This window comes from Phyllobates terribilis, unplaced genomic scaffold, assembly GCF_046119375.1.
Source record: "Phyllobates terribilis strain yellow unplaced genomic scaffold, ASM4611937v1 Scaffold_3__8_contigs__length_932513732, whole genome shotgun sequence".
Lineage (NCBI taxonomy): Eukaryota > Metazoa > Chordata > Amphibia > Anura > Dendrobatidae > Phyllobates > Phyllobates terribilis.
Window position 1 is genome coordinate 737,003,174 of NW_027362763.1, and position 144,179 is coordinate 737,147,352.

The following is a 144,179-nucleotide window of genomic DNA, read 5'->3' on the forward strand; positions in this document are numbered from 1 at the left end:
AACACTGACTTAGTCAGGAATCCTATCAAAGCTCCACTTCTTCTTTAATACTCTTTAGATATTAAATACCCGTCCTTGCACCAGCCGCTGATGGCATGGGCATAGCTCGTGTGCCCCTACCATTTGGTTGAGGTACCATAATTTCCTATTGGGGTATCAATACTGCAATAAGGATGTAGCGGCATGCCCATTTAGGATAAAAAGCACCCACATTCCTTTAGAATTTGTGATTGAAATCTGAATACTGAAAACTCAAACATCTGAGAACTTGTAACTTGTAATATGAAATATTAGAATGTGTATCAAATGCAATATAAATAGCCTATTACCAAAAGATTTAGATGTACTATTACAATAAATAGAAATTGCATGAAGATGAAGAAAAATATGTTACTCTTTAATTATTTCATTTTATATTAATGTGCTTTTATTTAGCATTGCTAAGCCAATGTATTTTTAATCATTTTTAGAATGCAAAGGCTGATGAGTCAATGAAAAGAGTGCTATAATATTGCTGTATTATTTGGTAGTTTATTAATCAAATCTCTTTTAGTTTTGTCAAGAAAAAATAGAACAAAAAGCTCAACAGATAGTTGTGATTGTACACATCAGTTAGGGGAATGGTATCACTATATGAAATGACTTTATGTTCAAAAGATGGGACTGTGTAGAATAGAGATGAGCGTTGTTCTACTCAAACTGTTCGCCAATCTCAAATTCGAGCTGTTTTGGGCGGTGTTCGAGCCGGTCGGCGAACACGAACAATTTGAGAAAAATTCGGCTTTTCGAGGTTATGTTCGATAACTGTTCGTGCACTAAATCATAACTGGATTTTTTCTCAGTAATGATGAAAATTAATGTTAATACGCAGTTTGAGTGTACAGCGGGGCGGGGGGAGGGGCAGGGGATGGATCTCTGCAGGAACAATGAAGATCTCCATTTTTTTTTCTCTTTCCCGCATTTGCAGTGGGGAGGTGCAATCTGTCAGCCTATCAGCAGCGCACACACGGAGCGAAGTGCTTTTTTTCACACAAGCAAGGGCATGTGTGATTGGCAGTGTATGTCACATGTCCTTGCCCTATAAGACCAAGCCATTTTCCCCGTCGCCACCATTTTCTCACTGCTGCAGCTGCGTGTTAGACGGCACCGCTGTTGCTGTGTGCGCTATACCTTGTTAATTTCAAGCCAATTTTCGCACAAATATACAGATAGCTTGGGAGTAGGGAATAGTTGTGATTGCAGTCCTTTTAAGGACTAGGTTACAGCATTTCCTACGACTTTTATCAGGCAGATCTGTGCTCTTAAATAGATAGATTGTGGGAGTAAAGACTAATTGTAATTGGAGTCCTTTTCAGGACTAGGTTACATCAGTTCCTATCAGTTTTTGCCAGGCAGGTCTGTGCCAGTGCTGTGCAAGTTTTTTTCACAGCATTTGGCTGAATCTAGCAAAGCTAATCCTTTTTGGCCTATTGCAGAGTGTGTTAGTCAGTGGAGTAGCCTATCTGTGTTGCAAGATATACCACCTGTGTATAGAATACCAATTTTTTTACTGCACCTAGTGAAGTAAAATCTTTTGGGCATAGCATCATTCTATTAGTCCATCTATACTGACCTCCATCAGGTTGCAAACTGAATATAATTTTTTTCTGCATCTAGCTCTGAAAAAATATTTGGGCTTCTAGCAGTGTGTGGGACTTGGTCTATTAGTCCATCTATACTGACCTCCATCAGGTTGCAAATTAAAAATAATTTTTTTCTTCATTTAGCTCTGAAAAAATATTTGGGCTTCTAGCAGTGTGTGGGACTTGTTCTATTAGTCCTTCTATACTGACCTCCAGCAGGTTGCAAATTGAATATAATTTTTTTCTGCATCTAGCTCTGAAAAAATATTTGGGCTTCTAGCGGTGTGTGGGACTTGGTCTATTAGTCCATCTATACTGACCTCCATCAGGTTGCAAATTAAAAATAATTTTTTTCTGCATCTAGCTCTGAAAAAATATTTGGGCTTCTAGCAGTGTGTGGGACTTGGTCTATTAGTCCATCTATACTGACCTCCATCAGGTTGCAAATTAAAAATAATTTTTTTCTTCATTTATCTCTGAAAAAATATTTGGGCTTCTAGCAGCGTGTGGGACTTGTTCTATTAGTCCATCTATACTGACCTCCATCAGGTTGCAAATTAAAAATATTTTTTTTCTGCATCTAGCTCTGAAAAAATATTTGGGCTTCTAGCAGTGTGTGGGACTTGGTCTATTAGACCATCTATACTGACCTCCATCAGGTTGCAAATTAAAAATAATTTTTTTCTGCATCTAGCTCTGAAAAAATATTTGGGCTTCTAGCAGTGTGTGGGACTTGGTCTATTAGTCCATCTATACTGACCTCCATCAGGTTGCAAATTGAATAAAAAAATTTTCTGCATCTAGCTCTGAAAAAATATTTGGGCTTCTAGCGGTGTGTGGGACTTGGTCTATTAGTCCATCTATACTGACCTCCATCAGGTTGCAAATTAAAAATAATTTTTTTCTGCATCTAGCTCTGAAAAAATATTTGGGCTTCTAGCAGTGTGTGGGACTTGGTCTATTAGTCCATCTATACTGACCTCCATCAGGTTGCAAATTAAAAATAATTTTTTTCTTCATTTAGCTCTGAAAAAATATTTGGGCTTCTAGCAGTGTGTGGGACTTGTTCTATTAGTCCTTCTATACTGACGTCCAGCAGGTTGTAAATTGAATATAATTTTTTTCTGCATCTAGCTGTGAAAAAATATTTGGGCTTCTAGCGGTGTGTGGGACTTGGTCTATTAGTCCATCTATACTGACCTCCATCAGGTTGCAAATTAAAAATAATTATTTTCTGCATCTAGCTCTGAAAAAATATTTGGGCTTCTAGCAGTGTGTGGGACTTGGTCTATTAGTCCATCTATACTGACCTCCATCAGGTTGCAAATTAAAAATATTTTTTTTCTGCATCTAGCTCTGAAAAAATATTTGGGCTTCTAGCAGTGTGTGGGACTTGGTCTATTAGTCCATCTATACTGACCTCCATCAGGTTGCAAATTAAAAATAATTTTTTTCTTCATTTAGCTCTGAAAAAATATTTGGGCTTCTAGCAGTGTGTGGGACTTGCTCTATTAGTCCTTCTATACTGACCTCCAGCAGGTTGCAAATTGAATATAATTTTTTTCTGCATCTAGCTCTGAAAAAATATTTGGGCTTCTAGCGGTGTGTGGGACTTGGTCTATTAGTCCATCTATACTGACCTCCATCAGGTTGCAAATTAAAAATAATTTTTTTCTTCATTTAGCTCTGAAAAAATATTTGGGCTTCTAGCAGTGTGTGGGACTTGTTCTATTAGTCCTTCTATACTGACCTCCAGCAGGTTGCAAATTGAATATAATTTTTTTCTGCATCTAGCTCTGAAAAAATATTTGGGCTTCTAGCGGTGTGTGGGACTTGGTCTATTAGTCCATCTATACTGACCTCCATCAGGTTGCAAATTAAAAATAATTTTTTTCTGCATCTAGCTCTGAAAAAATATTTGGGCTTCTAGCGGTGTGTGGGACTTGGTCTATTAGTCCATCTATACTGACCTCCATCAGGTTGCAAATTAAAAATAATTTTTTTCTGCATCTAGCTCTGAAAAAATATTTGGGCTTCTAGCAGTGTGTGGGACTTGGTCTATTAGTCCATCTATACTGACCTCCGTCAGGTTGCAAATTGAATAAAAAAATTTTCTGCATCTAGCTCTGAAAAAATATTTGGGCTTCTAGCAGTGTGTGGGACTTGGTCTATTAGTCCATCTATACTGACCTCCATCAGGTTGCAAATTAAAAATAATTTTTTTCTGCATCTAACCCAGCCAATAGTTTTGGCCTAATACCACAGTTTGGCCACTCAGCTCTGCTCGGTTACCATCCATTGTTTTTTTGTGCAAACAACTCCAGAGTTGTGAATTAGTTAACCACCAAAATGAGTGGAAAAAGGCCTGCTGCTGGTGGAAAGGGGAATAGGCGTGTTGGGAAGGGGAAAAAAGGTTGTGTCCGTGGGGTAGGTGCAGAAGAAAGACCATCTTCCAGCCAAACTAAAATGTCTACTTCTTTTAGCGGACAATGTGATAAGATCCCTTTCTTACGGCCACGCCAATCGCTACAAATTCCAGATGAGGCACAAAAACAGCAGGTGCTTCAACGGATATCAAGTGCTCCTTTAAGTGGGCTCTCCTCCACATCAACTTCAACATCACAAATACTCCAGTCCTCAAAGGTGTCACCCAAATCGCACTTGCTTCCTCACAGCTCCCAAATCTCCAGCTGCCCGTCTGAGTATGAGGTAGAACAGATGGTTGAGTCTGCAGAGCTGTTTACTCATACTATAGCCTGGGAATCAGAGGTCGACTCCAGCGCTTCTGTGAATCCAGACGAAGAAATGATCTGCACTGATGCCCAGAATCTTTATGAGTCGGATCCAGGACCAGACGCAGAAGGTTCTGACCATAATGTAGACCCTCATTCCCAAACTGTAACTCCTGTTGGTGGAGACAATGAGGAAGACGATGATAAGACTCAAATACCTGATTGGAGCGACAACTTTAGTTTTTTGTCAGGGCAGGAACAGGTTGGCTCTGAGGACGACGGGTGTGATAACGCACAGGGTGATGATGATGAGGTCGGAGATCCCACTTACTGTCAACCCACAGTCAGCCAAGAGATGAGGTCAGCAGAGGAGGTGGAGGAAGATGCTAGTGACGACGAGGTCAGGTTGCGCCTTCCTGGACAGAGACGTAGTACTGGAAGCACGTCAACAACTGCATCCTCAAACACAACTCTGCCTCTCACCACAAGTCGTGGTGGCTCTTCAGGTCGCATGGGTGCTAAGCCTTGCATAGCCTGGGCATTTTTTCAGATCGATAAAGATGACCCAACTCGTGTTATCTGTAACATTTGTCAGCAAAAGCTAAGTAGAGGCCAAAAAATACATAGTTTGAGTACTTCATGCATGAACCGGCACATGGACATGAAGCATAAGTTGCAGTGGGAAGCTCAGTGTGCTACAATGCGGTCTAGCCGGCCGGGCCAACCACCGTCTGCCATATCTTGTGCATCCGCGGCCTCTTCATCCTCTGTGACTGGGGGGACAGCAGTCACACCTGTTTTGGGGCGCAGACCTGCCACCTCTTTACCCGCAACAGCCAGCGTGATTGGCAGGTCATCATTTTCTTTGGAGGTGGTAACACCAGCTGGTCTTGAGCGCTGTCCGACATCGATAGCACCACCTTTGGATCAAGGCAACCTAACATGTCCGCCTGCATCTTCCTCACAGACCGGCAGTTTGCCGGGGACACCCTTATCAACCCCGTCTAAGCACAATAGCCAGCCCTCGGTCCCTCAGATGTGGACAAGTAAAAGACCATTTCCTCCTAGCCATGAGAAAGCTAAGAGGTTGAATTTCACCATCTGCAAGCTCTTGGCTACAGAAATGCTGCCTTTCCGCCTGGTGGACACAGAGGATTTTCGAGACCTTATGTCCGTCGCAGTGCCCCAGTACCAGATGCCCAGTCGGCACTACTTCTCAAAGAAAGGTGTGCCTGCGCTCCACCAGCATGTCGCACACAACATCACCGCTTCTTTGAGAAACTCTGTGTGTGACAGGGTGCATTTCACCACAGACACTTGGACGAGTAGGCATGGACAGGGGCGTTACATGTCGCTGACTGGGCACTGGGTAACTATGGTGACAGCAGGACAAGGGGCTGCTGTCCAAGTCTTGCCGTCCCCACGAGTTGTGCGTCAATCCTCTTTATGTCATTTTTCCTCCACTGCTTCTGCCTCCTCAACCTCCTCTCGGTCTTCCACCTGCACCCAAAGCCTGTCTGGTCATGCCACAAGCTTTCTAACTGCGCAGAAGGGATCCTGCACACCTCCTTACTATGCTGGCAGTAGGGCTCAACGTCATCAGGCGGTTTTTACATTGAAATGTCTGGGAAATGTGAGTCACACAGCTGAGGAGTTGTGGTCAGCTCTGGAGAACCAATTTCATGAATGGTTGTCTCCACTGGACCTGAAACCAGGGAAGGCCGTGTGCGACAATGCTGCAAACCTGGGTGCGGCCCTTCGCCGGGGCAATGTCACACACGTGCCTTGTATGGCTCACGTGTTGAACCTGGTTGTCCAGCAATTTTTAGCCCACTATCCCAGACTAGATGGCCTTCTGCAGAGGGCACGGTCGCTGTGTGCTCACTTCCGCCGTTCGCATCCCGCAGCTCAGCGACTTACATCTCTACAGAAGTCGTTGGGCCTGCCACTTCACCGGCTAAAATGCGATGTGCCTACCCGGTGGAATTCAACTCTGCACATGTTGCAGCGACTGTGGCAGCACCGACAAGCCCTGGTGCAATACGTTCTGACGTATAGCCTGGGCCAACGAGATTCAGAGGTGGGGCAAATCACGCTGGAGGAGTGGTCTCAGATCAGGGACCTATGCACCCTTCTGCACAGTTTTGAAATGGCGACGAAGATGTTTAGTGCTGACGATGCCATTATCAGCATGACTATTCCGGTGATTTACATGCTGGAGCACATGTTAAACAGAATTCGGAGTCAGGTGGTGGCACAAGAGGAGGTGGAGGAAGTAGAGGAGGAGGAGTTGTATGCGGAAGGGCTAACATCTGCAAGGTCCAGACGGTCGGCAGCACCAAGGCGGCAGGCATGTGAGGGTGGGGGAGATGGTTTTACCAGGGCGCATGGTAGCAGCCAAACTAGTGAGGAAGGTGCAGGAGCCCAGGAAGAAGTGGAGGACGAACTGATGGAAGACTCATAAGATGAGGGAGACCTTGATCACATTTATGTTGTGCGAGGTTGGGGGGAGAGGACAGAGGAAGGAAGCATGATTGTTACCTCGCCACCAACACAACAGGGACTTGGTGCTCCTGGATGCGCAACACACATGAGTGCCTTCTTGCTGCACTACCTGCAACATGACCCTCGAATTGTGAGAATTAGAAATAATCCTGACTACTGGGTTGCCACACTGTTAGATCCCCGGTACAAAAGTAAATTTGCAGAAATTATTCCTGCCATAGAAAGGGATGCACGCATGCAGGAGTATCAGCAGAGACTGTTGCAGAATCTTACATGTGCTTTTCCACAAAATACCAGTGGTGCACGTAGTGAATCTCACAGTTCCAACTTGCCAACCGTGGGACCGTCAAGTGTTCAGCACTCAAACCGTAACAGAACCACAGTATCTGCTGGTAACATCAATTTTGCGGAATCATTTCACCACTTTTTTAGCCAATCCTTTGCAAGGCCACAGGAGACAAGAAGTCTGACACATAGTCAACGCCTAGAGACGATGGTACAGGAGTATCTCCAAGTAAACATTGAAGCCACGACTGTGTCACTGGACCCTTGCTCTTTTTGGGCTTCCAATCTGGATAAATGGCCGGAGCTAGCCACTTACGCCTTGGAGATCTTGTCATGCCCCGCAGCCAGCGTTCTGTCTGAACGTGTGTTCAGCGCTGCTGGTGGTGTGCTGACAGATAAGCGCACGCGGCTCTCCACTGATAATGTAGACAGACTCACGTTCATAAAGATGAACAAATCATGGATCCGAAACGACTTTTCTACCCCTGTGTCATCCTGGGGAGAGTAAAAGCTTGATGATTGGTTAAAATCACCCTACCAACCGTTTTAAGCTTTCAAATTACTAATCATGTTTATCTGTATCTTGACTGGAAAATAATTTGGGCTTTGTAGCAGTGTGCAGCACTGATCCTATTAGGCCATCTATAATAAGCTTCACCAGATTTAAAATTAAAAATAATTTTTAGCTGCATCTAGCCCGGAAAATAATTTTGGGGCTCCGAGATGCGCAAGACACATAAGTGCCTTCTTGCTGCACTACCTGCAGCATGACCCTCATATTGTCAGAATTCGAAGTAATCATGACTACTGGGTTGCCACACTCTTAGATCCCCCAAACTTTTCGATCAACCTTTTCATTTTAATAAAGACCAAAAAAATGGTCATTTTTGAAATTATAAGCATTAGCAGGTTGTTAGAAACTGAAATCAAACAGTTTTCAACTCAAAACTTTATTCTAGGTGATGTTACATTTTCACATAGGACCCCTTGTTCGAAAGGAGCTTCTGAACTCTCTCGTCCATTGAATTTGTCAGGTTTTGGATGGTTTCTGCTTCAATTGTTTTGCATGAGGACAGAATACCCTCCCAGAGCTGTTGCTTAGATGTGAACTGCCTCCCGCCATCATAGACACTCCTTTTAATGATGCTCCAAAGGTTCTGAATGGGGTAGAGGTCAGGGGAGCATGGGGGTCACACCATAAGTTTGTCCCCTTTTATGCCCATATCAGCCAGAGATGCAGATGTTTTATGTGCAGCATGAGATGGTGCATTATCATGCAGAAAAATGATCTTGCTGTGAAATACACGGTTCTTCTTCTTGAACCATGGCAGGAAGTGCTGTTTGAGAAAATCCACATACATTATGGAGTTCATCTTTAGCGCCTTCAGGGATCCTAAAGGGGCCGACAATCTCTCTCCCCATGATTCCAGCCCAAAACATTACTCCACCTCCTCCTTGTTGGCGCTGTAGCCGTGTTTGCGTGGGGTGTCCATCAACCAGCCATCCTCCACTCCATTCATCTGGACCATCGAGCGCTGCACGGCACTCATCCGTGAACAAAACAGTTTTGAAATCAGTCTTCATGTAATGTTTGGCCCACTGGAGCCGTTTCTGCTTGTGTGAAGTGGATAGAGGAGGTCGACAGGATGGCGTATGCACAGCTGCAAACCTCTGAAGGACCCTGCATCTTGTTGTTCGGGGGACGTTGGAGGCACAAGCAGCTTCAAAAACTTGTCTGCTGCTATGACAAGGCTTTTTTGCCGCTGCTCTTTCAACCTGACGTAATTGCCTGTAGGAAAGAGTCCTCAATTTGCCCTTATCAGCACGCACACGTGTGTACTGTGAATCAGCTACATACTTCTTGATTGCCAAGACACTTCATCCTGATCATCGCACAATGTTGATTGTAGTCATGCCTTGACCTAAACACTCCACAATTTGTTGCTTCTCAGCAGCCGACACATCCTTTTTCTTTCCCATTTTGGCAGAAAATGTAGGCTGCTTAATAATGTGAGAGAGCCTTCTTAAGTAGTCTTGCCTTTCATTGGACACACCTGCCAAACTAATTAGCACAGGTGTCTGCAATTGCTTACAGTGATATAAAGAGCCCTGACACACATCACCATCAATGAGTTTAACTGACAAACAAACAAATTCTTCCCTTATCACTCCTAAACACTTTTTGCATAATAATTTGGAACGCGGTGTACATGTGCTTTTCCACAAAACACCAGTGGTTCACGTAGTGAATCTTACAGTTCTAACTTGCCAACCGTGGTCTGTATGGAATTGTTCAATAAAGGGCCCAAAATTAAGATAACATAGATGGGAGAGGTCTCTATGAATAGGAATTCCTAAGTATTTGATACCCTGTGAGGGCCAGGCAAAGGGAAAGTTGGACTGGATGGAATCCTATATGGATTTAGGGAGGGAGACATCGAGGGCCTCAGACTTCGCTGCATTGATTTTAAAATTTTACCATGTAACAAAGTGATCTATTTCAGCCATAACAGCAGGGATGGATATATGTGATTGAGTGATATATACTAGGACATCATCAGCAAATAGAGAGCACTTGTACTCGGTGCCTCCCACCTCAATCCACCTAATATTGGGGTTATGGCGAATTGATGAGAGCAGGTGCTCCGTCACTAGGATGTATAAGAGAGGGGACAGAGGACATCCCTGCCTTGTCCCATTGGTGATTGTGAAAGGTGATGAATATGTTCTGACGCACCCCCTGGGCCTTGGGACACCCGGAGCCGGACCCTTTTTGGTGGATGCTGGTGGTTGTAGTCTTCGTGGCGGCGATCCGGTTCCGTGGCTCAGGGCGGTCAAACCAGTGGCGGAACTATTTATGTGGTTTTGATGTTTAAATGTCCGACTACGCCACCCGTGGATTGCGGTCAGAGTGAACCGCCGCTACAGGGCAGACCGCTAAGGCTGGTGTTGTGGGTGCAGCAGAGCGTAGCATAACTCCCCACGGGAGGAGTATAGCCTCAGGGCAGTGTATGCGGAGGATGGGGGTAATGGTGCAGGGCAGCAGCAGTAACGACACGGAGTCAGTGATGCAGTTCAGGGCCTTTACTCACAGTTCTTATTATCCAGACCACGTCTGCAGGTAACTGCTGCCCACGTCGTACTGTGCTCACCAGGTGAGGGGCTCAGACAACTCCCAGATAACTTTGGAGCGCTTTACAGGACCCCCTTTGTGTGTCCTTTGTCTGGCCTTTCTTACCAACACTTCTGTCCGGCTGCCTCGGGCCTCCTCTTGGTAAACTTGGCGCCAGTTTCCCTGACCCTATGTGGTGCCTTCCTAGCGGGTGGAGCAAGGGGCTGCGCCACATAAAATGTCAGAGCCTCCGGTTTCTAGCTGAGGGTCGTTTCCTGCCTCCACTAGTTCGGGGACCGGTCTCCCCCTTTGGCCTGACCCCTCCACGCAGGTGGATTCGGGCGTGCGGTGGCGACTCGCCCGTCCGCACCCCTGGGATCCCTTCATTCCTCGTTCCTGGAGCCTTCTCCGCTCCTCTTCCTTCTCAATGCACCCAGGAACTGCTTCCTCCCTGCTCCTGCACTACAGGGTTCCCCTTCCTCAGTGTTCCTTCCCCCCACTCCAGCCAGGGACAGGGACTGTCGTGCCCATCTCAGGGGCATATTGGTCGCCCTGCCCCACGGCAATGTGGTGTAATGCATGCAGGTGTCGGGTCCTGATCCACACTCCATCCTTATCTGAGAGTGAGATATCACACCTCTGGGTGAGGTGCAATACGTCTGTAGCAACCGAGCCTTCGGTGCTACAGTTCCATTTATCTTCAGCCTAGGTGACGTATTGTGATACAGGGCCGTGATTTTGGCTATAAAAGGGTCCCCTAGACCCCTACCCCAAGCTTTTTAAGAGAATCATATATGGCGTGCCAGGAGACTCTATGGAATGCTTTCTCAGCATCCAACGAGAGTATCTACTTACAAATTTTTAACTGCATCTAGCCCAGGAAATACTTTGTGCCTAGTAGCAGTGTCTGCTAGTCAGCGGATTATCCCGGCTGTTAAGCAAGCTACACCACCTGTAGTTTGGACACTTAATTTTTTCAAAGGAAATGCTTCGGGACCACGGGATACTTAGTGAAGAGCATCAGGAGGCACCCCAAGGCATAGGGGCTGGGACTGGCACTAGGATGCCTTGCGGTGGACAGCCGAGCTCGATCCTTATAAAAGCTTTTTAACTGCAGCAGCTTTAGTGGACGCTACTGGAGCTGGAATTACGCGGCTGCTGGAATGAGACTTGCCCTCCAATAGATCCTTGTAAATGGATTTAAAGTGTATTCATTCAAATCAGAGGGACAATTTAAATTTAAAAGCTTAGAGCTGCCTCCACCACAGGGGGGCTCTCTCGACCCACCAGCGGACAGGCACCAGTATTGGGAGAGGGGGGCTGGCCGTCAGGGTTCACCGCGGCTCTGGCACAAACCCGGCGACACGGAGGTGGCACGGGCAGGAGCGGACTGGCCGTCTCGGCTTCTCACTTTTTGGATTTTAGAAGGGCATGACATGCCTATATCTGTGTCTCCCCCTCCTTTTACTCCTCCACCTCTTTTCTTTTCGCATGACTATATGTACTTGTCACTTTTCCATGTGTTAGTTGTGTCTTCTGAGCAGTTTGTCAGCTTTTGGACACCTTTGAAGGTGTTTTCTATGTGTTTCTATGTGTTTTTGTTTGCCTGCCATTGGTTTTAACGGTGTTCGAAGGTGTTCGACGAACAGTTCGACGAACAGTTCGGCGAACACACGGGTGTTCGACGAACCGAACCGAACTCGAACACTACGGGGGTGGCTCAACACTAGTGTAGAAGTAAAATGTGGTAATATTGCAAAATCAGATCTCATATATTAGTGATCGTGACTCATGAGATATATATTTAACTAAAACAGTAAGGCCACTTAGATTTGGTCAGGGTTTGTAGAATGGAATAAAAGCAATATGCGGTTCAATGTGAATAAATGTAAAGTTATGCATCTGGGTGCTAATAATGTGCAGGCATCATATAATCTAGAGGGAGTTAAAGTAGGAGAGTCACTTGTAGTGAAGGATCTGGATGTCTTTTTAGATCACAAGCCAAATAACAGCATGGAATGTCAAAAACGTCTATTATGGCCAATAGGGTATTGTCATGGATAAGAGGCATGGACTTGCTGGACAAGTGCATATATTCTAACTATATAATAGTACCTTCCCCTCTGCTTTCAAACATGCCACTATCATGCTTATCCTCAAAAAGTCATCCTTCGACCCATCCGCTATGCCCAGCTATCTCCCCGTTCGCTTCCAAATTCCTTGAGCAGCATGTTTACACTGAACTTTCCTCCCGCCTCTCATCTAACTCGCTTTTTGACAACCTACAATTTGGCTTCCGTCCCCACCATTCCACTGAAACTGCCCTGACCAAAATTATAAATGACTTACTTGCAGCCAAAACTAACAGGCAATTCTCTATACTCCTCCTTCTTGACCTGTCCACTGCCTTCGACACAGTTGACCACTGCCTTCTACTAAAGATCCTCTCTTTCTTTGGCATCAAAGACCTTGCCCTATCCTGGATCTCCTCATACCTTTCAAAATGGACATTTAGCGTTTCCCACTACCACACTACCTCCTCATGTCTGTTGGAGTCCCTCAAGGCTCCGTACTGGGTCTCTTACTCTACTCCATCTATATCCTTGGCCTGGAACAACTCATAAAGTACCGTGGCTTCCAGTACCATCTGTATGCTGATAACACTCATATCTACCTCTCTGGTCCAGCCGTCACCTCTCTGCTATCCAGAATCCTGGAGTGTCTATCAGCCATATCCTCCTTCTTCTCATCTCGCTTCCTAAAGCTCAATGTGGACAAATCTGAACTAATTATCTTTCCTCCATCTCACTTATCTTCCCCATCTGATCTATCTATCACAATAAATGACATCACTCTTTCCCCTGTATCGGAAATCCTCTGTCTCGGAGTAACCCTTGACTCTGCCCTGCCCATCAAACCATACATCCAATCTCTTGCCACCTCCTGTCACCTCCAGCTTAAAAAATATTTACAGAATCTGTCCTTTCCTAAACCCTCAATCTACTAAAATGCTTGTGCATGCCCTAATCATCTCCAGCCTCGACTTCTGCAACATCCTCCTCTGTGGCCTACCTGCTCACACTCTCGCACCTCTCCAGTCCATCCTTAACTCTGCTGCCCAACTAGCTCATCTCTCTGCTCTCTACTCCTCTGCTTCCTCCCTTTGCAAAATCCTTCATTAGCTCCCAATTCCCCAGCGTATCCATTTCAAACTACTAACACTGATCTACAAAGTCATGCATAAGCTGTCTCCTCTGTACATCTCCGAGCTAATCTACCGATTTCTTCCCTCACGTATTCTCCGGTCCTACCAAGACCTCCTTCTCTCCTCCCACTTATTCGTTCCTCAACCCATCGCCTCCAAGACTTCTTCCGAATATTCCCCATCCTCTGGAATGCTGTGCCTCAACACGTCCGATTATCCACCACATTTGAATGCTTCAGATGGAACGTAAAAACCCATCTCTTCAAGAAAGCTTACAACCTGAAATGACCACGCTGCCACCTCAACACCACTACTGCAACCCCCCCAACCTACTGTCTCTTTCCCCATCATCCTGTAGAATGAGAGCCTGCAAGGGCAGGGTCCTCTCCCCTCTGTACCAGTCTATCATTGTTAGTTTGTTTACTGTAAGTGATATCTGTATTTTGTACTAACCCTTCCTCATGTACAGCACCATGGAATCAATGGTGCTATATAAATAAATAATAATAATATATAATGGTGATATTATGACTTTACAAGGCATTAGTGCATTGTCATCTGGAATATGCAGTTCAGTTTCGAGCACCATTTCACAGAAATGCTGCTTTGGAATTAGAAAAGGTATAAAGAAGAGCCACAAAACTGGTGAGAGGCATGGAGGATCTTAGTTGTAAGGAAATAATTACATGTACTTAGTCTTGAGATGTCTGGAGAGGGACATGATTACCTTCTAAAAGTACAGTATATCACAAAAGTGAGTACACCCCTCACATTTTTGTAAATATTTTATTATATCTTTTCATGACAACATTGAAGGTATGACAGTTTGATACCATGTAAAGTAGTCAGTGTACAGCTTTTATAACAGTGTAAATTTGAGTTATTTAGATGGCACACCAACACACAGCCATAAATATCTAAATCACTGGCAATAAAAGTGAGTACACCCCTAAGTAAAAATGGCAAAATTGTGTCAAATTAGCCATTTTCCCTCCCAGGTGTCATGTGACTCATTAGTATTACAAGGTTTCAAGTATGAATGGGGAGTAGGTGTGTAAAATTTGGTGTTATCGCTCTCACACTCTCTCATACTCGTCACTGGATGTTCAAAATGGCACCTCATGGCAAAGAATTCTTTGAGGATCCCAAAAAAAGAATTGTTGCTAAACATAAAGATGGCCTAGGCTATAAGAAGATTGCCAACACCCTGAAACTGAACTGCAGCATGGTGGCCAAGACCATACAGCGGTTTAACAAGACAAGTTCAACACAGAACTGGCCTCGCCATAGTCGACTAAAGAGGTTGAGTGCACGTGCTGAGCATCGTATCCAGAGGTAATCCTTTCAAAACAGACATATGAGTGCTGCCAGCATTGCTGCAAAGGTTGAAGGAGTGGTGGGTCAGCCTGTCAGTGCTCAGACCAAACGCCACTGCACACTGCATCAAATTGGTCTGCACGGCTGCCATCCCAGAAGGAAGCCTTTTCTGGAGATGATGCACAAGAAAGCCCACAAATAGTTTGCCGAAGACAAGAAGATTAAGGACATGGCTTACTGGAACCATGTTCTGTGGTCTTATGAGACCAAGATAAACTTATTTGGTTCAGATGGTGTCAAGCGTGTGTGGCGGCAACTAGGTGAGGAGTACAAAGACAAGTGTGTCTTGTCCACAGTCAAGCATGGTGATAGGAGTGTAATGGTTTAAGGCTGCATGAATTCTGCCGACTGTGGGGAGCTACAATCCCTTGAGGGAATCATGAATGCCAATATATACTGTGACATACTGAAGCAGAGCATGATCCCCTCCCTTCGGAAACAGGGCCGCAGTGCAGTATTCCAACATGTTCATTGCCCCAAACACACCTCCAAGACAACTACTGTCTTGCTAAAGAAACTGGAGGGTAAAGGTGCCGGACTGACCAAGCATGTCTTCAGACCTAAACCCTATTGAACATCTGTGGAGCTTCCTCAAAAGGGAGGTGGAGGAGCACAAGTTCTCTAACATCCACCAGCTCTGTGATGTCATCATGGGGGAGTGGAGGAGGATTCCAGTTGCAACCTGTGAAGCCCTAGTGATCTCCATGCCCAAGAGAGTTAAGGCAGTGCTTGAAAATAATAGTGGACACCCAAAATATTGACACTTTGGGAACAATTTGGCCATCTAAACATAGGGGTGTACTCACTTTTGTTGCCAGCAGTTTAGAAATTAATGGCTATGTATTGAGATATTTAGAGGGCACACCAAATTTACACTGTTATACAAGCTTTACACTGACTACTTTACATTGTATCAAAGTGTCATATCTTCAGTGTGGTCCCATGAAAAGATATAATACAAAATTGTGAGGGGTGTACTCACTTTTGTGATATACTGTACATAAAATGCCTATACACATAAACTTCACTCTGCAGTCCCGTGCAACTCCTTTGTCATGCTGTGGATACAAGTGAATGTGGGAAAAGACAGGGACATCTGGACAAAAGACATAGGGCGCAACATACCCCATATTTCCAAGCCTAATGAACCCACATGTCTTTTACAATGCTTTTATGTTATGCAATGGAAAATCTTTGTTAAGCTCTAGACTTATAACAATGTTTGCATTCTTTATACTTTTGTCTCCTCCTTAGAACTAAACATTATAAATATAGCAACATTTTTATTATGACTATTATTATTTATAGTATTAATGGGAGTATATGAGTATTGGCTTAAAATTACCACTATATGTGGATCCATAATATAGAATTGTGCATTCAGCAAACTTGTCATCAATAATATAGGCAAATATAAAAAATATTGAAAACGTTGCAATGTATCTTAGCAGAGAAATCAGCTTTCACCATCACTTATCAGACACCCCCACACACACACCTGCCACCTGAACTTGCCATTAACTCTGACAAAAAAAACCCCAGCTCAAATCCACCTTACTCAGACATGAAAGACTTGTAACTCCTTGTCACAGTCTATCATATTATATTGTGAGGAGAGAATGAATGAGGAGCAAGGAGAAGAAACAGGCAGAGGAAGAAATAAAAAACATGAGGTGATCTTTCTAACAAATTATTTATCTCACTCAGACGCTAATTGACATCCAAACCGCTCAGTTCTGCTGCATAATTCCCTCCATGTTGCTGCAGCTCATCTTAGTATGTTGAAAAATAAATGAAGAGCAAGAATCTTTCTCTATGTGCACTCCTGTGCTTAGCAGACATCACTGTTGCTAGACTCCTCACCTCAGCTCCTACGGATTGCAAATTAGAGATAGAGCATGCCGAGAGTAAAACTATTGAAAGTGCAGGAAACAAGTCGAATAATGGGGAGATATAGCACTATTCTTCATCTGAAAGAGAGGAAAAAGCACTGACATAAGCTCACGAGGTATGGGAAAATACCATGGTTAGGGTGTGGTGTATAGAGGCTCCAGACCAGCTTATGAGCGATGAGGATAATAAAGAAAAAATGTGTGACTCCAGCATTTGCAAAAAAAAGGTAAATATAATTAAATATTCCATTTATTTGTATCATTAAAACCAGGAAAAAATTAAAACCATGGAGAAAATAAGGGGAGGGGGAATTTGGAGACACTGTTTTATGCATTTCGAGCTAACCGCTTGAAATCCTTGGTCAGGAGGACTAAGAGCGGTTAGCTCGAAATGCGTAGACCAGATGTCTCCCGATTCCCTCTCACCAAGGTTTTAATTTTTCCCTGGTTTTAATGATACAAATAAATGTGGTGTTTAAATTATGCTCACCATTTTTCTGTGGATACTGGAATCACACATTTTTCCTTTGCTATTATTCTTCATCTACACCCATAGGAAAGCTTACTCTGAGAAGTTACTTGGAAGTACATTTACCTTTTAAAAAGAAAATGAATGAATAGAGCAAAACTTGCCAGCAAAGTCTCCTCCCCAAATTTTCTGTTGACCAACATTGGTTGATGTAAAGTTGGCCATGCACACTGGTAGATTAATGGGTGAATAGTTATTGAATGATTGTCTTTACTCGTATGCAGTCATACAGATTTTAGTCCATATTGGGTGTTACAATCTCTCCATATCCCATAGTATAATAAAATAATAAATGGAGGATTTTAAAATAAAAAAATATATATATTTATCCCATTTCCCATCTGTCCCCACCTATTCTTCATGCAGCTCGCTCACTCTGGCCTTGTCTTCTCAATGCCCTTTGGAAAACTGAACAGGAGGGAGATAGCTGGGTGGAGGACTGGGTAGGGGATTGTGTGGAAGGGCATGTGAAGGCTGGTGCAAGGTGAGTATAATTTTTAAACCCATTCCTGGCCATACAAGGAATTTAGTAAAATGGAGGCTGTCGGGTCTCCATTTTTCTGGATTTGAGTAACTTTTCTGGCAAAAAATTTGGATTCTTAGAGGTACAAATTTTTTTGAAATTCGAAAAGAATGTGATTTGTTTCAAACTAGCCCACTCATGGGGACCAGTGATCGCTGACCAAAAATGATAAACATGGTAAATTTTACTTCGGATGATGACAGTCAGTCATGAATCTGCTAAAGCTGATCAAATCCATAAGATAGCTAACCATGCTGGCTTCCTCGACTGCTCATTTGTTTTCTACAAAGAAGACAAGATAAAAAAAAACACTTTCAGATGCCTCTGGTAACAGCTTATCCCTTCTGAGAGCAAAAGGATATAACTATGAATTTTCAACTTGCTGATCCATCTCCCACATTCTCAAGAGAATGCCAAGAGTGTGCAAAGCAGTCATCAAAGCAAAAGGTGGCTACTTTGAAGAACCTAGAATATAAGACATATTTTCAGTTGTTTCACACTTTTTTGTTAAGTATATAATTCTACATGTGTTAATTCATAGTTTTGATGCCTTCAGTGTGAATGTACAATTTTCATAGTCAAGAAAATACAGAAAAATCTTTAAATGAGAAGGTGTGTGTCCAAACTTTTGGTCTATACTGTATATATATATATATATATATATATATATATATATATATATATATACACTGCTCAAAAAAATAAAGGGTACACTCAAATAACACATCCTAGATCTGAATGAATGAAATATTCTCATTGAATACTTTATTCTGTACAAAGTTGAATCTGCTGACAACAAAATCACACAAAATTCATCAATGGAAATCAAATTTATTAACCAATGGAGGCCAAAACTAAAGTGGAAAAACACACTACAGGCTGATCCAACTTTGATGTAATGTCCTTAAAACAAGTCAAAATGAGGCTCAGTATTGTGTGTGGCCTCCAAGTGCCTGTATGACCTCCCTACAACGCCTGGGCATGCTCCTGATGAGGTTGCGGATGGTCTCCTGTTGGGATCTCCTCCCCGACCTAGACTAAAGCATCTTCCAACTCCTGGACAGTCTCTGGTGCAACGTGGTGGATGGAGCGAGACATGATGTCCCAGATGTGCTCAATCGGATTCAGGTCTGGGGAACGGACGGGCCAGTCCATAGTGTCAATGCATTCATCTTTCAGGAACTGCTGACACACTCCATCCACATGAGGCCTGGCAATATCCTGCATTAGGAGGAACCCAGGGCCAACCGCACCAGCATATGGTCTCAGAAGGGGTCTGAGTATCTCATTTCAGTACCTAATGGCAGTCAGGCTACCTTTGGCGAGAACATGGAGGACTGTGCGGCCCTCCAAAGAAATGTCACCCTACACCATTACTGACCCACTGCCAAACCGGTCATGCTGAAGGATGTTGCAGGCAGCAGATCGCTCTCCACGGCATCTCCAGACTCTGTCACGTCTGTCACATGTGCTCAGTGTGAACCTTCTTTCATCTGTGAAGAGCACAGGGTGCCAGTGGCGACTTTGCCAATCCTGGTGTTCTGTGGCAAATGCCAAGCGACCGGCACGGTGATGGGCTGTGAGCACAACCCCCATCTGTGGACGTCGGGCCCTCATACCACCCTCCTGGAGTTGGTTTCTAACCGTTTGTACAGACACTTACACATTTGTGGCCTGCTGGAGGTCATTTTGCAGGGCTCTGGCAGTGCTCCTCCTGTTCCTCCTTGCACAAAGGCAGAGGAAGCGGTCCTGCTGCTGGGTTGTTGCCCTCCTACAGCCCCCTCCACGTGTCCTGGGGTACTGGCCTGTCTCCTGGTAGCGCCTCCAGCCTCTGTACACTACACTGACAGACACAGCAAACCTTCTTGCTACAGCTCGCATTGATGTTTCATCCTGCCATCCTGAGCAACTTCTGTGGGTTGTAGAGTCCGTCTCATGCTACCACGAGTGTGAAAGCACAACCAACATTCAAAATTTACCAAAACATCTGCCAGAAAGCATTGGTACTGAGATGTGGTCTGTGGTCCCCACCTGCAGAATCACTCCTTTATTGAGTGTGTCTTGATAATTGCCAATAATTTCCATCTATTGTCTATTCCATTTGCACAACAGCATGGAAAGTGAATGTCAATCAGTGTTGCTTCCTAAGTGGACAGTTTGATTTCACAGAAGTTTGATTTACTTGGAGTTATATTCTGTTAAGTGTTCCCTTTATTTTTTTTAGCAGTGCATATTATGTGTAGTATCAATAATAAAGCAAAGACAAATAATTATTACTGTAGTTGAAGAATTATTGTTACATTTTTATGCAGTAGATGTTGACTATAACTAAATACAGTTGCCATTTTCCAAAAAGAGGTTTTCAGGTTTTGTAATTCGAAAGTGAGATCATATCATGTTTAAAATATAACTGGTGTTGAAAAAGATAACATGACATCTTTCTCTAGGTTGTTACTGCAATACAATCTAGGATTTACTTCCATTTGCAGAAAACCTAGCCCTTTCCATAAAGATATCTGATATCAGTGAATAATTTTTGTTTTGTTCTAAATGTAATAGTTGTGTAAAGAGCAAAAGAATTTGTCTGGAAGAAGCTTTTTCACATATTTTTTCATGTAATTTATGTATTTGGCATCTTATATTTTAATAGCGAACACAAAAGCCAAAATTTATGGTATAATAGATCTTCTAGGGTCTTTTAAAAAAAATGGATATTATTTTTTCATTTTGATCGCAAAAAAGTGCAAGTTTTTAAGGTGTTCTCTAAATTATAAGTCCTTATTAGTGATAGGCGAGTACTGAAATGCTCGGGTGCTCGTTGCTCAGGTCAAGCACATTGGAATACTCGGGTGCTCGACCCAAGCAACAAGCCCAATGTAAGTCTATGGGAAACTCGAGCATTTTTCAGACGGCTCCCTCCGGCGGTCTGTAGAGGCCTTAAAAATTGCCCAAATTGATGGGAACAGTGCTCAATTGGCATGGGAAAAGCATTAGGAAGACCCCTGGAAGCATTTCTGACTCCCAGGTCACTGCTGTCAACAATGTTGTCAGAGGTATTACGTCACTTGGCCTATGCAGTGAATGCAAGGGCTGAAAAAAAAATTAGGAGGCACGCCAATGCCCCTTGGAAGAGACGTAGCGGGCCTCATGAAAAAATGTTCCCATTATTAGGAAGTGGGTCTCCCATAGTGTAGGCCTATGCAGTGAATGCAAGGGCTGACAAAAATTGGGAGGCACTCCAATGCCCCTTGGAAGAGACGTGGAGGAGGGCCTCATAAAAAAATGTTTCCATTAGAAAGGAGCGGGTCTCCTATACTTGAAATGCCCATGCACTAAGTGTATGGGCTGACAAACATTTACCCCTGGGGAGTATACATGAACATACTGTATAAAAAAGTTTTATTTACGGGCATCATAAAGACCCTTTAAAAAAATTATGTGGGTGTTGCATCACGGACCACGGTCACCCTGGTGATATGGTGGTGGAGGATGAGGATGAGGAGAAGGAGGAGAACAAAAGCAAATAGCCAAAATCAGGAAGTGTATACCCATGTGTGGGTGTGAAAAGGTGCATGGGAATACACCTCCCAAAAAAAGACACTTTTCGGTGGTGTTGAGAAATCTGGCCCAATCCAGCCCTTGTTCATTTTTATAAGAGTCAGTCTGTCAGCATTTTCAGTTGACAGACGGATGAGCTTATCAGTTATAATTCCACCAGCGGCACTAAAAACTAGAGATGAGCGTTGTTCTACTCGAACTGTTCGCCAATCTCAAATTCGAGCTGTTTTGGGCGGTGTTCGAGCCGGTCGGCGAACACGAACAATTTGAGAAAAATTCGGCTGTTCGAGGTTATGTTCGATAACTGTTCGTGCACCAAAATCATAACTGGATTTTTTCTCAGTAATGATGAAAATTAATGTTAATACGCAGTTTGAGTGTACAGCGGGGCGGGGGGAGGGGCAGGGGATGGATCTCTGCAGGAACAATGAAGATCTCCATTTTTTTTTCTCTTTCCCGCATTTGCAGTGGGGAGGTGCAATCTGTCAGCCTATCAGCAGCGCACACACGGAGCGAAGTGCTTTTTTTCACACAAGCAAGGGCATGTGTGATTGGCAGTGTATGTCACATGTCCTTGCCCTATAAGACCAAGCCATTTTCCCCGTCGCCACCATTTTCTCACTGCTGCAGCTGCGTGTTAGACGGCACCGCTGTTGCTGTGTGCGCTATACCTTGTTAATTTCAAGCCAATTTTCGCACAAATATACAGATAGCTTGGGAGTAGGGAATAGTTGTGATTGCAGTCCTTTTAAGGACTAGGTTACAGCATTTCCTACGACTTTTATCAGGCAGGTCTGTGCTCTTAAATAGATAGATTGTGGGAGTAAAGACTAATTGTAATTGGAGTCCTTTTCAGGACTAGGTTACATCAGTTCCTATCAGTTTTTGCCAGGCAGGTCTGTGCCAGTGCTGTGCAAGTTTTTTTCACAGCATTTGGCTGGATCTAGCAAAGCTAATCCTTTTTGGCCTATTGCAGAGTGTGTTAGTCAGTGGAGTAGCCTATCTGTGTTGCAAGATATACCACCTGTGTATAGAATACCAATTTTTTTACTGCACCTAGTGAAGTAAAATCTTTTGGGCATAGCATCATTCTATTAGTCCATCTATACTGACCTCCATCAGGTTGCAAACTGAATATAATTTTTTTCTGCATCTAGCTCTGAAAAAATATTTGGGCTTCTAGCAGTGTGTGGGACTTGGTCTATTAGTCCATCTATACTGACCTCCATCAGGTTGCAAATTAAAAATAATTTTTTTCTTCATTTAGCTCTGAAAAAATATTTGGGCTTCTAGCAGTGTGTGGGACTTGTTCTATTAGTCCTTCTATACTGACCTCCAGCAGGTTGCAAATTGAATATAATTTTTTTCTGCATCTAGCTCTGAAAAAATATTTGGGCTTCTAGCGGTGTGTGGGACTTGGTCTATTAGTCCATCTATACTGACCTCCATCAGGTTGCAAATTAAAAATAATTTTTTTCTGCATCTAGCTCTGAAAAAATATTTGGGCTTCTAGCAGTGTGTGGGACTTGGTCTATTAGTCCATCTATACTGACCTCCATCAGGTTGCAAATTAAAAATATTTTTTTTCTTCATTTATCTCTGAAAAAATATTTGGGCTTCTAGCAGCGTGTGGGACTTGTTCTATTAGTCCATCTATACTGACCTCCATCAGGTTGCAAATTAAAAATAATTTTTTTCTGCATCTAGCTCTGAAAAAATATTTGGGCTTCTAGCAGTGTGTGGGACTTGGTCTATTAGTCCATCTATACTGACCTCCATCAGGTTGCAAATTGAATAAAAAAATTTTCTGCATCTAGCTCTGAAAAAATATTTGGGCTTCTAGCGGTGTGTGGGACTTGGTCTATTAGTCCATCTATACTGACCTCCATCAGGTTGCAAATTAAAAATAATTTTTTTCTGCATCTAACCCAGCCAATAGTTTTGGCCTAATACCACAGTTTGGCCACACAGCTCTGCTCGGTTACCATCCATTGTTTTTTTGTGCAAACAACTCCAGAGTTGTGAATTAGTTAACCACCAAAATGAGTGGAAAAAGGCCTGCTGCTGGTGGAAAGGGGAATAGGCGTGTTGGGAAGGGGAAAAAAGGTTGTGTCCGTGGGGTAGGTGCAGAAGAAAGACCATCTTCCAGCCAAACTAAAATGTCTACTTCTTTTAGCGGACAATGTGATAAGATCCCTTTCTTACGGCCACGCCAATCGCTACAAATTCCAGATGAGGCACAAAAACAGCAGGTGCTTCAACGGATATCAAGTGCTCCTTTAAGTGGGCTCTCCTCCACATCAACTTCAACATCACAAATACTCCAGTCCTCAAAGGTGTCACCCAAATCGCACTTGCTTCCTCACAGCTCCCAAATCTCCAGCTGCCCGTCTGAGTATGAGGTAGAACAGATGGTTGAGTCTGCAGAGCTGTTTACTCATACTATAGCCTGGAAATCAGAGGTCGACTCCAGCGCTTCTGTGAATCCAGACGAGGAAATGATCTGCACTGATGCCCAGAATCTTTATGAGTCGGATCCAGGACCAGACGCAGAAGGTTCTGACCATAATGTAGACCCTCATTCCCAAACTGTAACTCCTGTTGGTGGAGACAATGAGGAAGACGATGATAAGACTCAAATACCTGATTGGAGCGACAACTTTAGTTTTTTGTCAGGGCAGGAACAGGTTGGCTCTGAGGACGACGGGTGTGATAACGCACAGGGTGATGATGATGAGGTCGGAGATCCCACTTACTGTCAACCCACAGTCAGCCAAGAGATGAGGTCAGCAGAGGAGGTGGAGGAAGATGCTAGTGACGACGAGGTCAGGTTGCGCCTTCCTGGACAGAGACGTAGTACTGGAAGCACGTCAACAACTGCATCCTCAAACACAACTCTGCCTCTCACCACAAGTCGTGGTGGCTCTTCAGGTCGCATGGGTGCTAAGCCTTGCATAGCCTGGGCATTTTTTCAGATCGATAAAGATGACCCAACTCGTGTTATCTGTAACATTTGTCAGCAAAAGCTAAGTAGAGGCCAAAAAATACATAGTTTGAGTACTTCATGCATGAACCGGCACATGGACATGAAGCATAAGTTGCAGTGGGAAGCTCAGTGTGCTACAATGCGGTCTAGCCGGCCGGGCCAACCACCGTCTGCCATATCTTGTGCATCCGCGGCCTCTTCATCCTCTGTGACTGGGGGGACAGCAGTCACACCTGTTTTGGGGCGCAGACCTGCCACCTCTTTACCCGCAACAGCCAGCGTGATTGGCAGGTCATCATTTTCTTTGGAGGTGGTAACACCAGCTGGTCTTGAGCGCTGTCCGACATCGATAGCACCACCTTTGGATCAAGGCAACCTAACATGTCCGCCTGCTTCTTCCTCACAGACCGGCAGTTTGCCGGGGACACCCTTATCAACCCCGTCTAAGCACAATAGCCAGCCCTCGGTCCCTCAGATGTGGACAAGTAAAAGACCATTTCCTCCTAGCCATGAGAAAGCTAAGAGGTTGAATTTCACCATCTGCAAGCTCTTGGCTACAGAAATGCTGCCTTTCCGCCTGGTGGACACAGAGGATTTTCGAGACCTTATGTCCGTCGCAGTGCTCCAGTACCAGATGCCCAGTCGGCACTACTTCTCAAAGAAAGGTGTGCCTGCGCTCCACCAGCATGTCGCACACAACATCACCGCTTCTTTGAGAAACTCTGTGTGTGGCAGGGTGCATTTCACCACAGACACTTGGACGAGTAGGCATGGACAGGGCCGTTACATGTCGCTGACTGGGCACTGGGTAACTATGGTGACAGCAGGACAAGGGGCTGCTGTCCAAGTCTTGCCGTCCCCACGAGTTGTGCGTCAATCCTCTTTATGTCATTTTTCCTCCACTGCTTCTGCCTCCTCAACCTCCTCTCGGTCTTCCACCTGCACCCAAAGCCTGTCTGGTCATGCCACAAGCTTTCTAACTGCGCAGAAGGGATCCTGCACACCTCCTTACTATGCTGGCAGTAGGGCTCAACGTCATCAGGCGGTTTTTACATTGAAATGTCTGGGAAATGTGAGTCACACAGCTGAGGAGTTGTGGTCAGCTCTGGAGAACCAATTTCATGAATGGTTGTCTCCACTGGACCTGAAACCAGGGAAGGCCGTGTGCGACAATGCTGAAAACCTGGGTGCGGCCCTTCGCCGGGGCAATGTCACACACGTGCCTTGTATGGCTCACGTGTTGAACCTGGTTGTCCAGCAATTTTTAGCCCACTATCCCAGACTAGATGGCCTTCTGCAGAGGGCACGGTCGCTGTGTGCTCACTTCCGCCGTTCGCATCCCGCAGCTCAGCGACTTACATCTCTACAGAAGTCGTTGGGCCTGCCACTTCACCGGCTAAAATGCGATGTGCCTACCCGGTGGAATTCAACTCTGCACATGTTGCAGCGACTGTGGCAGCACCGACAAGCCCTGGTGCAATACGTTCTGACGTATAGCCTGGGCCAATGAGATTCAGAGGTGGGGCAAATCACGCTGGAGGAGTGGTCTCAGATCAGGGACCTATGCACCCTTCTGCACAGTTTTGAAATGGCGACGAAGATGTTTAGTGCTGACGATGCCATTATCAGCATGACTATTCTGGTGATTTACATGCTGGAGCACATGTTAAACAGAATTCGGAGTCAGGTGGTGGCACAAGAGGAGGTGGAGGAAGTAGAGGAGGAGGAGTTGTATGCGGAAGGGCTAACATCTGCAAGGTCCAGACGGTCGGCAGCACCAGGGCGGCAGGCATGTGAGGGTGGGGGAGATGATTTTACCAGGGCGCATGGTAGCAGCCAAACTAGTGAGGAAGGTGCAGGAGCCCAGGAAGAAGTGGAGGACGAACTGATGGAAGACTCATCAGATGAGGGAGACCTTGATCACATTTCTGTTGTGCGAGGTTGGGGGGAGAGGACAGAGGAAGGAAGCATGATTGTTACCTCGCCACCAACACAACAGGGACTTGGTGCTCCTGGATGCGCAACACACATGAGTGCCTTCTTGCTGCACTACCTGCAACATGACCCTCGAATTGTGAGAATTAGAAATAATCCTGACTACTGGGTTGCCACACTGTTAGATCCCCGGTACAAAAGTAAATTTGCAGAAATTATTCCTGCCATAGAAAGGGATGCACGCATGCAGGAGTATCAGCAGAGACTGTTGCAGAATCTTACATGTGCTTTTCCACAAAATACCAGTGGTGCACGTAGTGAATCTCACAGTTCCAACTTGCCAACCGTGGGACCGTCAAGTGTTCAGCACTCAAACCGTAACAGAACCACAGTATCTGCTGGTAACATCAATTTTGCGGAATCATTTCACCACTTTTTTAGCCCATCCTTTGCAAGGCCACAGGAGACAAGAAGTCTGACACATAGTCAACGCCTAGAGACGATGGTACAGGAGTATCTCCAAGTAAACATTGAAGCCACGACTGTGTCACTGGACCCTTGCTCTTTTTGGGCTTCCAATCTGGATAAATGGCCGGAGCTAGCCACTTACGCCTTGGAGATCTTGTCATGCCCCGCAGCCAGCGTTCTGTCTGAACGTGTGTTCAGCGCTGCTGGTGGTGTGCTGACAGATAAGCGCACGCGGCTCTCCACTGATAATGTAGACAGACTCACGTTCATAAAGATGAACAAATCATGGATCCGAAACGACTTTTCTACCCCTGTGTCATCCTGGGGAGAGTAAAAGCTTGATGATTGGTTAAAATCACCCTACCAACCGTTTTAAGCTTTCAAATTACTAATCATGTTTATCTGTATCTTGACTGGAAAATAATTTGGGCTTTGTAGCAGTGTGCAGCACTGATCCTATTAGGCCATCTATAATAAGCTTCACCAGATTTAAAATTAAAAATAATTTTTAGCTGCATCTAGCCCGGAAAATAATTTTGGGGCTCCGAGATGCGCAAGACACATAAGTGCCTTCTTGCTGCACTACCTGCAGCATGACCCTCATATTGTCAGAATTCGAAGTAATCATGACTACTGGGTTGCCACACTCTTAGATCCCCCAAACTTTTCGATCAACCTTTTCATTTTAATAAAGACCAAAAAAATGGTCATTTTTGAAATTATAAGCATTAGCAGGTTGTTAGAAACTGAAATCAAACAGTTTTCAACTCAAAACTTTATTCTAGGTGATGTTACATTTTCACATAGGACCCCTTGTTCGAAAGGAGCTTCTGAACTCTCTCGTCCATTGAATTTGTCAGGTTTTGGATGGTTTCTGCTTCAATTGTTTTGCATGAGGACAGAATACCCTCCCAGAGCTGTTGCTTAGATGTGAACTGCCTCCCGCCATCATAGACACTCCTTTTAATGATGCTCCAAAGGTTCTGAATGGGGTAGAGGTCAGGGGAGCATGGGGGTCACACCATAAGTTTGTCCCCTTTTATGCCCATATCAGCCAGAGATGCAGATGTTTTATGTGCAGCATGAGATGGTGCATTATCATGCAGAAAAATGATCTTGCTGTGAAATACACGGTTCTTCTTCTTGAACCATGGCAGGAAGTGCTGTTTGAGAAAATCCACATACATTATGGAGTTCATCTTTAGCGCCTTCAGGGATCCTAAAGGGGCCGACAATCTCTCTCCCCATGATTCCAGCCCAAAACATTACTCCACCTCCTCCTTGTTGGCGCTGTAGCCGTGTTTGCGTGGGGTGTCCATCAACCAGCCATCCTCCACTCCATTCATCTGGACCATCGAGCGCTGCACGGCACTCATCCGTGAACAAAACAGTTTTGAAATCAGTCTTCATGTAATGTTTGGCCCACTGGAGCCGTTTCTGCTTGTGTGAAGTGGATAGAGGAGGTCGACAGGATGGCGTATGCACAGCTGCAAACCTCTGAAGGACCCTGCATCTTGTTGTTCGGGGGACGTTGGAGGCACAAGCAGCTTCAAAAACTTGTCTGCTGCTATGACAAGGCTTTTTTGCCGCTGCTCTTTCAACCTGACGTAATTGCCTGTAGGAAAGAGTCCTCAATTTGCCCTTATCAGCACGCACACGTGTGTACTGTGAATCAGCTACATACTTCTTGATTGCCAAGACACTTCATCCTGATCATCGCACAATGTTGATTGTAGTCATGCCTTGACCTAAACACTCCACAATTTGTTGCTTCTCAGCAGCCGACACATCCTTTTTCTTTCCCATTTTGGCAGAAAATGTAGGCTGCTTAATAATGTGAGAGAGCCTTCTTAAGTAGTCTTGCCTTTCATTGGACACACCTGCCAAACTAATTAGCACAGGTGTCTGCAATTGCTTACAGTGATATAAAGAGCCCTGACACACATCACCATCAATGAGTTTAACTGACAAACAAACAAATTCTTCCCTTATCACTCCTAAACACTTTTTGCATAATAATTTGGAACGCGGTGTACATGTGCTTTTCCACAAAACACCAGTGGTTCACGTAGTGAATCTTACAGTTCTAACTTGCCAACCGTGGTCTGTATGGAATTGTTCAATAAAGGGCCCAAAATTAAGATAACATAGATGGGAGAGGTCTCTATGAATAGGAATTCCTAAGTATTTGATACCCTGTGAGGGCCAGGCAAAGGGAAAGTTGGACTGGATGGAATCCTATATGGATTTAGGGAGGGAGACATCGAGGGCCTCAGACTTCGCTGCATTGATTTTAAAATTTTACCATGTAACAAAGTGATCTATTTCAGCCATAACAGCAGGGATGGATATATGTGATTGAGTGATATATACTAGGACATCATCAGCAAATAGAGAGCACTTGTACTCGGTGCCTCCCACCTCAATCCACCTAATATTGGGGTTATGGCGAATTGATGAGAGCAGGTGCTCCGTCACTAGGATGTATAAGAGAGGGGACAGAGGACATCCCTGCCTTGTCCCATTGGTGATTGTGAAAGGTGATGAAAATGTTCTGACGCACCCCCTGGGCCTTGGGACACCCGGAGCCGGACCCTTTTTGGTGGATGCTGGTGGTTGTAGTCTTCGTGGCGGCGATCCGGTTCCGTGGCTCAGGGCGGTCAAACCAGTGGTGGAACTATTTATGTGGTTTTGATGTTTAAATGTCCGACTACGCCACCCGTGGATTGCGGTCAGAGTGAACCGCCGCTACAGGGCAGACCGCTAAGGCTGGTGTTGTGGGTGCAGCAGAGCGTAGCATAACTCCCCACGGGAGGAGTATAGCCTCAGGGCAGTGTATGCGGAGGATGGGGGTGATGGTGCAGGGCAGCAGCAGTAACGACACGGAGTCAGTGATGCAGTTCAGGGCCTTTACTCACAGTTCTTATTATCCAGACCACGTCTGCAGGTAACGGCTGCCCACGTCGTACTGTGCTCACCAGGTGAGGGGCTCAGAGAACCCCCAGATAACTTTGGAGCGCTTCACAGGACCCCCTTTGTGTGTCCTTTGTCTGGCCTTTCTTACCAACACTTCTGTCCGGCTGCCTCGGGCCTCCTCTTGGTAAACTTGGCGCCAGTTTCCCTGACCCTATGTGGTGCCTTCCTAGCGGGTGGAGCAAGGGGCTGCGCCACATAAAATGTCAGAGCCTCCGGTTTCTAGCTGAGGGTCGTTTCCTGCCTCCACTAGTTCGGGGACCGGTCTCCCCCTTTGGCCTGACCCCTCCACGCAGGTGGATTCGGGCGTGCGGTGGCGACTCGCCCGTCCGCACCCCTGGGATCCCTTCATTCCTCGTTCCTGGAGCCTTCTCCGCTCCTCTTCCTTCCTTCTCCCTCTTGCAGGCCTGGGCCTCTGTTACTAGGCCCGCCTCCGGAGCAGAGCTCATGCAGAGCCCCTGCTCCCTGCCACTTCTGCTCAGACTTCTCTGCACTGAACTAAGATGGTGCCCACCTTTTATACTCCCTTCTCAATGCACCCAGGAACTGCTTCCTCCCTGCTCCTGCACTGCAGGGTTCCCCTTCCTCAGTGTTCCCTCCCCCCACTCCAGCCAGGGACAGGGACTGTCGTGCCCATCTCAGGGGCATATTGGTCGCCCTGCCCCACGGCAATGTGGTGTAATGCATGCAGGTGTCGGGTCCTGATCCACACTCCATCCTTATCTGAGAGTGAGATATCACACCTCTGGGTGAGGTGCAATACGTCTGTAGCAACCGAGCCCTCGGTGCTACAGTTCCATTTATCTTCAGCCTAGGTGACGTATTGTGATACAGGGCCGTGATTTTGGCTATAAAAGGGTCCCCTAGACCCCTACCCCAAGCTTTTTAAGAGAATCATATATGGCGTGCCAGGAGACTCTATGGAATGCTTTCTCAGCATCCAACGAGAGTATCTACTTACAAATTTTTAACTGCATCTAGCCCAGGAAATACTTTGTGCCTAGTAGCAGTGTCTGCTAGTCAGCGGATTATCCCGGCTGTTAAGCAAGCTACACCACCTGTAGTTTGGACACTTAATTTTTTCAAAGGAAATGCTTCGGGACCATGGGATACTTAGTGAAGAGCATCAGGAGGCACCCCAAGGCATAGGGGCTGGGACTGGCACTAGGATGCCTTGCGGTGGACAGCCGAGCTCGATCCTTATAAAAGCTTTTTAACTGCAGCAGCTTTAGTGGACGCTACTGGAGCTGGAATTACGCGGCTGCTGGCATGAGACTTGCCCTCCAATAGATCCTTGTAAATGGATTTAAAGTGTATTCATTCAAATTAGAGGGACAATTTAAATTAAAAAGCTTAGAGCTGCCTCCACCACAGGGGGGCTCTCTCGACCCACCAGCGGACAGGCACCAGTATTGGGAGAGGGGGGCTGGCCGTCAGGGTTCACCGCGGCTCTGGCACAAACCCGGCGACACGGAGGTGGCACGGGCAGGAGCGGACTGGCCGTCTCGGCTTCTCACTTTTTGGATTTTAGAAGGGCATGACATGCCTATATCTGTGTCTCCCCCTCCTTTTACTCCTCCACCTCTTTTCTTTTCGCATGACTATATGTACTTGTCACTTTTCCATGTGTTAGTTGTGTCTTCTGAGCAGTTTGTCAGCTTTTGGACACCTTTGAAGGTGTTTTCTATGTGTTTCTATGTGTTTTTGTTTGCCTGCCATTGGTTTTAACGGTGTTCGAAGGTGTTCGACGAACAGTTCGACGAACAGTTCGGCGAACACACGGGTGTTCGACGAACCGAACCGAACTCGAACACTACGGGGGTGGCTCAACACTACTAAAAACCCGCTCTGATAAAACGCTAGCTGCAGGCCAGGACCTCTAAGGCGTAGAGAGCCAGTTCATTCCACGTATACAGCTTGGATACCCAATAATTATAAAGCACAGAGCAATCACGGAGGACGTTGGTACGGTCGGCAAGGTACTCCCTCAGCATCTTCCCAAACTTTGCACTCCTTGTGAGAGCACCGCGCGCCTCAGGGCCTGTGCGATGGGAGGTGGTTGAGAAAATTCTTCCAGGACTTTGACAGTGTTCCCCTGTCTCTGCTGGATTGGAGTGGTGTCTCTCTCGCCTGTACTTCTTGGTTGTCCAATGAACTGTGACCTCTGCAGCCAGCATTTTCAGATGGGAAATTTTTTAATAGTTCCGCAACAAGGGCCTTCTGATGCTGCCCCATTTTTGTAGACCTGTCCGACTCAGGAATAAGAGATATAAAGTTCTCCTTGTAGCATGGGTCTAGAAGTGTCACCAACCAGTAATGACTATCACCCAAAATTTTGAGAACGCGAGGGTCATGGGAAAGGCAGCGTAACATAAACTCAGCCATGCGTGCCAGACTGCTTACAGGCCAGACTTCCGTGTTCTCACCAAGAGGACGAGTGAACATGCTCTCCTCCTCCTCCTCTCTGTCCTCAGGCCATCAACGCTGAAAAGACGGTATGACAGCTGTGCAGGTAGTACCTTTTATAGCGCATGAAACTAGCTCCTGTTCTTCCTGCTCCTCCTCTTCCTCATTGCCACCCAATCCACGTTGGGATGAGATGAGGCTGGGCTGTGTGTAATCACCCTGTATGGTTCCTTGCTCCATCTCATCGTGCTCCGCCTGCAATGCATCCTCTTTGATTGTGAGCAGAGAACATTTCAAAAGACAGAGAAGCAGGATGGTGACTCTAATTATGGCATCATCGCCGCCCACCATCTTGGTGGAGTCCTCAAAGTATTGGCGGATGATACATATTTCTGACATACATGTCCACTCCTGAGAGCTTATGTGTGGAGTCTGAACTGAATACCGACGGCCTTGTTGATGCTGGTACTCAACAACTGCCCTCTTCTGCTCACAAATCCTTCCCAACATCTGCAGTGTAGAATTCCAATGCGTGGGGACATCACACACCAGTCTGTGAGCCGGAAGCTGCAAACGCTGCTGAAACACGGCAAGGACGGCGGAAGCTGTAGGTGACTTTCTAAAATGGGCACACAGGTGACGTCCTTTAACAAGCATATCCAGCAGCTCCGGGAAGGATTTGAGAAACCGCTGAACCACGAGGTTAAGCACATGGGCAAGGCATGGTACGTGTGTAAGCTCACCTCAGAGCCACCACCAGTTTCCGACCATTGTCACACATGAGTATGCCTGGCTGTAGGTTCAGCGGTGTGAGCCACAGATCTGCCTGCTCTTTCAGAGCTGTCCACAACTCTTCAGCATTGTGCGGTTTGTCACCTAAGCATATTAGCTTCAGCACAGCCTGTTGCAGCTTGCCCGAGGCAGTGCTTCCAGCTTGTGACTGATGTGGTTATTTCGGAGATGGAGGTTGAAGAGGAGGAGGAGGCTGAGGTGCAGGAGCTGTAGACTGTGGGGGCAACCCTGAATGACCTAGGGCCTGCAATCCTTGGCATCGGGAGGACGTGTTCCGTCCCAAGGTCCGACTGGGTCCCAGCTTCCACTATGTTAACTCAGTGTGCCGTCAGCCAGATGTACCGTCCCTGTCCACAAGCACTTGTCCAAGTGTCCGTGGTTAGGTGGACTTTCTTGGTAACTGCGTTGTTGAGGGCATGGCTAATGTTTTGGGACACGTGCTTGTGTAATGTTGAAACGGCACACTGGGATAAATAGTGGTGGCTGGGGACCGAGTACCGAGGGATGGCCGCTGCCATCAGGTTGCGGAATGCTTCCATCTCCACGAGCCTAAAAGGCAACATTTTGAGCGCAAGCAGTCGCGAAATGTGGGAATTTAGTACTGTGGCCTGTGGGGCGTTGGCTGCGTATTTGCGCTTGCGTTCCAAGGATTGCGGTATGGACAACTGAACGCTGCGCTGGACGTGCTTCCTGATAATGCTACTTGAGAGTGTACAATGACAGGTGCAAGGCAAGGTGCATCTTCACATGCACCATGGGCATGGGATTAGCTTGCATGCACAACAGTGGAAGAAGCAGAGGTGAAACCTGCAGACACTGTTCCTGGGTTTGGCCCACAAAGTCGGGTGCTTTGCTGCCATGTGCCTGATCATGCTGGTGGTGATCAGGCTGGTCGTATTGCCACCCCTGCTGATGCTGGCCTGGCAGGAGGTTCAAATGGCCTTTTTGGGGTTATCGACACTGTCTTTAAAAATCAACCAGACTCGGGAAGACCTAACAGTTGTACTGGCAGCTTCCTTCGTGTTGTTGTTACGGGGAACGGTTTCCTGCCTTCTGTTTGCGGCCACCACACTGCTTCTTCCTGCCTGTTGGGGTGCTCTGCCTCCTTCCCCCCATGTGGTGCTGTCCTTGCTCTGCATGTCTATCTGCCAGGTTGACTTTCTGGCAATTGTGTGTCATAATCGTCCACCTCTTGTGACACTTTCCCACCATCGCCTTCATGTGACCGTGGCTGCTCAAATATTTGGGCATCGCTCCATGCAATCAACTCTTGCCCCACTTCAAGTGGACTGGGCGAGAGGCCCGAATCTATAAGTGGAAAAGTGAACAGCTCTTCGGAGTGTCCAAGTGTGGAATCAGTTGACTCTGGGCATTTGGCATTTTGGGAGGAAAGAGGTTCAGGGTGAGGAATATGTGGTCCAGACTCGCCGCTACTGAGACTTGACCGTGTGGAATACAGGGTGGTCGTGGCTAAGTGACTGGAAGCATTATCTGCGATCCAACCAATAACCTTTTCACACTGCTTTGTGTTCAATAGTGGTGTTCTGCGTTCCCCTATTAATTGGGACAGGAAGGTCGAGCGAGAAGATGTGGGTGTTTGTTGTGGCACAATTTCAGCTTGCCCACGGCCTCGGCCTCTGCATGCACCATCACCATCACGTCCAGTTCCCCGTCCCTTGCCACGTGCCTTGCCCATTTTAAATGGAGGACAACATCTTCCATGCTAGCTTCAAATGGCTGAATTTGGAGCGAACTTACTGTATATGTGATCACTGATCCGTTTGACGGACTAACCACAGTTTTAAATAGCTGGCCAGTAGGTAACAATTTTGAACAGCAAACTGGTGTCAATAGCTTCACTGACACACTGAAACTAATTTTTAATGGAGGCCAGAAATGGCAGTATTTTCTGACAACGTATATGTGATCCGTGTGACGGAGAAAACACAGTTTAAATAGCTGGCCTGTAGGTAACTATTTTGAACAGCAAACTGGTGTTAATAGGTTCACTAACACACTGAAACAAATTTTTAATGGAGGCCAGAAATGGCAGTATTTTCTGACAACGTATATGTGATCAGTGTGAAGGAGAAAACACGGTTTTAAATAGCTGGATTTTTAGCGCTGTAATATGGAAAGGACCTGGCTGTATTCTGCAGTGTCAACAAGTATACAGCGCAGAAAAACGGTGTTCTCTGGAGCAAATAATGAGGATTAAGATCCAAAGGAAAATTATTCCTGGCCCCTGAGACCTGGGTCTATTTCTAGAAATATCTAACAGCAGCAGCAGCCGACAAAACTGGAATGCAGCCTCTTGTGCTATGTGCACTGCAGTCTGCTATATACCCTGCCTGCCTGCCTATATACACTGCCTGCCTGATATCTCTGAAGATGGATTAGTCCTCAGAAGGACTGTTTGTTGAGATGGACATGTGTCTCTAATATAGTTTGGTAGACCTACACTAACTAGAAACAAGCAAATCTCTCCCTAGCTCAGCAGCACCTCTCCCTACACTGTCTGATTCTGGAGTTACTGTGACGAGCATGGCAGTGCCAGGTGTGATATAGACCTGATGACGCTGTGCGGCCAGCCAATCACTGTAATGCCACAACCAACATGGCTGCGGCATTACAGTGAGTGCCAGACAATCCCTGCATGTTCATTGGCTCTGTAAAGAGTGCCAAACATGCAGGGAGGGGACCCAAGCTCCCGCCGAGCAACCCCGGAAATAGCACAGAGCACAGAGCATCTCAAGCAGTGAGATGCTCGGGCGAGCACTGAGCAGTAGCAAGCATGATCGCTCATCACTAGTCCTTATATATTTTTTTTGCATATGTGGTGCTCAAAACGCTACATAAAATCACCTAAAAATATAATGTTATAGTAAGATCATTGCCAATGCATGCCCTGAGTAGGTAGCAGAGTATGAGTCTTAGTGCCCACCTATTCAGAGTATGATATTTATTCATGGTGATATACAGTACCTTATTTATTGCACTTACTTGCTGCATTTTTTGATGTTTGGTGCTTACATATGAAGTGGTTGTTGCATATTATAATCCCCCTGGGGTCATTATTATGATTTTTTTATACTACTCTTACTACTTTTTCTTTGTTGTATCATTTGCTGTGTTAGTTTAATTTTACTATTAGATTTTGTGTTTGCTTTTTTATTTTTATTAGGGTAGTGTTAAACCTTATTTGGGTGATTCCTTTGGATGGGTACAGTATATGCGCATTGTCAGTGGCATACCGAGAGTCCTATGGGCATCAGTGCTAATGTGGCACCCTGCTGTTCACAGGTACCACAGGACCCAAAAGGGTGCATGGACAGACTTCTCCACAAGAGGCCCTCATTACATATAAACACCTCCACCCTTCTACCTCATACCACCAGAGGGAGCCTGGATAGGGATATATATATATGGAGGGTGGAGCCAGGCAGTTCAGTGAGTTGTTTAGTCAGAGAGTGTGCTGCCACTGAGAGCAGTGAAGACGCAGCAGGTCTGCTGCTAAATTGAGGGCCCCGAGTGTGGCCGGAGGCAAGGAGGAGAAGAGAGAGGGGTTGAGGGGGCAGAGAAGCATCATAGGCTCACCCCAGAGTATATAAACCGGACACCGGGACCGCGCCTACAGGGTCCCTTTATACCCAGTAGGGATCACCGGCATACCAGGAGGACTACAAGTCCCTGGCCGACCTGAAGCTAAACCTATACAGGACCAGGAACCACGAAGGCCCCGGCGCCCAGGGATAGTGGTTGCCAGCGGGAGGTCCTACTAACAAGAGACAGGTGAAGGAACAGCACGACACAGAAGCTAGGCCCAGTTGCAGGCTGGCCAGGAGCTTAGAGAGAGGGAGACACGGACCAGGAGACCTTATACCCGCTCACTGGGGAGAAGTCCTGAAGTGCACCCTTCCAACTGAGTACCCTGGACCGTACCTGACATCCGCACCAGTAAAGGTATTGAAGCGAATCCCCTGTCTCTGCCAGTTATTCCTGCTGCGCCATCCCGACTGCACTACAAGCCCCAGCATCACCACCCACCATCAAACTGTACACTGCCCTGAGGCCCGCTCCACCTATGGGGAGCTGTTCCATCCTAGCTGCCTATCAACTGCCTCAGAGGTCTGCAGCAGCGCTGGTACAAATGACCAGAAACCACAGGTGGCATCACGATCAAACTACAAATCCCATATAAACTATCCCCTTTTTGTGGACCGCCCTGGGCCATGAACCGGGCCAGCCACTGTGACATATTCCCCCCAGCATCCATAGGCCCGGACACCGAGTACCCCACTGCCCCGGGGGCGCGTCATTTTCTGGAGTCACAAAACAGGATTTCGTGCCCGTTGCCACCGGGTACTGTGTGCCGTAATTGAACTGTGTTTGTACTGTGGTGAACATCGCCGCCATTACCGTGCCGCTCCGTGGGAAGAAGAGGGGCGTATCCGCGTGAACCAGAGAGGTGTGACTCTCGAAAGCGCGCGAAGCTCAAGACCCGCCTCGTGCTCTGACGCAGCACAAGGAAGCGTCAGGTCCTGGAAGGAGACCGTCGTCTGCGGTGCTGCGGCCTACCCGATTAAAGAAACAGGAGGTAGGCTACGGTACACTAGGGGGGGCGCAACCATGGCCGATGACCAGTGACACGCCGGAGCACCGGATAACACTCCTGATGCTTAACTTGCGCCCGGCGCTGCTCAGGCTGGAGAGGCCGCACCACCAGCAGGGGTCGTGACTCCTTTAAAACTCAAGGCCCTGCCGTATATCCCAGGAGCAAAATGGCTTCCCCAGTATGATGGCAAACCAGACACCCTGTCTGGATTCAAGAGAAAGATATGCAGTGTATTGGACATGTATTCAATGACTGGTAAGCAGAGAGCCGCTGTTGTGCTGGGACAACTGACTGGTGCCGCAGAGCGGGAAGTTGAAACCTGGCCAGGAATCAGTATCCATTATCTTTTAGAGACTGCAAGCTGTCTTTGAAAACCGCACTGAGACAGACCTTTGGATGAGGTTCTACCACTGTACCAGAAACCTGAGGACAGCATCCGGGACTATGCCTGGCGTCTACAAGAGGCCCTGCGGGCCCCGAAACAGGTCAGTACAGCCAGCATACAAGATGAGAATAAAATGCTGACAGAACAATTCATCCGGGGGTTGAGGTCCCAGGAGGAGAGCAGAACCGTACGGTGGTGGGCCTTAGATCATCCAAATGCCACCTTTGACACCCTCAAGGACATGGCTATTAAGGGCCTTCAGCCCCTGGAAACATCAGGGACTGCTACCCAGCGTTACCAGGGTGGGGCCATCCCAGTGCCCGCAGCACCCACTGCTCTTTCATTAACGGCTGAAGCAAAGATGCAAACAGTGCCCCCTAGCGAGCTGGACAGCCTGCGCTCTGAAGTGCGTCAGCTAAGTAAAACCCTGGCCACTGTCCTGAGTAGTGTTGAGCCACCCCCGTAGTGTTCGAGTTCGGTTCGGTTCGTCGAACACCCGTATGTTCGCCGAACTGTTCGTCGAACTGTTCGACGAACACCTTCGTACACCGTTAAAACGGTGGCAGGCAAACAAAAACACATAGAAACACATAGAAAACACCTTCAAAGGTGTCCAAAACCTGACAAACTGCTCAGAAGACACAACTAACACATGGAAAAGTGACAAGTACATATAGTCATGCGAAAAGAAAAGAGGTGGAGGAGTAAAAGGAGGGGGAGACACAGATATAGGCATCTCATGCCCTTCTAAAACCAAAAAAGTGCGAAGCCGACACGGCCAGTCCGTTCCTGCCCGTGCGACCTCCGCGTCGCCGGGTTTGTGCCAGAGCTGCGGTGGACCCTGACGGCCAGCCCCCCTCTCCCAATACTGGTGCCTGTCTGCTGGTGGGTCAAGCGAGTCCCCCTGCGGTGGAGGCAGGTCTAAGCTTTTTAATTTAAATTGTCTCTCTAATTTGAATGAGTACACTTTAAATCCTTTTACAAGGATCTATTGGAGGGAAAGTCTGATGCCAGCAGCCGCGGGACTTCCTGTTTGGTCAGTGGGAGGATTGCTGCTGAGGAATAAGGACGTGTTCCTGTGGAGCTCCCGGGCCGTAAGGCCTTTTGCTTACTTAGAGGGCCCCCTCTTTTTGATCCAGGAGAGGGAGGTTTTTTTTTGGACTACAGTAGGGGCTTGTCCCCATCTCCCACCCCTCGGTTGATACCAGGGGTGGGAGTCCTGCTTTGTTTGTTTTTTTGTGTGCACTTTACAGCGAACTCTATTGAACTTTTATTTAACTAAGTCCTGGCCATGAAGGGCAGCTCCCTCAGGGCCAAGCGGGCTAAAATGGCCAAGGCTAAGCAAGTCAGGCAGGCACACAAGGCCAAGGCCGGGCCACAGGCGGATGAGATCTCTCCTCCCGGAGAGGAGCCCGGTGCTTGCCGGGGCCCAGCAGCCGTCCATAAGGACTGGGGAGTCCAGGCTGAGGGGGAGCCAATTTCCACCTACAGCTCCCGCCTGGGCCTCTACCTCGGTGAGCACGGGGAGGCAATGAAGTCCCTGAAGAGGCTCCAGGAGGAGCTGCGGTGCGCCCAGCTGGCAGCGAAAAATGCTCCCCGTGGCCCAAGGATGGGCCTGTCAGCGAGGGTGAAGGAGCTGAAAAGCTCGATAAAGATCCTGGAGGACCGGAAAAGCCAAATTGTCGCCAATGCGGGGCCCTTCCAAGAAAAACTGAGAAATGATGAATGTTTCATGGGCATGACCACCACCATCACCACCGCCGCCGCTGCCAGAGGGGCGCCAGAGGGGTCTGGCAGCCCAACCCAGGCAGAGGAGGAAGAGGAGGCCGAGGAGTCTGGTGTGGAGGAGGCAGAGGAGGCGAACTTGGACAGCCTGCCTGGGGACCTGGTAAGTGCACAACAGCACCAGGTCACACACAGTGGGGAGTTAGAACCTCACCAAATTGCGCTCCCATCGGACGCCAGTAGTGGGGAGGAGGAGGTGGATGATGGGAGTAGTGATAGCAGTAACAGGGGGGGGGTGCCTCATGCGCCAGATCCGGCAGCTCGAATCCCCGGGAGTGGATTTCTCCCAGTTTTCATTTGGGGACGAGGGCTGTCTGGATAAGGCATCAAGGAAGAAGAAAAAAAAGGGGAAGAACAAGATGTTGGCAGAGGAAAAGTACATGTATCTCCCCCTTCCTGGGTCCCCCCGGTCCCACTGTATGCCCGCTTACCACCCCGGCCTGGGTTCTGAGGTGGGCCCGGTGCATGGGGGCGGGAAGAGTAATGTCATCAGGGTAAAGGCAATCGTCCATGCTGAGGGTAGCATGGGGGAGGGAAAAGTACCAAACAGAAGGATGGTGCCGGAGGTCCGGCTGACCCGGACCCCCACCTCAGTGGGAGGGGGTGTGCCTTTGGGGCCCCCGGCGTATGTATTATCTGCTGGGTCTGCGGGGGCTGTCGCTGTCCTACCCCCGCCCGCACCATCGGCGGGGGGGGGCAGCCAGCTGGGACCCCTGCGAGCCCGCTTCCTGGGGATATGGGGGCCTTGGTGCCGGTATCGGCAAAGGGTGGAAGGAATGCCGCGGCTGGGGTGCAGCTGGCCATATCCCGGACCGCGCCACCGGCGGTGGGGGCGGTGACGTCGGGGTCCCCTGTGTGCCTGCCACCATCGGGGGCTATAGGGGCCTCAGTGCCGGCAGTGAGTGAGGGCGGGTGTGTGGGGGTGGCAACTGCGGCCATACAGCCGGCCGTGTCCCAGTCTACCACCTTAACAGGGGGCACAGTGCCGCCAGGGTCTGCAGGGGTTCCGGTGCCAGTTGTCATACCCAAAAAAGCAATAAAAGCAATAAAAACATCTAAAGTAACCACATCTAAAGCAACAACAGGAAAAACATCTGAAGCCCCGCCCCCAGCCGGGGGGGGGGGGTGTCGCGCCGTCGGGGGCTCCGGCTGGCAGTGTCTCACCTGTTTTAGTGGGGTCCTTGGCGGTGGCTGGTCCCCCCAGGGGAAGCTTTCAGCGGGCAGAGATGGAGGAGCAATGCTCTGCAGCAGCTCCCATTGTTGCTGCAAGCCAGGCTAAGGGAGGGGGCATGTCCGGCTCGAGTGGCAGCAGTGAGGGCTTTGGAAACACAGCACATATCCCGCCTACACCAAAGCCCAGTCTCCATAGAGGAACTACAGCTGGCCTCAATCAGGTCAGTGAAAGTAAAGGGAACTGTATGAATAGCAAAGGAGGGGGCAATGGAAAGGGGTCTGGAGTGAGTGCTACAGGGTCAGTGATAGGGAAAAAACTGGATGCGATGGGGGGGAGGGGAAAATCGCAGGGCCAGGGTGTGAATGGTGCCAATGGTGAGAATGGTGTAAATGGAGCAAGTAGTGAGAATGGTGATTGTGTGGAAATGGAGGAATGGCCACCTCTGGGAAGTGGCAGTGTGAGTGGTGAGGCTGGCTATGTGGGTGGAGAGGCTGGTGGGGCCAATGGTGTGAATGGTGGTGTGGGGCCCAGTCCATCGCCCCGCGCAGGTGGTGCCGGCGTTGGTAACACCAGCATGAATTATTCTGGTGCGGTGTCGGGGCCCTCCTCACCCCCAGGCTCAGATGGCGGAGATTTCCACCACCGTTTCGTACAGGCCCTGAGGCATGGGGAACGGTCGATCAATGTAGAGGTGAGGAATGTGGACCTGTCCTTTTGGCTGGATAAGCACGGACAGGCCGCCTTCCAAGAGAAAAGGGGGGGTGAGACCGTATGGTCTCTCCCTACAGCTGGGCGAGGGGTATCCAGAAGGAATGTGGTCCGTCTTCGGTGGAGGGGCGATGAAGCGTGCCCCACAAGATCTAGGGTGGTGAAGCTCCTTCTGGAGAAGGGTTTCAGGGCGGGTGACATCTTTGCCCTGATACATCCTTTTGGTGCCCCTTTTTTCGATGTCAGTTTCGTTCGGCCGGAGGGCATGGAGCTGTTCTGGTCGAATTACGAGCTGGCAAAGGAAAAGCCTGACTGGCGGGGTCTCGTTGCGGAGGCGATATCCCGCCAGAATGGGCCAAAGAGAGTGACTGTGCTGACGTGCAATGAGTCACTTTCTGGGGTCGACATAATGACCTGGCTCAGCCGGCACGATGAGATCACAGAGCCGCCCAAGAAAATCATGGACGAGGGCATCTGGTCAGGGGGCTGGACCTTCATGGTGCGATTGAAGAGGTCTGGCGGCACTGTCACCCACATCCCTTCCTCGGCTTTCCTTGGGAGGGATAGGATCCTGGTCTTCTACCAGGGCCAGCCGAAGGTGTGCCACAGGTGCGGTGACCCCACGCACTTAAGTGCAGCATGCAGGGTGCAGAAATGCACTTTGTGTGGTGGGGTGGACCATCTCGCTGCCTCCTCTGGTACAGTTAGGTGTCACCTGTGTGATGCCGTCGGGCATCCGTTCAGCCGCTGCCCTCGTTCTTTTGCCAATGCCGTCTTTGGTCAGGCGGAGGGTGGCCATGTCGGGGTAAGTCCTAGCAGTGCGCCCTCTGCTGAGCCGGAGGCTGGTGAAAGCGGAGGGGCTGAGGGGCCAGTGAAGAACAGTAAGATCCGGGGCCCCTCTTGCCAGCGGAGGCAGGTGGAGCACCTGGTGGGTAAAGGGCAGGGGGATCCTCAGGCAACTGGGGTGATGACTGGCCCCCCTCCGGGTGCCTCAGCAGGGGCCACTGAGGCCCTGGGGGAGGAAGCACTGAACGAGGAGACCAGGAGGATGGAGAGGGAGGAGGCGGCTGTGCTTTCGGATTCCTCCCAATATGAAAGTTTTGGAGAGGACGAGGAAGCGCAGCCTACAGCAAAGGGTGACAGTAAAACCCAGGTAAAGTGGCGTAAGAGGAAAAAGAACAAAGGGAAGGGGGTTATAAAATCTGTCCCCCCCTGACCAGAGTGGTGCCGACGGAGGGCTCCGCGATCTCCCCTCTGGTCCCAGTCTCCAACCGGTTCACAGTCCTTGAGGACCCTGATGTGGCGGGGGTCAAGGGCAAAGAGCCGGGGGTGCCACCTGAGGGGCCTGTGGGGGGTAGCGAAGTGCCTCCCTCAGGGGGAATACCGTCTTCCTCTGGGGGAGGGGCTGCCCCTGGACTTGGGGGTGAGGAGTACCGAGGGGGCTCTATGGATGTATCGGTGTGCCTCAAGCGCCGGGAGCGGGAGGATAGGGGTTTTTCCTCAGAGGGTGAGGGGGTGGTGGTGGGAAAAAAAAGGCCATCTAATTCGATCATCCAATGGCTGCACCTGCCCCATTGACGCTGGCGTCAATTAATGTCGCCAGCATAAAATCAGATGAGGCTAGATTCACGGCCTTTGATTTTCTCACTCGATTTGAGGCTGAAATTTTATTTTTGCAGGAGACCAGACTAACGGACATGGGGGCCATTAACAAGGCAAGGAGTGAGTGGAGGTGTGGGCCCTCATACTGGTCTCTTGCGGCCGAGCCGTATAGTGGGGTGGCAGTCCTTTTTAAGACCGCAGCGGTAGAATGCCGGAGGGTTATTGAAGTAGAAATGGGGAGGTGCTTGGTCCGAGACATCTTCATGTGGGGACAGGAGCTTTGACTCATAAACATCTATGGTCCCCAATCAAAGTGGGACCGTAAGTGCATCCTCCTGAAGGTCAAGCCCTATCTTTTTATGAGTCGGCAGGTGGTCTTTGGAGGGGACTTCAACACTGTCACAAGATTACGTGACCGGGGAGGCTCCAATGGCCGGCTGGCTTACGAAAGCGTGACCCTGAATAGTATAGCTAATGATGCTCGCCTGGTGGATGTCCACATCCGGTACACCCCGGGTCACAGTGGTTTCACCTATTAATGGGGAAGTTGTAGGTCTAAAATAGACAGGTTTTTTTTGAAGGAGGAAGCCGTCTACTCAGCAGTGTCCGCTGTCGAGGTGGAATTCTCCGACCACTGTTTCATTTTCTTTTCCTTGAATGTTTCAGAACCCCCCCGGATGGGGAGAGGACTGTGGAAGCTGAATTCATCCCTGCTGGAGGAGGTGGAGTTGAGACAATCTTTTGAGGATTCTCTTCAGAGCCAGGTACCATTAGTGGATCTGTGTAGCGCTAAGTCTGAGTGGTGGGAGATGTTCAAAGATAGGGTTGCTAGTTTCTTCCGCCAGCTCTCCAGCCTCAGGAGCCTGAACAGGTACAGCCTGTACCAGAGCCTGAGGAGGAAACTCGAGCAGCTCGTCTCGACTGGAGGTGACCGCAAGGAGATCTCCAGAGTGAAGTCTTTGCTCAAGAGGAGTCAGTATGATAGGCACACATCTTTGGTTTTTGAGAGGGATTAAGGGAAGTACCGCTCGCCTGACCCCTACAGAAACTGTAAGATGTCAGTGAATCGAAAAGTAGTGACTGGCTTGATTGATGGTACGGGTTCCCTGAACAGATCCAAATCAGGGATCCTGGAAGTCGTCAGGTCCTTCTACTCACTCCTCTTGGGAAAGAGGGAGCAAGATCGAGACGTGGCGTTGGCTGTCCTGGCTGAAGCCATTCCTGAGCCAGGGGATGACCCCTCTCTCTGTGTTTTGACTGAGGCAATCAGGGAAGAGGAAGTGAGACTGGCCATTGATGGGCTTCGGCTCAAGAAATCGCCAGTTCCAGACGGCTTAATGTCTGAATTTTACAAGACTTTTAGGGACTCTTTGGTCCCCCTCTTAGCGGAGGTGTTTAATGAGTGCCTCTCCTCGGGTACTCTTCCCCGTTCAATGAGGAGGTCGGCCCTGATTATCCTGTCAAAGGGTAAGGACTCGTCCCGTATTGAGAACTGGCGTTTCATAGCGCTTCTCAATACGGACCGGAAGGTGCTGGCAAAAGTGCTTTTCAATCGGTTGGTGAAATTTGCACACAGGCTCCTTTCGTGGTCCCAGCATTGCTCTGTTCCAGGCCGCAGCACATTTAGTGCTGTACTCGGTGTCCGAGAGGCAGTGGATCAGGGTAGGGCAGGCCTCTGGAAGGGGTTCTTGCTGTCCCTGGATCAGGCGAAGGCATTTGACCGGGTGAACCACGACTACCTCTGGTCCATCCTTTTGAGGTACGGTCTGCCTGGGGGGTTCGTAAATTGGTTAAAGGCATTATACGCAGGGGCTGAGACGTTCCCACTGGTGAATGGTTGGTCTGGCCGGCCTTTTGAGGTGGGATCTGGGGTTCGCCAGGGCTGTCCGTTGAGCTCGCTGTTATACGTGTTTGCCATCAACCCCTTCTTAAGGAGGATCGAGGGTGGACCATTGGCGGGAGTACGGATGGACCGGGCAGCCCCGGAGGCCACCTTGAGGGCAGTGGCGTACGCCGATAATGTCTCCCTGTTTGTATCCTCGAGAGAGGAGGCGGACTGGGTGATGTCTGAAGTGGTCCGTTACTCAGAAGCATCTGGGTCAATGATCAACCAGGAAAAGTGTGTGAGTCTCTGGCTGGGAGGGGGAGACCCTGGTTTTGGTCTCCCGGACACCCTCCCAGAACCCTAAGCCACAGCAAGGATCTTAGGCATCGAGTTCGGCCCAGGGGATTACCCCCTAAAAAATTGGGAGGGCAGGCTGAATATTGCCGCCCAAAAGGTGGACCAGTAGAAGGGTTGGACCTTGACCCTTAGGGAGCGGGTGAACCTTATCAAGGGTTACCTTTTGCCTTTGCTGAGCTATTTGGGCAGCATTTGCATTTTGCCAGAATCTCTTTGGACAAAGGTCTATGGCCTGTTTTTCCAGATGTTATGGGGAAACAGGCTCAACCTAATCAAGAGGGAGGTCACGTACCGTACGAGGAGACTAGGCGGGTTTGATAAGGTCAACCCGGTGGTATTCCTAGTGAATGCCTTCCTTAAGACCAACATTGCCAACCTCTGGCCGGAGAGGGCTCCTCAGTGGGTATTCTCCTGCAGGGGATAGCTTCAGCCCTTCTTTCAGGAATGGGAGGCAGGGGGGCGAGTGAAGGATCTGCGCACGCCGCACAGGCACCTCCCGGCTTATGCTGCTCTGGTTTTGAAGGTGATCCGCCAGTGGGGTCTGGGAATGTGGGAGATCAGAGCCATGCCGAGGAAATTCATTGACAGGAGGGTTCTGTTGACCCGTTTCCAGAAGCCTCTGGTCCTCAAAGATTGCCCAGGTCGGGATCTGGAGGGGGGGCTAAGGTTGCTGAATTCTACCCGGATCCCCTTGAAGTTTTGGGACTTGGCCTGGTGTTGCTTTCACGGGAGGCTGTATGTAAGGGGCAACCTGAAGTACAGGAATTCCGAAGATCGGGGTTGCCCCCGTGAGGAATGCTGCGACGTGCTGGAAAGCATGGAGCACTTCCTCCTCCAGTGCCCCTTTAATACAGGGGTCTACAAAGGGGTGGGTGCTTCCATTGGCTGGCCTAGGCTGGCGCGCCTCTCCTATCCTGAGTGGGTGTATGGTGCATTTGGGTCCCCTGGTGACCGAGATCGGTGCACGTTATTTTTAGTCAGCATAGTGGTTAGGTTTTACACGTGGAATGCACGCTGTCTAGTGTCTACTCAGCAGAAAACCTTGCCCATGGATGAGGTGGTTAGGAACTTTCTGGGTGACCTTGGAAAAGTGTGCTCGCTGTAGTTCGACAGGCTGGGCGCGAGGAAGGCCTCCCCCCTCTGGAGAGGTCTCTCTTTCGACGTGCCCTGAGGGTCAGGTAACTTTTTCTTTTATGGTTTTCTAGATGAAGGGGCAGGTATGAAGAAAGTAGGGAGAGATTACCATAGGGACAGTTAGGGACAGAGGAGGGATAGGTAGTTTAGGCACTTGGTGAGGCAGATAGGGCGATAGGGGCAGGGAGGGACAGATAGGGACAGGTTTTTATGTTCAGGGACAGATTTCAGATAGCAAGGGGAGGATAGGGTTGTATTATGTGTCAGGGGAAGTGTCTGTCGCTCCAGCTCCTGGTGGTGGGCTGTCAACTTTCACCGGTAGATTTTTGTTTTCATGGAATATTGCGGTGTATGGGGCTTGCAAGCACCGAGCCATGGCTTAAGTAAATGCTTAACGTAAGTAGGTGGTCATGACATAGTACAGAGTTATAGTACAAAGTAAGTGCTGTATGGCATATAGTATAATGCTGTTATATTGCGTGGGGTTGGGTGGGGGGTTGTGGATGGGTATGTTATTTTTGGGTGTTATATTTTGGCTTTTGGTTTTTAGTCAGCATTCCGTTTCCGTTAGTATTATTTTCTTTTTCGGTCAAATCATTTGTATTATGTTGGAGGGGGAAAAAAAAGAAATAAAAAAAAGGGTTTCTTTTTGGAGTGTATAACAAGACATCAGTTTCAGTTAGGGTTTTTTTTGGCAGATAGCCATGGTATTTAAGTTAGGGGCGGTGGACTGGGAGTTATAAGTTGTCTATAGAATGAATGTGTGTGTAGTGTGTAACGGCCCCTTTTTTTTTCTCTTGCTCTCTCCCTGTTACTGCGTCAGAGCCTGGGGAGGAAGGGAAGGAGAGAAAAGGTAGCGAAAGAAGAGGAGGAGAGAAAGAAGGAGGGGAAAGGTTGGCACATTCTGAGGAGAGAGGAGCAGAGCCATGTTGAGGAAGGAAGATGGACTTTGATTTTCCACCCTCGGGACTGGTAAAGGGCTCAGAGACTCTATGGGACTCCTGTGCCTCTCCTTTTTAATGGACTCCTGGGACTCCTGTAGCTTCTGGACGCTGGTAGGGTTCCTACTTAATGTTTGGAATTAAGCAATATGGTTTCTGGACTATATGCGTGTGTTTTCCTTTTCCTTTTAAGACGGACTTGGGTTAATTTTGGGCATGTTTCTTCTTTTTTTTTTCTATGTGGTAGTATGTATGTATTTATGGATAGGTTTTGATATGGGGGGGGGGGTTGTGCTGGGAAAAAGAATGTAGGGGTTTCTTTTACTTTTATAATAAAAAAGAGTTCCAGCTCCAGTAGCGTCCACTAAAGCTGCTGCAGTTAAAAAGCTTTTATAAGGATCGAGCTTGGCGGTCCACCGCAAGGCGTCCTACCGTCAGTCCCAGCCCCTGTGCCTTGGGGTGCCTCCCGATGCTCTTCACTGAGTGTCCCGGGGGCCCGAAGGATTTCCTATGAAAAAATTAAGTGTCCAAACTACAGGTGGTGTAGCTTGCTTAACAGCTGGGATAATCCGCTGACTAGCAGATACTGCTACTAGGCACAAAGTATTTCCTGGGCTAGATTCATCTAAAAATTTGTAATTAGATACTCTCGTTGGATGCTGAGAAAGCATTCCATAGAGTCTCCTGGCATGCCATATATTATTCTCTAAAAAAGCTTGGGGTACGGGTCTAGGGGACCCTTTTATAGCCAAAATCGCTGCCCTGTATCGCAATACGTCACCTAGGCTGAAGATAAATGGAACATTTTCATCACCTTTCATAATCACCAATGGGACAAGGCAGGGATGTCCTCTGTCCCCTCTCTTCGCCATAACCCCAATATTAGGTGGATTGAGGTGGGAGGCACCGAGTACAAGTGCTCTGCATTTGCTGATGATGTCCTAGTATATATCACTCAATCACATATATCCATCCATGCTGTTATGGCTGAAATAGATCACTTTGCTACATGGTCAAATTTTAAAATCAATGCAGCGAAATCTGAGGCCCTCGATGTCTCCCTCCCCAAATCCATACAGGATTCCATCCAGTCCAACTTTCCCTTTGCCTGGCCCTCACAGGGTATCAAATACTTAGAAATTCGTATTCATAGAGACCTCTCCCGTCTATGCTATCTTAATTTTGGGCCCTTTATTGAACAACTCCATATAGACCACGGTTGGCAAGTTAGAACTGTAAGATTCACTACGTGAACCACTGGTATTTTGTGGAAAAGCACATGTACACTGTGTTCCCAATTATTATGCAAAAAGTGTTTAGGAGTGATAAGGTAAGAATTTTTTTGTTTGTCAGTTAAACTCATTGATGGTGATGTGTGTCAGGGCTCTTTTTATCACTGTAAGCAATTGCAGACACCTGTGCTAATTAGTTTGGCAGGTGTGTCCAATGAAAGGCAAGACTACTTAAGAAGGCTGTCCCACATTATTAAGCAGCCTACATTTTCTGCCAAAATGGGAAAGAAAAAGGATGTGTCGGCTGCTGAGAAGCAACAAATTGTGAAGTGTTTAGGTCAAGGCATGAATACAATCAACATTGGCAAGACACTTCATCCTGATCATCGCACAATCAAGAAGTATGTAGCTGATTCACATTGAGGACTCTTTCCTACAGACAATTATGTCAGGTTAAAAGAGCAGCGGCCAAAAAGCCTTGTCATAGCGACAGACAAGTTTTTGAAGCTGCTGGTTCCTCCAACGTCCCCTGAACAACAAGATGCAGGGTCCTTCAGAGGTTTGCAGCTGTGCATAAGCCATCCTGTCGACCTCCTCTATCCACTGTACACAAGCAGAAACGGCTCCAGTGGGCCAAACAATACATAAAGACTGACTTCAAAACTGTTTTGTTCACCGATGAGTGCCATGCAACGCTCGATGGTCCAGATGGATGGAGTGGACGATGGCTGGTTGATGGACACCCCATGCAAACACGGCTATGGCGCCAACAAGGAGGAGGTAGAGTAATGTTTTGGGCTGGAATCATGGAGAGAGAGATTGTCGGCTCCTTTAGGATCCCTGAAGGGGTAAAGATGAACTCCATAATGTATGTGGAGTTTCTCAAACAGCACTTCCTGCCATGGTTCAAGAAGAAGAACCGTGTATTCCGCAGCAAGATCATTTTCATGCATGATAATGCACCGTCTCATGCTGCGCATAGCACATCTGCATCTCTGGCTGAGATGGGCATAAAAGGGGACAAACTTATGGTGTGACCCCGAAACTCCCCTGACCTCAACCCCATTGAGAACATCTGGAGCATCATCAAAAGGAGTGTCTATGATGGCGGGACGCAGTTCACATCTAAGCAACAGCTCTGGGAGAGTAATCAGTCCTCATGCAAAACAATTGGAGCAGAAACCATCCAAAACCTGACTAATTCAATGGACGAGAGAGTTCAGAAGCTCCTTTCGAACAAGGGGTCCTATGTGCAAATGTAACATCACCTAGAATAAAGTTTTGAGTTGAAAACTGTTTGATTTCAGTTTCTAATAACCTGCTAATGCTTATAATTTCAAAAATGACCATTTTTTTGTTCACTATTAAAATGAAAAGGTTGATCGAAGAGTGTGGGGGGTCTAAGAGTGTGGCAACCCAGTAGTCAGGATTATTTCGAATTCTGACAATCTGAGGGTCATGTTGCAGGTAGTGCAGCAAGAAGGCACTCATGTGTCTTGCGCATCTAGGAGCCCCAAAATTATTTTCCGGGCTAGATGCAGCTAAAAATTATTATTAATTTGAAAGCTGGTGGAGCTTAGTATAGATGGCCTAATAGAATCTGTACTCCACACTGCTAAAAGGCCCAAATTATTTTCCAGCCAAGATACAGATAAATATGATTAGTAATTTTAAATCTGGTGGAGTTTAGTATAAATGGCCTAATAGAATCTGTACTGCACACTGCTAAAAGCCCAAATTATTTTCCAGCCAAGATACAGATAAACAAGATTAGTAATTTTAAATCTGGTGGAGTTTAGTATAGATGGCCTAATGGAATCAGTACTGCACACTGCTACAAGGCCCAAATTATTTTCCAGCCAAGATACAGATAAACATGAATAGTAATTTGAAAGCTTAAAACGGTTGGTGAGGTGATTTTAACAAATCATCAAGCTTTTACTCTCCCCAGGATGACACAGGGGTAGAAAAGTCGTTTCAGATCCATGATTTGTTCATCTTTATGAACATGAGTCTGTCTACATTATCAGTGGAGAGCCGCTTGCGCTTATCTGTCAGCACACCACCAGCAGCGCTGAACACACGTTCAGACAGAACGCTGGCTGAGGGGCATGACAAGATCTCCAAGGCGTAAGTGGCGAGCTCCGGCCATTTATCCAGATTGGAAGCCCAAAAAGAGCAAGGATCCAGAGACACAGTCATGGCTTCAATGTTTATTTGGAGATACTGCTGTACCATCGTCTCTAGGCGTTGACTATGTGTCAGACTTCTTGTCTCCTGTGGCCTTGCAAAGGATGGGCTAAAAAAGTGGTGAAATGATTCCGCAAAATTGATGTTACCAGCAGATACTGTGTTTCTGTTACGTTTTGAGTGCTGAACACTCGACGGTCCCACGGTTGGCAAGTTGGAACTGTGAGATTCACTACGTGCACCACTAGTGTTTTGGGGAAAGGCACATGTAAGATTCTGCAACAGTCTCTGCTGATACTCCTGCATGCGTGCATCTCTTTCTATGGCAGAAATCATTCCTGCAAATTTACTTTTGTACCAGAGATCTAACAGTGTGGCAACCCAGTAGTCAGGATTATTTCTAATTCTCACAATTCGAGGGTCATGTTGCAGGTAGTGCAGCAAGAAGGCACTCATGTGTCTTGCGCATCCAGGAGCACCAAGTCCCTGTTGTGTTGGTGGCGAGGTAACAATCATGCTTCCTTCCTCTGCTCTCTCCCCCCAACCTCGCACAACAGAAATGTGTCTCCCTCATCTGATGAATCTTCCATGAGTTGGTCCTCCACTTCTTCCTGGGCTCCTGCACCTTCCTCACTAGTTTGGCTGCTACCATGCGCCCTTGTAAAACCATCTCCCCCACCCTCACATGCCTGCCGCCTTGGTGCTGCCGACCGTCTGAACTAGAGATGAGCGTTGTTCGACTCGAACTGTTCGCCAATCTCAAATTCGAGCTGTTTTGGGCGGTGTTCGAGCCGTTCGGCGAACATGAACGATTTGAGAAAAATTCGGCTGTTCGAGGTTATGTTCGATAACTGTTCGTGCACCAAAATCATAACTGGATTTTTTCTCAGTAATGATGAAAATTAATGTTAATACACAGTTTGAGTGTACAGCGGGGTGGGGGGAGGGGCAGGGGATGGATCTTTGCAGGAATAATGAAGATCTCCATTTTTTTTTCTCTTTCCCGCATTTACAGTGGGGAGGTGCAATCTGTCAGCCTATCAGCAGCGCACACACGGAGCAAAGTGCTTTTTTCACACAAGCAAGGGCATGTGTCATTGGCAGTGTATGTCACATGTCCTTGCCCTATAAGACCAAGCCATTTTCCCCGTCGCCACCATTTTCTCACTGCTGCAGCTGCGTGTTAGACGGCACCGCTGTTGCTGTGTGCGCTATACCTTGTTAATTTCAAGCCAATTTTCGCACAAATCTACAGATAGCTTGGGAGTAGGGAATAGTTGTGATTGCAGTCCTTTTAAGGACTAGGTTACAGCATTTCCTACGACTTTTATCAGGCAGGTCTGTGCTCTTAAATAGATAGATTGTGGGAGTAAAGAATAATTGTAATTGCAGTCCTTTTCAGGACTAGGTTATATCAGTTCCTATCAGTTTTTGCCAGGCAGGTCTGTGCCAGTGCTGTGCAAGTTTTTTTCACAGCATTTGGCTGAATCTAGCAAAGCTAATCCTTTTTGGCCTATTGCAGAGTGTGTTAGTCAGTGGAGTAGCCTATCTGTGTTGCAAGATATACCACCTGTGTATAGAATACCAATTTTTTTACTGCACCTAGTGAAGTAAAATCTTTTGGGCATAGCATCATTCTATTAGTCCATCTATACTGACCTCCATCAGGTTGCAAATTGAATATAATTTTTTTCTGCATCTAGCTCTGAAAAAATATTTGGCCTTCTAGCAGTGTGTGGGACTTGTTCTATTAGTCCATCTATACTCACCTCCATCACGCTGCAAATTCAAAATAATTTTTTGTCTGCATCTAGCTCTGAAAAAATATTTGGGCTTCTAGCTGTGTTTGGGACTTGTTCTATTAATCCATCTATACAGACCTCCATCAGGTTGCAAACTGAATATAATTTTTTTTTGCATCTACCTCTGAAAAAATATTTGGGCTTCTAGCTGTGTGTGGGACTTGTTCTATTAGTCCATCTATACAGACCTCCATCAGGTTGCAAACTGAATATAATTTTTTTCTGCATCTAGCTCTGAAAAAATATTTGGCCTTCTAGCAGTGTGTGGGACTTTCTCTATTAGTCCATCTATACTGACCTCCATCAGGTTGCAAATTAAAAATAATTTTTATCTGCATCTAGCTCTGAAAAAATATTTGGCCTTCTAGCAGTGTGTTGGACTTTCTCTATAAGTCCATCTATACTGACCTCCATCAGGTTGCAAATTAAAAATAATTTTTTGTCTGCATCTAGCTCTGAAAAAATATTTGGCCTTCTAGCAGTGTGTGGGACTTTCTCTATTAGTACATCTATACTGACCTCCATCAGGTTGCAAACTGAATATATTTTTTTTCTGCATCTACCTCTGAAAAAATATTTGGGCTTCTAGCTGTGTGTAGGACTTGTTCTATTAGTCCATCTATACTGACCTCCATCAGGTTGCAAACTGAATACAATTTTTTGCATCTACCTCTGAAAAAATATTTGGGCTTCTAGCTGTGTGTGGGACTTGTTCTATTAGTCCATCTATACAGACCTCCATCAGGTTGCAAACTGAATATAATTTTTTTCTGCATCTAGCTCTGAAAAAATATTTGGCCTTCTAGCAGTGTGTGGGACTTTCTCTAATAGTCCATCTATACTGACCTCCATCAGGTTGCAAATTAAAAATAATTTGTATCTGCATCTAGCTCTGAAAAAATATTTGGCCTTCTAGCAGTGTGTGGGACTTTCTCTATTAGTCCATCTATACTGACCTCCATCAGGTTGCAAATTAAAAATAATTTTTTGTCTGCATCTAGCTCTGAAAAAATATTTGGCCTTCTAGCAGTGTGTGGGACTTTCTCTATTAGTCCATCTATACTGATCTCCATCAGGCTGCAAATTAAAAATAATTTATATCTGCATCTAGCTCTGAAAAAATATTTGGCCTTCTAGCAGTGTGTTGGACTTTCTCTATTAGTCCATCTATACTGACCTACATCAGGTTGCAAATTAAAAATAATTTTTTGTCTGCATCTAGCTCTGAAAAAATATTTGGCCTTCTAGCAGTGTGTGGGACTTTCTCTATTAGTCCATCTATACTGACCTCCATCAGGTTGCAAACTGAATATATATTTTTTCTGCATCTACCTCTGAAAAAATATTTGGGCTTCTAGCTGTGTGTAGGACTTGTTCTATTAGTCCATCTATACTGACCTCCATCAGGTTGCAAACTGAATACAATTTTTTTCTGCATCTACCTCTGAAAAAATATTTGGGCTTCTAGCTGTGTGTGGGACTTGTTCTATTAGTCCATCTATACTGACCTCCATCAGGTTGCAAATTGAATATAATTTTTTTCTGCATCTAACCCAGTCAATAGTTTTGGCCTAATACCACAGTTTGGCCACTCAGCTCTGCTCGGTTCCCATCCATTGTTTTTTTGTGCAAACAACTCCAGAGTTGTGAATTAGTTAACCACCAAAATGAGTGGAAAAAGGCCTGCTGCTGGTGGAAAGGGGAATAGGCGTGTTGGGAAGGGGAAAAAAGTTGTGTCCGTGGGGTAGGTGCTAAAGCAACAGTAACATCTGCAGAAGAAAGACCATCTTCCAGCCAAACTAAAATGTCTACTTCTTTTAGCGGACAATGTGATAAGATCCCTTTCTTACGGCCACGCCAATCGCTACAAATTCCAGATGAGGCACAAAAACAGCAGGTGCTTCAATGGATATCAAGTGCTCCTTTAAGTGGGCTCTCCTCCACATCAACTTCAACATCACAAATACTCCAGTCCTCAAAGGTGTCACCCAAATCGCACTTGCTTCCTCACAGCTCCCAAATCTCCAGCTGCCCGTCTGAGTATGAGGTAGAACAGATGGTTGAGTCTGCAGAGCTGTTTACTCATACTATAGCCTGGGAATCAGAGGTCGACTCCGGCGCTTCTGTGAATCCAGACGAGGAAATGATCTGCACTGATGCCCAGAATCTTTATGAGTCGGATCCAGGACCAGACGCAGAAGGTTCTGACCATAATGTAGACCCTCATTCCCAAACTGTAACTCCTGTTGGTGGAGACAATGAGGAAGACGATGATGAGACTCAAATATCTGATTGGAGCGACAACTTTAGTTTTTTGTCAGGGCAGGAACAGGTTGGCTCTGAGGATGACGGGTGTGATAACGCACAGGGTGATGATGATGAGGTTGGAGATCCCACTTACTGTCAACCCACAGTCAGCCAAGAGATGAGGTCAGCAGAGGAGGTGGAGGAAGATGCTAGTGACGACGAGGTCAGGTTGCGCCTTCCTGGACAGAGACGTAGTACTGGAAGCACGTCAACAACTGCATCCTCAAACACAACTCTGCCTCTAACCACAAGTCGTGGTGGCTCTTCAGGTCGCATGGGTGCTAAGCCTTGCATAGCCTGGGCATTTTTTCAGATCGATAAAGATGACCCAACTCGTGTTATCTGTAACATTTGTCAGCAAAATCTAAGTAGAGGCCAAAAAATACATAGTTTGAGTACTTCATGCATGAACCGGCACATGAACATGAAGCATAAGTTGCAGTGGGAAGCTCAGTGTGCTACAATGCGGCCTAGCCGGCCGGGCCAACCACCGTCTGCCATATCTTGTGCATCCGCGGCCTCTTCATCCTCTGTAACAAAGAAAATGACGGCACTTCCACTATAAGAAATAGGTGTGAACAGGTGCTTACTAAGAGCAGCTACCTCCATATATAATGAACAAATAAAGTAGCACACTGTAACACTGAGTATATAGATATGAAATATGAATAGCATAACTGCTGTAAAAAATAGAAATAAATGAAAAATTTTTGAAAAAAAGTTTTTTTAGCGCACGTAAATATGAAGTATGGAAAATGAATAGCATTACTGCTGTAAATAAATGAGAAATCTTAGCGCATAAATTGGCCAATTCATGTGTACCTGACAGCCGCGGTAAGGCGTTTCTCGATGTCAGGACCTATCAATGTGAATACCTCTCTAAGAGACCTCCGTCTGCTTATGTGTGGGAAAAACAGATCCTGATGCATTTAAAACCACCTGCGGCATGGGGGTGGGGGTGGAGTGCTCAGTCAACGCTAAATCTAGTAACAAAGAAAATGACGGCACTTCCACTATAAGAAATAGGTGTGAACAGGTGCTTACTAAGAGCAGCTACCTCCATATATAATGAACAAATAAAGTAGCACACTGTAACACTGAGTATATAGATATGAAATATGAATAGCATAACTGCTGTAAAAAATAGAAATAAATGACAAATTTTTGAAAAAAAGTTTTTTTAGCGCACGTAAATATGAAGTATGGAAAATGAATAGCATTACTGCTGTAAATAAATGAGAAATCTTAGTGCATATATTGGCCAATTCATGTGTACCTGACAGCCGCGGTAAGGCGTTTCTCGATGTCAGGACCTATCAATGTGAATACCTCTCTAAGAGACCTCCGTCTGCTTATGTGTGGGAAAGACAGATCCTGATGCATTTAAAACCACCTGCGGCATGGGGGTGGGGGTGGAGTGCTCAGTCAACGCTAAATCTAGTAACAAAGAAAATGACGGCACTTCCACTATAAGAAATAGGTGTGAACAGGTGCTTACTAAGAGCAGCTACCTCCATATATATTGAACAAATAAAGTAGCACACTGTAACACTGAGTATATAGATATGAAATATGAATAGCATAACTGCTGTAAAAAATAGAAATAAATGAAAAATTTTTGAAAAAAGTTTTTTTAGCGCACGTAAATATGAAGTATGGAAAATGAATAGCATTACTGCTATAAATAAATGAGAAATCTTAGCGCATAAATTGGCCAATTCATGTGTACCTGACAGCCGCGGTAAGGCGTTTCTCGATGTCAGGACCTATCAATGTGAATACCTCTCTAAGAGACCTCCGTCTGCTTATGTGTGGGAAAGACAGATCCTGATGCATTTAAAACCACCTGCGGCATGGGGCATTTTTCATTTATTTCTCTTTTTTACAGCAGTTATGCTATTCATATTTCATATCTATATACTCAGTGTTACAGTGTGCTACTTTATTTGTTCATTATATATGGAGGTAGCTGCTCTTAGTAAGCACCTGTTCACACCTATTTCTTATAGTGGAAGTGCCGTCATTTTCTTTGTTACTAGATTTAGCGTTGACTGAGCACTCCACCCCCACCCCCATGCCGCAGGTGGTTTTAAATGCATCAGGATCTGTCTTTCCCACACATAAGCAGACGGAGGTCTCTTAGAGAGGTATTCACATTGATAGGTCCTGACATCGAGAAACGCCTTACCGCGGCTGTCAGGTACACATGAATTGGCCAATTTATGCGCTAAGATTTCTCATTTATTTACAGCAGTAATGCTATTCATTTTCCATACTTCATATTTACGTGCGCTAAAAAAACTTTTTTTCAAAAATTTTTCATTTATTTCTATTTTTTACAGCAGTTATGCTATTCATATTTCATATCTATATACTCAGTGTTACAGTGTGCTACTTTATTTGTTCATTATATATGGAGGTAGCTGCTCTTAGTAAGCACCTGTTCACACCTATTTCTTATAGTGGAAGTGCCGTCATTTTCTTTGTTACTAGATTTAGCGTTGACTGAGCACTAGTGTTGAGCCACCCCCGTAGTGTTCGAGTTCGGTTCGGTTCGTCGAACACCCGTGTGTTCGCCGAACTGTTCGTCGAACTGTTCGTCGAACACCTTCGAACACCGTTAAAACCAATGGCAGGCAAACAAAAACACATAGAAACACATAGAAAACACCTTCAAAGGTGTCCAAAAGCTGACAAACTGCTCAGAAGACACAACTAACACATGGAAAAGTGACAAGTACATATAGTCATGCGAAAAGAAAAGAGGTGGAGGAGTAAAAGGAGGGGGAGACACAGATATAGGCATGTCATGCCCTTCTAAAATCCAAAAAGTGAGAAGCCGAGACGGCCAGTCCGCTCCTGCCCGTGCCACCTCCGTGTCGCCGGGTTTGTGCCAGAGCCGCGGTGAACCCTGACGGCCAGCCCCCCTCACCCAATACTGGTGCCTGTCCGCTGGTGGGTCGAGAGAGCCCCCCTGTGGTGGAGGCAGCTCTAAGCTTTTTAATTTAAATTGTCCCTCTAATTTGAATGAATACACTTTAAATCCATTTACAAGGATCTATTGGAGGGCAAGTCTCATGCCAGCAGCCGCGTAATTCCAGCTCCAGTAGCGTCCACTAAAGCTGCTGCAGTTAAAAAGCTTTTATAAGGATCGAGCTCGGCTGTCCACCGCAAGGCTTCCTAGTGCCAGTCCCAGCCCCTATGCCTTGGGGTGCCTCCTGATGCTCTTCACTGAGTATCCCGTGGTCCCGAAGCATTTCCTTTGATAAAATTAAGTGTCCAAACTACAGGTGGTGTAGCTTGCTTAACAGCCGGGATAATCCGCTGACTAGCAGACACTGCTACTAGGCACAAAGTATTTCCTGGGCTAGATGCAGTTAAAAATTTGTAAGTAGATACTCTCGTTGGATGCTGAGAAAGCATTCCATAGAGTCTCCTGGCACGCCATATATGATTCTCTTAAAAAGCTTGGGGTAGGGGTCTAGGGGACCCTTTTATAGCCAAAATCACGGCCCTGTATCACAATACGTCACCTAGGCTGAAGATAAATGGAACTGTAGCACCGAGGGCTCGGTTGCTACAGACGTATTGCACCTCACCCAGAGGTGTGATATCTCACTCTCAGATAAGGATGGAGTGTGGATCAGGACCTGACACCTGCATGCATTACACCACATTGCCGTGGGGCAGTGCGACCAATATGCCCCTGAGATGGGCACGACAGTCCCTGTCCCTGGCTGGAGTGGGGGGAGGGAACACTGAGGAAGGGGAACCCCGCAGTGCAGGAGCAGGGAGGAAGCAGTTCCTGGGTGCATTGAGAAGGGAGTATAAAAGGTGGGCACCATCTTAGTTCAGTGCAGAGAAGTCTGAGCAGAAGTGGCAGGGAGCAGGGGCTCTGCATGAGCTCTGCTCCGGAGGCGGGCCTAGTAACAGAGGCCCAGGACTGCAAGAGGGAGAAGGAAGGAAGAGGAGCGGAGAAGGCTCCAGGAACGAGGAATGAAGGGATCCCAGGGGTGCGGACGGGCGAGTCGCCACCGCACGCCCGAATCCACCTGCGTGGAGGGGTCAGGCCAAAGGGGGAGACCGGTCCCCGAACTAGTGGAGGCAGGAAACGACCCTCAGCTAGAAACCGGAGGCTCTGACATTTTATGTGGCGCAGCCCCTTGCTCCACCCGCTAGGAAGGCACCACATAGGGTCAGGGAAACTGGCGCCAAGTTTACCAAGAGGAGGCCCGAGGCAGCCGGACAGAAGTGTTGGTAAGAAAGGCCAGACAAAGGACACACAAAGGGGGTCCTGTGAAGCGCTCCAAAGTTATCTGGGGGTTGTCTGAGCCCCTCACCTGGTGAGCACAGTACGACGTGGGCAGCCGTTACCTGCAGACGTGGTCTGGATAATAAGAACTGTGAGTAAAGGCCCTGAACTGCATCACTGACTCCGTGTCGTTACAGCTGCTGCCCTGCACCATCACCCCCATCCTCCGCATACACTGCCCTGAGGCTATACTCCTCCCGTGGGGAGTTATGCTACGCTCTGCTGCACCCACAACACCAGCCTTAGCGGTCTGCCCTGTAGCGGCGGTTCACTCTGACCGCAATCCACGGGTGGCGTAGTCGGACATTTAAACATCAAAACCACATAAATAGTTCCGCCACTGGTTTGACCGCCCTGAGCCACGGAACCGGATCGCCGCCACGAAGACTACAACCACCAGCATCCACCAAAAAGGGTCCGGCTCCGGGTGTCCCAAGGCCCAGGGGGTGCGTCAGAACATTTTCATCACCTTTCACAATCACCAATGGGACAAGGCAGGGATGTCCTCTGTCCCCTCTCTTATACATCCTAGTGACGGAGCACCTGCTCTCATCAATTCGCCATAACCCCAATATTAGGTGGATTGAGGTGGGAGGCACCGAGTACAAGTGCTCTCTATTTGCTGATGATGTCCTAGTATATATCACTCAATCACATATATCCATCCCTGCTGTTATGGCTGAAATAGATCACTTTGTTACATGGTAAAATTTTAAAATCAATGCAGCGAAGTCTGAGGCCCTCGATGTCTCCCTCCCTAAATCCATATAGGATTCCATCCAGTCCAACTTTCCCTTTGCCTGGCCCTCACAGGGTATCAAATACTTAGGAATTCCTATTCATAGAGACCTCTCCCATCTATGTTATCTTAATTTTGGGCCCTTTATTGAACAATTCCATACAGACCACGGTTGGCAAGTTAGAACTGTAAGATTCACTACGTGAACCACTGGTGTTTTGTGGAAAAGCACATGTACACCGCGTTCCAAATTATTATGCAAAAAGTGTTTAGGAGTGATAAGGGAAGAATTTGTTTGTTTGTCAGTTAAACTCATTGATGGTGATGTGTGTCAGGGCTCTTTATATCACTGTAAGCAATTGCAGACACCTGTGCTAATTAGTTTGGCAGGTGTGTCCAATGAAAGGCAAGACTACTTAAGAAGGCTCTCTCACATTATTAAGCAGCCTACATTTTCTGCCAAAATGGGAAAGAAAAAGGATGTGTCGGCTGCTGAGAAGCAACAAATTGTGAAGTGTTTAGGTCAAGGCATGACTACAATCAACATTGTGCGATGATCAGGATGAAGTGTCTTGGCAATCAAGAAGTATGTAGCTGATTCACAGTACACACGTGTGCGTGCTGATAAGGGCAAATTGAGGACTCTTTCCTACAGGCAATTACGTCAGGTTGAAAGAGCAGCGGCAAAAAAGCCTTGTCATAGCAGCAGACAAGTTTTTGAAGCTGCTGGTGCCTCCAACGTCCCCCGAACAACAAGATGCAGGGTCCTTCAGAGGTTTGCAGCTGTGCATACGCCATCCTGTCGACCTCCTCTATCCACTTCACACAAGCAGAAACGGCTCCAGTGGGCCAAACATTACATGAAGACTGATTTCAAAACTGTTTTGTTCACGGATGAGTGCCGTGCAGCGCTCGATGGTCCAGATGAATGGAGTGGAGGATGGCTGGTTGATGGACACCCCACGCAAACACGGCTACAGCGCCAACAAGGAGGAGGTGGAGTAATGTTTTGGGCTGGAATCATGGGGAGAGAGATTGTCGGCCCCTTTAGGATCCCTGAAGGCGCTAAAGATGAACTCCATAATGTATGTGGATTTTCTCAAACAGCACTTCCTGCCATGGTTCAAGAAGAAGAACCGTGTATTTCACAGCAAGATCATTTTTCTGCATGATAATGCACCATCTCATGCTGCACATAAAACATCTGCATCTCTGGCTGATATGGGCATAAAAGGGGACAAACTTATGGTGTGACCCCCATGCTCCCCTGACCTCTACCCCATTCAGAACCTTTGGAGCATCATTAAAAGGAGTGTCTATGATGGCGGGAGGCAGTTCACATCTAAGCAATAGCTCTGGGAGGGTATTCTGTCCTCATGCAAAACAATTGAAGCAGAAACCATCCAAAACCTGACAAATTCAATGGACGAGAGAGTTCAGAAGCTCCTTTCGAACAAGGGGTCCTATGTGAAAATGTAACATCACCTAGAATAAAGTTTTGAGTTGAAAACTGTTTGATTTCAGTTTCTAACAACCTGCTAATGCTTATAATTTAAAAAATGACCATTTTTTTGGTCTTTATTAAAATGAAAAGGTTGATCGAAAAGTTTGGGGGATCTAAGAGTGTGGCAACCCAGTAGTCATGATTACTTCGAATTCTGACAATATGAGGGTCATGCTGCAGGTAGTGCAGCAAGAAGGCACTTATGTGTCTTGCGCATCTCGGAGCCCCAAAATTATTTTCCGGGCTAGATGCAGCTAAAAATTATTTTTAATTTTAAATCTGGTGAAGCTTATTATAGATGGCCTAATAGGATCAGTGCTGCACACTGCTACAAAGCCCAAATTATTTTCCAGTCAAGATACAGATAAACATGATTAGTAATTTGAAAGCTTAAAACGGTTGGTAGGGTGATTTTAACCAATCATCAAGCTTTTACTCTCCCCAGGATGACACAGGGGTAGAAAAGTCGTTTCGGATCCATGATTTGTTCATCTTTATGAACGTGAGTCTGTCTACATTATTAGTGGAGAGCCGCGTGCGCTTATCTGTCAGCACACCACCAGCAGCGCTGAACACACGTTCAGACAGAACGCTGGCTGCGGGGCATGACAAGATCTCCAAGGCGTAAGTGGCTAGCTCCGGCCGTTTATCCAGATTGGAAGCCCAAAAAGAGCAAGGGTCCTGTGACACAGTCGTGGCTTCAATGTTTACTTGGAGATACTCCTGTACCATCGTCTCTAGGCGTTGACTATGTGTCAGACTTCTTGTCTCCTGTGGCCTTGCAAAGGATGGGCTAAAAAAGTGGTGAAATGATTCCGCAAAATTGATGTTACCAGCAGATACTGTGGTTCTGTTACGGTTTGAGTGCTGAACACTTGACGGTCCCACGGTTGGCAAGTTGGAACTGTGAGATTCACTACGTGCACCACTGGTATTTTGTGGAAAAGCACATGTAAGATTCTGCAACAGTCTCTGCTGATACTCCTGCATGCGTGCATCCCTTTCTATGGCAGGAATAATTTCTGCAAATTTACTTTTGTACCGGGGATCTAACAGTGTGGCAACCCAGTAGTCAGGATTATTTCTAATTCTCACAATTCGAGGGTCATGTTGCAGGTAGTGCAGCAAGAAGGCACTCATGTGTGTTGCGCATCCAGGAGCACCAAGTCCCTGTTGTGTTGGTGGCGAGGTAACAATCATGCTTCCTTCCTCTGTCCTCTCCCCCCATCCTCGCACAACAGAAATGTGATCAAGGTCTCCCTCATCTGATGAGTCTTCCATCAGTTCGTCCTCCACTTCTTCCTGGGCTCCTGCACCTTCCTCACTAGTTTGGCTGCTACCATGCGCCCTGGTAAAATCATCTCCCCCACCCTCACATGCCTGCCGCCTTGGTGCTGCCGACCGTCTGGACCTTGCAGATGTTAGCCCTTCCGCATACAACTCCTCCTCCTCTACTTCCTCCACCTCCTCTTGTGCCACCACCTGACTCCGAATTCTGTTTAACATGTGCTCCAGCATGTAAATCACCGGAATAGTCATGCTGATAATGGCATCGTCAGCACTAAACATCTTCATCGCCATTTCAAAACTGTGCAGAAGGGTGCATAGGTCCCTGATCTGAGACCACTCCTCCAGCGTGATTTGCCCCACCTCTGAATCTCGTTGGCCCAGCTATACGTCAGAACGTATTGCACCAGGGCTTGTCGGTGCTGCCACAGTCGCTGCAATATGTGCAGAGTTGAATTCCACCGGGTAGGCACATCGCATTTTAGCCGGTGAAGTGGCAGGCCCAACGACTTCTGTAGAGATGTAAGTCGCTGAGCTGCGGGATGCGAACGGCGGAAGTGAGCACACAGCGACCGTGCCCTCTGCAGAAGGCCATCTAGTCTGGGATAGTGGGCTAAAAATTGCTGGACAACCAGGTTCAACACGTGAGCCATACAAGGCACGTGTGTGACATTGCCCCGGCGAAGGGCCGCACCCAGGTTTGCAGCATTGTCGCACATGGCCTTCCCTGGTTTCAGGTCCAGTGGAGACAACCATTCATGAAATTGGTTCTCCAGAGCTGACCACAACTCCTCAGCTGTGTGACTCACATTTCCCAGACATTTCAATGTAAAAACCGCCTGATGACGTTGAGCCCTACTGCCAGCATAGTAAGGAGGTGTGCAGGATCCCTTCTGCGCAGTTAGAAAGCTTGTGGCATGACCAGACAGGCTTTGGGTGCAGGTGGAAGACCGAGAGGAGGTTGAGGAGGCAGAAGCAGTGGAGGAACTTTGACATAAAGAGGATTGACGCACAACTCGTGGGAACGGCAAGACTTGGACAGCAGCCCCTTGTCCTGCTGTCACCATAGTTACCCAGTGCCCAGTCAGCGACATGTAACGCCCCTGTCCATGCCTACTCGTCCAAGTGTCTGTGGTGAAATGCACCCTGTCACACACAGAGTTTCTCAAAGAAGCGGTGATGTTGTGTGCGACATGCTGGTGGAGCGCAGGCACACCTTTCTTTGAGAAGTAGTGCCGACTGGGCATCTGGTACTGGGGCACTGCGACGGACATAAGGTCTCGAAAATCCTCTGTGTCCACCAGGCGGAAAGGCAGCATTTCTGTAGCCAAGAGCTTGCAGATGGTGAAATTCAACCTCTTAGCTTTCTCATGGCTAGGAGGAAATGGTCTTTTACTTGTCCACATCTGAGGGACCGAGGGCTGGCTATTGTGCTTAGACGGGGTTGATAAGGGTGTCCCCGGCAAACTGCCGGTCTGTGAGGAAGATGCAGGCGGACATGTTAGGTTGCCTTGATCCAAAGGTGGTGCTATCGATGTCGCACAGCGCTCAAGACCAGCTGGTGTTACCACCTCCAAAGAAAATGATGACCTGCCAATCACGCTGGCTGTTGCGGGTAAAGAGGTGGCAGGTCTGCGCCCCAAAACAGGTGTGACTGCTGTCCCCCCAGTCACAGAGGATGAAGAGGCCGCGGATGCACAAGATATGGCAGACGGTGGTTGGCCCGGCCGGCTAGGCCGCATTGTAGCACACTGAGCTTCCCACTGCAACTTATGCTTCATGTCCATGTGCCGGTTCATGCATGAAGTACTCAAACTATGTATTTTTTGGCCTCTACTTAGCTTTTGCTGACAAATGTTACAGATAACACGAGTTGGGTCATCTTTATCGATCTGAAAAAATGCCCAGGCTATGCAAGGCTTAGCACCCAATAGACCTGAAGAGCCACCACGACTTGTGGTGAGAGGCAGAGTTGTGTTTGAGGATGCAGTTGTTGACGTGCTTCCAGTACTACGTCTCTGTCCAGGAAGGCGCAACCTGACCTCGTCGTCACTAGCATCTTCCTCCACCTCCTCTGCTGACCTCATCTCTTGGCTGACTGTGGGTTGACAGTAAGTGGGATCTCCAACCTCATCATCATCACCCTGTGCGTTATCACACCCGTCGTCCTCAGAGCCAACCTGTTCCTGCCCTGACAAAAAACTAAAGTTGTCGCTCCAATCAGGTATTTGAGTCTTATCATCGTCTTCCTCATTGTCTCCACCAACAGGAGTTACAGTTTGGGAATGAGGGTCTACACCTTTGAGGACTGGAGTATTTGTGATGTTGAAGTTGATGTGGAGGAGAGCCCACTTAAAGGAGCACTTGATATCCGTTGAAGCACCTGCTGTTTTTGTGCCTCATCTGGAATTTGTAGCGATTGGCGTGGCCGTAAGAAAGGGATCTTATCACATTGTCCGCTAAAAGAAGTAGACATTTTAGTTTGGCTGGAAGATGGTCTTTCTTCTGCACCTACCCCACGGACACAACCTTTTTTCCCCTTCCCAACACGCCTATTCCCCTTTCCACCAGCAGCAGGCCTTTTTCCACTCATTTTGGTGGTTAACTAATTCACAACTCTGGAGTTGTTTGCACAAAAAAACAATGGATGGTAACCGAGCAGAGCTGAGTGGCCAAACTGTGGTATTAGGCCAAAACTATTGGCTGGGTTAGATGCAGAAAAAAATTATTTTTAATTTGCAACCTGATGGAGGTCAGTATAGATGGACTAATAGACCAAGTCCCACACACCGCTAGAAGCCCAAATATTTTTTCAGAGCTAGATGCAGAAATTTTTTTTATTCAATTTGCAACCTGATGGAGGTCAGTATAGATGGACTAATAGACCAAGTCCCACACACCGCTAGAAGCCCAAATATTTTTTCAGAGCTAGATGCAGAAAAAAATTATATTCAATTTGCAACCTGCTGGAGGTCAGTATAGAAGGACTAATAGAACAAGTCCCACACACTGCTAGAAGCCCAAATATTTTTTCAGAGCTAAATGAAGAAAAAAATTATTTTTAATTTGCAACCTGATGGAGGTCAGTATAGATGGACTAATAGACCAAGTCCCACACACTGCTAGAAGCCCAAATATTTTTTCAGAGCTAGATGCAGAAAAAAATTATTTTTAATTTGCAACCTGATGGAGGTCAGTATAGATGGACTAATAGACCAAGTCCCACACACTGCTAGAAGCCCAAATATTTTTTCAGAGCTAGATGCAGAAAAAAATTATTTTTAATTTGCAACCTGATGGAGGTCAGTATAGATGGACTAATAGAACAAGTCCCACACGCTGCTAGAAGCCCAAATATTTTTTCAGAGATAAATGAAGAAAAAAATTATTTTTAATTTGCAACCTGATGGAGGTCAGTATAGATGGACTAATAGACCAAGTCCCACACACTGCTAGAAGCCCAAATATTTTTTCAGAGCTAGATGTAGAAAAAAATTATTTTTAATTTGCAACCTGATGGAGGTCAGTATAGATGGACTAATAGACCAAGTCCCACACACCGCTAGAAGCCCAAATATTTTTTCAGAGCTAGATGCAGAAAAAAATTATATTCATACATAGTTTGTAAAGCCGAATAAAGACTTGCGTCCATCAAGTTCGACCTGTAAGTTCTGTAGTTGCTAAAGTTGATCCAGAGGAGGGCAAAAACCCCAAATGATTTAGCCAATCTTCACCTGAGGAAAAATTCCCTCCCGACTCTGAAACCAGCAGTCAGAATAAATCCCTGTATCAACCTACTATTTTATTCTATTTTTAAGTATATGCAGAAATCTGCCTGGTATCTTGAAAAGCATCCAGTCCCCGCTTGAACTGGTGTAGTGAATCCGACATTACCGTCTCCTCACTCAGTGAATTCCATATTCTCACTGCTCTTACCGTAAAGAACCCCTTCCTATGCTGGTGCTGAAACCTTTTCTCTTCCAGTCTTAGTGTGTGCCCTCTTGTTACCGTAATATCCCTCCTTTTGAACAAATCCCGGGCAAGGTCTCTATACTGTCCCCTAACATATTTGTACACATTTATTATGTCCCCCCTCAACCTTCTCTTTTCCAGGCTGAATAGTCAATTTGCAACCTGCTGGAGGTCAGTATAGAAGGACTAATAGAACAAGTCCCACACACTGCTAGAAGCCCAAATATTTTTTCAGAGCTAAATGAAGAAAAAAATTATTTTTAATTTGCAACCTGATGGAGGTCAGTATAGATGGACTAATAGACCAAGTCCCACACACTGCTAGAAGCCCAAATATTTTTTCTGAGCTAGATGCAGAAAAAAATTATATTCAGTTTGCAACCTGATGGAGGTCAGTATAGATGGACTAATAGAATGATGCTATGCCCAAAAGATTTTACTTCACTAGGTGCAGTAAAAAAATTGGTATTCTATACACAGGTGGTATATCTTGCAACACAGATAGGCTACTCCACTGACTAACACACTCTGCAATAGGCCAAAAAGGATTAGCTTTGCTAGATTCAGCCAAATGCTGTGAAAAAAACTTGCACAGCACTGGCACAGACCTGCCTGGCAAAAACTGATAGGAACTGATGTAACCTAGTCCTGAAAAGGACTCCAATTACAATTAGTCTTTACTCCCACAATCTATCTATTTAAGAGCACAGACCTGCTTGATAAAAGTCGTAGGAAATGCTGTAACCTAGTCCTTAAAAGGACTGCAATCACAACTATTCCCTACTCCCAAGCTATCTGTATATTTGTGCGAAAATTGGCTTGAAATTAACAAGGTATAGCGCACACAGCAACAGCGGTGCCGTCTAACACGCAGCTGCAGCAGTGAGAAAATGGTGGCGACGGGGAAAATGGCTTGGTCTTATAGGGCAAGGACATGTGACATACACTGCCAATCACACATGCCCTTGCTTGTGTGAAAAAAAGCACTTCGCTCCGTGTGTGCGCTGCTGATAGGCTGACAGATTGCACCTCCCCACTGCAAATGCGGGAAAGAGAAAAAAAAATGGAGATCTTCATTGTTCCTGCAGAGATCCATCCCCTGCCCCTCCCCCCGCCCCGCTGTACACTCAAACTGCGTATTAACATTAATTTTCATCATTACTGAGAAAAAATCCAGTTATGATTTTGGTGCACGAACAGATATCGAACATAACCTCGAACAGCCGAATTTTTCTCAAATTGTTCGTGTTCGCCGACCGGCTCGAACACCGCACAAAACAGCTCGAATTTGAGATTGGCGAACAGTTCGAGTAGAACAACGCTCATCTCTACTGAGCACTCCACCCCCACCCCCATGCCGCAGGTGGTTTTAAATGCATCAGGATCTGTCTTTCCCACACATAAGCAGACAGAGGTCTCTTAGAGAGGTATTCACATTGATAGGTCCTGACATCGAGAAACGCCTTACCGCAGCTGTCAGGTACACATGAATTGGCCAATTTATGCGCCAAGATTTCTCATTTATTTACAGCAGTAATGCTATTCATTTTCCATACTTCATATTTACGTGCGCTAAAAAAACTTTTTTTCAAAAATTTTTCATTTATTTCTATTTTTTACAGCAGTTATGCTATTCATATTTCATATCTATATACTCAGTGTTACAGTGTGCTACTTTATTTGTTCATTATATATGGAGGTAGCTGCTCTTAGTAAGCACCTGTTCACACCTATTTCTTATAGTGGAAGTGCCGTCATTTTCTTTGTTACTAGATTTAGCGTTGACTGAGCACTCCACCCCCACCCCCATGCCGCAGGTGGTTTTAAATGCACCAGGATCTGTCTTTCCCACACATAAGCAGACGGAGGTCTCTTAGAGAGGTATTCACATTGATAGGTCCTGACATCGAGAAACGCCTTACCGCGGCTGTCAGGTACACATGAATTGGCCAATTTATGCGCTAAGATTTCTCATTTATTTACAGCAGTAATGCTATTCATTTTCCATACTTCATATTTACGTGCGCTAAAAAAACTTTTTTTCAAAAATTTTTCATTTATTTCTATTTTTTACAGCAGTTATGCTATTCATATTTCATATCTATATACTCAGTGTTACAGTGTGCTACTTTATTTGTTCATTATATATGGAGGTAGCTGCTCTTAGTAAGCACCTGTTCACACCTATTTCTTATAGTGGAAGTGCCGTCATTTTCTTTGTTACTAGATTTAGCGTTGACTGAGCACTCCACCCCCACCCCCATGCCCCAGGTGGTTTTAAATGCATCAGGATCTGTCTTTCCCACACATAAGCAGACGGAGGTCTCTTAGAGAGGTATTCACATTGATAGGTCCTGACATCGAGAAACGCCTTACCGCGGCTGTCAGGTACACATGAATTGGCCAATTTATGCGCTAAGATTTCTCATTTATTTACAGCAGTAATGCTATTCATTTTCCATACTTCATATTTATGTGCGCTAAAAAAACTTTTTTTCAAAAATTTTTCATTTATTTCTATTTTTTACAGCAGTTATGCTATTCATATTTCATATCTATATACTCAGTGTTACAGTGTGCTACTTTATTTGTTCATTATATATGGAGGTAGCTGCTCTTAGTAAGCACCTGTTCACACCTATTTCTTATAGTGGAAGTGCCGTCATTTTCTTTGTTACTAGATTTAGCGTTGACTGAGCACTCCACCCCCACCCCCATGCCGTAGGTGGTTTTAAATGCATCAGGATCTGTCTTTCCCACACATAAGCAGACGGAGGTCTATTAGAGAGGTATTCACATTGATAGGTCCTGACATCGAGAAACGCCTTACCGCGGCTGTCAGGTACACATGAATTGGCCAATTTATGCGCTAAGATTTCTCATTTATTTACAGCAGTAAGGCTATTCATTTTCCATACTTCATATTTACGTGCGCTAAAAACTTTTTTTCAAAAATTTTTCATTTATTTCTATTTTTTACAGCAGTTATGCTATTCATATTTCATATCTATATACTCAGTGTTACAGTGTGCTACTTTATTTGTTCATTATATATGGAGGTAGCTGCTCTTAGTAAGCACCTGTTCACACCTATTTCTTATAGTGGAAGTGCCGTCATTTTCTTTGTTACTAGATTTAGCGTTGACTGAGCACTCCACCCCCACCCCCATGCCGCAGGTGGTTTTAAATGCATCAGGATCTGTCTCTCCCACACATAAGCAGACGGAGGTCTCTTAGAGAGGTATTCACATTGATAGGTCCTGACATCGAGAAACGCCTTACCGCGGCTGTCAGGTACACATGAATTGGCCAATTTATGCGCTAAGATTTCTCATTTATTTACAGCAGTAATGCTATTCATTTTCCATACTTCATATTTACGTGCGCTAAAAAAACTTTTTTTCAAAAATTTTTCATTTATTTCTATTTTTTACAGCAGTTATGCTATTCATATTTCATATCTATATACTCAGTGTTACAGTGTGCTACTTTATTTGTTCATTATATATGGAGGTAGCTGCTCTTAGTAAGCACCTGTTCACACCTATTTCTTATAGTGGAAGTGCCGTCATTTTCTTTGTTACTAGATTTAGCGTTGACTGAGCACTCCACCCCCACCCCCATGCCGCAGGTGGTTTTAAATGCATCAGGATCTGTCTTTCCCACACATAAGCAGACGGAGGTCTCTTAGAGAGGTATTCACATTGATAGGTCCTGACATCGAGAAACGCCTTACCGCGGCTGTCAGTTACACATGAATTGGCCAATTTATGCGCTAAGATTTCTCATTTATTTACAGCAGTAATGCTATTCATTTTCCATACTTCATATTTACGTGCGCTAAAAAAACTTTTTTTCAAAAATTTTTCATTTATTTCTATTTTTTACAGCAGTTATGCTATTCATATTTCATATCTATATACTCAGTGTTACAGTGTGCTACTTTATTTGTTCATTATATATGGAGGTAGCTGCTCTTAGTAAGCACCTGTTCACACCTATTTCTTATAGTGGAAGTGCCGTCATTTTCTTTGTTACTAGATTTAGCGTTGACTGAGCACTCCACCCCCACCCCCATGCCGCAGGTGGTTTTAAATGCATCAGGATCTGTCTTTCCCACACATAAGCAGACGGAGGTCTCTTAGAGAGGTATTCACATTGATAGGTCCTGACATCGAGAAACGCCTTACCGCAGCTGTCAGGTACACATGAATTGGCCAATTTATGCGCTAAGATTTCTCATTTATTTACAGCAGTAATGCTATTCATTTTCCATACTTCATATTTACGTGCGCTAAAAAAACTTTTTTTCAAAAATTTTTCATTTATTTCTATTTTTTACAGCAGTTATGCTATTCATATTTCATATCTATATACTCAGTGTTACAGTGTGCTACTTTATTTGTTCATTATATATGGAGGTAGCTGCTCTTAGTAAGCACCTGTTCACACCTATTTCTTATAGTGGAAGTGCCGTCATTTTCTTTGTTACTAGATTTAGCGTTGACTGAGCACTCCACCCCCACCCCCATGCCACAGGTGGTTTTAAATGCAACAGGATCTGTCTTTCCCACACATAAGCAGACGGAGGTCTCTTAGAGAGGTATTCACATTGATAGGTCCTGACATCGAGAAACGCCTTACCGCGGCTGTCAGGTACACATGAATTGGCCAATTTATGCGCTAAGATTTCTCATTTATTTACAGCAGTAATGCTATTCATTTTCCATACTTCATATTTACGTGCGCTAAAAAAACTTTTTTTCAAAAATTTTTCATTTATTTCTATTTTTTACAGCAGTTATGCTATTCATATTTCATATCTATATACTCAGTGTTACAGTGTGCTACTTTATTTGTTCATTATATATGGAGGTAGCTGCTCTTAGTAAGCACCTGTTCACACCTATTTCTTATAGTGGAAGTGCCGTCATTTTCTTTGTTACTAGATTTAGCGTTGACTGAGCACTCCACCCCCACCCCCATGCCGCAGGTGGTTTTAAATGCATCAGGATCTGTCTTTCCCACACATAAGCAGACGGAGGTCTCTTAGAGAGGTATTCACATTGATAGGTCCTGACATCGAGAAACGCCTTACCGCGGCTGTCAGGTACACATGAATTGGCCAATTTATGCGCTAAGATTTCTCATTTATTTACAGCAGTAATGCTATTCATTTTCCATACTTCATATTTACGTGCGCTAAAAAAACTTTTTTTCAAAAATTTTTCATTTATTTCTATTTTTTACAGCAGTTATGCTATTCATATTTCATATCTATATACTCAGTGTTACAGTGTGCTACTTTATTTGTTCATTATATATGGAGGTAGCTGCTCTTAGTAAGCACCTGTTCACACCTATTTCTTATAGTGGAAGTGCCGTCATTTTCTTTGTTACTAGATTTAGCGTTGACTGAGCACTCCACCCCCACCCCCATGCCGCAGGTGGTTTTAAATGCATCAGGATCTGTCTTTCCCACACATAAGCAGACGGAGGTCTCTTAGAGAGGTATTCACATTGATAGGTCCTGACATCGAGAAACGCCTTACCGCAGCTGTCAGGTACACATGAATTGGCCAATTTATGCGCTAAGATTTCTCATTTATTTACAGCAGTAATGCTATTCATTTTCCATACTTCATATTTACGTGCGCTAAAAAAACTTTTTTTCAAAAATTTTTCATTTATTTCTATTTTTTACAGCAGTTATGCTATTCATATTTCATATCTATATACTCAGTGTTACAGTGTGCTACTTTATTTGTTCATTATATATGGAGGTAGCTGCTCTTAGTAAGCACCTGTTCACACCTATTTCTTATAGTGGAAGTGCCGTCATTTTCTTTGTTACTAGATTTAGCGTTGACTGAGCACTCCACCCCCACCCCCATGCCGCAGGTGGTTTTAAATGCATCAGGATCTGTCTTTCCCACACATAAGCAGACGGAGGTCTCTTAGAGAGGTATTCACATTGATAGGTCCTGACATCGAGAAACGCCTTACCGCGGCTGTCAGGTACACATGAATTGGCCAATTTATGCGCTAAGATTTCTCATTTATTTACAGCAGTAATGCTATTCATTTTCCATACTTCATATTTACGTGCGCTAAAAAAACTTTTTTTCAAAAATTTTTCATTTATTTCTATTTTTTACAGCAGTTATGCTATTCATATTTCATATCTATATACTCAGTGTTACAGTGTGCTACTTTATTTGTTCATTATATATGGAGGTAGCTGCTCTTAGTAAGCACCTGTTCACACCTATTTCTTATAGTGGAAGTGCCGTCATTTTCTTTGTTACTAGATTTAGCGTTGACTGAGCACTCCACCCCCACCCCCATGCCGCAGGTGGTTTTAAATGCATCAGGATCTGTCTTTCCCACACATAAGCAGACGGAGGTCTCTTAGAGAGGTATTCACATTGATAGGTCCTGACATCGAGAAACGCCTTACCGCGGCTGTCAGGTACACATGAATTGGCCAATTTATGCGCTAAGATTTCTCATTTATTTACAGCAGTAATGCTATTCATTTTCCATACTTCATAATTACGTGCGCTAAAAAAACTTTTTTTCAAAAATTTTTCATTTATTTCTATTTTTTACAGCAGTTATGCTATTCATATTTCATATCTATATACTCAGTGTTACAGTGTGCTACTTTATTTGTTCATTATATATGGAGGTAGCTGCTCTTAGTAAGCACCTGTTCACACCTATTTCTTATAGTGGAAGTGCCGTCATTTTCTTTGTTACTAGATTTAGCGTTGACTGAGCACTCCACCCCCACCCCCATGCCGCAGGTGGTTTTAAATGCATCAGGATCTGTCTTTCCCACACATAAGCAGACGGAGGTCTCTTAGAGAGGTATTCACATTGATAGGTCCTGACATCGAGAAACGCCTTACCGCGGCTGTCAGGTACACATGAATTGGCCAATTTATGCGCTAAGATTTCTCATTTATTTACAGCAGTAATGCTATTCATTTTCCATACTTCATATTTACGTGCGCTAAAAAAACTTTTTTTCAAAAATTTTTCATTTATTTCTATTTTTTACAGCAGTTATGCTATTCATATTTCATATCTATATACTCAGTGTTACAGTGTGCTACTTTATTTGTTCATTATATATGGAGGTAGCTGCTCTTAGTAAGCACCTGTTCACACCTATTTCTTATAGTGGAAGTGCCGTCGTTTTCTTTTTTACTAGATTTAGCGTTGACTGAGCACTCCACCCCCACCCCCATGCCGCAGGTGGTTTTAAATGCATCAGGATCTGTCTTTCCCACACATAAGCAGACGGAGGTCTCTTAGAGAGGTATTCACATTGATAGGTCCTGACATCGAGAAACGCCTTACCGCGGCTGTCAGGTACACATGAATTGGCTAATTTATGCGCTAAGATTTCTCATTTATTTACAGCAGTAATGCTATTCATTTTCCATACTTCATAATTACGTGCGCTAAAAAAACTTTTTTTCAAAAATTTTTCATTTATTTCTATTTTTTACAGCAGTTATGCTATTCATATTTCATATCTATATACTCAGTGTTACAGTGTGCTACTTTATTTGTTCATTATATATGGAGGTAGCTGCTCTTAGTAAGCACCTGTTCACACCTATTTCTTATAGTGGAAGTGCCGTCATTTTCTTTGTTACTAGATTTAGCGTTGACTGAGCACTCCACCCCCACCCCCATGCCACAGGTGGTTTTAAATGCATCAGGATCTGTCTTTCCCACACATAAGCAGACGGAGGTCTCTTAGAGAGGTATTCACATTGATAGGTCCTGACATCGAGAAACGCCTTACCGCGGCTGTCAGGTACACATGAATTGGCCAATTTATGCGCTAAGATTTCTCATTTATTTACAGCAGTAATGCTATTCATTTTCCATACTTCATATTTACGTGCGCTAAAAAAACTTTTTTTCAAAAATTTTTCATTTATTTCTATTTTTTACAGCAGTTATGCTATTCATATTTCATATCTATATACTCAGTGTTACAGTGTGCTACTTTATTTTTTCATTATATATGGAGGTAGCTGCTCTTAGTAAGCACCTGTTCACACCTATTTCTTATAGTGGAAGTGCCGTCATTTTCTTTGTTACTAGATTTAGCGTTGACTGAGCACTCCACCCCCACCCCCATGCCGCAGGTGGTTTTAAATGCATCAGGATCTGTCTTTCCCACACATAAGCAGACGGAGGTCTCTTAGAGAGGTATTCACATTGATAGGTCCTGACATCGAGAAACGCCTTACCGCGGCTGTCAGGTACACATGAATTGGCCAATTTATGCGCTAAGATTTCTCATTTATTTACAGCAGTAATGCTATTCATTTTCCATACTTCATATTTACGTGCGCTAAAAAACTTTTTTTCAAAAATTTTTCATTTATTTCTATTTTTTACAGCAGTTATGCTATTCATATTTCATATCTATATACTCAGTGTTACAGTGTGCTACTTTATTTGTTCATTATATATGGAGGTAGCTGCTCTTAGTAAGCACCTGTTCACACCTATTTCTTATAGTGGAAGTGCCGTCATTTTCTTTGTTACTAGATTTAGCGTTGACTGAGCACTCCACCCCCACCCCCATGCCGCAGGTGGTTTTAAATGCATCAGGATCTGTCTTTCCCACACATAAGCAGACGGAGGTCTCTTAGAGAGGTATTCACATTGATAGGTCCTGACATCGAGAAACGCCTTACCGCGGCTGTCAGGTACACATGAATTGGCCAATTTATGGGCTAAGATTTCTCATTTATTTACAGCAGTAATGCTATTCATTTTCCATACTTCATATTTACGTGCGCTAAAAAAACTTTTTTTCCAAAATTTTTCATTTATTTCTATTTTTTACAGCAGTTATGCTATTCATATTTCATATCTATATACTCAGTGTTACAGTGTGCTACTTTATTTGTTCATTATATATGGAGGTAGCTGCTCTTAGTAAGCACCTGTTCACACCTATTTCTTATAGTGGAAGTGCCGTCATTTTCTTTGTTACTAGATTTAGCGTTGACTGAGCACTCCACCCCCACCCCCATGCCGCAGGTGGTTTTAAATGCATCAGGATCTGTCTTTCCCACACATAAGCAGACGGAGGTCTCTTAGAGAGGTATTCACATTGATAGGTCCTGACATCGAGAAACGCCTTACCGCGGCTGTCAGGTACACATGAATTGGCCAATTTATGCGCTAAGATTTCTCATTTATTTACAGCAGTAATGCTATTCATTTTCCATACTTCATATTTACGTGCGCTAAAAAAACTTTTTTTCAAAAATTTTTCATTTATTTCTATTTTTTACAGCAGTTATGCTATTCATATTTCATATCTATATACTCAGTGTTACAGTGTGCTACTTTATTTGTTCATTATATATGGAGGTAGCTGCTCTTAGTAAGCACCTGTTCACACCTATTTCTTATAGTGGAAGTGCCGTCATTTTCTTTGTTACTAGATTTAGCGTTGACTGAGCACTCCACCCCCACCCCCATGCCGCAGGTGGTTTTAAATGCATCAGGATCTGTCTTTCCCACACATAAGCAGACGGAGGTCTCTTAGAGAGGTATTCACATTGATAGGTCCTGACATCGAGAAACGCCTTACCGCGGCTGTCAGGTACACATAAATTGGCCAATTTATGCGCTAAGATTTCTCATTTATTTACAGCAGTAATGCTATTCATTTTCCATACTTCATATTTACGTGCGCTAAAAAAACTTTTTTTCAAAAATTTTTCATTTATTTCTATTTTTTACAGCAGTTATGCTATTCATATTTCATATCTATATACTCAGTGTTACAGTGTGCTACTTTATTTGTTCATTATATATGGAGGTAGCTGCTCTTAGTAAGCACCTGTTCACACCTATTTCTTATAGTGGAAGTGCCGTCATTTTCTTTGTTACTAGATTTAGCGTTGACTGAGCACTCCACCCCCACCCCCATGCCGCAGGTGGTTTTAAATGCATCAGGATCTGTCTTTCCCACACATAAGCAGACGGAGGTCTCTTAGAGAGGTATTCACATTGATAGGTCCTGACATCGAGAAACACCTTACCGCGGCTGTCAGGTACACATGAATTGGCCAATTTATGCGCTAAGATTTCTCATTTATTTACAGCAGTAATGCTATTCATTTTCCATACTTCATATTTACGTGTGCTAAAAAAACTTTTTTTCCAAAATTTTTCATTTATTTCTATTTTTTACAGCAGTTATGCTATTCATATTTCATATCTATATACTCAGTGTTACAGTGTGCTACTTTATTTGTTCATTATATATGGAGGTAGCTGCTCTTAGTAAGCACCTGTTCACACCTATTTCTTATAGTGGAAGTGCCGTCATTTTCTTTGTTACTAGATTTAGCGTTGACTGAGCACTCCACCCCCACCCCCATGCCGCAGGTGGTTTTAAATGCATCAGGATCTGTCTTTCCCACACATAAGCAGACGGAGGTCTCTTAGAGAGGTATTCACATTGATAGGTCCTGACATCGAGAAACGCCTTACCGCGGCTGTCAGGTACACATGAATTGGCCAATTTATGCGCTAAGATTTCTCATTTATTTACAGCAGTAATGCTATTCATTTTCCATACTTCATATTTACGTGCGCTAAAAAAACTTTTTTTCAAAAATTTTTCATTTATTTCTATTTTTTACAGCAGTTATGCTATTCATATTTCATATCTATATACTCAGTGTTACAGTGTGCTACTTTATTTGTTCATTATATATGGAGGTAGCTGCTCTTAGTAAGCACCTGTTCACACCTATTTCTTATAGTGGAAGTGCCGTCATTTTCTTTGTTACTAGATTTAGCGTTGACTGAGCACTCCACCCCCACCCCCATGCCGCAGGTGGTTTTAAATGCATCAGGATCTGTCTTTCCCACACATAAGCAGACGGAGGTCTCTTAGAGAGGTATTCACATTGATAGGTCCTGACATCGAGAAACGCCTTACCGCGGCTGTCAGGTACACATGAATTGGCCAATTTATGCGCTAAGATTTCTCATTTATTTACAGCAGTAATGCTATTCATTTTCCATACTTCATATTTACGTGCGCTAAAAAAACTTTTTTTCAAAAATTTTTCATTTATTTCTATTTTTTACAGCAGTTATGCTATTCATATTTCATATCTATATACTCAGTGTTACAGTGTGCTACTTTATTTGTTCATTATATATGGAGGTAGCTGCTCTTAGTAAGCACCTGTTCACACCTATTTCTTATAGTGGAAGTGCCGTCATTTTCTTTGTTACTAGATTTAGCGTTGACTGAGCACTCCACCCCCACCCCCATGCCGCAGGTGGTTTTAAATGCATCAGGATCTGTCTTTCCCACACATAAGCAGACGGAGGTCTCTTAGAGAGGTATTCACATTGATAGGTCCTGACATCGAGAAACGCCTTACCGCGGCTGTCAGGTACACATGAATTGGCCAATTTATGCGCTAAGATTTCTCATTTATTTACAGCAGTAATGCTATTCATTTTCCATACTTCATATTTACGTGCGCTAAAAAAACTTTTTTTCAAAAATTTTTCATTTATTTCTATTTTTTACAGCAGTTATGCTATTCATATTTCATATCTATATACTCAGTGTTACAGTGTGCTACTTTATTTGTTCATTATATATGGAGGTAGCTGCTCTTAGTAAGCACCTGTTCACACCTATTTCTTATAGTGGAAGTGCCGTCATTTTCTTTGTTACTAGATTTAGCGTTGACTGAGCACTCCACCCCCACCCCCATGCCACAGGTGGTTTTAAATGCATCAGGATCTGTCTTTCCCACACATAAGCAGACGGAGGTCTCTTAGAGAGGTATTCACATTGATAGGTCCTGACATCGAGAAACGCCTTACCGCGGCTGTCAGGTACACATGAATTGGCCAATTTATGCGCTAAGATTTCTCATTTATTTACAGCAGTAATGCTATTCATTTTCCATACTTCATATTTACGTGCGCTAAAAAAACTTTTTTTCAAAAATTTTTCATTTATTTCTATTTTTTACAGCAGTTATGCTATTCATATTTCATATCTATATACTCAGTGTTACAGTGTGCTACTTTATTTGTTCATTATATATGGAGGTAGCTGCTCTTAGTAAGCACCTGTTCACACCTATTTCTTATAGTGGAAGTGCCGTCATTTTCTTTGTTACTAGATTTAGCGTTGACTGAGCACTCCACCCCCACCCCCATGCCGCAGGTGGTTTTAAATGCATCAGGATCTGTCTTTCCCACACATAAGCAGACGGAGGTCTCTTAGAGAGGTATTCACATTGATAGGTCCTGACATCGAGAAACACCTTACCGCGGCTGTCAGGTACACATGAATTGGCCAATTTATGCGCTAAGATTTCTCATTTATTTACAGCAGTAATGCTATTCATTTTCCATACTTCATATTTACGTGTGCTAAAAAAACTTTTTTTCAAAAATTTTTCATTTATTTCTATTTTTTACAGCAGTTATGCTATTCATATTTCATATCTATATACTCAGTGTTACAGTGTGCTACTTTATTTGTTCATTATATATGGAGGTAGCTGCTCTTAGTAAGCACCTGTTCACACCTATTTCTTATAGTGGAAGTGCCGTCATTTTCTTTGTTACTAGATTTAGCGTTGACTGAGCACTCCACCCCCACCCCCATGCCGCAGGTGGTTTTAAATGCATCAGGATCTGTCTTTCCCACACATAAGCAGACGGAGGTCTCTTAGAGAGGTATTCACATTGATAGGTCCTGACATCGAGAAACGCCTTACCGCGGCTGGCAGGTACACATGAATTGGCCAATTTATGCGCTAAGATTTCTCATTTATTTACAGCAGTAATGCTATTCATTTTCCATACTTCATATTTACGTGCGCTAAAAAAACTTTTTTTCAAATATTTTTCATTTATTTCTATTTTTTACAGCAGTTATGCTATTCATATTTCATATCTATATACTCAGTGTTACAGTGTGCTACTTTATTTGTTCATTATATATGGAGGTAGCTGCTCTTAGTAAGCACCTGTTCACACCTATTTCTTATAGTGGAAGTGCCGTCATTTTCTTTGTTACTAGATTTAGCGTTGACTGAGCACTCCACCCCCACCCCCATGCCGCAGGTGGTTTTAAATGCATCAGGATCTGTCTTTCCCACACATAAGCAGACGGAGGTCTCTTAGAGAGGTATTCACATTGATAGGTCCTGACATCGAGAAACGCCTTACCGCGGCTGTCAGGTACACATGAATTGGCCAATTTATGCGCTAAGATTTCTCATTTATTTACAGCAGTAATGCTATTCATTTTCCATACTTCATATTTACGTGCGCTAAAAAAACTTTTTTTCAAAAATTTTTCATTTATTTCTATTTTTTACAGCAGTTATGCTATTCATATTTCATATCTATATACTCAGTGTTACAGTGTGCTACTTTATTTGTTCATTATATATGGAGGTAGCTGCTCTTAGTAAGCACCTGTTCACACCTATTTCTTATAGTGGAAGTGCCGTCATTTTCTTTGTTACTAGATTTAGCGTTGACTGAGCACTCCACCCCCACCCCCATGCCGCAGGTGGTTTTAAATGCATCAGGATCTGTCTTTCCCACACATAAGCAGACGGAGGTCTCTTAGAGAGGTATTCACATTGATAGGTCCTGACATCGAGAAACGCCTTACCGCGGCTGTCAGGTACACATGAATTGGCCAATTTATGCGCTAAGATTTCTCATTTATTTACAGCAGTAATGCTATTCATTTTCCATACTTCATATTTACGTGCGCTAAAAAAACTTTTTTTCAAAAATTTTTCATTTATTTCTATTTTTTACAGCAATTATGCTATTCATATTTCATATCTATATACTCAGTGTTACAGTGTGCTACTTTATTTGTTCATTATATATGGAGGTAGCTGCTCTTAGTAAGCACCTGTTCACACCTATTTCTTATAGTGGAAGTGCCGTCATTTTCTTTGTTACTAGATTTAGCGTTGACTGAGCACTCCACCCCCACCCCCATGCCACAGGTGGTTTTAAATGCATCAGGATCTGTCTTTCCCACACATAAGCAGACGGAGGTCTCTTAGAGAGGTATTCACATTGATAGGTCCTGACATCGAGAAACGCCTTACCGCGGCTGTCAGGTACACATGAATTGGCCAATTTATGCGCTAAGATTTCTCATTTATTTACAGCAGTAATGCTATTCATTTTCCATACTTCATATTTACGTGCGCTAAAAAAACTTTTTTTCAAAAATTTTTCATTTATTTCTATTTTTTACAGCAGTTATGCTATTCATATTTCATATCTATATACTCAGTGTTACAGTGTGCTACTTTATTTGTTCATTATATATGGAGGTAGCTGCTCTTAGTAAGCACCTGTTCACACCTATTTCTTATAGTGGAAGTGCCGTCATTTTCTTTGTTACTAGATTTAGCGTTGACTGAGCATTCCACCCCCACCCCCATGCCGCAGGTGGTTTTAAATGCATCAGGATCTGTCTTTCCCACACATAAGCAGACGGAGGTCTCTTAGAGAGGTATTCACATTGATAGGTCCTGACATCGAGAAACACCTTACCGCGGCTGTCAGGTACACATGAATTGGCCAATTTATGCGATAAGATTTCTCATTTATTTACAGCAGTAATGCTATTCATTTTCCATACTTCATATTTACGTGTGCTAAAAAAACTTTTTTTCAAAAATTTTTCATTTATTTCTATTTTTTACAGCAGTTATGCTATTCATATTTCATATCTATATACTCAGTGTTACAGTGTGCTACTTTATTTGTTCATTATATATGGAGGTAGCTGCTCTTAGTAAGCACCTGTTCACACCTATTTCTTATAGTGGAAGTGCCGTCATTTTCTTTGTTACTAGATTTAGCGTTGACTGAGCACTCCACCCCCACCCCCATGCCGCAGGTGGTTTTAAATGCATCAGGATCTGTCTTTCCCACACATAAGCAGACGGATGTCTCTTAGAGAGGTATTCACATTGATAGGTCCTGACATCGAGAAACACCTTACCGCGGCTGTCAGGTACACATGAATTGGCCAATTTATGCGATAAGATTTCTCATTTATTTACAGCAGTAATGCTATTCATTTTCCATACTTCATATTTACGTGTGCTAAAAAAACTTTTTTTCAAAAATTTTTCATTTATTTCTATTTTTTACAGCAGTTATGCTATTCATATTTCATATCTATATACTCAGTGTTACAGTGTGCTACTTTATTTGTTCATTATATATGGAGGTAGCTGCTCTTAGTAAGCACCTGTTCACACCTATTTCTTATAGTGGAAGTGCCGTCATTTTCTTTGTTACTAGATTTAGCGTTGACTGAGCACTCCACCCCCACCCCCATGCCGCAGGTGGTTTTAAATGCATCAGGATCTGTCTTTCCCACACATAAGCAGACGGAGGTCTCTTAGAGAGGTATTCACATTGATAGGTCCTGACATCGAGAAACGCCTTACCGCGGCTGTCAGGTACACATGAATTGGCCAATTTATGCGCTAAGATTTCTCATTTATTTACAGCAGTAATGCTATTCATTTTCCATACTTCATATTTACGTGCGCTAAAAAAACTTTTTTTCAAAAATTTTTCATTTATTTCTATTTTTTACAGCAGTTATGCTATTCATATTTCATATCTATATACTCAGTGTTACAGTGTGCTACTTTATTTGTTCATTATATATGGAGGTAGCTGCTCTTAGTAAGCACCTGTTCACACCTATTTCTTATAGTGGAAGTGCCGTCATTTTCTTTGTTACTAGATTTAGCGTTGACTGAGCACTCCACCCCCACCCCCATGCCGCAGGTGGTTTTAAATGCATCAGGATCTGTCTTTCCCACACATAAGCAGACGGAGGTCTCTTAGAGAGGTATTCACATTGATAGGTCCTGACATCGAGAAACGCCTTACCGCGGCTGTCAGGTACACATGAATTGGCCAATTTATGCGCTAAGATTTCTCATTTATTTACAGCAGTAATGCTATTCATTTTCCATACTTCATATTTACGTGTGCTAAAAAAACTTTTTTTCAAAAATTTTTCATTTATTTCTATTTTTTACAGCAGTTATGCTATTCATATTTCATATCTATATACTCAGTGTTACAGTGTGCTACTTTATTTGTTCATTATATATGGAGGTAGCTGCTCTTAGTAAGCACCTGTTCACACCTATTTCTTATAGTGGAAGTGCCGTCATTTTCTTTGTTACTAGATTTAGCGTTGACTGAGCACTCCACCCCCACCCCCATGCCGCAGGTGGTTTTAAATGCATCAGGATCTGTCTTTCCCACACATAAGCAGACGGAGGTCTCTTAGAGAGGTATTCACATTGATAGGTCCTGACATCGAGAAACGCCTTACCGCGGCTGTCAGGTACACATGAATTGGCCAATTTATGCGCTAAGATTTCTCATTTATTTACAGCAGTAATGCTATTCATTTTCCATACTTCATATTTACGTGCGCTAAAAAAACTTTTTTTCAAAAATTTTTCATTTATTTCTATTTTTTACAGCAGTTATGCTATTCATATTTCATATCTATATACTCAGTGTTACGGTGTGCTACTTTATTTGTTCATTATATATGGAGGTAGCTGCTCTTAGTAAGCACCTGTTCACACCTATTTCTTATAGTGGAAGTGCCGTCATTTTCTTTGTTACTAGATTTAACGTTGACTGAGCACTCCACCCCCACCCCCATGCCGCAGGTGGTTTTAAATGCATCAGGATCTGTCTTTCCCACACATAAGCAGACGGAGGTCTCTTAGAGAGGTATTCACATTGATAGGTCCTGACATCGAGAAACGCCTTACCGCGGCTGTCAGGTACACATGAATTGGCCAATTTATGCGCTAAGATTTCTCATTTATTTACAGCAGTAATGCTATTCATTTTCCATTCTTCATATTTACGTGCGCTAAAAAAACTTTTTTTCATAAATTTTTCATTTATTTCTATTTTTTACAGCAGTTATGCTATTCATATTTCATATCTATATACTCAGTGTTACAGTGTGCTACTTTATTTGTTCATTATATATGGAGGTAGCTGCTCTTAGTAAGCACCTGTTCACACCTATTTCTTATAGTGGAAGTGCCGTCATTTTCTTTGTTACTAGATTTAGCGTTGACTGAGCACTCCACCCCCACCCTCATGCCGCAGGTGGTTTTAAATGCATCAGGATCTGTCTTTCCCACACATAAGCAGACGGAGGTCTCTTAGAGAGGTATTCACATTGATAGGTCCTGACATCGAGAAACGCCTTACCGCGGCTGTCAGATACACATGAATTGGCCAATTTATGCGCTAAGATTTCTCATTTATTTACAGCAGTAATGCTATTCATTTTCTATACTTCATATTTACGTGCGCTAAAAAAAACTTTTTTTCAAAAATTTTTCATTTATTTCTATTTTTTACAGCAGTTATGCTATTCATATTTCATATCTATATACTCAGTGTTACAGTGTGCTACTTTATTTGTTCATTATATATTGAGGTAGCTGCTCTTAGTAAGCACCTGTTCACACCTATTTCTTATAGTGGAAGTGCCGTCATTTTCTTTGTTACTAGATTTAGCGTTGACTGAGCACTCCACCCCCACCCCCATGCCGCAGGTGGTTTTAAATGCATCAGGATCTGTCTTTCCCACACATAAGCAGACGGAGGTCTCTTAGGGAGGTATTCACATTGATAGGTCCTGACATCGAGAAACGCCTTACCGCGGCTGTCAGGTACACATGAATTGGCCAATTTATGCGCTAAGATTTCTCATTTATTTACAGCAGTAATGCTATTCATTTTCCATACTTCATATTTACGTGCGCTAAAAAAACTTTTTTTCAAAAATTTTTCATTTATTTCTATTTTTTACAGCAGTTATGCTATTCATATTTCATATCTATATACTCAGTGTTACGGTGTGCTACTTTATTTGTTCATTATATATGGAGGTAGCTGCTCTTAGTAAGCACCTGTTCACACCTATTTCTTATAGTGGAAGTGCCGTCATTTTCTTTGTTACTAGATTTAACGTTGACTGAGCACTCCACCCCCACCCCCATGCCGCAGGTGGTTTTAAATGCATCAGGATCTGTCTTTCCCACACATAAGCAGACGGAGGTCTCTTAGAGAGGTATTCACATTGATAGGTCCTGACATCGAGAAACGCCTTACCGCGGCTGTCAGGTACACATGAATTGGCCAATTTATGCGCTAAGATTTCTCATTTATTTACAGCAGTAATGCTATTCATTTTCCATTCTTCATATTTACGTGCGCTAAAAAAACTTTTTTTCATAAATTTTTCATTTATTTCTATTTTTTACAGCAGTTATGCTATTCATATTTCATATCTATATACTCAGTGTTACAGTGTGCTACTTTATTTGTTCATTATATATGGAGGTAGCTGCTCTTAGTAAGCACCTGTTCACACCTATTTCTTATAGTGGAAGTGCCGTCATTTTCTTTGTTACTAGATTTAGCGTTGACTGAGCACTCCACCCCCACCCCCATGCCGCAGGTGGTTTTAAATGCATCAGGATCTGTCTTTCCCACACATAAGCAGACGGAGGTCTCTTAGAGAGGTATTCACATTGATAGGTCCTGACATCGAGAAACGCATTACCGCGGCTGTCAGGTACACATGAATTGGCCAATTTATGCGCTAAGATTTCTCATTTATTTACAGCAGTAATGCTATTCATTTTCCATACTTCATATTTACGTGCGCTAAAAAAACTTTTTTTCAAAAATTTTTCATTTATTTCTATTTTTTACAGCAGTTATGCTATTCATATTTCATATCTATATACTCAGTGTTACAGTGTGCTACTTTATTTGTTCATTATATATGGAGGTAGCTGCTCTTAGTAAGCACCTGTTCACACCTATTTCTTATAGTGGAAGGGCCGTCATTTTCTTTGTTACTAGATTTAGCGTTGACTGAGCACTCCACCCCCACCCCCATGCCGCAGGTGGTTTTAAATGCATCAGGATCTGTCTTTCCCACACATAAGCAGACGGAGGTCTCTTAGAGAGGTATTCACATTGATAGGTCCTGACATCGAGAAACGCCTTACCGCGGCTGTCAGGTACACATGAATTGGCCAATTTATGCGCTAAGATTTCTCATTTATTTACATTAGTAATGCTATTCATTTTCCATACTTCATATTTGCGTGCGCTAAAAAAACTTTTTTTCAAAAATTTTTCATTTATTTCTATTTTTTACAGCAGTTATGCTATTCATATTTCATATCTATATACTCAGTGTTACAGTGTGCTACTTTATTTGTTCATTATATATGGAGGTAGCTGCTCTTAGTAAGCACCTGTTCACACCTATTTCTTATAGTGGAAGTGCCGTCATTTTCTTTGTTACTAGATTTAGCGTTGACTGAGCACTCCACCCCCACCCCCATGCCGCAGGTGGTTTTAAATGCATCAGGATCTGTCTTTCCCACACATAAGCAGACGGAGGTCTCTTAGAGAGGTATTCACATTGATAGGTCCTGACATCGAGAAACGCCTTACCGCGGCTGTCAGGTACACATGAATTGGCCAATTTATGCGCTAAGATTTCTCATTTATTTACAGCAGTAATGCTATTCATTTTCCATACTTCATATTTGCGTGCGCTAAAAAAACTTTTTTTCAAAAATTTTTCATTTATTTCTATTTTTTACAGCAGTTATGCTATTCATATTTCATATCTATATACTCAGTGTTACAGTGTGCTACTTTATTTGTTCATTATATATGGAGGTAGCTGCTCTTAGTAAGCACCTGTTCACACCTATTTCTTATAGTGGAAGTGCCGTCATTTTCTTTGTTACTAGATTTAGCGTTGACTGAGCACTCCACCCCCACCCCCATGCCGCAGGTGGTTTTAAATGCATCAGGATCTGTCTTTCCCACACATAAGCAGACGGAGGTCTCTTAGAGAGGTATTCACATTGATAGGTCCTGACATCGAGAAACGCCTTACCGCGGCTGTCAGGTACACATGAATTGGCCAATTTATGCGCTAAGATTTCTCATTTATTTACAGCAATAATGCTATTCATTTTCCATACTTCATATTTACGTGCGCTAAAAAAACTTTTTTTCAAAAATTTTTCATTTATTTCTATTTTTTACAGCAGTTATGCTATTCATATTTCATATCTATATACTCAGTGTTACAGTGTGCTACTTTATTTGTTCATTATATATGGAGGTAGCTGCTCTTAGTAAGCACCTGTTCACACCTATTTCTTATAGTGGAAGTGCCGTCATTTTCTTTGTTACTAGATTTAGCGTTGACTGAGCACTCCACCCCCACCCCCATGCCGCAGGTGGTTTTAAATGCATCAGGATCTGTCTTTCCCACACATAAGCAGACGGAGGTCTCTTAGAGAGGTATTCACATTGATAGGTCCTGACATCGAGAAACGCCTTACCGCGGCTGTCAGATACACATGAATTGGCCAATTTATGCGCTAAGATTTCTCATTTATTTACAGCAGTAATGCTATTCATTTTCCATACTTCATATTTACGTGCGCTAAAAAAAATTTTTTCAAAAATTTTTCATTTATTTCTATTTTTTACAGCAGTTATGCTATTCATATTTCATATCTATATACTCAGTGTTACAGTGTGCTACTTTATTTGTTCATTATATATGGAGGTAGCTGCTCTTAGTAAGCACCTGTTCACACCTATTTCTTATAGTGGAAGTGCCGTCATTCTCTTTGTTACTAGATTTAGCGTTGACTGAGCACTCCACCCCCGCCCCCATGCCGCAGGTGGTTTTAAATGCATCAGGATCTGTCTTTCCCACGGATCTGTCTTTCCCACACATAAGCAGACGGAGGTCTCTTAGAGAGGTATTCACATTGATAGGTCCTGACATCGAGAAACGCCTTACCGCGGCTGTCAGGTACACATGAATTGGCCAATTTATGCGCTAAGATTTCTCATTTATTTACAGCAGTAATGCTATTCATTTTCCATACTTCATATTTACGTGCGCTAAAAACTTTTTTTCAAAAATTTTTCATTTATTTCTATTTTTTACAGCAGTTATGCTATTCATATTTCATATCTATATACTCAGTGTTACAGTGTGCTACTTTATTTGTTCTTCATCCTCTGTGACTGGGGGGACAGCAGTCACACCTGTTATGGGGCGCAGACCTGCCACGTCTTTACCCGCAACAGCCAGCGTGATTGGCAGGTCAACATTTTCTTTGGAGGTGGTAACACCAGCTGGTGTTGAGCGCTGTCCGACATCGATAGCACCACCTTTGGATCAAGGCAACCTAACATGTCCGCCTGCATCTTCCTCACAGACCTGCAGTTTGCCGGGGACACCCTTATCAACCCCGTCTAAGCACAATAGCCAGCCCTCGGTCCCTCAGATGTGGACAAGTAAAAGACCATTTCCTCCTAGCCATGAGAAAGCTAAGAGGTTGAATTTCACCATCTGCAAGCTCTTGGCTACAGAAATGCTGCCTTTCCGCCTGGTGGACACAGAGGATTTTCGAGACCTTATGTCCGTCGCAGTGCCCCAGTACCAGATGCCCAGTCGGCACTACTTCTCAAAGAAAGGTGTGCCTGCGCTCCACCAGCATGTCGCACACAACATCACCGCTTCTTTGAGAAACTCTGTGTGTGACAGGGTGCATTTCACCACAGACACTTGGACGAGTAGGCATGGACAGGGGCGTTACATGTCGCTGACTGGGCACTGGGTAACTATGGTGACAGCAGGACAAGGGGCTGCTGTCCAAGTCTTGCCGTCCCCACGAGTTGTGCGTCAATCCTCTTTATGTCAAAGTTCCTCCACTGCTTCTGCCTCCTCAACCTCCTCTCGTTCTTCCACCTGCACCCAAAGCCTGTCTGGTCATGCCACAAGCTTTCTAACTGCGCAGAAGGGATCCTGCACACCTCCTTACTATGCTGGCAGTAGGGCTCAACGTCATCAGGCGGTTTTTACTTTGAAATGTCTGGGAAATGTGAGTCACACAGCTGAGGAGTTGTGGTCAGCTCTGGAGAACCAATTTCATGAATGGTTGTCTCCACTGGACCTGAAACCAGGGAAGGCCGTGTGCGACAATGCTGCAAACATGGGTGCGGCCCTTCGCCGGGGCAATGTCACACACTTGCCTTGTATGGCTCACGTGTTGAACCTGGTTGTCCAGCAATTTTTAGCCCACTATCCCAGACTAGATGGCCTTCTGCAGAGGGCACGGTCGCTGTGTGCTCACTTCCGCCGTTCGCATTCCGCAGCTCAGCGACTTACATCTCTACAGAAGTCGTTGGGCCTGCCACTTCACCGGCTAAAATGCGATGTGCCTACCGGTGGAATTCAACTCTGCACATGTTGCAGCGACTGTGGCAGCACCGACAAGCACTGGTGCAATACGTTCTGACGTATAGCCTGGGCCAACGAGATCCAGAGGTGGGGCAAATCACGCTGGAGGAGTGGTCTCAGATCAGGGACCTATGCACCCTTCTGCACAGTTTTGAAATGGCGACGAAGATGTTTAGTGCTGACGATGCCATTATCAGCATGACTATTCCGGTGATTTACATGCTGGAGCACATGTTAAACAGAATTCGGAGTCAGGTGGTGGCACAAGAGGAGGTGGAGGAAGTAGAGGAGGAGAAGTTGTATGCGGAAGGGCTAACATCTGCAAGGTCCAGACGGTCGGCAGCACCAAGGCGGCAGGCATGTGAGGGTGGGGGAGATGGTTTTACCAGGGCGCATGGTAGCAGCTAAACTAGTGAGGAAGGTGCAGGAGCCCAGGAAGAAGTGGAGGACGAACTGATGGAAGACTCATCAGATGAGGGAGACCTTGATCACATTTCTGTTGTGCGAGGTTGGGGGGAGAGGACAGAGGAAGGAAGCATGATTGTTACCTCGCCACCAACACAACAGGGACTTGGTGCTCCTGGATGCGCAACACACATGAGTGCCTTCTTGCTGCACTACCTGCAACATGACCCTCGAATTGGGAGAATTAGAAATAATCCTGACTACTGGGTTGCCACACTGTTAGATCCCCGGTACAAAAGTAAATTTGCAGAAATTATTCTTGCCATAGAAAGGGATGCACGCATGCAGGAGTATCAGCAGAGACTGTTGCAGAATCTTACATGTGCTTTTCCACAAAACACCAGTGGTGCACGTAGTGAATCTCACAGTTCCAACTTGCCAACCGTGGGACCATCAAGTGTTCAGCACTCAAACCGTAACAGAACCACAGTATCTGCTGGTAACATCAATTTTGGAGAATCATTTCACCACTTTTTTAGCCCATCCTTTGCAAGGCTACAGGAGACAAGAAGTCTGACACATAGTCAACGCCTAGAGAAGATGGTACAGGAGTATCTCCAAGTAAACATTGAAGCCATGACTGTGTCACTGGACCCTTGCTCTTTTTGGGCTTCCAATCTGGATAAATGGCCGGAGCTAGCCACTTACGCCTTGGAGATCTTGTCATGCCCCGCAGCCAGCGTTCTGTCTGAACGTGTGTTCAGCGCTGCTGGTGGTGTGCTGACAGATAAGCGTACGCGGCTCTCCACTGATAATGTAGACAGACTCAGGTTCATAAAGATGAACAAATCATGGATCCGAAACGACTTTTCTACCCCTGTGTCATCCTGGGGAGAGTAAAAGGTTGATGATTGGTTAAAATCACCCTACCAACCGTTTTAAGCTTTCAAATTACTAATCATGTTTATCTGTATCTTGGCTGGAAAATAATTTGGGCTTTGTAGCAGTGTGCAGCACTGATTCTATTAGGCCATCTATAATAAGCTCCACCAGATTTAAAATTACTAATCATGTTTATCTGTATCTTGACTGGAAAATAATTTGGGCTTTGTAGCAGTGTGCAGCACTGATCCTATTAGGCCATCTATACTAAGCTCCACCAGATTTAAAATTAATAATAATTTTTATCTGCATCTAGCCCGGAAAATAATTTTGGGGCTCCGAGATGCGCAAGACACATAAGTGCCTTCTTGCTGCACTACCTGCAACATGACCCTCATATTGTCAGAATTCGAAGTAATCATGACTACTGGGTTGCCACACTCTTAGATCCCCCAAACTTTTCGATCAACCTTTTCATTTTAATAAAGACCAAAAAAAATGGTCATTTTTGAAATTATAAGCATTAGCAGGTTATTAAAAACTGAAATCAAACAGTTTTCAACTCAAAACTTTATTCTAAGTGATGTTACATTTTCACATAGGACCCCTTGTTCGAAAGGATCTTCTGAACTCTCTCCTTCATTGAATTTGTCAGGTTTTGGATGGTTTCTGCTTCAATTGTTTTGCATGAGGACAGAATACCCTCCCAGAGCTGTTGCTTAGATGTGAACTGCCTCCCGCCATCATAGACACTTCTTTTGATGATGCTCCAGAGGTTCTGAATGGGGTAGAGGTCAGGGGAGCAAGGGGGTCACACCATAAGTTTGTCCCCTTTCATGCCCATATCAGCCAGAGATGCAGATGTTTTATGTGCAGCATGAGATGGTGCATTATCATGCAAAAAAATGATCTTGCTGTGAAATACACGGTTCTTCTTCTTGAACCATGGCAGGAAGTGCTGTTTGAGAAAATCCACATACATTATGGAGTTCATCTTTAGCGCCTTCAGGGATCCTAAAGGGGCCGACAATCTCTCTCCCCATGATTCCAGCCCAAAACATTACTCCACCTCCTCCTTGTTGGCGCTGTAGCCGTGTTTGCGTGGGGTGTCCATCAACCAGCCATCCTCCACTCCATCCATCTGGACCATCGAGCGCTGCACGGCACTCATCCGTGAACAAAACAGTTTTGAAATCAGTCTTCATGTAATGTTTGGCCCACTGGAGCCGTTTCTGCTTGTATGAAGTGGATAGAGGAGGTCGACAGGATGGCGTATGCACAGCTGCAAACCTCTGAAGGACCCTGCGTCTTGTTGTTCGGGGGACGTTGGAGGCACCATCAGCTTCAAAAACTTGTCTGCTGCTATGACAAGGCTTTTTTGCCGCTGCTCTTTTAACCTGACGTAATTGCCTGTAGGAAAGAGTCCTCAATTTGCCCTTATCAGCACGCACACGTGTGTACTGTGAATCAGCTACATACTTCTTGATTGCCAAGACACTTCATCCTGTTCATCGCACAATGTTGATTGTAGTCATGCCTTGACCTAAACACTCCACAATTTGTTGCTTCTCAGCAGCCGACACATCCTTTTTCTTTCCCATTTTGGCAGAAAATGTAGGCTGCTTAATAATGTGAGAGAGCCTTCTTAAGTAGTCTTGCCTTTCATTGGACACACCTGCCAAACTAATTAGCACAGGTGTCTGCAATTGCTGACAGTGATATAAAGAGCCCTGACACACATCACCATCAATGAGTTTAACTGACAAACAAACAAATTCTTCCCTTATCACTCCTAAACACTTTTTGCATAATAATTTGGAACACAGTGTACATGTGCTTTTCCACAAAACACCAGTGGTTCACGTAGTGAATCTTACAGTTCTAACTTGCCAACCGTGGTCTGTATGGAGTTGTTCAATAAAGGGCCCAAAATTAAGATAACATAGATGGGAGAGGTCTCTATGAATAGGAATTCCTAAGTATTTGATACACTGTGAGGGCCAGGCAAAGGGAAAGTTGGACTGGATGGAATCCTATATGGATTTGGGGAGGGAGACATCGAGGGCCTCAGACTTCGCTGCATTGATTTTAAAATTTGACCATGTAACAAAGTGATCTATTTCAGCCATAACAGCATGGATGGATATATGTGATTGAGTGATATATACTAGGACATCATCAGCAAAAAGAGAGCACTTGTACTCGGTGCCTCCCACCTCAATCCACCTAATATTGGGGTTATGGCGAATAGTGTTGAGCCACCCCCGTAGTGTTCGAGTTCGGTTCGTCGAACACCCGTGTGTTCGCCGAACTGTTCGTCGAACTGTTCGTCGAACACCTTCGAACACCATTAAAACCAATGGCAGGCAAACAAAAACACATAGAAACACATAGAAAACACCTTCAAAGGTGTCCAAAAGCTGACAAACTGCTCAGAAGACACAACTAACACATGGAAAAGTGACAAGTACATATAGTCATGCGAAAAGAAAAGAGGTGGAGGAGTAAAAGGAGGGGGAGACACAGATATAGGCATGTCATGCCCTTCTAAAATCCAAAAAGTGAGAAGCCGACACGTTCAGTCCGCTCCTGCCCGTGCCACCTCCGCGTCGCCGGGTTTGTGCCAGAGCCGCGGTGAACCCTGACGGCCAGCCACCCTCTCCCAATACTGGTGCCTGTCCGCTGGTGGGTCGAGCGAGCCCCCCTGTGGTGGAGGCAGCTCTAAGCTTTTTAATTTAAATTGTCTCTCTAATTTGAATGAATACTCTTTAAATCCATTTACAAGGATCTATTGGAGGGCAAGTCTCATGCCAGCAGCCGCGTAATTCCAGCTCCAGTAGCGTCCACTAAAGCTGCTGCAGTTAAAAAGCTTTTATAAGGATCGAGCTCGGCTGTCCACCGCAAGGCATCCTACTGCCAGTCCCAGCCCCTATGCCTTGGGGTGCCTCCTGATGCTCTTCACTGAGTATCCCATGGTCCCGAAGCATTTCCTTTGAAAAAATTAAGTGTCCAAACTACAGGTGGTGTAGCTTGCTTAACAGCCGGGTTAATCCGCTGACTAGCAGACACTGCTACTAGGCACAAAGTATTTCCTGGGCTAGATGCAGTTAAAAATTTGTAATTAGATACTCTCGTTGGATGCTGAGAAAGCATTCCATAGAGTCTCCTGGCACGCCATATATGATTCTCTTAAAAAGCTTGAGGTAGGGGTCTAGGGGACCCTTTTATAGCCAAAATCAGGGCCCTGTATCGCAATACGTCACCTAGGCTGAAGATAAATGGAACTGTAGCACCCTGAGGGCTCGGTTGCTACAGAGGTATTGCACCTCACCCAGAGGTGTGATATCTCACTCTCAGGTAAGGATGTAGTGTGGATCAGGACCCGACACCTGCATGCATTACACCACATTGTCGTGGGGCAGGGCGACCAATATGACCCTGAGATGGGCACGACAGTCCCTGTCCCTGGCTGGAGTGGGGGGAGAAATCACTGAGGAAGGGGAACCCTGTAGTGCAGGAGCAGGGAGGAAGCAGTTCCTGGGTGCATTGAGAAGGGAGTATAAAAGGTGGGCACCATCTTAGTTCAGTGCAGAGAAGTCTGAGCAGAAGTGGCAGGGAGCAGGGGCTCTGCATGAGCTCTGCTCCGGAGGCGGGCCTAGTAACAGAGACCCAGGCCTGGAAGAGGGAGAAGGAAGGAAGAGGAGCGGAGAAGACTCCAGGAACGAGGAACGAAGGGATCCCAGGGGTGCGGACGGGCGAGTCGCCACCGCACGCCCGAATCCACCTGCGTGGAGGGGTCAGGCCAAAGGGGGAGACCGGTCTCCGAAACTAGTGGAGGCAGGAAACGACCCTCAGCTAGAAACAGGAGGCTGTGACATTTTATGTGGCGCAGCCCCTCGCTACACCCGCTAGGAAGGCACCACATAGGGTCAGGGAAACTGGCGCCAAGTTTACCAAGAGGAGGCCCGAGGCAGCCGGATAGAAGGGTTGGTAAGAAAGGCCAGACAAAGGACACACAAAGGGGGTCCTGTGAAGCGCTCCAAAGTTATCTGGGAGTTGTCTGAGCCCCTCACCTGGTGAGCACAGTACGACGTGGGCAGCCGTTACCTGCAGACGTGGTCTGGATAATAAGAACTGTGAGTAAAGGCCCTGGACTGCATCACTGACTCCGTGTCGTTACTGCTGCTGCCCTGCACCATCACCCCCATCCTCCGTATACACTGCCCTGAGGCTATACTCCTCCTGTGGGGAGTTATGCTACGCTCTGCTGCACCCACAACACCAGCCTCAGCGGTCTGCCCTGGAGCGGCGGTTCACTCTGACCACAATCCACGGGTGGCGAAGTCGGACATTTAAAAATCAAAACCACATAAATAGTTCCGCCACTGGTTTGACCGCCCTGAGCCACAGAACCGGGTCGCCGCCACGGAGACTACAACCACCAGCATCCACCAAAAAGGGTCCGGCTCCGGGTGTCCCAAGGCCCAGGGGGCGTGTCAGAACATTTTCATCACCTTTCACAATCACCAATGGGACAAGGCAGGGATGTTCTCTGTCCCCTCTCTTATACATCCTAGTGACGGAGCACCTGCTCTCATCAATTCGCCATAACCCCAATATTAGGTGGATTGAGGTGGGAAGCACCGAGTACAAGTGCTCTCTATTTGCTGATGATGTCCTAGTATATATCACTCAATCACATATATCCATCCATGCTGTTATGGCTGAAATAGATCACTTTGTTACATGGTCAAATTTTAAAATCAATGCAGCGAAGTCTGAGGCCCTCGATGTCTCCCTCCCCAAATCCATATAGGATTCCATCCAGTCCAACTTTCCCTTTGCCTGGCCCTCACAGGGTATCAAATACTTAGGAATTCCTATTCATAGAGACATCTCCCAGCTATGTTATCTTAATTTTGGGCCCTTTATTGAACAACTCCATACAGACCACGGTTGGCAAGTTAGAACTGTAAGATTCACTAAGTGAACCACTGGTGTTTTGTGGAAAAGCACATGTACACTGCGTTCCAAATTATTATGCAAAACGTGTTTAGGAGTGATAAGGGAAGAATTTGTTTGTTTGTCAGTTAAACTCATTGATGGTGATGTGTGTCAGGGCTCTTTATATCACTGTAAGCAATTGCAGACACCTGTGCTAATTAGTTTGGCAGGTGTGTCCAATGAAAGGCAAGACTACTTAAGAAGGCTCTCTCACATTATTAAGCAGCCTACATTTTCTGCCAAAATGGGAAAGAAAAAGGATGTGTCGGCTGCTGAGAAGAAACAAATTGTAGAGTGTTTAGGTCAAGGCATGACTACAATCAACATTGTGCGATGATCAGGATGAAGTGTCTTGGCAATCAAGAAGTATGTAGCTGATTCACAGTACACACGTGTGCGTGCTGATAAGGGCAAATTGAGGACTCTTTCCTACAGGCAATTACGTCAGGTTGAAAGAGCAGTGGCAAAAAAGCCTTGTCATAGCAGCAGACAAGTTTTTGAAGCTGCTGGTGCCTCCAACGTCCCCCGAACAACAAGATGCAGGGTCCTTCAGAGGTTTGCAGCTGTGCATACGCCATCCTGTCGACCTCCTCTATCCACTTCACACAAGCAGAAACGGCTCCAGTGGGCCAAACATTACATGAAGACTGATTTCAAAACTGTTTTGTTCACGGATGAGTGCCGTGCAGCGCTCGATGGTCCAGATGGATGGAGTGGAGGATGGCTGGTTGATGGACACCCCACGCAAACACGGCTACAGCGCCAACAAGGAGGAGGAGGAGTAATGTTTTGGGCTGGAATCATGGGGAGAGAGATTGTCGGCCCCTTTAGGATCCCTGAAGGCGCTAAAGATGAACTCCATAATGTATGTGGATTTTCTCAAACAGCACTTCCTGCCATGGTTCAAGAAGAAGAACCGTGTATTTCACAGCAAGATCATTTTTCTGCATGGTAATGCACCATCTTATGCTGCACATAAAACATCTGCATCTCTGGCTGATATGGGCATAAAAGGGGACAAACTTATGGTGTGACCCCCATGCTCCCCTGACCTCTACCCCATTCAGAACCTTTGGAGCATCATTAAAAGGAGTGTCTATGATGGCGGGAGGCAGTTCACATCTAAGCAACAGCTCTGGGAGGGTATTCTGTCCTCATGCAAAACAATTGAAGCAGAAACCATCCAAAACCTGACAAATTCAATGGACGAGAGTTCAGAAGCTCGTTTCGAACAAGGGGTCCTATGTGAAAATGTAACATCACCTAGAATAAAGTTTTGAGTTGAAAACTGTTTGATTTCAGTTTCTAACAACCTGCTAATGCTTATAATTTAAAAAATGACCATTTTTTTGGTCTTTATTAAAATGAAAAGGTTGATCGAAAAGTTTGGGGGATCTAAGAGTGTGGCAACCCAGTAGTCATGATTACTTCGAATTCTGACAATATGAGGGTCATGCTGCAGGTAGTGCAGCAAGAAGGCACTTATGTGTCTTGCGCATCTCGGAGCCCCAAAATTATTTTCTGGGCTAGATGCAGCTAAAAATTATTATTAATTTTAAATCTGGTGAAGCTTTAGTATAGATGGCCTAATAGGATCAGTGCTGCACACTGCTACAAAGCCCAAATTATTTTCCAGTCAAGATACAGATAAACATGATTAGTAATTTTAAATCTGGTGGAGCTTATTATAGATGGCCTAATAGAATCAGTGCTGCACACTGCTACAAAGCCCAAATTATTTTCCAGCCAAGATACAGATAAACATGATTAGTAATTTGAAAGCTTAAAACGGTTGGTAGGGTGATTTTAACCAATCATCAAGCTTTTACTCTCCCCAGGATGACACAGGGGTAGAAAAGTCGTTTTGGACCCATGATTTGTTCATCTTTATGAACGTGAGTCTGTCTACATTATCAGTGGAGAGCCGCGTGCGCTTATCTGTCAGCACACCACCAGCAGCGCTGAACACACGTTCAGACAGAACGCTGGCTGCGGGGCATGACAAGATCTCCAAGGCGTAAGTGGCTAGCTCCGGCCATTTATCCAGATTGGAAGCCCAAAAAGAGCAAGGGTCCAGTGACACAGTCGTGGCTTCAATGTTTACTTGGAGATACTCCTGTACCATCGTCTCTAGGCGTTGACTATGTGTCAGACTTCTTGTCTCCTGTGGCCTTGCAAAGGATGGGCTAAAAAAGTGGTGAAATGATTCCGCAAAATTGATGTTACCAGCAGATACTGTGGTTCTGTTACGGTTTGAGTGCTGAACACTTGACGGTCCCACGGTTGGCAAGTTGGAACTGTGAGATTCACTACGTGCACCACTGGTATTTTGTGGAAAAGCACATGTAAGATTCTGCAACAGTCTCTGCTGATACTCCTGCATGCGTGCATCCCTTTCTATGGCAGGAATAATTTCTGCAAATTTACTTTTGTACCGGGGATCTAACAGTGTGGCAACCCAGTAGTCAGGATTATTTCTAATTCTCACAATTCGAGGGTCATGTTGCAGGTAGTGCAGCAAGAAGGCACTCATGTGTGTTGCGCATCCAGGATCACCAAGTCCCTGTTGTGTTGTTGGCGAGGTAAAAATCATGCTTCCTTCCTCTGTCCTCTCCCCCCGACCTCGCACAACAGAAATGTGATCAAGGTCTCCCTCATCTGATGAGTCTTCCATCAGTTCGTCCTCCACTTCTTCCTGGGCTCCTGCACCTTCCTCACTAGTTTGGCTGCTACCATGCGCCCTGGTAAAACCATCTCCCCCACCCTCACATGCCTGCCACCTTGGTGCTGCCGACCGTCTGGACCTTGCAGATGTTAGCCCTTCCGCATACAACTCCTCCTCCTCTACTTCCTCCACCTCCTCTTGTGCCACCACCTGACTCCGAATTCTGTTTAACATGTGCTCCAGCATGTAAATCACCGGAATTGTCATGCTGATAATGGCATCGTCAGCACTAAACATCTTCGTCGCCATTTCAAAACTGTGCAGAAGGGTGCATAGGTCCCTGATCTGAGACCACTCCTCCAGCGTGATTTGCCCCACCTCTGAATCTCGTTGGCCCAGGCTATACTTCAGAACGTATTGCACCAGGGCTTGTCGGTGCTGCCACAGTCGCTGCAACATGTGCAGAGTTGAATTCCACCGGGTAGGCACATCGCATTTTAGCCGGTGAAGTGGCAGGCCCAACGACTTCTGTAGAGATGTAAGTCGCTGAGCTGCGGGATGCGAACGGCGGAAGTGAGCACACAGCGACCGTGCCCTCTGCAGAAGGCCATCTAGTTTGGGATAGTGGGCTAAAAATTGCTGGACAACCAGGTTCAACACGTGAGCCATACAAGGCACGTGTGTGACATTGCCCCGGCGAAGGGCCGCACCCAGGTTTGCAGCATTGTCGCATACGGCCTTCCCTGGTTTCAGGTCCAGTGGAGACAACCATTCATGAAATTGGTTCTCCAGAGCTGACCACAACTCCTCAGCTGTGTGACTCACATTTCCCAGACATTTCAATGTAAAAACCGCCTGATGACGTTGAGCCCTACTGCCAGCATAGTAAGGAGGTGTGCAGGATCCCTTCTGCGCAGTTAGAAAGCTTGTGGCATGACCAGACAGGCTTTGGGTGCAGGTGGAGGACCAAGAGGGGGTTGAGGAGGCAGAAGCAGTGGAGGAACTTTGACATAAAGAGGATTGACGCACAACTCATGGGGACGGCAAGACTTGGACAGCAGCCCCTTATCCTGCTGTCACCATAGTTACCCAGTGCCCAGTCAGCGACATGTAACGGCCCTGTCCATGCCTACTCGTCCAAGTGTCTGTGGTGAAATGCACCCTGTCACACACAGAGTTTCTCAAAGAAGCGGTGATGTTGTGTGCGACATGCTGGTGGAGCGCAGGCACACCTTTCTTTGAGAAGTAGTGCCGACTGGGCATCTGGTACTGGGGCACTGCGACGGACATAAAGTCTCGAAAATCCTCTGTGTCCACCAGGCGGAAAGGCAGCATTTCTGTAGCCAAGAGCTTGCAGATGGTGAAATTCAACCTCTTAGCTTTCTCATGGCTAGGAGGAAATGGTCTTTTACTTGTCCACATCTGAGGGACCGAGGGCTGGCTATTGTGCTTATACGGGGTTGATAAGGGTGTCCCCGGCAAACTGCCGGTCTGTGAGGAAGATGCAGGCGGACATGTTAGGTTGCCTTGATCCAAAGGTGGTGCTATCGATGTCGGACAGCGCTCAACACCAGCTGGTGTTACCACCTCCAAAGAAAATGATGACCTGCCAATCACGCTGGCTGTTGCGGGTAAAGAGGTGGCAGGTCTGCGCCCCAAAACAGGTGTGACTGCTGTCCCCCCAGTCACAGAGGATGAAGAGGCCGCGGATGCACAAGATATGGCAGACAGTGGTTGGCCCGGCCTGCTAGGCCGCATTGTAGCACACTGAGCTTCCCACTGCAACTTATGCTTCATGTCCATGTGCCGGTTCATGCATGAAGTACTCAAACTATGTATTTTTTGGCCTCTACTTAGCTTTTGCTGACAAATGTTACAGATAACACGAGTTGGGTCATCTTTATCGATCTGAAAAAATGCCCAGGCTATGCAAGGCTTAGCACCCATGCGACCTGAAGAGCCACCACGACTTGTGGTGAGAGGCAGAGTTGTGTTTGAGGATGCAGTTGTTGACGTGCTTCCAGTACTACGTCTCTGTCCAGGAAGGCGCAACCTGACCTCGTCGTCACTAGCATCTTCCTCCACCTCCTCTGCTGACCTCATCTCTTGGCTGACTGTGGGTTGACAGTAAGTGGGATCTCCGACCTCATCATCATCACCCTGTGCGTTATCACACCCGTCGTCCTCAGAGCCAACCTGTTCCTGCCCTGACAAAAAACTAAAGTTGTCGCTCCAATCAGGTATTTGAGTCTTATCATCGTCTTCCTCATTGTCTCCACCAACAGGAGTTACAGTTTGGGAATGAGGGTCTACATTATGGTCAGAACCTTCTGCGTCTGGTCCTGGATCCGACTCATAAAGATTCTGGGCATCAGTGCAGATCATTTCCTCGTCTGGATTCACAGAAGCGCTGGAGTCGACCTCTGATTCCCAGGCTATAGTATGAGTAAACAGCTCTGCAGACTCAACCATCTGTTCTACCTCATACTCAGACGGGCAGCTGGAGATTTGGGAGCTGTGAGGAAGTAAGTGCGATTGGGGTGACACCTTTGAGGACTGGAGTATTTGTGATGTTGAAGTTGATGTGGAGGAGAGCCCACTTAAAGGAGCCCTTGATATCCGTTGAAGCACCTGCTGTTTTTGTGCCTCATCTGGCATTTGTAGCGATTGGCGTGGCCGTAAGAAAGGGATCTTATCACATTGTCCGCTAAAAGAAGTAGACATTTTAAATTGGCTGGAAGATGGTCTTTCTTCTGCAGATGTTACTGTTGCTTTAACACCTACCCCACGGACACAACCTTTTTCCCCCTTCCCAACACGCCTATTCCCCTTTCCACCAGCAGCAGGCCTTTTTCCACTCATTTTGGTGGTTAACTAATTCACAACTCTGGAGTTGTTAGCACAAAAAAACAATGGATGGGAACCGAGCAGAGCTGAGTGGCCAAACTGTGGTATTAGGCCAAAACTATTGGATGGGTTAGATGCAGAAAAAAATTATATTCAATTTGCAACCTGATGGAGGTCTGTATAGATGGACTAATAGAACAAGTCCCACACACAGCTAGAAGGCCAAATATTTTTTCAGAGGTAGATGCAGAAAAAAATTATATTCAGTTTGCAACCTTATGGAGGTCAGTATAGATGGACTAATAGAATCATAGAATCATAGAATGGTAGAGTTGGAAGGGACCTCCTGGGTCATCTGGTCCAACCCCCTGCTCAAAGCAGGATTCACTAGATCATCTCAGACAGATGTCTGTCCAGCCTCTTTTTGAAGACGTCCATTGAAGGGGAACTCACCACCTCTCGTGGCAGCCTGTTCCACTCATTAATCACCCTAACTGTCAAAAAGTTTTTTCTAATATCTAATCTGTGTCTCCTCCCATTTAGTTTCATCCCATTGCTTCTAGTCTTTCCTTGTGCAAATGAGAATAAAGATGATCCTTCTACAATGTGACAGCCCTTGACATATTTGTAGACAGCTATTAAGTCTCCTCTCAGTCTTCTTTTTTGCAAGCTAAACATTCCCAAATCCTGCAACCGTTCCTCATAGGACATGGTTTGCAGACCAGTCACCATTCTGGTCGCTCTTCTCTGAACTTGCTCCAGTTTGTCTATGTCTTTTTTAAAATGTGGTGCCCAAAACTGTACACAGTATTCCAGATGAGGTCTGACCAAAGAGGAGTAAAGACCGATAATGACTTCACGTGATCTAGACTGTATGCTTCTGTTAATACATCCCAGAATTGTATTTGCCTTTTTTGCTGCTGCATCACACTGTTGACTCATGTTCAGTCTATGATCTATTAGTATACCTAAGTCTTTTTCACATGTACTGTTGCTTAGCTCTATTCCTCCCATTCTGTATATGCTTTTTTCATTTTTATTGCCCAGATGTAGTACTTTGCATTTTTCCCTGTTAAAAACCATTCTGTTGGTTGCTGCCCACTGCTCCAGTTTATTTAGGTCTTTTTGAATCCTCTCTCTCTCTTCTCTAGTATTAGCTATCCCTCCTAGCTTTGTGTCATCAGCAAATTTAATCAGTTTACCCTCAATTCCTTCATCTAAATCATTGATAAAGATGTTGAACAATACAGGTCCCAGGACGGAGCTCTGTGGTACCCCACTTGAGACATTCATCCAGCTGGATGTGAAGCCATTTACAACCACCCTTTGAGTCCGATCACTAAGCCAGTTATGAATCCACCTAACAGTTGCCTGGTCCATTGCATACTTGGTCATTTTTTCAATAAGGATGGTGTGAGATACTTTGTCAAATGCTTTGCTGAAGTCAAGATATACTATATCTACAGCATTTCCCTGATCCACCCAGTCAGTGATTCTGTCATAGAAGGAAATTAAGTTAGTCTGACATGACTTGTTAGTTACAAACCCATGCTGACTCTGGTTAATCACTTCATTCTTATCCATGTACTTACATACATGTTGTTTAATAATTTGTTCAAAGATCTTTCCTGGTATAGAAGTCAGACTCACCGGCCTATAGTTCCCTGGGTCCACCTTCTTCCCCTTTTTGAAGATAGGAACAACATTTGCTCTTCTCCAGTCTTCTGGGACTTCTCCTGTTCTCCAAGAATTTTCAAAGATTATGGAGAGTGGTTCTAAAATTTCTTCTACGATCTCCTTCAGTACTCTGGGGTGTAATTCATCTGGACCTGGAGACTTGAACTCATTTATGTTAGCTAAAAATTCCCTCACAATCTTTCTGTTTACAGATAACTTGGATTCCTCTATTCCTTTAAAAGGACAGTGAAGATCAGTTGATGTTACATTTTGTTTCTGAGAGAAAACAGATGCAAAATAGGAATTAAAAAGTTCGGCCTTCTCAACATCCTCTCTTACCATTTCTCCATTTTCATCCTGTAAAAATCCTATAGCATCTTTGACTTTTCTTTTACTTTTGACATACCCCCAAAATCCTTTTTTATTGCTTTTGACATCTCTTGCAAGCCTTAATTCATTGTCAGCTTTAGCTAACCTGATACGTGCCCTGCAGGATCTGCAGACTGCATTATAATCTTCTTTAGATATGCCTCCCTCTTTCCATTTAATAAACATTTCTTTCTTTCCTTTTAGCATGTGTTTAAGTTCTGTGTTCATCCATCCTGGTTTCCTTAAATGCTTCCCATTCTTCCTACTTTTCGGGATTGTTAACGATTGTGCTTTGAGAATCTCATTTTTATAAATTTCCCATCCTTCCTGGACATTTTTGTCCTTAAGGACATCCAGCCATTGGATCCCTCCTATTCTCTTTCTGAGTCTCTTAAAATCTGCCTTTCTAAAATCTAACCTTGAAGTTTGAGTCTTCACATGTCTTCCTCCTCTAGTTATCCAAAATTCTATAATAGCATGATCGCTGCCTCCTAGGGTCCCAGCCACCTTTACCTCCTCAACCATTTCCTCCCTGTTTATAAGGATTAGATCCAAAGTAGCAGATCCCCTTGTTTTCTCCCCTACCTTTTGGAAGATAAAGTTGTCAGCAAGAGAGGATAAGAATTTGCTTGACCTGTTAGTTTTACTTGAGAGAGATTCCCAACAAATGTCTGGATAGTTGAAATCTCCCATGACCACTACGTCATATTTTTTGGAGAACTTGGTCATTTGATACATAAAGAGTTCATCCATATCTTCAGCTTGCCCAGGTGGCCTGTAGTAAATGCCTACAATGGTGTCCTTTCCGTTGTTCTCTCCTTGTATTCTTACCCAAACAGTTTCCACAGAACTCCCAGTCTCTGAAGCTTCAATCTCTGTGCAGATATACGCTTTTCTAACATACAATGCAACACCTCCTCCTCGTTTATCAAGTCTGTTTCTTGCAAATAAGTTGTATCCTTTTAGCCTTTTATTCCAATCATGTGTATCGTCCCACCAAGTTTCAGTGATTCCAATGACATCATATTCCTTTTCCTGCATTAGTAGTTCCAATTCTCCTTGTTTGTTGCCCATGCTTTGTGCATTTGTATAAAAACATTTTAGTTTGTGATTGGTTTCTCTTCCTCCCATATTTTTATTATTTAAATTGTTTTGTCTTTGTTCTTCCTTTCCACTTCCAGTAGCAGAGATCTCAATAGTATTTGTCAGTTGTATGGCTTTTTCTGGCCTTTTGCTTCCCTTCCCACATTGTTCTAGTTTAAAGCTCTTCTGATGAGTGTAGAAAGGCGACTTCCAAATACATGTTTTCCAGTCTTCGTAAGGTGCACCCCATCTCTAGCAAGTAGTCCATCGTATAGGTAATTCATTCCGTGATCCAGAAATCCAAATCCTTGTTGACGGCACCATCGACGTAGCCAGTTGTTCACCTGTAGAATCTTATTCCACCTCATTGTTCCATGGCCATCCACTGGGAGGATGAATAGAACAATAGAACAAGTCCCACACACAGCTAGAAGGCCAAATATTTTTTCAGAGATAGATGCAGAAAAAAATTATATTCAGTTTGCAACCTGATGGAGGTCAGTATAGATGGACTAATAGAACAAGTCCCACACACAGCTAGAAGCCCAATATTTTTTTCAGAGGTAGATGAAGAAAAAAATATATGCAGTTTGCAACCTGATGGAGGTCAGTATAGATGGACTAGTACAACAAGTCCCACACACAGCTAGAAGCCCAATATTTTTTCAGAGCTAGATGCAGAAAAAAATTATATTCAATTTGCAACCTGATGGAGGTCAGTATAGATGGACTAATAGAACAAGTCCCACACACAGCTAGAAGGCCAAATATTTTTTCAGAGGTAGATGCAGAAAAAAATTATATTCAGTTTGCAACCTTATGGAGGTCAGTATAGATGGACTAATAGAACAAGTCCCACACACAGCTAGAAGGCCAAATATCTTTTCAGAGGTAGATGCAGAAAAAAATTATATTCAGTTTGCAACCTTATGGAGGTCATTATAGATGGACTAATAGAACAAGTCCCACACACAGCTAGAAGGCCAAATATTTTTTCAGAGGTTGATGCAGAAAAAAATTATATTCAGTTTGCAACCTTATGGAGGTCAGTATAGATGGACTAATAGAACAAGTCCCACACACTGCTAGAAGGCGAAATATTTTTTCAGAGGTAGATGCAGAAAAAAATATATTCAGTTTGCAACCTGATGGAAGTCTGTATAGATGGATTAATAGAACAAGTCCCACACACAGCTAGAAGCCCAATATTTTTTCAGAGGTAGATGCAGAAAAAAATTATATTCAGTTTGCAACCTTATGGAGGTCAGTATAGATGGACTAATAGAACAAGTCCCACACACAGCTAGAAGGCCAAATATTTTTTCAGAGGTAGATGCAGAAAAAAATTGTATTCAGTTTGCAACCTTATGGAGGTCAGTATAGATGGACTAATAGAACAAGTTCCACACATAGCTAGAAGGCCAAATATTTTTTCAGAGGTAGATGCAGAAAAAAATTATATTCAGTTTGCAACCTTATGGAGGTCAGTATAGATAGACTAATAGAACAAGTCCCACACACAGCTAGAAGGCGAAATATTTTTTCAGAGGTAGATGCAGAAAAAAATATATTCAGTTTGCAACCTGATGGAGGTCTGTATAGATGGATTAATAGAACAAGTCCCACACACAGCTAGAAGCCCAATATTTTTTTCAGAGGTAGATGAAGAAAAAAATATATGCAGTTTGCAACCTGATGGAGGTCAGTATAGATGGACTAGTACAACAAGTCCCACACACAGCTAGAAGCCCAATATTTTTTCAGAGCTAGATGCAGAAAAAAATTATATTCAATTTGCAACCTGATGGAGGTCAGTATAGATGGACTAATAGAACAAGTCCCACACACAGCTAGAAGGCCAAATATTTTTTCAGAGGTAGATGCAGAAAAAAATTATATTCAGTTTGCAACCTTATGGAGGTCAGTATAGATGGACTAATAGAACAAGTCCCACACACAGCTAGAAGGCCAAATATCTTTTCAGAGGTAGATGCAGAAAAAAATTATATTCAGTTTGCAACCTTATGGAGGTCATTATAGATGGACTAATAGAACAAGTCCCACACACAGCTAGAAGGCCAAATATTTTTTCAGAGGTTGATGCAGAAAAAAATTATATTCAGTTTGCAACCTTATGGAGGTCAGTATAGATGGACTAATAGAACAAGTCCCACACACTGCTAGAAGGCGAAATATTTTTTCAGAGGTAGATGCAGAAAAAAATATATTCAGTTTGCAACCTGATGGAAGTCTGTATAGATGGATTAATAGAACAAGTCCCACACACAGCTAGAAGCCCAATATTTTTTCAGAGGTAGATGCAGAAAAAAATTATATTCAGTTTGCAACCTTATGGAGGTCAGTATAGATGGACTAATAGAACAAGTCCCACACACAGCTAGAAGGCCAAATATTTTTTCAGAGGTAGATGCAGAAAAAAATTGTATTCAGTTTGCAACCTTATGGAGGTCAGTATAGATGGACTAATAGAACAAGTTCCACACATAGCTAGAAGGCCAAATATTTTTTCAGAGGTAGATGCAGAAAAAAATTATATTCAGTTTGCAACCTTATGGAGGTCAGTATAGATAGACTAATAGAACAAGTCCCACACACAGCTAGAAGGCGAAATATTTTTTCAGAGGTAGATGCAGAAAAAAATATATTCAGTTTGCAACCTGATGGAGGTCTGTATAGATGGATTAATAGAACAAGTCCCACACACAGCTAGAAGCCCAATATTTTTTTCAGAGGTAGATGAAGAAAAAAATATATGCAGTTTGCAACCTGATGGAGGTCAGTATAGATGGACTAGTACAACAAGTCCCACACACAGCTAGAAGCCCAATATTTTTTCAGAGCTAGATGCAGAAAAAAATTATATTCAATTTGCAACCTGATGGAGGTCAGTATAGATGGACTAATAGAACAAGTCCCACACACAGCTAGAAGGCCAAATATTTTTTCAGAGGTAGATGCAGAAAAAAATTATATTCAGTTTGCAACCTTATGGAGGTCAGTATAGATGGACTAATAGAACAAGTCCCACACACAGCTAGAAGGCCAAATATCTTTTCAGAGGTAGATGCAGAAAAAAATTATATTCAGTTTGCAACCTTATGGAGGTCAGTATAGATGGACTAATAGAACAAGTCCCACACACAGCTAGAAGGCCAAATATTTTTTCAGAGGTTGATGCAGAAAAAAATTATATTCAGTTTGCAACCTTATGGAGGTCAGTATAGATGGACTAATAGAACAAGTCCCACACACTGCTAGAAGGCGAAATATTTTTTCAGAGGTAGATGCAGAAAAAAATATATTCAGTTTGCAACCTGATGGAGGTCTGTATAGATGGATTAATAGAACAAGTCCCACACACAGCTAGAAGCCCAATATTTTTTCAGAGGTCAATGAAGAAAAAAATATATGCAGTTTGCAACCTGATGGAGGTCAGTATAGATGGACTAGTACAACAAGTCCCACACACAGCTAGAAGCCCAATATTTTTTCAGAGCTAGATGCAGAAAAAAATTATATTCAATTTGCAACCTGATGGAGGTCAGTATAGATGGACTAATAGAATGATGCTATGCCCAAAAGATTTTACTTCACTAGGTGCAGTAAAAAAATTGGTATTCTATACACAGGTGGTATATCTTGCAACACAGATAGGCTACTCCACTGACTAACACACTCTGCAATAGGCCAAAAAGGATTAGCTTTGCTAGATTCAGCCAAATGCTGTGAAAAAAACTTGCACAGCACTGGCACAGACCTGCCTGGCAAAAACTGATAGGAACTGATGTAACCTAGTCCTGAAAAGGACTCCAATTACAATTAGTCTTTACTCCCACAATCTATCTATTTAAGAGCACAGACCTGCCTGATAAAAGTCGTAGGAAATGCTGTAACCTAGTCCTTAAAAGGACTGCAATCACAGCTATTCCCTACTCCCAAGCTATCTGTAGATTTGTGCGAAAATTGGCTTGAAATTAACAAGGTATAGCGCACACAGCAACAGCGGTGCCGTCTAACACGCAGCTGCAGCAGTGAGAAAATGGTGGCGACGGGGAAAATGGCTTGGTCTTATAGGGCAAGGACATGTGACATACACTGTCAATGACACATGCCCTTGCTTGTGTGAAAAAAAGCACTTCGCTCCGTGTGTGCGCTGCTGATAGGCTGACAGAGTGCACCTCCCCACTGCAAATGCGGGAAAGAGAAAAAAAAATGGAGATCTTCATTGTTCCTGCAGAGATCCATGCCCTGCCCCTCCCCCCACCCCGCTGTACACTCAAACTGCGTTTTAACATTAATTTTCATCATTACTGAGAAAAAATCCAGTTATGATTTTGGTGCACGAACAGTTATCGAACATAACCTCGAACAGCCGAATTTTTCTCAAATTGTTCGTGTTCGCCGAACAGCTCGAATACCGCCCAAAACAGCTCGAATTTGAGATTGGCGAACAGTTCGAGTAGAAAAACGCTCATCTCTACTCGTGGGGACGGCAAGACTTGGACAGCAGCCCCTTGTCCTGCTGTCACCATAGTTACCCAGTGCCCAGTCAGCGGCATGTAACGCCCCTGTCCATGCCTACTCGTCCAAGTGTCCGTGGAGAAATGAACCCTGTCACACACAGAGTTTCTCAAAGAAGCGGTGATGTTGTGTGCGACATGCTGGTGGAGCGCAGGCACACCTTTCTTTGAGAAGTTGTGCCGACTGGGCATCAGGTACTGGGGCACTGCGACGGACATAAGGTCTCGAAAATCCTCTGTGTCCACCAGGCGGAAAGGCAGCATTTCTGTAGCCAAGAGCTTGCAGATGGTGAAATTCAACCTCTTAGCTTTCTCATGGCTAGGTTGAAATGGTCTTTTACTTGTCCACATCTGAGGGACGAGGGCTGGCTGTTGTGCTTAGACGGGGTTGATAAGGGTGTCCCCGGCAAACTGCCGGTCTGTGAGGAAGATGCAGGCGGACATGTTAGGTTGCCTTGATCCAAAGGTGGTGCTATCGATGTCGGACAGCGCTGAACACCAGCTGGTGTTTCCACCTCCAAAGAAAATGATGACCTGCCAATCACGCTGCCTGTTGCGGGTAAAGAGGAGGCAGGTCTGCGTCCCAAAACAGGTGTGACTGCTGTCCCCCCAGTCACAGAGGATGAAGAGGCCGCGGATGCACAAGATGTGGCAGACGGTGGTTGGCCCAGCCGTGTAGGCCGCATTGTAGCACAATGAGCTTCCCACTGCAAGTTATGCTTCATATCCATATGCCGGTTCATGCATGAATACTCAGCTTTTGCTGACAAATGTTACAGATAACACGAGTTGGGTCATCTTTATCGATCTGAAAAAATACCCAGGCTATGCAAGGCTTAGCACCCATATGACCTGAAGAGCCACCACGAGTTGTGTTTGAGGCTGCAGTTGTTGACGTGCTTCCAGTACTACGTCTCTGTCCAGGAAGGCGCAACCTGACCTCGTCATCACTAGCATCCTCCTCCACCTCCTCTGCTGACCTCTTCTCTTGGCTGACTGTGGGTTGACAATAAGTGGGATCTGCAACCTCGTCATCATCACCCTGTGTGTTATCACACCCGTCGTCCTCAGAGCCAACCTCTTCCTGCCCTGACAAAAAACTAAAGTTGTCGCTCCAATCAGGTATTTGAGTCTCATCATCGTCTTCCTCATTGTCTCCACCAACAGGAGTTACAGTTTGGGAACGAGGGTCTACATTATGGTCAGAACCTTCTGCGTCTGGTCCTGGATCCGACTCAAAGATTCTGGGCATCAGTGCAGATCATTTCCTCGACTGGATTCACAGAAGCTCTGAAGCCAATCTGTGATTCACAAGCTATAGTATGAGTAAACAGCTCTGCAGACTCAACCATCTGTTCTACCCCAAACTCAGACGGGCAGCTGGAGACTTGGGAGCTGTCAGGAAGCAAGTGTGATTGGGGTGACACCTCTGAGGACTGGAGCATTTGTGATGTTGAAGTTGAGGTGGAGGAGAGACCACTTAAAGGAGCACTTGATATCCATTGAAGCACCTGCTGTTTTTGTGCCTCATCTGGAATTTGTAGCGATTGGCGTGGCCGTAAGAAAAGGATCTTATCACATTGTCCGCTAAAAGAAGTAGACATTTTAGTTTGGCTGGAAGATGGTCTTTCTTCTGCAGATGTTACTGTTGCTTTAACACCTACCACACGGACACAACCTTTATTCCCCTTCCCAACATGCCTATTCCCCTTTCCACCAGCAGCAGGCCTTTTTCCACTCATTTTGGTGGTTAACTAATTCACAACTCTGGAGTTGTTTGCACAAAAAAACAATGGATGGGAACCGAGCAGAGCTGAGTGGCCAAACTGTGGTATTAGGCCAAAACTATTGGCTGGGTTACATGCAGAAAAAAATTATATTCAATTTGCAACCTGATGGAGGTCAGTATAGATGGACTAATAGACCAAGTCCCACACACAGCTAGAAGCCCAAATATTTTTTCAGAGGTAGATGCAGAAAAAAAAATATTCAGTTTGCAACCTGATGGAGGTCAGTATAGATGGACTAATAGAGAAAGTCCCACACACTGCTAGAAGGCCAAATATTTTTTCAGAGCAAGATGCAGACAAAAAATTATTTTGAATTTGCAACCTGATGGAGGTCAGTATAGGTGGACTAATAGAACAAGTCCCACACATTGCTAGAAGGCCAAATATTTTTTCAGAGCTAGATGTAGAAAAAAATTATATTCAGTTTGCAACCTGATGGAGGTCAGTGTAGATGGACTAATAGAGAAAGTCCCACACACTGCTAGAAGGCCAAATATTTTTTCAGAGCTAGATGCAGAAAAAAATTATATTCAGTTTGCAACCTGATGGAGGTCTGTATAGATGGATTAATAGAACAAGTCCCACACACAGCTAGAAGCCCAATATTTTTTCAGAGGTAGATGCAGAAAAAAATATATTCAGTTTGCAACCTGATGGAGGTCAGTATAGATGGACTAATACAACAAGTCCCACACACAGCTAGAAGCCCAATATTTTTTCAGAGCTAGATGCAGAAAAAAATTATATTCAATTTGCAACCTGATGGAGGTCAGTATAGATGGAGTAATAGAACAAGTCCCACACACAGCTAGAAGCCCAAATATTTTTTCAGAGCTAGATGCAGATAAAAATTATTTTTAATTTGCAACCTGATGGAGGTCAGTATAGATGGACTAATAGAGAAAGTCCCACACACTGCTAGATGGCCAAATATTTTTTCAGAGGTAGATGCAGAAAAAAATTATATTCAGTTTGCAACCTGATAGAGGTCAGTGTAGATGGACTAAAAGAGAAAGTCCCACACACTGCTAGAAGGCCAAATATTTTTTCAGAGCTAGATGCAGAAAAAATTATATTCAGTTTGCAACCTGATGGAGGTCTGTATAGATGGATTAATAGAACAAGTCCCACACACAGCTAGAAGCCCAATATTTTTTCAGAGCTAGATGCAGAAAAAAATTATATTCAATTTGCAACCTGATGGAGGTCAGTATAGATGGAGTAATAGAACAAGTCCCACACACAGCTAGAAGCCCAAATATTTTTTCAGAGCTAGATGCAGATAAAAATTATTTTTAATTTGCAACCTGATGGAGATCAGTATAGATGGACTAATAGAGAAAGTCCCACACACTGCTAGAAGGTGTAACATACCTGGCGGCGTCCTTGCATGGTGGTCCATCTCCCACTGTGCAAGAGGGCGCACTTGATCTCCTGTCCAGAATGTCTCTCTGGCTTCCCTCCATGCTGTCTGTGTCTGTTTCTGCTGCTTAAGGGCGGCGCCCGATCACTTCCTGCCTTTTGTACCTGCTGTGGGTCACACCCCTTGTGCGTCCTCAGCCTATTGCTGTCTGTCACTTGGTATATAGCTCAGCAGCTCCCTTCTATCCCTGCCTGAGCATAGTGTTTCCTTCAGTGTGTGCTTGCACTCTGAAGGTGCCAGGTCCCGTCTCTTGTCTCCTGCTTTTTGTATCAGTTCCCGTGTCTGAACTGAGTCCTGTATGTCTCCTGCTTTGCGGTATCAGCTCCCGTGTCTGAACTGAGTCCTTTCTGTGTTCTCTTGTCTGTCCTGTCTGAACACGCTCCTAGCCTGTTCCTCCTGCCTTCTAGGGGCCGATTACCTAGACCCGTTCCTGTATCTTGTCTGACCTGTCTGTACTCGCTCCTAGCCTGTTCCTCTCGCCTTCTAGTGGCCGATTTCCTAGACCCGCTCCTGTGTCTGGTCTGTCCTGTCTGAACACGCTCCTTGCCTGTTCGTTCCGCCTTTTAGTGGCCGATTTCCTAGACCCGCTCCTGTGTCTGGTCTGTCCTGTCTGAACACGCTCCTTGCCTGTTCGTTCCGCCTTTTAGTGGCCGATTTCCTAGACCCGCTCCTGTGTCTGGTCTGTCCTGTCTGAACACGCTCCTTGCCTGTTCGTTCTGCCTTCTAGTGGCCGATTTCCTAGACCCGCTCCTGTGTCTGGTCTGTCCTGTCTGAACACGCTCCTTGCCTGTTCGTTCCGCCTCTCTGGGGGCCGTATTCCCAGACCCGCTCCTGTATCCCTCTGCAGTGTCGGTCTCCTCCGTACACTCAGTTCCAGTCTGAACTCTCTCCTGTCCTTTACCTGTTTTGCCTCTATGTCCGTTCCCTTCCTTTTTCTGCAGAGTCTGAACTCGTACCTAACTCCTGCTTGTTGTCTCTGCAAGTACTGTGTGAGTATCTGGCTCTGTCTTTCCCTTCCTGTCTGTTCCGTGTGAACAGAGCCCTGTCCTCCCTGCTCAGCCTTGTCTGCACTCTAGCTGTGCTTGCCTGTAACCCTCTGCCTGTATTGTTCCTGAGTCCCGGTGTGTACTGGGTCCTATCCCGCCTGTGTTCCTACCTGCTAGTGCCTCCCTGTCTGCACTCTAGCTGTGCTTGTCTTTACCCCCCTGCCTGCATACCCGCCTGCCTGCATACCAGTCGTGCCTGCCTATACCCACCAGTCTGTGTGCCAGCCTACCAGCCTGTTCCTGTATTCCCCTGTGTGGGTCAACAGCCGTGTCCGGGGTCTGTCCTGGAGTAGCACCTGGTCCCTCTGCTCGGTTCCTCCTTGGTGCACTGGCGTCGTATGCCGTCGTGCGACCCTGGTCGGATCGGGTGAATACTTAGTCACGCCCCTCCAGGCATTCACTCTCCGGCACGGTCCAGTGGAATCACTACCAATCACACGCACACGCCGCTTAGCCCGGGCGTGTGCATAACAGCATGCTCAGGCCATGGTTCCCGTTGAGCCCCACGGCCTTCGCTCTTTGAGAAGTTTTTCCAGCGAATACATGCATTAAAATAAAATAAATAAATTTTTTTTCCCCCTTTAGCTGAGTTCCAGGCGAATTACGCACCCGTCCAGATGGATCTATCAGCCCTCGTTCCTGCGGATCCGCCACGTTACTATGGGGATCCAAGACAGTGTCGTGCATTTGTGGAGCAATGCATGCTACACTTTAAGGCCTACCCTCTCTATTTTCCTTCCGATTGGGCTAAAGTGGCCTTTATGATTGACTACCTAGCGGGTGATGCCTTGAAATGGGTCACCCCCCTATGGGAAGCATGGGATCCTGTCATCCTTGACCTGCAGGCCTTCCTGGTGGCCTTTCGTATGGTCTTCGAGGACCCTAACTCTGAAGCCCCTGCTGAAGCTTCACTTCCCAATATCCCGGAGCAGCCCCGACGGGTAATGTGTGTGGGTAGCGCAATAGTCCTCCAGCCCAATGAGACTACTGCCCACCCAGAATCCTCACAGGGTGACTACGCTTTCCGGAAAACTTCTCTCAACCTCAAGAGGCAGTCCAGACGTGCTAGACTTAGAGGCAAGCCGTCACGCCAGGGTCTGTCCTCCCTGAGACCTCCTGACCCCAGCCTTGGAGTCCCTACTGAAGCTTCATCTCCCTGTATCCCGGAGAAACCCCAATGGGTAATGTGCGTGGGTAGTGCACCAGTTCTCCTGGCCGAAGAGACTTCTGCCCATCCAGACTCCACACAGGAGAACTTCCTGCACCCGGCATCAGATGCTTCTTTCTCTTTAACCGGTGTGCATGTCCAAGGATGCTCCAAAGCTGTGGTTACCTCAGAGTCTGTGCACCTCTACTACCTGGCGGAGGATCCCCTGTTGCCTCCTGAACCCTCCGGGATACCACTCGATGACAAATGGAGAGAGACTTCTCTACACCCGGTACTCAATACTTTGTCCGCTTCGTCCTGTGAGCCTGACAATGGGTACCCCAAAGTGGTAGTTACCTCCGAGTCTCTACACCCCTCCGACCAGGCGGAGGATCTCCAGTTGTCTCCTGAACCCTTCGGGGTGCTACCTGGTAGCGAAAGGACAGAGACTCTCCTATACTCTGTACCTGATACCTCGCTCGCTTCGTCCAGTGAGTCCAACTTAGTGTACTCCGAAGCAGAGGTTACTCCTGAGTCTCTACACCCCTCCGACCAGGCGGAGGACCTCCAGTTGTGTTCAGAATCCTTCGGGGTGCCACCTGGTGGTGAATGGACAGAGACTTTCCTATATCCTGGATCTGATACCTCGCTTGCTTCGTCCAGTGAGTCCGACCTAGTGTACTCTGAAGCAGAGGTTACCCGTGAGTCTCTACACCCCTCTGACCAGGCGGAGGACCGCCAGCTGTCTCCAGAACCCTTCGGGGTGCCACCTGGTGGTGAATGGACAGAGACTTTCCTATACTCGGTACCCGATACCTCGCCTGCTTCCTCCAGTGAGTCCGACCTAGTGTACTCTGAAGCAGAGGTTACCCGTGAGTCTCTACACCCCTCTGACCAGGCGGAGGACCGCCAGCTGTCTCCAGAACCCTTCGGGGTGCCACCTGGTGGTGAATGGACAGAGACTTTCCTATACTCGGTACCCGATACCTCGCCTGCTTCCTCCAGTGAGTCCGACCTGGTGTACTCTGAAGCAGTTGTTTTCTCTGAGCCTCTGCACTCTTCTGACCCGGCGGAGGACCTCCAGTTGTTTCCTGAATCCTCCGGGATACCACCAGATAACAAAGAGACAGTGACTTTTCCTCATTATGTACGTGATAACCCGTCTATTTCTTCCTGTGAGCTTGACAAGATGTACCTCGAAGCAGAGATTACCCTTAAGTCTCTGTCCCCCTCCAACCCAGTGAACGACTGGCCCTCGAATTCCCTGCGGAAGATTCTGGCAGGCCTGAAGAAGAGGGGGCGTAAGGGGGGAGGTACTGTAACATACCTGGCGGCGTCCTTGCATGGTGGTCCATCTCCCACTGTGCAAGAGGGCGCACTTGATCTCCTGTCCAGAATGTCTCTCTGGCTTCCCTCCATGCTGTCTGTTTGTGTCTGTTTCTGCTGCTTAAGGGCGGCGCCCGATCACTTCCTGCCTTTTGTACCTGCTGTGGGTCACACCCCTTGTGCGTCCTCAGCCTATTGCTGTCTGTCACTTGGTATATAGCTCAGCAGCTCCCTTCTATCCCTGCCTGAGCATAGTGTTTCCTTCAGTGTGTGCTTGCACTCTGAAGGTGCCAGGTCCCGTCTCTTGTCTCCTGCTTTTTGTATCAGTTCCCGTGTCTGAACTGAGTCCTGTATGTCTCCTGCTTTGCGGTATCAGCTCCCGTGTCTGAACTGAGTCCTTTCTGTGTTCTCTTGTCTGTCCTGTCTGAACACGCTCCTAGCCTGTTCCTCCTGCCTTCTAGGGGCCGATTACCTAGACCCGTTCCTGTATCTTGTCTGACCTGTCTGTACTCGCTCCTAGCCTGTTCCTCTCGCCTTCTAGTGGCCGATTTCCTAGACCCGCTCCTGTGTCTGGTCTGTCCTGTCTGAACACGCTCCTTGCCTGTTCGTTCCGCCTTTTAGTGGCCGATTTCCTAGACCCGCTCCTGTGTCTGGTCTGTCCTGTCTGAACACGCTCCTTGCCTGTTCGTTCCGCCTTTTAGTGGCCGATTTCCTAGACCCGCTCCTGTGTCTGGTCTGTCCTGTCTGAACACGCTCCTTGCCTGTTCGTTCTGCCTTCTAGTGGCCGATTTCCTAGACCCGCTCCTGTGTCTGGTCTGTCCTGTCTGAACACGCTCCTTGCCTGTTCGTTCCGCCTCTCTGGGGGCCGTATTCCCAGACCCGCTCCTGTATCCCTCTGCAGTGTCGGTCTCCTCCGTACACTCAGTTCCAGTCTGAACTCTCTCCTGTCCTTTACCTGTTTTGCCTCTATGTCCGTTCCCTTCCTTTTTCTGCAGAGTCTGAACTCGTACCTAACTCCTGCTTGTTGTCTCTGCAAGTACTGTGTGAGTATCTGGCTCTGTCTTTCACTTCCTGTCTGTTCCGTGTGAACAGAGCCCTGTCCTCCCTGCTCAGCCTTGTCTGCACTCTAGCTGTGCTTGCCTGTAACCCTCTGCCTGTATTGTTCCTGAGTCCCGGTGTGTACTGGGTCCTATCCCGCCTGTGTTCCTACCTGCTAGTGCCTCCCTGTCTGCACTCTAGCTGTGCTTGTCTTTACCCCCCTGCCTGCATACCCGCCTGCCTGCATACCAGTCGTGCCTGCCTATACCCACCAGTCTGTGTGCCAGCCTACCAGCCTGTTCCTGTATTCCCCTGTGTGGGTCAACAGCCGTGTCCGGGGTCTGTCCTGGAGTAGCACCTGGTCCCTCTGCTCGGTTCCTCCTTGGTGCACTGGCGTCGTATGCCGTCGTGCGACCCTGGTCGGATCGGGTGAATACTTAGTCACGCCCCTCCAGGCATTCACTCTCCGGCACGGTCCAGTGGAATCACTACCAATCACACGCACACGCCGCTTAGCCCGGGCGTGTGCATAACAGCAGGCCAAATATTTTTTCAGAGCTAGATGCAGAAAAAAATTATATTCAGTTTGCAACCTGATGGAGGTCTGTATAGATGGATTAATAGAACAAGTCCCACACACAGCTAGAAGCCCAATATTTTTTCAGAGGTAGATGCAGAAAAAAATATATTCAGTCTGCAACCTGATGGAGGTCAGTATAGATGGACTAATACAACAAGTCCCACACACAGCTAGAAGCCCAATATTTTTTCAGAGCTAGATGCAGAAAAAAATTATATTTAATTTGCAACCTGATGGAGGTCAGTATAGATGGAGTAATAGAACAAGTCCCACACACAGCTAGAAGCCCAAATATTTTTTCAGAGGTAGATGCAGAAAAAAATTATATTCAGTTTGCAACCTGATGGAGGTCTGTATAGATGGATTAATAGAACAAGTCCCACACACAGCTACAAGCCCAATATTTTTTCAGAGGTAGATGCAGAAAAAAATATATTCAGTTTGCAACCTGATGGAGGTCAGTATAGATGGACTAATAGAGAAAGTTCCACACAATGCTAGAAGGCCAAATATTTTTTCAGAGCTAGATGCAGAAAAAAATTATATTCAATTTGCAACCTGATGGAGGTCAGTATAGATGGACTAATAGAATGATGCTATGCCCAAAAGATTTTACCTCACTAGGTGCAGTAAAAAAATTGGTATTCTATACACAGGTGGTATATCTTGCAACACAGATAGGCTACTCCACTGACTAACACACTCTGCAATAGGCCAAAAAGGATTAGCTTTGCTAGATTCAGCCAAATGCTGCGAAAAAAACTTGCACAGCACTGGCACAGACCTGCCTGGCAAAAACTGATAGGAACTGATGTAACCTAGTCCTGAAAAGGACTCCAATTACAATTAGTCTTTACTCCCACAACCTATCTATTTAAGAGCACAGACCTGCCTGATAAAAGTCATAGGAAATGCTGTAACCTAGTCCTTAAAAGGACTGCAATCACAACTATTCCCTACTCCCAAGCTATCTATAGATTTGTGCGAAAATTGGCTTGAAATTAACAAGGTATAGCGCACACAGCAACAGCGGTGCCGTCTAACACGCAGCTGCAGCAGTGAGAAAATGGTGGCGACGGGGAAAATGGCTTGGTCTTATAGGGCAAGGACATGTGACATACACTGCCAATGACACATGCCCTTGCTTGTGTGAAAAAAAGCACTTCGCTCCGTGTGTGTGCTGCTGATAGGCTGACAGATTGCACCTCCCCACTGTAAATGCGGGAAAGAGAAAAAAAAATGGAGATCTTCATTATTCCTGCAGAGATCCATCCCCTGCCCCTCCCCCCACCCCGCTGTACACTCAAACTGCGTATTAACATTAATTTTCATCATTACTGAGAAAAAATCCAGTTATGATTTTGGTGCACGAACAGTTATCGAACATAACCTCGAACAGCCGAATTTTTCTCAAATTGTTCGTGTTCGCTGAACGGCTCGAACACCGCCCAAAACAGCTCGAATTTGAGATTGGCGAACAGTTCGAGTAGAACAACGCTCATCTCTAGTCGTGGGCGAATTGAAGCCCCTGCTCGCTTTGACACCCTACAGACAATTTGTGTCCTCCCTCTGATGTGTGGCTGGGTATGTGACATTCTTCACTTACTTCAAACTATCCGATTGCGGCTGTCTCCAGGCATTTCTCTTCTGGGACAAGGACAGCAATAAATTCAGAGGACACAAAGTTCTAACCATAACTGGGATTTTACTTGGGGGAGAGGAGTATAAACAGTATTTACAGTCAGGTACATTGGATAAGGCCCAACAGGTTTTCATCTCCCATATATGTGCTAGAAACATCTTCAGCCCTGGTGTCCTCTTTAGGTGAAGCATCTCTGTAACTCTAGCCGAAGAGAAGTTTCCTCACCAGCGACAGTGTATCCGGATTCTATATCTCCCTCGCGGCTTAGCCTGGAGTCCTATCTTCCTCTGCTACCTGCAGACTAGACGTGCCCCGGGTCCTCAATACCTCCGTTGAGTTTCTACGGCCGAATAATGGGACTCCTGCGTGAGGAGATATTTACACTGTTGATCCATTGTCTGAGAGTAGGGAGCCCCCGTCTACCCAAGCAGCCAATTTCCCTGGCTGTCCGCTCGTAAGGCTTCCTGACAGGACTCCAACTGACACTTTCTGGAAAATTCTCAAGACGTTACCTAGGATGCCCTGCCCCCTGCGGCAGTTAATTCCTCACTGTCATTCTGGTAGCAGGCTCTCACTAACAGCTTCGCCCGACGGTGGAGTCTTGTGGCTGATTAAAAGTACTACAGCCCCACAAGGAAATATATCAGGGGCAAGCTTAATACAGACTTTATGCTTGATCATGGCACTAAGTTCCCTGTCTACTCTACTGGCTGGATCATCACAGCTAACCCCTTAACTAGACCCAACAGCACCACAGAGAGATCTAACTATGGGAACATTCTCTTTTAACTCTTTCAGTGCCAAAGGAAGGCTTTTCCTTCCCCACTACTACATTGTTACTGAACAATACTAACACTTAAATAGGGGGATAAATACTGCCACAGAATGATTATATATTATCACCACATGGTGTCTGAATATACTCACCATCCTGTTACTGAACAAAATCCACTATACCATGCACATCAATTGATATTCCAGTTCATCTTTTTAGGGTTTTGTTTCAGGTTTTTTGCACTCTGTGCAAATAAAGGTGTGACCTCCCTATTCTTTGAGCTGGACATTACATTCATGTAGTTCCCCATGGCCGGGTGTCCATTAGCCAGGTCTTAGTCCTTCTCAGCCCTTATTCACATCTTACGTCACTTGACAAACGGTAAGGTTTTAATACTGGAGGTTAGGACCATTCCGAATACGGGAACCTTTATTCGGTGGGGTGGCTTTTACGTTTTTTTTATCAAAATTATGGTAACTAAGTACCATATATTATTTTCATGCTCTATTGCTATTCATTTATTTATTTACTGCAGGGTATTTACTTATTGTGTTTTTATTGTGGGTTTTGTCTGTTTAGTGACCAGTGTGAACATGCACCTATATACTGCATGCACACCAACTTATATTCCAGTTCATCCCTTTAGGTTTTAGTCTACAGATATAACAGTTGCTTATTAGTGTTGAGCGAGCACTAAAATGCTCGGGTGCTCGAAGCTCGGGCCGAGCTCGCCGTGATACTCGGGTGCTCGACCCGAGCAACGAGCCCAATGTTAGTCTATGGGAGACTCGAGCATTTTTGCGGTGGCACCCCCGGCAGTCTTTTAAAAGCCTAACAAGTGCCCAAAACGATAGTGACAGTGCTCAAATGACATGGGGACAGCATGGGGATCTCCCTAGGAAGCTATTCTGACCCCCAGGTCACTGCTGTCAACAATGTGGTCAGAGGTATTAAGCCACTTTTACAGGCTCACAATAAAACGTTCAAAAACGAAAGTGAAAATTTTTCCTGTGAAATATGTTCAGGAACATCCTTTCCAGGGTAAAGACTTGTGCATAAGTTAAAATAAATGACCAAAAACAAAAATACTCCTCCACACCTTCGGCTATGTTCACAAGTAGCATTTTTTATGCGTTCTTGCACTTTTGTATTGCTTTCAACTATGACAAATGCATTCACCATGAAATGTCATTTTAACATTTTACAACCTTATCTGGCCATATGCTGTGTGACACATGCATAAAGTGCTGAAAAGACAAGGGAACAGCATGGGGAAGACCCCTGGAAGCATCTCTGACTCCCAGGTCACTGTCTAAAAGTGTGCCCATCATAAGTGATCCTTACCGCATCAGAAGATGCAGACTTGCAACTATCCCCATGCAAGTTCTAGTCCCAGGGCAGTGTTCAATTGTACCTCCCCATTCCTTGCAATACAAGCTCAAGTATGCAGCCTGCCACCCACCCACCCCCAGGCTGCAATACCATATTGCTTGCTTGCTTGAACTTGAAATTGGGCCTTTTAGGCATGTGGAGGCAGAATCTGGCCACCACGTCATGGCTGTGTTGGCGGCCTGGAATCCATACTCAGTCCCCAGCCGCCCGGCGGCCGGGTGTCCATACTCGGTCCCCAGCCGCCCCGCGGCCGGGTGTCCACACACGGTCCCCAGCCGCCTGGGGGCAGCCGGGTGTCCATAAACGGTCCCCAGCCGCCCCTATTTCTCCTTGGAACATCCCCCCACACACTTTTCTTAGCCCGGCCTGCTTTAGGCAGCATTGGACGAGCCCACCAGAGAACCAGACTCCTCCGGTGGGCCCTGACTTCTCCATCGGTGGAGTTGAGAGTGCCAAGGTGAGGAGCATGATGATGATGACAGAAGTTAGCATCTGCTATGTTTTCTTTTAATGCAAGTGTAAGTGTGCAGCCTGCCACCCACCCACCCCCAGACTGCAATTCCATACTGCTAGCTTGCACTTGAAATGGGGCCTTTTAGTTTGGAGGAGGCCGAAGCTGGCCACTACCTCATGGCTGCTTCGGCAGCGAGGTATCCATACTCAGTCCCCAGCCGCCCATATTTGTCCTGGTGTGCCTTATACATAAGATTAAGCGTGTATACCAAAACATTACATGTGCCCTCCCCAGTGCATTTAGTGGGAAGGAGAGCCTATTCTGCTGTAGTGTGTGCATGCCAAACCCCTGTTCTTGGTACATACAAAGATGCCTCCCACCTTGCACCTGTCGTTGCAGACTTGCAACTATCCCCATTCAAGTCCTTGTCCCAGGGCAGTGTTCAATTGTACCTCTCCCATTCCTTGCAATGCAAGCGCAAGTATGCAGCCTGCCACCCACCCACCCCCAGGCTGCAATACCATACTGCTTGCTTGCTTGCACTTTAAATTGGGCCTTTTAGGCATGTGGAGGCGGAATCTGGCCACCACGCCATGGCTGTGTCGGCGGCCTGGTATCCATACTCAGTCCCCAGCCGCCTGGTGGCCGGGTGTCCCCGCTTGCTCCCCAGCCTCCAGGGGGTGGCCGGGTGTCCATACTCGGTCCCCATCCACCCCTATTTGTCCCGGTAACCTTTCCCACACTTTTCTTAGCCTGGCCTGCTTTAGGGCAGCATTGGCCGAGCCCACCGGATTTTCAGACTCCTCCGGTGGGCCCTGGCTTTTCCATCAGGGGAGTTGAGAGTGCCAAGGTGAGGAGCATGATGAGGATGATAGAAGTTAGCATCTGCTTTGTTTTGTTATAATGCAAGCGCATGTATGTAGTAGCGGCTAGGCCTGAGGTGGTCAGCGTTTTGGCGCATATCCTACCTCCTCCGAAGATTGCTGGATGTTTTCCTGCTACTATCCAAGTTCTATGACTCCTGTTAAAACAAAGCTTCAGGTGATAAATGATGGATGAGGTAGTGGCAAAGGAGAAAGAGCAGGAGGAACAGGGACCATTCACATCAATATCAGGCCAGTCAACCAGATATGTCTTGTAGGATATGTTTCTATAACAAAAGGAGTGGTTTGGCTACACAGTTATAGGGCATACAGTGAGTGAAATGCCTACCAAAAATTTCGAGCCACTCCAATGCCCCTTGGAAATGACATGGAGGTCAGAGGGTGTTAACTAAACCTTTTTTTCCATTTATAGCAACTGGGTCTCCCGTGCACTGTTGGCCTAAGCAGTGAATGGAAGGCTTTCCAAAAATTTTGAGGAACTGCAATGCCCCTTACAAGAGCCATGTGTGGCACCCCAGGGGTCTGGTCACCACAGTAATAGAGATATTACGTCGGAGAGCAAGTGGGAGGTTTCCTGGTCAGGATCCCTTAAACATGCAACATCCTCCTGCCCCAATCCTGGGAGGGGAGAATTCTGCCCTTATAAGCTAGATCTGGGGCGGGGTTGAGTGAGTCAGAGAACAGTCAGAGTCAGAGTGAGAGCAAGGGAAAGTAACAGCAAGGAGCTCTGTAGGAGCTAGGAGCTAAAGACCAGGGGCTGGAAGCTGAGCAGAGCTCGCCCTGGCAGAAGACAATAGGAACCGGACACAGGAGTCCGAAGCTGTGAGGACTTATATATCCAGCAGCAGAAACCAGCCGGCAGGGTATTTCAGGTCCTCTGGCCATAGAAGCCCGGAGGCTCAGTCACAAGCAAGGGACCAGCACCGCCGTCGTGGAGCGGAGGCTAACAGAAGGCCCCAAGTCACCAGCCATACGGGTGAGCACTACACGGTACACTCAGGGACGTGGGCTACTTCTACCCGCTTACAGCAAAGTAGCCAGGAAGAGTGCAGACAGACGGGGAGGCCTACAACTCCACCTGACCAGGGGAACTCCTGCTTGCTCACAGACTGACCAGGCCTCTTATGCTAGCCAGTACTCCCGCGAGGGTCTACCTTATAATCATCAGTAAAGACCCTGAACTGCACTGCAAAGACTCTGAGTCATTCCTGCTGCGCTCATGCACCATCACCCCCATCATCCACACTCACTGCCCTGAGGCTATACTCCTCCCGAGGGGAGTTATCCCATTCTATGCTGCGCACACAACACCAGCCTCAGCGGTCTGCTTCGCAGCGGTGGTACTCCCTGACCGCAATCCACGGGTGGCGCAGTCGGACAATTAACCTCAAAACCTAAGAAAGTCAGCCACTGGTTTGACCAGCCTGAGCCACGGGACCGGGTCACCGCCACGGAGACTACAGACCCCAGAGACCCGGCACCGGGTATCCCACACACGTCTACACACGGCCCAGGCAACGCGTCACATGCAGTACAGCATATTACAAACATAAGTTCCATTATTGGGGAGTGGGTGTCCCATGGTATTTGCTTATGCTTTCCAATCAAAAGCTGCCAAAAATTAGGACGGAGCAACTTGCAATGCCCCTTACAAGAGCCATGCAGTACAGCATATTACAAACATAAGTCCCATTATTGGGGAGTGGGTGTCCCATAGAATTTGCTTATGATTTCCAAGCAAAAGCTGCCAAAAATTAGGACGGAGCAACTTGCAATGCCCCTTACAAGAGCCATGCAGTACAGCATATTACAAACATAAGTCCCATTATTGGGGAGTGGGTGTCCCATAGTATTTGCTTATGCTCTCCCAGCAAAAGCTGCCAAAAATTAGGACGGAGCAACTTGCAATGCCCCTTACAAGAGCCATGCAGTACAGCATATTACAAACATAAGTCCCATTATTGGGGAGTGGGTGTCCCATAGTATTTGCTTATGCTTTCCCAGCAAAAGCTGCCAAAAATTAGGACGGAGCAACTTGCAATGCCTCTTACAAGAGCCATGCAGTACAGCATATTACAAATACAAGTCCCATTATTGGGGAGTGGGTGTCCCATATTATTTGCTTATGCTTTCCCAGCAAAAGCTGCCAAAAATTAGGACGGAGCAACTTGCAATGCCCCTTACAAGAGCCATGCAGTACAGCATATTACAAACATAAGTCCCATTATTGGGGAGTGGGTGTCCCATAGTATTTGCTTATGCTTTCCAAGCAAAAGCTGCCAAAAATTAGGACGGAGCAACTTGCAATGCCCCTTACAAGAGCCATGCAGTACAGCATATTACAAACATAAGTCCCATTATTGGGGAGTGGGTGTCCCATAGTATTTGCTTATGCTTTCCCAGCAAAAGCTGCCAAAAATTAGGAAGGAGCAACTTGCAATGCCCCTTACAAGAGCCATGCAGTACAGCATATTACAAACATAAGTCCCATTATTGGGGAGTGGGTGTCCCATAGTATTTGCTTATGCTTTCCCAGCAAAAGCTGCCAAAAATTAGGATGGAGCAACTTGCAATGCCCCTTACAAGAGCCATGCAGTACAGCATATTACAAACATAAGTCCCATTATTGGGGAGTGGGTGTCCCATAGTATTTGCTTATGCTTTCCAAGCAAAAGCTGCCAAAAATTAGGACGGAGCAACTTGCAATGCCCCTTACAAGAGCCATGCAGTACAGCATATTACAAATATAAGTCCCATTATTGGGGAGTGGGTGTCCCATAGTATTTGCTTATGCTTTCCCAGCAAAAGCTGCCAAAAATTAGGATGGAGCAACTTGCAATGCCCCTTACAAGAGCCATGCAGTAAAGCATATTACAAACATAAGTTCCATTATTGGGGAGTGGGTGTCCCATAGTATTTGCTTATGCTTTCCAAGCAAAAGCTGCCAAAAATTAGGACGGAGCAACTTGCAATGCCCCTTATAAGAGCCATGCAGTACAGCATATTACAAACATAAGTCCCATTATTGGGGAGTGGGTGTCCCATAGTATTTGCTTATGCTTTCCCAGCAAAAGCTGCCAAAAATTAGGACGGAGCAACTTGCAATGCCCCTTACAAGAGCCATGCAGTACAGCATATTACAAACATAAGTCCCATTATTGGGGAGTGGGTGTCCCATAGTATTTGCTTATGCTTTCCCAGCAAAAGCTGCCAAAAATTAGGACGGAGCAACTTGCAATGCCCCTTACAAGAGCCATGCAGTACAGCATATTACAAACATAAGTCCCATTATTAGGGAGTGGGTGTCCCATAGTATTTGCTTATGCTTTCCAAGCAAAACCTGCCAAAAATTAGGATGGTGCAACTTGCAATGACCCTTACAAGAGCCATGCAGTACAGCATATTACAAACATAAGTCCCATTATTGGGGAGTGGGTGTCCCATAGTATTTGCTTCTGCCTTGCAAGCAAAAGCTGCCAAAAATAAGGACGGAGGAACTTGCAATGCTGGCACCCTGGTGGTATAGTGTAGTGGAGGCTGAGGATAAGGAGAAGAAGATTAAACAGCCGAAACGAGGAAGCATATACCCATGTGTGGGTGTGAAGCGGAGCATGTGAATACACCACCTGAAATAACACAGTGGATTTGACCTTATGTTACTCTGCTGTCATTTGGTGGTGATGAGAAGTCTGGCCCAATCCAGCCCTTGTTCATTTTGATAAGGGTCAGCTTGTCAGCATTGTCAGTTGACAGGTGAGTGCGCTTATCAATTATAATTTCCCCAGCGGCACTAAAAACACGCTCCGTTAACATGCTAGTGGCACGGCAGGCCAGGACCTCCAAGGCGTACAGAGCGAGTTCATTCCAAGTGTCCAGCTTGGATACCCAATAATTAAAAGGCACAGAAGAATCACGGAGGGCGCTGGTACGATCGGCAAGGTACTCCCTCACCATCTTTTGAAACTTTCCACTCCTTGTGAGAGTACCCTGCGCCTCAGGGCCTGTAAGCTGGGCGGGTGTCAGAAAACTGTCCCAGAACGTTGACAGTGTTCCCCTGCCTCTGCTGGATTGGAGTTGCATCTCTCTCACCTGTACGCCTTGGTTGGGCAACGAACTGTGACCTCTGCCGCTTGCGTGTTCAGATGGGAATTTTTTTTAAGAGTTCTGCAGCAAGGGCCTTCTGGTATTGCCCCATTTTTGTAGAACTCTCCACCTCAGGAATAAGAGAGTAAAAGTTCTCCTTGCAGCGGGGGTCTACAAGTGTCACCAACCAGTAATGACTGTCACTCAACATTTTGACAACGCGAGGGTCACGGTTAAGGCAGCGTAACATAAAGTCAGCCATGCGTGCCAGACTGGTAACGGGCAAGATTTCCGTGTCCTCACCAAGATGATGACTGACCATGCTCTCCTCCTCCTCCTCCTCTTCCTCCTCCCCCCTGTCCTCAGGCCACTCACGCTGAACCGACGGTATGACACTTGTACAGGTACTACCGTCTACAACACATGATAGCAGCTCCTGTTCTTCCTCCTCCTCCTCCTCCTCCTCCTCTCCCTCATTGTCCCCCAATGCACGTTGGGATGAGATGAGGCTGGGCTGTGTGTAATCGCCCGCTACAGCTTCTTGATCCATCTCATCATACTCTGGCTGCAATGCCTTCTCTTTAATTCTCTGCAGAGAGCGTTGCAAAAGACAGACAAGTGGGATGCTGACACTAATGATGGCGTCATCGCCACTCACCATCTTGGTGGCCTCCTCAAAGTTTGTCAGGATGGTACATATGTCAGACATCCAGGTCCACTCCTGAGGTCTTATGTGTGGAGTCTGACCTGAATATCGATGGCCTTGTTGCAGCTGGTACTCCACAACTGCTCTCTTCTGCTCAGAAATCTTTTGCAACATGTGTAGGGTAGAGTTCCAATGTGTGGGGACATCACACAGCAGTCGGTGTGCCGGAAGCTGCAAACGCTGCTGCAACACAGCAAGGGCGGTGGAACTGTAGCCGACTTGCGAAAATGAGCTGATAGGCGGTGTACTTTTACGAGCATATCTGGCAACTCGGGGTACGATTTAAGAAACCGCTGAACCACGAGGTTAAGCACATGAGCCAGGCATGGTACGTATGTTATCTCACCTCGCCTCAGAGCCGCCACCAGGTTACGGCCATTGTCACACACGACCATGCCGGGATGTAGGTTCAGCAGTCTCAGCCACAGATCTGCCTGCTCTTTCACAGCTGTTCACAACTCACAAGCACTGTGAGGTTTATCACCTAAGTTTATGAGTTTCAGCACAGCCTGTTGCCGCTTGGCGGAGGCAGTACTGCAATGCTTCCAGCTTGTAACTAATGTGGTGATATCTGAGATGGAGGCTGAACATGAGGAGGAGGAGGAGGAGGATGCGCAGGAGCTGTACACTGTGGGGGCAACTCTGACTGACATAGGGCCCGCAATCCTCGGTGTGGGGAGGATGTGTTCCGTCCCAAGGTCCGACTGGGTCCCGGCTTCCACTATGTTTACCAAGTGTGCCGTCAGAGAGATGTACCGTCCATGGCCACAAGCACTTGTCCACGTGTCCGTTGTCAGGTGGACTCTCCCAGTAACTGCGCTGTTGAGGGCACGGCAGATGCTTTGGGACACGTGCTTGTGTAGTGCGGGGATGGCACACCGGGCAAAATAGTGTCGGCTGGGGACCGAGTACCGTAGGACGGCCACCGCCATAAGATTGCGGAAGGATTCCGTCTCCACCAGCCTAAAAGGCAGCATTTCCAATGCAAGCAGTCGTGAAATATGCGAATTTTGGACTGTGGCCTGTGGGGCGTTAGCTGCGAATTTACGCTTTCATTCAAAGGTCTGGGATATGGACAATTGAACGCTGCGGTGGGACGTGGACATGGAGGTTGATGCTGTTTCTTGAGAAACTGCCATAACAAGTGAAGACTGAGAGGAGGGGGCATCTCTACATGCAGTATGGACAGGGGATTGCCTTGCACACACAACAGGGGGTTCTATTGCACACACAACAGTGGAAGAAGCAGTGGTGACACCCGCTGACACTGGTCGTGGACCCTGGGTTTCGCCCCACAAAGTCGGGTGCTTTGCTGCCATGTGCCTGATCATGCTGGTGGTGGTCAGGCTGGTAGTTTTGTCACCCCTGCTGATGCTGGCATGGCAGGTGGAACATATGGCCTTTTTGGGGTTATCAGCAGAGTCTTTAAAAAAATTCCAGACTCTGGAAGACCTACCACTTGTACTGGCAACATCCCTCGTGTTGGTGTTACGGGGAACGGTTGCCTGCCTTCTGTCTGCGGCCACCACACTGCTTCTTCCTGCCTGTTGGGGTACTCTGCCTCCCTCCCCCTGTGTGCTGCTGGCCTCACTCTGCATGTCCTCCTTCCATGTTGGGTCAGTTACTAGATCATCCACCACCTCCTCCTCTTCCACTTGCGCACCACGATCCTCCTCCTCACTTCCTGGCAATTGTGTCTCGTCATCGTCCACCTCTTGTGACAGATTGCCAACGTCGACTTCCTGTGGCCGTGGCTGTTCAAATATTTGGGCATCGCAACATGGGATCTCCTCTTCCACCACTTCAAGTGTATCAGGCGAGGAGCCCAAATATGGAAATGGACCAGTGAACAGCTCTTCAGAGTGTCCAAGTGTGGGATCACTTGCTGTCTGACGACACTCGGCATGGTGGGAGGAAGGAGAATCAGGGTGAGGAGGAGTATGCGGTCGAGACTCACGGCTACTAAGAGTTGACCGTGTGGAAGACAGACCGGAGGTGGTGGTGCCCAGGTAACTGGAAGTATTATCTGCTATCCAATTAATAACCTGTTCACACTGATCAATTCTCAATACTGGTGTTGTTCTGTGCTTCCCTAGTAATTCGGTCAAGAAGTGGGAGCAAGAAGATGTGGCTGTTGGTTGTGGCACATTTTCACCTTGGCCACGGCCCCGTCCTCAGCACGAACCATCACCAGAACGTCCACTTCCACGTCCCTTGCCACGCGCCTTGCCCATTGTAAATGAAGTAAAATAGCTTACACTTGCACTATGAATGGAAAAAGGGTAAGAAAGAGTAGATTAGAACCGTGGAAGAGGAAAACCACAGTTATTGTTTACTGGGGTATACCACGCTTTTTTAAATAGAGATATTTGCGGCTGAACAGTGAGCGACACACTCAAACTGCTTTCTTTTTTAGATACCAAAGGCCCAAAACTGGATAGTACAGCGATTTGACCCGTGGAACTGCGAAACCACACTGGGATGTCGGGCCTACACAAGACTATTTTCAACAGATATATTTTTGTGTCACAACAGTCAGGAGACACTACTGTTTTTCTTTACGGAAAAAACTACCAAAAGCTGAATAATAGAGATTTTTTACCGTGGGATGGCAATACCATAGTTATTGTTTACTGGGGTATACCACACTTTTTTAAATAGAGATATTTGCGGCTGAACAGTGAGCGACACACTCAAACTGCTTTTTTTTTTAAGATACCAAAGGCCCAAAACTGGATAGTACAGCGATTTGACCCGTGGAACTGCGAAACCACACTGGGATGTCGGGCCTACACAAGACTATTTTCAACAGATATATTTTTGTGTCACTACAGTCAGGAGACACTACTGTTTTTCTTTACGGAAAAATCTACCAAAAGCTGAATAATAGAGATTTTTTACCGTGGGATGGCAAAACCACAGTTATTGTTTACTGGGGTATACCACACTTTTTTAAATAGAGATATTTGCGGCTGAACAGTGAGCGACACACTCAAACTGCTTTTTTTTTAGATACCAAAGGCCCAAAACTGGATAGTACAGCGATTTGACCCGTGGAACTGCGAAACCACACTGGGATGTCGGGCCTACACAAGACTATTTTCAACAGATATATTTTTGTGTCACAACAGTCAGGAGACACTGCTGTTTTTCTTTACGGAAAAAACTACCAAAAGCTGAATAATAGAGATTTTTTACCGTGGGATGGCAAAACCACAGTTATTGTTTACTGGGGTATACCACGCTTTTTTAAATAGAGATATTTGCGGCTGAACAGTGAGCGACACACTCAAACTGCTTTTTTTTTAGATACCAAAGGCCCAAAACTGGATAGTACAGCGATTTGACCCGTGGAACTGTGAAACCACACTGGGATGTCGGGCCTACACAAGACTATTTTCAACAGATATATTTTTGTGTCACAACAGTCAGGAGACACTACTGTTTTTATTTACGGAAAAAACTACCAAAAGCTGAATAATAGAGATTTTTTACCGTGGGATGGCAAAACCACAGTTAATGTTTACTGGGGTATACCACACTTTTTTAAATAGAGATATTTGCGGCTGAACAGTGAGCGACACACTCAAACTGCTTTTTTTTTTAGATACCAAAGGCCCAAAACTGGATAGTACAGCGATTTGACCCGTGGATCTGCGAAACCACACTGGGATGTCGGGCCTACACAAGACTATTTTCAACAGATATATTTTTGTGTCACAACAGTCAGGAGACACTACTGTTTTTCTTTACGGAAAAAACTACCAAAAGTTGAATAATAGAGATTTTTTACCGTGGGATGGCAAAACCACAGTTATTGTTTACTGGGGTATACCACACTTTTTTAAATAGAGATATTTGCGGCTGAATAGTGCGCGACACACTCAAACTGCTTTTTTTTTAGATACCAAAGGCCCAAAACTGGATAGTACAGCGATTTGACCCGTGGAAATGCGAAACCACACTGGGATGTCGGGCCTACACAAGACCATTTTCAACAGATATATTTTTGTGTCACAACAGTCAGGAGACACTACTGTTTTTCTTACCGAAAAAACTACCAAAAGCTGAATAATAGAGATTTTTTACCGTGGGATGGCAATACCACAGTTATTGTTTACTGGGGTATACCACACTTTTTTAAATAGAGATATTTGCGGCTGAACAGTGAGCGACACACTCAAACTGCTTTTTTTTTAAGATACCAAAGGCCCAAAACTGGATAGTACAGCGATTTGACCCGTGGAACTGCGAAACCACACTGGGATGTGGGGCCTACACAAGACTATTTTCAACAGATATATTTTTGTGTCACAACAGTCAGGAGACACTACTGTTTTTCTTTACGGAAAAAACTACCAAAAGCTGAATAATAGAGATTTTTTACCGTGGGATGGCAAAACCACAGTTATTGTTTACTGGGGTATACCACACTTTTTTAAATAGAGATATTTGCGGCTGAACAGTGAGCGACACACTCAAACTGCTTTTTTTTTAGATACCAAAGGCCCAAAACTGGATAGTACAGCGATTTGACCCGTGGAACTGCAAAACCACACTGGGATGTCGGGCCTACACAAGACTATTTTCAACAGATATATTTTTTTGTCACAACAGTCAGGAGACACTACTGTTTTTCTTTACGGAAAAAACTACCAAAAGCTGAATAATAGAGATTTTTTACCGTGGGATGGCAAAACCACAGTTATTGTTTACTGGGGTATACCACACTTTTTTAAATAGAGATATTTGCGGCTGAACAGTGAGCGACACACTCAAACTGCTTTTTTTTAGATACCAAAGGCCCAAAACTGGATAGTAGAGCGATTTGACCCGTGGAACTGCAAAACCACACTGGGATGTCGGGCCTACACAAGACTATTTTCAACAGATATATTTTTGTGTCACAACAGTCAGGAGACACTGCTGTTTTTCTTTACAGAAAAAACTACCAAAAGCTGAATAATAGAGATTTTTTACCGTGGGATGGCAAAACCACAGTTATTGTTTACTGGGGTATACCACGCTTTTTTAAATAGAGATATTTGCGGCTGAACAGTGAGCGACACACTCAAACTGCTTTTTTTTTAGATACCAAAGGCCCAAAACTGGATAGTACAGCGATTTGACCCGTGGAACTGCGAAACCACACTGGGATGTCGGGCCAACACAAGATTATTTTCAACAGATATATTTTTGTGTCACAACAGTCAGGAGACACTACTGTTTTTATTTACGGAAAAAACTACCTAAAGCTGAATAATAGAGATTTTTTACCGTGGGATGGCAAAACCACAGTTAATGTTTACTGGGGTATACCACACTTTTTTAAATAGAGATATTTGCGGCTGAACAGTGAGCGACACACTCAAACTGCTTTTTTTTTTAGATACCAAAGGCCCAAAACTGGATAGTACAGCGATTTGACTCGTGGAACTGCGAAACCACACTGGGATGTCGGGCCTACACAAGACTATTTTCAACAGATATATTTTTGTGTCACAACAGTCAGGAGACACTACTGTTTTTCTTTACGGAAAAAAATACCAAAAGCTGAATAATAGAGATTTTTTACCGTGGGATGGCAAAATCACAGTTATTGTTTACTGGGGTATACCACACTTTTTTAAATAGAGATATTTGCGGCTGAATAGTGCGCGACACACTCAAACTGCTTTTTTTTTAGATACCAAAGGCCCAAAACTGGATAGTACAGCGATTTGACCCGTGGAACTGCGAAACCACACTGGGATGTCGGGCCTACACAAGACCATTTTCAACAGATATATTTTTGTGTCACAACAGTCAGGAGACACTACTGTTTTTCTTTACAGAAAAAACTACCAAAAGCTGAATAATAGAGATTTTTTACCGTGGGATGGCAATACCACAGTTATTGTTTACTGGGGTATACCACACTTTTTTAAATAGAGATATTTGCGGCTGAACAGTGAGCGACACACTCAAACTGCTTTTTTTTTAAGATACCAAAGGCCCAAAACTGGATAGTACAGCGATTTGACCCGTGGAACTGCGAAACCACACTGGGATGTCGGGCCTACACAAGACTATTTTCAACAGATATATTTTTGTGTCACAACAGTCAGGAGACACTACTGTTTTTCTTTACGGAAAAAACTACCAAAAGCTGAATAATAGAGATTTTTTACCGTGGGATGGCAAAACCACAGTTATTGTTTACTGGGGTATACCACACTTTTTTAAATAGAGATATTTGCGGCTGAACAGTGAGCGACACGCTCAAACTGCTTTTTTTTAGATACCAAAGGCCCAAAACTGGATAGTACAGCGATTTGACCCGTGGAACTGCGAAACCACACTGGGATGTCGGGCCTACACAAGACTATTTTCAACAGATATATTTTTGTGTCACAATAGTCAGGAGACACTACTGTTTTTCTTTACGGAAAAAACTACCAAAAGCTGAATAATAGAGATTTTTTACCGTGGGATGGCAATACCACAGTTATTGTTTACTGGGGTATACCACACTTTTTTAAATAGAGATATTTGCGGCTGAACAGTGAGCGACACACTCAAACTGCTATTTTTGAGATACCAAAGGCCCAAAACTGGATAGTACAGCGATTTGACCCGTGGAACTGCGAAACCACACTGGGATGTCGGGCCTACACAAGACTATTTTCAACAGATATATTTTTGTGTCACAACAGTCAGGAGACACTACTGTTTTTCTTTACGGAAAAAACTACCAATAGCTGAATAATAGAGATTTTTTACCGTGGGATGGCAAAACCACAGTTATTGTTTACTGGGGTATACCACACTTTTTTAAATAGAGATATTTGCGGCTGAATAGTGAGCGACACACTCAAACTGCTTTTTTTTTAGATACCAAACGCCCAAAACTGGATAGTACAGCGATTTGACCCGTGGAACTGCGAAACCACACTGGGATGTCGGGCCTACACAAGACTATTTTCAACAGATATATTTTTGTGTCACAACAGTCAGGAGACACTGCTGTTTTTCTTTACAGAAAAAACTACCAAAAGCTGAATAATAGAGATTTTTTACCGTGGGATGGCAAAACCACAGTTATTGTTTACTGGGGTATACCACGCTTTTTTAAATAGAGATATTTGCGGCTGAACAGTGAGCGACACACTCAAACTGCTTTTTTTTTAGATACCAAAGGCCCAAAACTGGATAGTACAGCGATTTGACCCGTGGAACTGCGAAACCACACTGGGATGTCGGGCCAACACAAGATTATTTTCAACAGATATATTTTTGTGTCACAACAGTCAGGAGACACTACTGTTTTTATTTACGGAAAAAACTACCTAAAGCTGAATAATAGAGATTTTTTACCGTGGGATGGCAAAACCACAGTTAATGTTTACTGGGGTATACCACACTTTTTTAAATAGAGATATTTGCGGCTGAACAGTGAGCGACACACTCAAACTGCTTTTTTTTTTAGATACCAAAGGCCCAAAACTGGATAGTACAGCGATTTGACTCGTGGAACTGCGAAACCACACTGGGATGTCGGGCCTACACAAGACTATTTTCAACAGATATATTTTTGTGTCACAACAGTCAGGAGACACTACTGTTTTTCTTTACGGAAAAAAATACCAAAAGCTGAATAATAGAGATTTTTTACCGTGGGATGGCAAAATCACAGTTATTGTTTACTGGGGTATACCACACTTTTTTAAATAGAGATATTTGCGGCTGAATAGTGCGCGACACACTCAAACTGCTTTTTTTTTAGATACCAAAGGCCCAAGACTGGATAGTACAGCGATTTGACCCGTGGAACTGCGAAACCACACTGGGATGTCGGGCCTACACAAGACCATTTTCAACAGATATATTTTTGTGTCACAACAGTCAGGAGACACTACTGTTTTTCTTTACAGAAAAAACTACCAAAAGCTGAATAATAGAGATTTTTTACCGTGGGATGGCAATACCACAGTTATTGTTTACTGGGGTATACCACACTTTTTTAAATAGAGATATTTGCGGCTGAACAGTGAGCGACACACTCAAACTGCTTTTTTTTTAAGATACCAAAGGCCCAAAACTGGATAGTACAGCGATTTGACCCGTGGAACTGCGAAACCACACTGGGATGTCGGGCCTACACAAGACTATTTTCAACAGATATATTTTTGTGTCACAACAGTCAGGAGACACTACTGTTTTTCTTTACGGAAAAAACTACCAAAAGCTGAATAATAGAGATTTTTTACCGTGGGATGGCAAAACCACAGTTATTGTTTACTGGGGTATACCACACTTTTTTAAATAGAGATATTTGCAGCTGAACAGTGAGCGACACACTCAAACTGCTTTTTTTTTTAGATACCAAAGGCCCAAAACTGGATAGTACAGCGATTTGACCCGTGGAACTGCAAAACCACACTGGGATGTCGGGCCTACACAAGACTATTTTCAACAGATATATTTTTTTGTCACAACAGTCAGGAGACACTACTGTTTTTCTTTACGGAAAAAACTACCAAAAGCTGAATAATAGAGATTTTTTACCGTGGGATGGCAAAACCACAGTTATTGTTTACTGGGGTATACCACACTTTTTTAAATAGAGATATTTGCGGCTGAACAGTGAGCGACACGCTCAAACTGCTTTTTTTTAGATACCAAAGGCCCAAAACTGGATAGTACAGCGATTTGACCCGTGGAACTGCGAAACCACACTGGGATGTCGGGCCTACACAAGACTATTTTCAACAGATATATTTTTGTGTCACAATAGTCAGGAGACACTACTGTTTTTCTTTACGGAAAAAACTACCAAAAGCTGAATAATAGAGATTTTTTACCGTGGGATGGCAATACCACAGTTATTGTTTACTGGGGTATACCACACTTTTTTAAATAGAGATATTTGCGGCTGAACAGTGAGCGACACACTCAAACTGCTATTTTTGAGATACCAAAGGCCCAAAACTGGATAGTACAGCGATTTGACCCGTGGAACTGCGAAACCACACTGGGATGTCGGGCCTACACAAGACTATTTTCAACAGATATATTTTTGTGTCACAACAGTCAGGAGACACTACTGTTTTTCTTTACGGAAAAAACTACCAATAGCTGAATAATAGAGATTTTTTACCGTGGGATGGCAAAACCACAGTTATTGTTTACTGGGGTATACCACACTTTTTTAAATAGAGATATTTGCGGCTGAATAGTGAGTGACACACTCAAACTGCTTTTTTTTTAGATACCAAACGCCCAAAACTGGATAGTACAGCGATTTGACCCGTGGAACTGCGAAACCACACTGGGATGTCGGGCCTACACAAGACCATTTTCAACAGATATATTTTTGTGTCACAACAGTCAGGAGACACTACTGTTTTTCTTTACGGAAAAAACTACCAAAAGCTGAATAATAGAGATTTTTTACCGTGGGATGGCAATACCACAGTTATTGTTTACTGGGGTATACCACACTTTTTTAAATAGAGATATTTGCGGCTGAACAGTGAGCGAGACACTCAAACTGCTTTTTTTTTTTATACCAAAGGGCCAAAACTGGATAGTACAGCGATTTGACCCGTGGAACCTGCGAAACCACACTGGGATGTCGGGCCTACACAAGACTATTTTCAACAGATATATTTTTGTGTCACAACAGTCAGGAGACACTACTGTTTTTCTTTACGGAAAAAACTACCAAAAGCTGAATAATAGAGATTTTTTACCGTGGGATGGCAAAACCACAGTTATTGTTTACTGGGGTATACCACACTTTTTTAAATAGAGATATTTGCGGCTGTACAGTGAGCGACACACTGAAACTGCTTTTTTTTTAGATACCAAAGGCCCAAAACTGGATAGTACAGCGATTTGACCCATGGAACTGCGAAACCACACTGGGATGTCGGGCCTACACAAGACGATTTTCAACAGATATATTTTTGAGTCACAACAGTCAGGAGACACTACTGTTTTTCTTTACGGAAAAAACTACCAAAAGCTGAATAATAGAGATTTTTTACAGTGGGATGGCAAAACCACAGTTATTGTTTACTGGGGCATACCACACTTTTTTAAATATAGATATTTGCGGATGAACAGTGAGCGACACACTCAAACTGCTTTTTTTTTAGATACCAAAGGCCCAAAACTGGATAGTACAGCGATTTGACCCGTGGAACTGCAAAACCACACTGGGATGTCGGGCCTACACAAGACTATTTTCAACAGATATATTTTTGTGTCACAACAGTCAGGAGACACTACTGTTTTTCTTTACGGAAAAAACTACCAAAAGCTGAATAATAGAGATTTTTTACTGTGGGATGGCAAAACCACAGTTATTGTTTACTGGGGTATACCACACTTTTTTAAATAGAGATATTTGCGGCTGAACAGTGAGCGACACACTCAAACTGCTTTTTTTTAGATACCAAAGGCCCAAAACTGGATAGTACAGCGATTTGACCCGTGGAACTGCGAAAACCACACTGGGATGTCGGGCCTACACAAGACTATTTTCAACAGATATATTTTTGTGTCACAACAGTCAGGAGACACTACTGTTTTTCTTTACGGAAAAAACTACCAAAAGCTGAATAATAGAGATTTTTTTACCGTGGGATGGCAAAACCACAGTTATTGTTTACTGGGGTATACCACACTTTTTTAAATAGAGATATTTGCGGCTGAACAGTGAGCAACACACTCAAACTGCTTTTTTTTTAGATACCAAAGGCCCAAAACTGGATAGTACAGCGATTTGACCCGTGGAACTGCGAAACCACACTGGGATGTCGGACCTACACAAGACTATTTTCAACAGATATATTTTTGTGTTACTGCAGTCAGGTGACACTACTGTTTTTCTTTACGGAAAAATATACCAAAAGCTGAATAATAGAGATTTTTTACCGTGGGATGGCAAAACCACAGTTATTGTTTACTGGGGAATACCACACTTTTTAAAATAGAGATATTTGCGGCTGAACAGTGAGCGACACACTCAAACTGCTTTTTTTTTAGATACCAAAGGCCCAAAACAGGATAGTACAGCGATTTGACCCGTGGAACTGCGAAACCACACTGGGATGTCAGGCCTACACAAGACTATTTTCAACAGATATATTTTTGTGTCACAACAGTCAGGAGACACTACTGTTTTTCTTTACGGAAAAAACTACCAAAAGCTGAATAATAGAGATATTTTACTGTGGGATGGCAAAACCACAGTTATTGTTTACTGGGGTATACCACACTTTTTTAAATAGAGATATTTGCGGCTGAACAGTGAGCGACACACTCAAACTGCTTTTTTTTTTAGATACCAAAGGCCCAAAACTGGATAGTACAGCGATTTGACTCGTGGAACTGCGAAACCACACTGGGATGTCGGGCCTACACAAGACTATTTTCAACAGATATATTTTTGTGTCACAACAGTCAGGAGACACTACTGTTTTCCTTTATGGAAAAAAATACCAAAAGCTGAATAATAGAGATTTTTTACCGTGGGATGGCAAAATCACAGTTATTGTTTACTGGGGTATACCACACTTTTTTAAATAGAGATATTTGCGGCTGAATAGTGCGCGACACACTCAAACTGCTTTTTTTTTAGATACCAAAGGCCCAAAACTGGATAGTACAGCGATTTGACCCATGGAACTGCGAAACCACACTGGGATGTCGGGCCTACACAAGACCATTTTCAACAGATATATTTTTGTGTCACAACAGTCAGGAGACACTACTGTTTTTCTTTACAGAGAAAACTACCAAAAGCTGAATAATAGAGATTTTTTACCGTGGGATGGCAATACCACAGTTATTGTTTACTGGGGTATACCACACTTTTTTAAATAGAGATATTTGCGGCTGAACAGTGAGCGACACACTCAAACTGCTTTTTTTTTAAGATACCAAAGGCCCAAAACTGGATAGTACAGCGATTTGACCCGTGGAACTGCGAAACCACACTGGGATGTCGGGCCTACACAAGACTATTTTCAACAGATATATTTTTGTGTCACAACAGTCAGGAGACACTACTGTTTTTCTTTACGGAAAAAACTACCAAAAGCTGAATATTAGAGATTTTTTACCGTGGGATGGCAAAACCACAGTTATTGTTTACTGGGGTATACCACACTTTTTTAAATAGAGATATTTGCAGCTGAACAGTGAGCGACACACTCAAACTGCTTTTTTTTTAGATACCAAAGGCCCAAAACTGGATAGTACAGCGATTTGACCCGTGGAACTGCAAAACCACACTGGGATGTCGGGCCTACACAAGACTATTTTCAACAGATATATTTTTTTGTCACAACAGTCAGGAGACACTACTGTTTTTCTTTACGGAAAAAACTACCAAAAGCTGAATAATAGAGATTTTTTACCGTGGGATGGCAAAACCACAGTTATTGTTTACTGGGGTATACCACACTTTTTTAAATAGAGATATTTGCGGCTGAACAGTGAGCGACACGCTCAAACTGCTTTTTTTTTAGATACCAAAGGCCCAAAACTGGATAGTACAGCGATTTGACCAGTGGAACTGCGAAACCACACTGGGATGTCGGGCCTACACAAGACTATTTTCAACAGATATATTTTTGTGTCACAATAGTCAGGAGACACTACTGTTTTTCTTTACGGAAAAAACTACCAAAAGCTGAATAATAGAGATTTTTTACCGTGGGATGGCAATACCACAGTTATTGTTTACTGGGGTATACCACACTTTTTTAAATAGAGATATTTGCGGCTGAACAGTGAGCGACACACTCAAACTGCTTTTTTTGAGATACCAAAGGCCCAAAACTGGATAGTACAGCGATTTGACCCGTGGAACTGCGAAACCACACTGGGATGTCGGGCCTACACAAGACTATTTTCAACAGATATATTTTTGTGTCACAACAGTCAGGAGACACTACTGTTTTTCTTTACGGAAAAAACTACCAATAGCTGAATAATAGAGATTTTTTACCGTGGGATGGCAAAACCACAGTTATTGTTTACTGGGGTATACCACACTTTTTTAAATAGAGATATTTGCGGCTGAATAGTGAGCGACACACTCAAACTGCTTTTTTTTTAGATACCAAACGCCCAAAACTGGATAGTACAGCGATTTGACCCGTGGAACTGCGAAACCACACTGGGATGTCGGGCCTACACAAGACCATTTTCAACAGATATATTTTTGTGTCACAACAGTCAGGAGACACTACTGTTTTTCTTTACGGAAAAAACTACCAAAAGCTGAATAATAGAGATTTTTTACCGTGGGATGGCAATACCACAGTTATTGTTTACTGGGGTATACCACACTTTTTTAAATAGAGATATTTGCGGCTGAACAGTGAGCGACACACTCAAACTGCTTTTTTTTTAGATACCAAAGGCCCAAAACTGGATAGTACAGCGATTTGACCAGTGGAACTGCGAAACCACACTGGGATGTCGGGCCTACACAAGACTATTTTCAACAGATATATTTTTGTGTCACAACAGTCAGGAGACACTACTGTTTTTCTTTACGGAAAAAACTACCAAAAGCTGAATAATAGAGATTTTTTACCGTGGGATGGCAATACCACAGTTATTGTTTACTGGGGTATACCACACTTTTTTAAATAGAGATATTTGCGGCTGAACAGTGAGCGACACACTCAAACTGCTTTTTTTGAGATACCAAAGGCCCAAAACTGGATAGTACAGCGATTTGACCCGTGGAACTGCGAAACCACACTGGGATGTCGGGCCTACACAAGACTATTTTCAACAGATATATTTTTGTGTCACAACAGTCAGGAGACACTACTGTTTTTCTTTACGGAAAAAACTACCAATAGCTGAATAATAGAGATTTTTTACCGTGGGATGGCAAAACCACAGTTATTGTTTACTGGGGTATACCACACTTTTTTAAATAGAGATATTTGCGGCTGAATAGTGAGCGACACACTCAAACTGCTTTTTTTTTAGATACCAAACGCCCAAAACTGGATAGTACAGCGATTTGACCCGTGGAACTGCGAAACCACACTGGGATGTCGGGCCTACACAAGACCATTTTCAACAGATATATTTTTGTGTCACAACAGTCAGGAGACACTACTGTTTTTCTTTACGGAAAAAACTACCAAAAGCTGAATAATAGAGATTTTTTACCGTGGGATGGCAATACCACAGTTATTGTTTACTGGGGTATACCACACTTTTTTAAATAGAGATATTTGCGGCTGAACAGTGAGCGACACACTCAAACTGCTTTTTTTTTAGATACCAAAGGCCCAAAACTGGATAGTACAGCGATTTGACCCGTGGAACTGCAAAATCACACTGGGATGTCGGGCCTACACAAGACTATTTTCAACAGATATATTTTTGTGTCACAACAGTCAGGAGACACTTCTGTTTTTCTTTACGGAAAAAACTACCAAAAGCTGAATAATAGAGATTTTTTACCGTGGGATGGCAAAACCACAGTTATTGTTTACTGGGGTATACCACACTTTTTTAAATAGAGATATTTTCGGCTGAACAGTGAGCGACACGCTCAAACTACTTTTTTTTTAGATACCAAAGGTCCAAAACTGGATAGTACAGCGATTTGACCCGTGGAACTGCGAAACCACACTGGGATGTCGGGCCTACACAAGACTATTTTCAACAGATATATTTTTGTGTCACAACAGTCAGGAGACACTACTGTTTTTCTTTACGGAAAAAACTACCAAAAGCTGAATAATAGAGATTTTTTACCGTGGGATGGCAATACCACAGTTATTGTTTACTGGGGTATACCACACTTTTTTAAATAGAGATATTTGCGGCTGAACAGTGAGCGACACACTCAAACTGCTTTTTTTTTAGATACCAAAGGCCCAAAACTGGATAGTACAGCGATTTGACCCGTGGAACTGCAAAACCACACTGGGCTGTCAGGCCTACACAAGACTATTTTCAACAGATATATTTTTGTGTCACAACAGTCAGGAGACACTACTATTTTTCTTTACGGAAAAAACTACCAAAAGCTGAATAATAGAGATTTTTTACCGTGGGATGGCAAAACCACAGTTATTGTTTACTGGGGTATACCACACTTTTTTAAATAGAGATATTTGCGGCTGAACAGTGAGCGACACGCTCAAACTGCTTTTTTTTTAGATACCAAAGGCCCAAAACTGGAAAGTACAGCGATTTGACCCGTGGAACTGCAAAACCACACTGGGATGTTAGGCCTACACAAGACTATTTTAAACAGATATATTTTTGTGTCACAACAGTCAGGAGACACTACTGTTTTTCTTTATGGAAAAAACTACCAAAAGCTGAGTAATAGAGATTTTTTACCGTAGGATGGCAAAACCACCGTTATTGTTTACTGGGGTATACCACACTTTTTTAAATAGAGATATTTGCGGCTGAACAGTGAGCGAGAAACTCAAACTGCTTTTTTTTTAGATACCAAAGGCCCAAAACTGGATAGTACAGCGATTTGACCCGTGGAACTGCCAAACCACACTGGGATGTAGGGCCTACACAAGACTATTTTCAACAGATATATTTTTGAGTCACAACAGTCAGGAGACACTACTGTTTTTCTTTACGTAAAAAACTACCAAAAGCTGAATAATAGAGATTTTTTACCGTGGGATGGCAAAACCACAGTTATTGTTTACTGGGGTATACCACACTTTTTTAAATAGAGATATTTGCGGCTGAACAGTGAGCGACACACTCAAACTGCTTTTTTTTTTTATACCAAAGGCCCAAAACTGGATAGTACAGCGATTTGACCCGTGGAACCTGCGAAACCACACTGGGATGTCGGGCCTACACAACACTATTTTCAACAGATATATTTTTGTGTCACAACAGTCAGGAGACACTACTGTTTTTCTTTACGGAAAAAACTACCAAAAGCTGAATAATAGAGATTTTTTACCGTGGGATGGCAAAACCACAGTTATTGTTTACTGGGGTATACCACACTTTTTTAAATAGAGATATTTGCGGCTGTACAGTGAGCGACACACTGAAACTGCTTTTTTTTTAGATACCAAAGGCCCAAAACTGGATAGTACAGCGATTTGACCCATGGAACTGCGAAACCACACTGGGATGTCGGGCCTACACAAGACGATTTTCAACAGAAATATTTTTGAGTCACAACAGTCAGGAGACACTACTGTTTTTCTTTACGGAAAAAACTACCAAAAGCTGAATAATAGAGATTTTTTACAGTGGGATGGCAAAACCACAGTTATTGTTTACTGGGGCATACCACACTTTTTTAAATATAGATATTTGCGGATGAACAGTGAGCGACACACTCAAACTGCTTTTTTTTTAGATACCAAAGGCCCAAAACTGGATAGTACAGCGATTTGACCCGTGGAACTGCAAAACCACACTGGGATGTCGGGCCTACACAAGAATATTTTCAACAGATATATTTTTGTGTCACAACAGTCAGGAGACACTACTGTTTTTCTTTACGGAAAAAACTACCAAAAGCTGAATAATAGAGATTTTTTACTGTGGGATGGCAAAACCACAGTTATTGTTTACTGGGGTATACCACACTTTTTTAAATAGAGATATTTGCGGCTGAACAGTGAGCGACACACTCAAACTGCTTTTTTTTAGATACCAAAGGCCCAAAACTGGATAGTACAGCGATTTGACCCGTGGAACTGCGAAAACCACACTGGGATGTCGGGCCTACACAAGACTATTTTCAACAGATATATTTTTGTGTCACAACAGTCAGGAGACACTACTGTTTTTCTTTACGGAAAAAACTACCAAAAGCTGAATAATAGAGATTTTTTACTGTGGGATGGCAAAACCACAGTTATTGTTTACTGGGGTATACCACACTTTTTTAAATAGAGATATTTGCGGCTGAACAGTGAGCAACACACTCAAACTGCTTTTTTTTTAGATACCAAAGGCCCAAAACTGGATAGTACAGCGATTTGACCCGTGGAACTGCGAAACCACACTGGGATGTCGGACCTACACAAGACTATTTTCAACAGATATATTTTTGTGTTACAGCAGTCAGGTGACACTACTGTTTTTCTTTACGGAAAAATATACCAAAAGCTGAATAATAGAGATTTTTTACCGTGGGATGGCAAAACCACAGTTATTGTTTACTGG